Source organism: Panicum virgatum, chromosome 9N (assembly GCF_016808335.1).
Source record: "Panicum virgatum strain AP13 chromosome 9N, P.virgatum_v5, whole genome shotgun sequence".
Lineage (NCBI taxonomy): Eukaryota > Viridiplantae > Streptophyta > Magnoliopsida > Poales > Poaceae > Panicum > Panicum virgatum.
The window spans coordinates 41,435,147-41,579,325 of record NC_053153.1 but is presented as its reverse complement, the minus strand read 5'-3'; the positions used below and the strand labels follow the sequence as shown (position 1 = coordinate 41,579,325).

At 47.7% G+C, this 144,179-nt stretch overlaps 1 protein-coding gene across 9 annotated transcripts in view; it reads right to left on the bottom strand.

Annotated features, from left to right (window-relative positions):
* Window positions 1-9,235, bottom strand: part of LOC120693276 (arginine/serine-rich coiled-coil protein 2-like) — a 9,772-nt gene extending 537 nt beyond the window's left edge. The window contains exons 1-6 of one of the 9 annotated variants that reach the window (XM_039976696.1): window positions 8,810-9,211; window positions 8,503-8,706; window positions 884-1,863; window positions 647-706; window positions 203-306; window positions 11-79 (exon numbers count right to left, since the gene is read on the bottom strand). In XM_039976696.1, coding sequence (XP_039832630.1) covers window positions 11-79; window positions 203-306; window positions 647-706; window positions 884-1,517 — 867 coding nt within the window. In that variant the 5' untranslated portion in view covers window positions 1,518-1,863; window positions 8,503-8,706; window positions 8,810-9,211. The other 8 variants (XM_039976694.1, XM_039976692.1, XM_039976695.1 and 5 more) reach the window with 8 other exon arrangements.
* Window positions 9,236-144,179: the final 134,944 nt, after the last annotated feature.

Below are 144,179 nucleotides of genomic sequence, written 5' to 3'. Positions count from 1 at the left end.
GAGGAATTACCATGAGTTTGTTAAATTTCTCTTGGCGTTCATGATCAGGAAACAAATTTAAGTCCCAGTGATTACTTATCTGTAGTATCAGTGATAAAAACAAATGATAACTTGTCTATAACAAACTGAATGAAATGAATAAATAAATAAATAAAGTAATAATAATAATAAACAAACCACCACCCATTCACTGGATGCTTACCTCCTCCGAAGGATTGCTCTTTTTGTTGCCCCAAAGAAGCTTTTTCTTCTGATCAGTGGATAGGCGCCCAGTTCCAGCACCAAATGCAGCAATATTCCTATTCACTGCCATAAAGCAGGGATGGTCAATGATGCAAGCTACTACTCAAATTGTCAGGGAAGAGACTACTATCATGGCCATCTCACTGGATGCGATCATGGAAGTACGGAAAAATAGTTTCTTATGTATCAATTATCAGCGCTCAGTGCAATGTTCATCCCATCAAAATCAAGAAAAACAATTTTCCCTTTTCTTTATGCCAAGCAGCATTGTTGATAGCTGAAAGCGTCAATGTAAAGACAGGCACAAAAGAAAAAATCAATCAGCTAAGGAGAAAACAAGTCTTGGAGGTAACATAGGAATGGACAAATTGTTGAAACAAGATGACCATGAGGAAAAGCTTACCTAATTCGGCGGCTTTCATAGCTGCAACTTTAGCTGCATTCACACCATCATCTAAGGTCGCTGCAGAGTTATCCGAGGTTTCATTTGTCACTGAGGATAGTTTAGCATCTGTAGAATTCATAACTTTACCCCAAGAGTGTATATAGAAAATGGTGCACCAACAAGAAAGTTAAGGAATAAAAAAAATCAACTAACCCCCTGGGTTATCGGTATTCATCCCAGATGAACTGAACATACCTCTTCTCTTCTCCCTAATTTCAACCAAAGCTTCTTTCTCAATTTTCTTTCCATCTCTCTTCTTCAGGACTTCATCCTCCTTAATGGTTTCCTTGTCCTTATCAACAACCCTGCAATGATCTCTATCATCTCCATAATCTCTGTACTCTTGTTTTCTTGCATCTGTATATTTGTTGTACTCTCCAATATCATTCCTTTGATAGGCACGACGGGAGTCTTGCTTTCTTCTTTCATTTATGCTCCGCTGATCTCGACTGACAGATCTCTCTCCATACCTACTATCAACATCTCGCTGGTCACCACGTGATCTACCAGATGTGTAGTCACACTTTGAGTGATCATAATTGGTATCAGCCCTTGATTCGAGATCTGACCGAGAGGCTCTCAGATGGCTCCTACTATGATCATCACTGTACTTATCATGGTACCTCCTATAGTCATCATGCCTCTTGGAGTCACGCGATGTTCCAAAGGAATGCCTATCAATGTGCCTACCCGAATCATGACCTCTTCCTAATCTAGTATCTTTTGACTCTTCTAGATCTCTTGAGTTATCCTTTCTTCCTGAAGTCTCATAATCTTTATCACGACCCTCGTATTCAACTGGACTATGACTCCTACGCTTGGAATTCATCCTGCACTCAGGAGCATCTATCAGTTAACACTAACACAATAGTTTGCATACACTAGACTATGAAGTGGATAAATCAGCCAATGGGGTGGTAACGATAATGTTATCAGCTACCCCTGCTATCTGTTATCTGTTACAGAGTGATGATTCCCAGATTCTGTTTGGTTGCCTTGGGTAACGTTATCCAGTTCCTTTCTGTGTTTCCGCTTGGAACAACAGTAATGAACAGCAGAAGGCTGCTGATTTGAACTACCGCTTACAGAACAGCACATACATCACAAAGCATCCATGGTCTCCAAATCAGCAGCAGAACATTTTGTCGAGCTTACAGCACAGCAGGCTCCTGATTCTATTCAAGAGAGAAGAGGCTGAGCAGGCCAATTAACAGCCCTCAAGGAACATTTCAATTAAAAACTATACAGAATATAAGAAGTTCCAAGGCAAAGTGAAATAAATTTCAAAAGTTATGACAAGTTCTGTACTGAATATGTTTTGAGCTTCAAAATGATAAAAAAAAATCAGAAAGATGACACAATAACATGTCTTGAGCTTCAACTTCAAATGATTGGCAAATTCAGAAGTTTATATGAACAATCTAGCACAAGGTTGATCTAGTACATTGGCTCCTGAAATTCTTAGCGAAATTTGATGCATACTCATCATTTCTTCCTTTGAGTCTCATCTAATGAAGATATAAAAATTACAAACATACGTGCAAGAAGGATTTGGATATGTAACAGAGGCAAGGTAATATGACAGTATCTAGATGATAGATTTAGCAACCCCGGATGTGTTCTAAAACAAGAGTAATCTTTACCTATTTCTAAAACGCGGACCGTTTCTGCGGTATGTTGACTTTTGGTCCATCAATGGTCCACTCAGCTTACAACCTCTCTCTAGTCCCATGTAGTTGCCCGCGTCGTCTTCGATCGGGACTCAACCATGCGCAGCTCCTCCTTGGCCCATGTGGTCTTCAACTAGCTAGGACTCGGGCATGCACAGCTCCTTCGTCCGTATCGTGTCGCCTCAATGTTATATATAAGTCCGACTAAACACAATTAGCCAGGCTAGTTCCCTCGTCATCGATAACCAGCTGCGACTAGGTTTGGGCGACTAGAATTCTAGGCGTCCGCTTAGTTGTTGACTAAATGTGACTAGTTGTCCGACTAGACAAGAAAACAATCAGAAACAAGGCTACTGGGAAACTGGGCTGGCATTAGCCCCATTAGGTTTCAGGTATGTATTCATGGGTGCAGTGCTTCTGAGCCGCCGTCACCCAAATCGCTTGGGAGAAAACACAGGGAGCCGCAAATGCGCCAATGCCCACCTGCCTAAAATTGTGCCGCCGCCCGCTCGAAGCCTTATGCGCAGGCGCACCAATGTAGGAGCAAGCAGCTGCCAAGGAAGCCACTTAGGAGCTCCTAGCCTCTCCATTTTGGAGGTTCCCCAAGGGATTCCTGCGCCCAAGAGCTCGGTGCCCAAGTCCCAAGATGAGCTCCTCCTCTGATGGTAAGTGTTTTCCTGCTCTTGCCTTCGTCTTCTAGGTCTGCTCTTCTCCTCTTCTAGTTAGCTCCTGCTGAGAGCAGCTGAATGTGCACTGCATGCTCTCTGCTTTGCTTGCTCTACTTACTCTGCACTGCTTGTTGTGCTCTCCTTATACATCATATCGGTCATGGTATGACAAAACGACTATGCAGACGATTAGGCTCAACTAGGCTCTACTAATCGGCCTGATCAACGATTAATTTCGACTAATCACCTTATCGATGCTATGGCGACTAGGTTCAACTAGATGACTGTAAAACATTGCATCATCTTCAACTGGGACTTGGTCTTGCACAGCGCCGGCGATAATGTCTCCTTGGCGCCCATGCCCCTCTAAACTTGCAAGTCCGACTCTCTGTGCATGCTCCTATCGCCGCTGCTCCTCACCTTTGCCACGCACTGCAATCACGATAAGAGCACGCTAAGGGAGAAGCGCTGCCACTGTTTTCCACTGCTGGACTCGCCGCAAGTGCCGCCTGCCCACCAAATATGCCATCACTGTGAGCATCCACGCACCTAGCCTCCATCGCTTCAAGAGCACCACTGCAACGTGGAGCCCAAACCACCACCTTCTTCAAGGTCAAGCAACTTCACTCTCTGTCATTTGCTACTGGTGCGCCCTCACACCCTCCCAGCCCCTTCTCTCCTTCTAAGCTGTTCATCGAAGCTCCCTGACTGCCTGACTGCTGGTGATGCTACCCAGCGAATCAAGCATGGTGAGCGCAAATCAAGGGTAATGCCACCCACCAGCACAGCGTTGTGCGAGTCCATTGCCGGCTATCAGCTTGCTTCCACACAATATTGTTTGCCTACAAGGCTTCAGGTGGTGGCTAAGTTATATGTGTCTATGTGATACTAATTCTTTATATCTTATATCAAGATTTTGATTGTATAGTATCACTGTTCTTTTGTGCAACATGTGAACGACCCGTACTTAACCGCTGAATTAGGATCTTCCAATAAGCATCCAACAAACTATTTTTTGCAAACATTACCTGCAAGTGACAAAAGTACGTATCATTCTAGCACCTTCGTATCAAAAAATTGGGGGCTTCGGAGCCACTTTCGTGATCTATGAATACTGCTATTTTCGCTGCCTTCGGAGCCGATGGTGGAGCCGAAGGACCGAAGCCGGTCGGAGCCGGTCAGACGGAGCCGAGCCGAAGCTATAGTGCCAGAGCTGAAGTCGTCGCGAAGCGAAGCCTTAGCCATGCGAAGCCGTGGCCTTGTGAGCCGAAGAGCTAGAGCCGGGCGAAGCCTTTGCCACGCGAAGCCGTGGCCTTAGGAACCGAAGAGCTGGAGCCGGACGAAGCCGTAGCCACGCGAAGCCAACGTTGGAGCCAGTCGAAGCCGACGTTGGAGCCGGTCGAAGCCGAGCTGCAGCCGGGCGAAGCCATAGCCACGCGAAGCCAAAGTTGGAGCCGGGCGAAGCCATTGGGTCGAAGCCGGAGCCGTCGGGCGAAGGTGGAGCCGCGAAGCCAAGCCAGCCAGAGCTGGAGCCGGCGAAGCCTGGCGAGCCGCGGCGAAGCCTGGCGTGCCGAAGAGCCACAACCGAAGCTGGAGCCGGTGAAGCCAAAGCCGCGCGGGTTGAAGGTGAAGCCGAAGCCGTGGGAGGCGAAGTGGAGCTGCCGGGCGAAGCCAAAGCCGAAGCCGTGGGAGACGAAGGTTCTGCCGGGCGAAGCCGAAGCCGAAGCCAGGCAAGAGCCGAAGCCGTGGCTGGTCTTCGTGAACCGAAGCCGTGGGAGCCGAAGCCACGCAAGAGCCGAAGTCGTGGCTGGTCTTCGTGAGCCGAAGCCGTGGGAGCCGAAGCCACGCAAGAGCCGAAGCCGTGGCAGCTCTTCGTGAGCCGAAACCGTGGGAGGCAAAGGCTGATGGATGGTATGGTGGAACGAACCGATGGGTGGGCGCCAAACTGTTGGGGAGAAGACTCCGCAAAGCAGCAGAGAGGGAGAAGGCACCGAAGGCGCACCAAACCAGAGCTCAAAGAGTGAAGTACTCATGAGGGAGAGAGTGAGTCCCCCTTTGACCCCTTGGGCCAGCTATATATAGGAGGGGAGGGGGGCGGCAATTTAGCCCCGGCCCCCTAGTGGGTACAATATTTACAAATAGATCCTCGGGCCGCTACATTTGGCCCATTTACAACATGGGCTGGGCCATTTCCCCAACACAGACTTCCCTCGCACTTGCCACCTAATAGAGGTGGAGGAACAACATGAATGTGCCAAAGTGGATGCCGGCATGCGCGTCTGTAGAAGCGCGGCGAGTATGGCATCTTCAGCCAACACTCAGGACACGAACGAGGGGGTGCCAAGTGGAGATGTTGCGGCCGTTAGTGTGGCTCATGGAGGACTTCCCGCACAGTGTTGAGTAGTTCCTGTTCCTGCCGATGCCCGTGTTTGGTTGTGACTTGTGAGACTTAGATAGCTAAGTATGTGCATGTCCTTGGTACCTTGTGCAGTTTTGCATACCCTTTTTGCATTGCTAAAGCTAGGCTAAGGGCATGCACATGCATTTAATCAAAACTAGGTATTCTATAATCCTTGGCAACCGTTTGTACAGCCAATCACAATTTATGTTTCTCCGTTCCAATTTTCAATGGTTATTAGAGCAAGTACAAGGGGCTTATAGCCCTCTGTTTGCTTATGTGGTAGAGAGAGAAAAGCAAAAAGTTGGAGAAAAGACTCTTATGTAAGAGATGTCTCTTCACACGGTCCTAGACAGTAAGACGCTTCTAGACAGTAAGAATAAATGAAGTGGAGAGTGAAAGAAACAGAAAATGATTATGGATTTATTGGAAGAGACAAAGAGACAATCTATTGTATGAGTAATTTTATAGGTGTCTCTTATAAACCTAAGAGACAAGTAGACTATTATTGAACATGCTCTTAGGCCCGCTCTGAAAGGTTGCTAGATCACGGATAAGCTGAGGGGCAAAGTCGTCCTTTCAGTGGAGCTGTAAAATTAAAATAAAAAGAAAATAACAGAAATAAAGAAAAAAATAGATGAAATCTCGACTCCGCCCTCTCTCCCTCGCAGGCACGCAGGTTTCCTCTCTTCTTCGCGCCGCCGCCGCAAAATCCACGCCGGCGACTCCTGCTGCGCCGCATCCCACTGGTGAGGACCATCTATCTTCTCCCCCTCTCGCTCTCGCTCTCCCTCCTGCATCCCGCCCCACCCAACGTTTTCCCTAAACCCTAACATGTCATGTTCTTGATTTCAACAGAATTCTCAGCGAAAGGGCAAGCTCCGCGAGGGGGCCCGGGGGAGAAGACGACCTGCATCAATCGGATTGCGGATCTGTAAGGTGTGTGATCTTCCTACCCCTCCTAGTGCCTTCATGTGAAAGTGGTGTCTGATTTTGCATTCGAGTTTTTTCTTTGTGAGAGAAAATTTTGCTGAGACAAATTCATGCTGTCAGGATGCTATGCTAGATTTTCTCATGTCATTCTTGCTTAATAGTTGCAGAAAAATCTGACTCATTATGTTACTGGATTAAACAGCTTAATTCCTTTGTCTGATCTGCTGCTTTATTTCTCTGCATGGTGAGTGATGCTTTTTGTTGAATGTGGCCTTGCCTGTTTGCTTGGGTTGAAGTAACTATGGTTCCTTTCTAATTTTATAATGCGCTATTTTTTTCACAGCAATATGGTTCCTCATCCATTAACTACGTGAATGAAGAAGAGAAATTTGGCCCTTAAATATATGACGTCTTCCATCCAGCTTATGTATTATTATATCTTGGCATTATCAGTGCTGTCATATATGTCGCTAGCAGCAGTGGCGGAGCGTGATGTGGAAGGAGAGGGGGGGCGATTGGAACATATCAATATATCATAGTGAGTTGTATACATGCTTCATGCATGCAGCAATCAGTAGGCATGCAAGAGATAGTGATCTGGTCCAAAAAATCCTCCAGGGAAGAAGGGGGGGTGCCCATTATGGCCCTAGCTCCACCACTGACTACCAGCACTGTCATACAAGTAGCTAACGGTGGAAAATATGTACTCTGATTTCATGATTGAGCATGGTGGAAAATTCAATGGAGTAACAAACACGGGCCAACATGAGTAAGGAGCTGCATTCAAACTAAAGGGTGTAAAGCCATCTGTTGCAAAAGCAAGACGCACATTTCTAGGGTCTATAGCAAAATCTGGAAAATCTTTATCAAATTGCTGCCATGCTTCTCCATCACACGGGTGAACCATCATGCCAGAAGTGCTAGGTCTGTGAGACTGCATTAGCTTTGCTGTGGTTGCATGTGCATATAACTTTTGTAGTCTATCAACAATGGGAAGATACCGCAACACCTTACGTGGGATTTTGTTACGGCCTTCCTCATAACGTGAGGTACCACAAACATCACACTTCTCTTTGCTTTCATTCTCTTTGTAATAAAGCATGCAGTTGTTATAACAAACATCAATTTTGATATACTGCATACTAAGGCCCTCTAATAATTTCTTTGATTGGTAAAAGTCCTTAGGCAACTTAGAATCAGCAGGCAAAAGTTCATGGATCAGCTGCAAGTTCGCTTCAAAGTGTGCAATTGACATGTTGTATTGTGATTTTAGAGCTATCAGACGTGCTACAGCTGAAAGAGATGAGTGTTTTGTGTCCTCATGGACTAACTGATCAGCACTAGCAACCATCCTATAAAAAGCTTGCGCATAACCTGTTGGTTCCTCATCAGCTGGGGGTAAATGGTCACCGCCTAGTTCAACCAACATTTCATTCATGCGGTCAGTTTCATAAAATCTCTCATCATGTCCACCTTCAACCTGACTATCACCAATTATCTCACCATGTGCTGTCCATATTCTGTAATCATCCTTGAACCCAAATCTACACAAATGCATCTCTATTGTAAACCTTTAATGCCTAACACAATTCCGGCATGTGGCACAATGACACTTAATTGTGTCACCTTCAACAAGATTAGGCATAGAAAAGGCATGATCTAAGAATTGATTGGTGTTATGAATCCAATCATTAGAGGGGGCTTGTGTACGACACCAACCAGTATACATCCACTCACGGTCTTCCATTATTTTGTTCTGTTTTAAAGGATGAAAAATTTAGACTAATTTACCATATGTATAAACTAAAAACCAAAAGTAATTGCTACATATTTTTACCAAGCCCCTAACTATCACAGCAGCATCCTTGAATTAACATATAATGCAACCTAATCAAATAACAATTCATACTAGTACCTATGGTCACCAGATTGACATCAACTAGATCTGGTCCTACTAGTAAAATTTATTCTCACTTATTGGGTGCCAACTTAGCTTCTGCAAATCCTATATAACTATAGCTGAATTTAAGTATAACATAAATACTTAAGCAACATCCATAAAATAAGAAAGACACACCACACCATATACCAAGCGCAGCATACAGCAAGGCATATAGAGAAAAAAAAACGGGATTTTTGTAGTACCTCAGATGGATTGGAGGCAGGTACAATAGATGGGTGCTGGTGAGGTAGCTTCTCCAAAGGATGTTGCAGCGAGGAATCGTCCGGCTCCGGCGGTAGCGTCACGAACAGGGGCGTCAAGGCCTCCAACAGCTACAATAATGGCAACTCCGGCTCCTGCGGCAGCGTCACGAATAGCCACGGCAACGGCGTCACAGCCTCCACCACCTACAACAACGGCAATCTTGAGCATGGGCAGCGATGGAGGTAGGGAGGGACACAGCAGCAAAGGAGGGAGGTGATCAGAACAGTGAGGGAGAGAAGAACGAACCAGCGAGGGGGAGCCATGAGGCGACGCGCTTCGAGACGAACCAGCGAGGGAGGGAGGGGGATGGGGCCGCAGCAAGCGGGCGGCGTCGCGAGGGAAGGGGTGGGCGGCGTGAGGGAGGGGGTGGGCGGACCAGGGAGGGAGAGAGTAGATGGGGCGGACCAGAGAGGGGATCGATGGGGCGGACCAGCAGGGAGGCAGACCAGATCTAGATCGATGGGGCAGACCAGGGAAGGAGAGGATGGAGCAGCAAACAGGCAGGAGGGAGGGCGTCGCAAGGAAGGGGATGCCTGGCGCCAGGGAGACGGAAGAGTGCGGTGAGGGAGAGGGGGTGGGCGGCGCTAGGGAGGGGTGGGCGGCGCCAAGAATGGATCGGAGGGGAGGTTGCGGCGCTGGGAATTGGGGGGGCTGGTCCTAGGGGTAGAGAATAGAGGAAAGGCTGAGTTGCTTGGCGGGCTGGGCTATTTTTGTTGGCGCTAACCATCAACCAAAGATAGGCCCGCGAGACTGAAAATTTGCGCGGGAACCTAAGGTTGCTGTAATGGATTCATTAATTCCATGAGAGTTTGGGCACACTCTCACGAAATATCCATTATTTTCATGAGGGTTTTTTCAATGCCTTCACGAAATTAAGCATTTTCGTGGAGGTCTGCGAACAACTCTCATGAAAATAAATTTTTGTGAGAGTCTTCTTCTGACCTTCACGAAAATAAGAATTTTCATGAGAGTCTGCGATTACTCTCGCAAAAAATAGGCTCCGTTTTCTAGTAGTGTGGCTCCGATGCACCTATTATTTAATTGAACTCTGGCAAGTGACCTTCGGTTTCCGCTCTAATATCAGAAGCAGTAGATAGGCTTCGGCAGCTGTTTGGGCCGTTTTGTCATCACCATCAATACTTGAGCTTCGACAATAAATTTTTATTATATACAAAAGCTATCTGGACTAACCATACAGAGGAAAACATTTGGCTTTGCCTTCGCTGATTATGAGCTTCGGCATCTCCCGTATTATTGGGTTTCTTTGACTTCATAATTATTGGGCTCCGGCATTTTCACGACCCCAGCAAAGAAAAATATCACAAGAAAATAGCTTCGGTCAACAATTATTGGGCTTCGCTTCTTACAGCACCCAGGGGCCTTCGGTTTATATTATTGGGCATATAAAAAAAATGATGAAATGAGCTTCGGCAAGTAACTTCTGTCTGTGCTGTCGAGCTTTGGTTCAACGACTTCCCCAACTCGTGTAGTATATATATTTACCCTGTTCGACTGGTCCAATCAGCCGGCTGATTGGACCAGCCGACTGATTGGACCAACCGAACAGGGTGATTGTGTCATGCAAATCACGTAGGCTCAAGCAAAAGCACCTTTTACTGCCTTTGCTTCTTTACTTCGGCCAGAAAATCCAGAAAATCACGTAGGCCCAGCCGCAGGGCTTCGACGCTTCCCTTCTTCTCACCCCTCTCTTTTTTTCTAGATTTTTGGTGGAATTTTTTGGCTCAAATGAGGAGGAAATGAGGGGGAGGCGTTATACAGAGGGGGGACCCTGTCGCCCGGTGGGGGGAGACAGGCCCCCTGTCGCTCGTTGGGAGGGGCGACCGGCCCCCTGCACCACGTCCTTCGCTAGGGACCTGTTTGCAAGTTTGGAAAAACAAGTTTGAAAAAAAAAATTACAAACAGATCTCTGTTGCCCGTTGCCTAGGCGACAGGGGTCCATTTTTTGAATTTTCTTGAAACAGCCATATATTTTTGAATTTTTGTATTTTTTTAAATATAAAAAAGAAAAAGTCCTCCTTCAGCTACCTCCGGCCCACACAAAGGCCTGCGCCGGTGCGAAGGCACGCGTCATAGTTTTGCAAAAAATAGCCGTGCGCAGGGCTCACTAGGATCGAACGCTGGACTCCCAACTGTGGAGGCAACACGTCAACCATCCCAACTACTTCGCCTTCTTGTTGCATGCACGACGCTTTACATTATTTAATAATGGCTTTGCTTCATGGCTTCGGTTCATAAGTTAGCAAGCTTCGGCTTCGGCCTCGAGGGGTTTCGGTCTTTTCTCAGTAATCTTTAATTCACGTCGCAAAAATGGGCCACCGAAAGGGCTTAAACAAAGCAAAAGCCGCTTCGGACGACCGAAGCATATGATTGGTTCTCGGGGTGAAGACAAAAGCTCTTTAAATATGCATTTATTTTATGACACTAATTGCTCAATGCTACTTCAGGAGTGCCCAAGCAAGAAAGTTAATTTTTTCACCCTTCGTTGGTAACTTGGGTTTGATTTTTCATCCTTCGGAATTAATTTTCCACCCTCTGTCCGCAACTAGCAGTTGGTTTTATGGAATTTTATTGGGCCTTCGGCACTTCAATATCAGTGAATTTATGGGATTTTCAGCACCAAAGGAAGTGGAATTATCAGGCCTTCGACACTACTATTATTGGGCTTTGGAAACTACCAGGGGCTTTAAACTTCATTATTACTTTACTTCGGCCAGTGGTCACTAACTTTGAATTATTGGCTTTCACCCCGAAAAGAATTATATATAGGGCTTCGGTTATCCGAGTTTGTGCAAGATTCTCCTTCGGGCTATTGGTTTTCACCCCGAACAAATAACTCTCTATATGGAGTTTCGGCAATCTATATTTATGCAAGATACTCCTTCGGGTTATTGGTCTTCACCCCAAAGTAAAGCACAGTTATATATGAAAATGACTATGCCTTGGTCTTATGGAATTTTATTTGGCCTTCGGTTATTGGCGTGCTTGACAAAGGTGCACCGAAGCGTCTATCCCTCTTCGTCAAGCGAAGAGGGGAGTCATCGGTGCATTGCAAGTGAATGCCACTTGGAGAAATGAGCCTAGGGCTCGCGAAGCTGAACGGCCCGCAACACCCTTTGGTCTCAGTTCTTAATTTTTTCCAATCGAAAAGACCTTCCGCGCAGAGCGCCGAAGGCATTCAAAGTCCTATAGTGCGGAATGCCGAAGGCATGGAAAATCCTTTCGTGCGAAAGCCAAAGGCTAGGGCTTACCTATGCGAGCTAAATAGCCGAAGGTCCCCTAAGAGAAGTCATTTCGTGCGAAAAGCCGGAGGCATGGAAAGTCCTATCATGCATAATGCCGAAGGCATCCTAATATATTTTGAAAAATATTGTTCTCTCAAGTAAAAATGATGCAGGTATTGTAGGTGTATCAATTGGCATCTTCGGAATGGAAAAATTCTCTCTTGGGTCTTCGAATTATTGTTGAAAAAACAAGTTATCAACACCAACGACCTTCGTCGCAAGTCGACTTTGGAAGGGTCTTCGGCATGCATTAGCCTGCCCCTCTGACTACGGCCTTCGCCCTCGCCGACACACCTCGGCTCGAGGGGCTCGCCCTCCACTTCGGCGGCGACTACTATGGCCTTCGCCCTCGCCGACACACTTCGGCTCGAGGGGCTCACCCTTCACTTCGGCGACGACTGCTACGATCTTCGCCCTCGCTGACACAGCTCGGCTCGAGCGGCTCGCCCTCCACTTCGGCGGCGACTACTATGGCCTTCGCCCTCGCCGACACACCTTAGCTCGAGGGGCTCGCCCTCCACTTCGGCGACGACTGCTATGGCCTTCGCCCTCGCCGACACAGCTCGGCTCGAGGGGCTCGCCCTACACTTCGGCGACGACTGCTACGTCCTTCGCCCTCGGCGACGCAGCTCAGCTCGAGGGGCTCGCCCTCCACTTCGGCAACGACTGCTACGGCCTTCGCCCTTGCCGACACAGCTCAGCTTGAGGGGCTCGCCCTCTACTTCGGCGGCGACTACTACGGCCTTCGCCCTCGTCGATAGCTTGGCTTGAGGGGCTCGCCTTCTACTTCGGCGACGACTACTTCAACCTTCGCCCTCGCCGACACAAGCTCGGCTTGAGAGGCTCGCCTTCTACTTCGGTGACGACTACTACGGCCTTCGCCCTCGTCGATACAACTCGACTCGAGGGGCCCGCCTTTCCACTTCGGCGACGACTACTTCGACCCTCGACATCGATTGTTTCGGCTTCGCCTCCTAAAGAACCTTCCCTCCCTCCGCTACGAACTCCGACCAAGAGGGGCTAGGGATAGGGCAGACTAGCATCACTTTGCGCGTCAAGTCTTGACCGGTGCTCGAAAGCGGAGAGCCGGAGACACTGCATCCTCTACTTTGACTACATCAACTGCGACGAAGAGTGATTCGTGGAGACGACAAGGTCCAACCAAAGTCAAGCAACAAAGGTTCCGCTTTCATCGCCGCCGAAGACCTTCATCACCACCGAAGACATTCGTCACCACTGAAGGCCTTCATCATCGTTAAGACCGAAGACAATCACTAACTGGAGTGTCTCGTCTTGTATATATGGGCCCGCTAGGCGTGCGTGCTCTTTTCTCCATCTGTTTTTGTCCCATTGGGTTTTTTTATGGAGTTTCTAGCGAGGCGTACGAGCGGGCGGTCATGAGGACAGTCCTCGTGGCCGAGGTCATAGATAGAGCTGGGCCGCTTCCTATGTATTCAGCTACTGTGTCTTGTGGTACCGATCAGAACAAAGTAGCTGAGGGGCTACTGTTGGGGGAATGGCCCAGCCTATGTTGTAAATGGGCCAAATGTAGCGGCCCGAGGACCTATTTATAAATATTGTACCCACCAGGGGGCCGGGGCTAAATTGCCGCCCCCTCCCCTCCTATATATAGCTGCCCCAAGGGGTCAAAGGGGGACTCACTCTCTCCCTCATGAGTACTTCACTCTCTTGAGTTGAACTCTGGTTTGGTGCACCTTCTCCCTCTCTGCTGCTTGGCGGAGTCATCTCCCCAATAGTCCGCTATGCTGCACTGGCGAGATGTAGCAGCTTCGCCATGCCGGCGGCAATGGGATGCCGCAGTGACCAATCGGGCAGCCATATGGAATGATGAGGATATCAACATGCTCGAAACACCTGATTGGTCTTCTACGAGTTGCAAATCATCTCCAACTTGATCTTCGCATTCGGTTCGGAATCAGCCAACCACTTTGTATGGAATCGGCCACATCTCCCTCATACGACATCGAAAAAGGCTTTCTTTGATGTGTTGGAAAGCTAACAACGAAAGCTTTTTTCTGGTTCTAGTCCCAGCTCCAAAAGCCTTGTGGATGATTCTGTGTGACCATGACGTCACTAGTTTTAGCCAGGTTGGCCTTGTATCATGTTGAGCCTTAAGCCAAGGTTGTGAGTGCCCTCCTAGTCGCCATAAACCCTAGGATGCCTCCTTTTTCTCTCAAACACACATCTGCCGCCTTAGAGTCTTGGTTTTTTATTCTAATTTTCCATCGAGAAAAATACATCATTTATTGTAACTATGACATCGAGTCCTTTTGCTGTGAATTTGGGTCCGTTCTTGTTCTATAGCAATGTGGCATTTAGTCCTTTTGTGATCAGAATGTGAACATCATACTCATCTTTGCTTCATATACATCTGTAATTTTATATTGTGCGTTTAACCTTCTCTTGCTTGTGTTCTTCGATTCGCTTGCAGGAAAAATCTTCTTGGCGAGGTCAATCAAGTTGTGTTTGGTTGATAACCAACGGAGCAATGGTGCAGTAGTTGCAGGACTTCGAATCGTGTCTGATTAAAGTTCGGATAGCCAATATCGAGTCTCCATCAATCGAAACTACCATTCATATGGGAAGATCGGGTAAGTGATACATCATGGAAGGAGGAGGAAGCTGATGGAATTTGGGCTTGGCCCATGAACAAATTCAGAAATTCCAATAAATCTCGAAGGTCCAATTGTGTGCATGAGGATGTGAGCTAGTGGTGTAATCCTTTAGTCCCACCTTGCTAGTTGAAGTGGAGTATGACCAACTTAAATATGGAGGTTGTCTTCACCTCTCCAAGCTATGTGTGTGGGGAGAGAAGGGGAGCTCCACACGCGCGCGCTCGCTCGCCTCGCCTCGCCTCGGGTCGCGTCGTGGGGTGTGGCGTGGCGTGGCGAAATACGCGTGTGGACGATATACGCGTGAATGGTTGCTGAAATCCGGCCCCTCGCCTTGCGGGGGGTGCTACTTCCTTTTGCTATTTTTGTTTTTGGTTACATGGCCTTTAAGTCTACCGAGATATGGAATCCTAATCGGTTTCCTAATTGTTCGGAACCGATCACGACGTGAGGTCGTGGGGATCTTCTATATATCTAACCCGTCGGCCTCTACCAAAACGCATCTAACTGAGTTAGGAATTTTGCCTCTCCTCGCTGATGTGCCGCCTTCGTAGTTTGCTCCATCTCGAGCGCCCGCGTGCACCGGCGAACGGGAGAGCAGGTCTCCGGAACCGTTCGCTCTCGTGATCCTGCACCGTGAGAGCGCAAATCAGGTTTTTGGGAAGCGCCAAGCATGACTGCTCATCTTCTTCGCCATAGCTCGTCCTCCGTCCAAGTCTGGTGTTGCGGCGTGCCGTCATCTGCAGCGCCGGTTACTGCGATCCGTTCGAAGGACCGTCTTCGTCCAGTCTGCTCCGTTTGTCTTCCCGGCGGCTCCCGCACAGTACGTATTTCGTGATCAGATCTAGTTCATAATTATGTTTTTTGAGATCATGTTTATGATGTTTGTACTGTTTAGTTTGTTAGAGTCTTGCATGCTAGGTTTAATTCTCGTCATGTTAAATCTAGTTCGGAATTTAAACTTATTGTTGTCTATTTTTCCAACAATCCAAAAACCTGATCATAGGCACTCTATTGATTTAACAATGGGTGGTTTTGCTGAGTCATTGAGGCTAGAAAAGTTTACTGGCGTAAACTTTAATATCTGGAAATCAAAGGTTCGCCTCTGGTTTACTGCTATGCACATCCGGGACATGAGACTTGGCAAGCCTGAGGGCGTACTTATTGCTGAAGAGCAGAAGAAGTACGATGAGGCCAATAGTCTCTTTGTCAGATGTATCATTAGCAATCTGTCAGACGGATTGGTCTGTGTGTACATTGATGAGACAGAGGCGAAGACGTTGTGGGATGCTTTGGTTGCAAAGTATGATGCAACAGATGCAGGCAATGAACTGTACCTCATGAAGAGTTTCCATGACTACAGGATGGTGAATAACTATTCTGTGGTGGAACAGGCACATGCGGTGCAGTGCATTGTCAAGGATCTTGATCTCCTTAAGTGCCATATGCCTGACAAGTTTGTGGCTGGTTGTATTATTGCAAAGTTGCCTTCCCAGTGGAGGAACTTCGCTACAACTCTAAAACACAAGAGACAGGAGATATCAGTTGAAAATCTGATAGCAACTCTTGATGTTGAGGAGAAGACTCGGAAGAAGGACGTGCCTGAGAAAGGAGATCAAGGCCAGTCCAGTGCCAATCTGGTCCAGAAGTTCCCACGTGGCAAGAACAAAGAGAACAACAACAAGCCTAACAAGACCACTATCTTCAAGAAGAAGAACAACAAGGCTTTGGAAAAGTGCTATGCATGTGGTAAGCTTGGACACTTTTCCAAGGAGTGCCCAGATCGGGCAGACCGCAGGGCCAAGAAAGCAAATGAGTCCAAAGATGTCAACATGGTGACCATGGGCAACACTGGAGATGGGTACGGTAATTTACCTACAATTCTTTCAGTTTTTCAATCCACGAGTTGGTGGCTTGATACGGATGCTAATGTTCATGTGTGTGCTGACATCTCCATGTTTTCTTCTTACTAGACCGTCCGGGACTTCTCCGTGCTAATGGGGAACGGGTCACATGCTTCTGTTCACAGTGTTGGCACGGTAGATTTGAAGTTTACTTTGGGAAAGATCGTGCAGCTGAGGAACGTGCAGCATGTGCCCACTATCAACAAGAATCTGGTCAGCGGGTCAGTCCTATGCAAGGACAGGTTTAAGGTAGTGTTAGAGTCCAATAAATTTGTCGTGTCGAAACATGGACAATTCATTGGTAAAGACTATGATTGTAGAGGCTTGTTCCACTTTTCTCTTGCTGAATTCTGTAATAAGTTGGTAAACCATATTTGTGGCAATGTTAGCGATGATGCGAGTGTTTGGCATTCACGTTTGTGTCATGTTAATTTTGGTTTGATGTCTCGGCTTTCCAGGATGTGTTTAATTTCGAAATTCACCATTGCCAAAGGTTCTAAGTGCCATAGCTGTGTGCAATCAAAGCAACCTGGGAAGCCTCACAAGGCTGCTAGGGAGAGACACTTGGCACCTCTAGAACTCATACATTCTGATCTATGTGAGATGAATGGTGTGTTGACAAAAGGTGGAAAGAGATACTTCATGATGTTAATTGACGATGCAACTAGATTTTACTATGTTTATTTGTTGAGAACTAACGACATAGCGTTAGACTACTTTAAAATCTATAAAGCTGAAGTTGAGAATCAACTAGAGAGAAAGATCAAGCGTCTAAGGTCAGATCGTGGTGGCGAGTATTTTCCCAAAATATTTGATGAATTCTGTGAGGAGCATGGAATTTTTCATGAGAGGACGCCTCTCTATTCTCCCGAATCAAACGGGATTGCCGAGAGAAAAAACCGCATGGTGACTGACTTGGTTAACTCCATGTTAGACACAGCTGGTCTTTCTAAGGCATGGTGGGGGGAGGCTGTATTGACTTCGTGTCATGTCTTCAATAAAGTTCCAAACAAGAATCAAGATCAAACTCCATATGAGATGTGGAGTGGGAGAAAACCATCACTTTCTTATCTGCGCACTTGGGGGTGCTTAGCGAAAGTTAATGTGCCTATTCCAAAGAAGCGCAAGTTGGGGCCTAAGACAGTGGATGTGTCTTTCTAGGATATGCTCAGAGGAGCATTGCTTATAGATTTTTAGTGGTTAAATATAAGGTACCAGATTTTCATGTTAATACTATTATGGAATCTCGTGATGCAACATTTTTTGAGAATATTTTTCCTTTGGAAGATATGCATAGCAATTCTATATTTTCAACTGAGATAACTCCTCAACCAGCTACACCTATCGAGTCTTCTGAACAATCCGATGAGCATGAGCACGTCCTAGAGAAGGATGACAGTGAATCTCCTAGATGGAGCAAGAGACAAAGGATTGCGAAATCCTTTGGTGACGATTTCACTGTGTACCTTGTGGACAATACTCCCACGTCCATTACAGAGGCATATGCATCTCCAGATGTAGATGATTGGAAAGAAGCTGTCCATAGTGAGATGGACTCAATTCTTTCTAATGGGATATGGGAGCTCACTGAACGACCCTATGGTTGCAAACTAGTGGGTTGTAAGTGGATATTCAAGAAGAAACTTAAGCCTGATGGTACTATTGACAAGTACAAGGCTCGGTTTGTTGCCAAAGGGTACACACAAAAGAAAGGCGAAGACTTCTTTGATACTTACTCACCTGTCGCTAGATTGATCACTATTCGAGCACTACTTTCCTTGGCTGCCTCATATGGTCTTATCATTCATCAGATGGATGTTAAGACAGTTTTCCTAAATAGGGAGTTGGATGAGGAGATCTACAGGGATCAGCCTGATGGATTTGTAGTGAAGGGTCAAGAAAACAAGGTGTGCAAGCTTTTGAAGTATTTGTATGGCTTGAAACAAGCACCTAAGCAATGGCATGAGAAGTTCGACAGAACTTTAACTTCTGCGGACTTTGTCATTAATGAGGCTGATAGATGTGTGTACTATCGCTATGGTGGGGGTGAAGGAGTTATATTATGCTTGTATATGGACAACATATTGATCTTTGGCACAAACATTGATGTGATCAATGAGGTCAAGTCCTTTCTATCAAAGAGCTTTGATATGAAGGATCTGGGAGAAGCAGATGTTATTATGAACATCAAGCTTATTAAGGTTGAGAATGATATTGCTCTTTCAAAATCCCATTATGTGGAAAAGGTCTTGAGCCGCTTTGGCTATGTCGACAACAAGCCTTCTCCAACACCTTATGACCCCAGTGTGATGTTGAGAAAGAACAGGAAAATTGCCAAAGATCAACTGAGATATTCATAGATTATTGGTTCACTCATGTACTTAGTGCGCAATGAGACCTGACATATCTTTTGCTGTGAGCAAATTGAGCAGGTTCATGTCAAACCCAGGTACTGATCATTGGCATGCACTTGAGGGTTATGCACTATCTAGTAGGTACTATGAGTTATGGGATTCACTATTTTGGGCACCCTGCTGTGCTTGAAGGATATAGTGATTCGAACTAGATTTCTGACGCTGATGAGCTATATGCCATGAGTGGATATGTGTTTACCCTTGGAGGTGGTGCGATAGCATGGAGGTCTTGCAAACAGACCATTTTGACACGGTCAACCAAGGAAGCAGAACTTACTACTTTGGACACAGCTACTGTTGAGGCAGAATAGCTGCGTGAGCTCTTGATGGACTTGCTTGTGGTTGAGAAACCAGTGCTGGCTATGCTTATGAACTGTGACAATCAAATGGTGATAGTCAAAGTGAACAGTGCTAAGGATAATGCAAAGTCATTAAGACATGTTAAAAAAGACTGAAGTCTGTCAGGAAGTTGAGAAACTCCAGAGTAATAAGTGTGACTTATGTTCAAACAGACAAAAACCTGGCAGATCCCTTTACAAAAGGATTATCACGGAATGTGATAGATAGTGCATCAAGGGAGATATGTATGAGACCCGTATAAGTTGCCACAGTGGTAACCCAACCTATGTGATCGGAGATTCCGTGAATTAGGATTTGGGAAGAACAAGCTGTCGGTGAACTGAGGAGAGTAATGATTAAACCCTCTCTGAGTGAAGATGCAATACTCTCAGTTGTTGTAAGGTAGGTTGGCTATATGCCTTAATGTGTTTCTGTTGGCTCTGATGAGTAAAGGTGCTGTCCTACAGAGCATTCTTGAAAGAACACACCTATATGAGTCTGACTGTCTAACGTCACAGTCTGTGAGATTTGGGTAAACTCATGAAGAGACCACAGAGTACGACGTATATGCTCCAACTGCAGAGCAGGCTACTGGCTGCCGTGTACTGGTTTGGGCTTTGAGTGAATCTTGTTCGCACAAAACTTGCAATTCAAGGCTTAGTCCATTGTTCAAGTTGTGAATGAGTGTAGCTTGAAGCTTTCAGCGAGAGTTCAACTTAACAGTCCTTGCTGAAACACTGGTATATAAACAGTAGTGACAAACAGGCAAAATCTCTGATGGGCATTTGAGATCTGGTGGGGGATTGATGGAATTTGGGCTTGGCCCATGAACAAATTCAGAAATTCCAATAAATCTCATAGGCCAAATTGTGTGCATGAGGATGTGAGCTAGTGGCACAGGAAAAATCTTCTTGGCGAGGTCAATCAAGTTGTGCTTGGTTGATAACCAACGGAGCAACGGTGCAGTAGTTGCAGGACTTCGAATCATGTCTGATTGAAAGTTCGGATAGCCAATATCGAGTCTCCATCAATCGAAACTACCATTCCTATGGGAAGATTGGGTAAGTGATACATCATGGAAGGAGGAGGAAGCTGATGGAATTTGGGCTTGGCCCATGAACAAATTCAGAAATTCCAATAAATCTCAAAGGCCCAATTGTGTGCATGAGGATGTGAGATAGTGGTGCAATCCTTTAGTCCCACCTTGCTAGTTAAAGTGGAGTATGAGCGACTTAAATATGGAGGTTGTCTTCACCTCTCCAAGCTATGTGCGTGGGGAGAGAAGGGGAGCTCCACACGCGCGCTCGCTCGCCTCACCGGGCAGGGCGAAATACGCGGGTGCACGACGTACGCGTGAAAGGTCGCCGAAATCCGGCCCCACGCCTTGCGGGGGCACTGCTTGCTTTTGCTATTTTTGTTTTTGGTTACTTGGCCTTTAAGTCTACCGAGATATGGAATCCTAATCGGTTTCCTAATTGGTTAGAACCGATCACGATGCACTCGCTGCTGCGCCGCCTTCGTAGTTTGCTCCATCCCGAGCGCCGGCGTGCACCGGCGAACGGGAGAGCAGGTCTCCGGAACCGTTCGCTCTTGTGATACTGCACCGGGAGAGGGCGAATTAGGTTTGTGGGAAGCGCCAAGTGCGACTGCTCGTCTTCTGGTGTTGCGGCGTACCATTGTCTACAGCGCCGGTTGCTGCGATTCGTTCGAAGGAACGTCTTCATCCAGTTTGTGCTGTTTGTCTTCCCGGCGGCTCCCGTAAGTGCGTATTTCGTGATCAGATCCAGTTCATAATCACGTTTTCTGAGATCATGTTTATGATATTCGTACTGTCTAGTATGTTAGCGTCTTGCATGCTAGGTTTAATTCTCGTCATGTTAAATTTAGTTTGGAATTTAAATTTACAGTTGTCTATTTTTCCAACAGAAGCGTCCCTTGCCGATGGATCCAATCGATGCAAAAGGATAAGGTGAGAGACAAAGTTGTCCTCTCAGCACGGTTGTAAAATTAAAAGAAAAAAGAGAATAGGAGAAATAGAGAAAAGAAGTTGAAATCCTGAATACAGAGGATTATTTTAAAAAAAACTTATGAATTGAAGGTTAAAAGATGTGAGCACTGCAAATTCAGTGTCAAATATCAAAATGTTTTAGGTGGATACGATATCTGATAAAGCTGAAGGAGCAGTATCAATGTTGTATAGGCGGGTATTCAGATTTTATTCTTCAGATTATTTGCAGGATTCATCAGATCTGGTATCCGAAAAAACCTCTTTTTCGGGATTAAAAATCCCAGAAAAATAATACAATTGGATACGCCACACTGATTGCACCCGAAATAACTTTAGAAATAAAACCTGGGATGTACGGTTCTTTATTGTATGCTCACGTGGGACGTTACTGTATGGAAAATCTGCATTATTGCATCCTTGAATGCGTCCGTGAATGCTGTAACTATAGTGTCACGGGTTGTCCTCCAATATAGTCCCTTGTGGCTATAAAAGGTGGTAGAGAGGCATTTGCCAAAAGCACCAATGTGTAGAAGCCATGGCTTATCGCCCTCCTGAAGTTTGTGTAGTCCTTTCTAGCAAAAGATGCAAGAAGAGAACTTGCGAGTGACAATAGAATTCCCTGCTACCTCATCCTACCACTCCCATGCTCTCATTGGATCCATTCTGGACATCATGTCCTTACATCTTCCAATGAGGCAGGTTCTCTGTGGACTGGTTGAGTCTTGTTGTGTCACATCCTTGAGGTTGCCTCTTTCTGGGTGCCCAAGAACTGACATCTCTGGTAAGAAGACTTAATCTTGTCACAACGTATTCAAGGAGAAGGAGAAATTTCTCCGCAAGATGCTACAAGAGGACTTGCGAGGTGATTACTGTAATTTGCTTCCAAGCTCTTGAAACTTTTCTCCCAGAATATGAGTATCATTATTCCCTTAATGGGAATAACAAGTTTGTACTTTGTCATGGCCTCGGGCCGATCTAGCTGCAGCAAGCTTTGCTCAGGAAGCCAAGAAGTGAGCATGCAGACCCGAGTCATTGTAAAGTTAGGAAAAAGTACTCAAGTTGTAATATCGAGTAGTTGTACTGTGTTGAGTACTTTTCCTTGTTCTGGAATGTAATCCCAGTCGAGGAAAGAAGAATCGAATAGTTGTCAAGGGATGTGAATGTATTCTTTTTTCCAGAATGTAATATTAGAAAAAAGAAATGTTTCAGAAAATCCCACTTTTTCCACGATTTACAATGGTCTGTTGGCCTTTGGAATGTTTTACCATGTTGCCACCGCCATTATAAAATGAAACGGTAACTTAGGTTTTACCCCACCGGCCGCCATTCACTTTTACTGTGTAGATCTGTTCTTGCCTTCAAGCCCTCAGATCTAAAATTTCCTGCTCTTTCTCGCTCCCTAATCCACTCCAAGGGTTTAGCCAGTGTATGCGCGTGAAGCGCTCCGTAGATTTTCGGATGGCCCCCAAGAAGTCAAGCAAGGGAAAGGGTGCGGATTCAGAGCCAACCCGTGAGGAAGGATGGATGGCAAGTAAGTGTTCTGAATCCGACCTTGGATCCTTAGTTTCTGCCGGTCTTCTACTGGAGAAATCCGTCATCCAATGGCGTCCTGCCTTGGGTGAGGATCGTCCATATGAAAATACGGGCGAAGTCATTGCTTTCACACCTTGCTTGGAACGGGGATTGGGGTTTCCTTGTTCTTTTTTCTTCTCTGGACTCCTGCGCTACTACAAGATCCAGCTCCATCATTTGACTCCAAATTCTTTTGTTCATATTTCAATCTTTGTGCATTTGTGCGAAGCTTTTCTGGGCATCGAGCCCCATTTTGAACTCTTTCGATTCCTTTTCCACTTGAAACCGCAGCCCGATTCCTACGTTTTAGATGTAGTAGGGGGTGCAGGTTTTCAGCTTAGATAGAGGAAGCATAAAGTTTACATCCCCTATAGTCTTAGCAATAAGGTAATCGACTGGAAACCCAGATGGTTCTATGTAGAGAACCAGTGGGAAAGTGTCCCATCGATTACTCCAGGCCCCCCAATTCAGTGGCCTAAGTGGAATAAGAAACCAGTCGACGAGAACCAACTTCCTGAGCTACTCGCTCGAATTGCCGATCTTAGGCAAAAGAATGTGACTGGGGAAACAGTCATGTTTGACTGGATGAAAGAAGAATCCAGCCGCTGCAGGCTCGGGAAACACTTGGTTTCCAGTATCAAGGAACAACTAACTCATCAAGGTACTTGGAGGAAGAGATCTCGGATGAGGAAGTGTTTAGTCGAGTACAACGACTACTCAGGGATGTAAAGAAAATTCCCATTGTTCCTGATATGTTTTCAGCTGCAAATCCTCCGAAGCAGGTACTTTGATAAGAGTAGTCGATGTATAGTAATCGAGTACTTTACCTTAGTGTGATTCTTATAGAATTTGCTTTCTGTAGGAGGACGTGGAGCGTTTTAAGAGTAGTCCTCTAACTCCAGGCATTTATTCAACTTTTTTATTTCTCCTTGCGCTCTCATACTGTCAACCAGATTCTAGAATGTTCATATGAAGTCTTATATAAACAATACTAATGTCTGACCTTGGTTGTGCAGATGAAGAGGCTGGTGAGGATAGGAGTGACAGGGAGCACAGCCCTAATCCGAGTGCAGACACTCAAGCCGGGCATCGAAGGGGTGCACGGTCGGCGGTGAGGAAGCGTCCTAGCTCCTCACAACCTACTAGCGATAGGTAAGTGGCTAGCCGATTGCAATCGAGTACTTTTGTCTTCGATTTGCTGGTTTTGACTTGAGTTTTTTCTTTCTAAGTCCGGTGGTTAAGATGCCGCGGACTTTAGCATCTGGGGATGATGCTGTGGTGGGACAGAACGTCTCTTCCACCATAGCGGACCCCTCAAAGGGGACTGGAACTACTCTACCAGCGAGTAGTTCCAATGTAGATAATGCCGGAGACACGGGTAAGCAGGCCGTCATTGTGAGGCCTACCCGGAAATTTGGTGTGAAGGTGCTTGCTCTGAAAAGAGCTCCTACGTAAGTTCCTTGAAACTTGTAATTGTAGGATTTGCCTTTGTATCGAATAGTTAACTCGTCTTTTTCAGTGACACACTCCTGGGGGCGAGTGGGGAGACTGAGGACAACTCAGCCCCCAAATCGGCAATGGAGAAGCCCCCGGGTACTCCTGAGATGAGTGCTCGTGAAACTGAAGCCATGGTGGATTCCATGCTTCGAGATTCTCCGCTTCCTGATATCGAAAGGAGCGATGAAGGGCTCCCGGAGAGTGGTGGAAGCGACAAGCTTCCAGAGGAGAAGGATGGCGAGAAGCTTCCTGAGGGAGGCGATAAGAAGCTGCCTGAAGAAACCCCTGAAGGTAAACTTGTAATGCCTTGTACTTGAAAAGGTACTTTTTCTTTGCACTTAATTTGATTAAGTAGCGATTTTTTCCTCTAGGTTCCCAAAGTCTTGGGGATACTGAGGGGAAGATTGAAGAGGCGCCAAAGAAGGCAATTTCTAAGGTGCGGGCAAGTTCTTCCCAGGTGTCATCGGGAAGTGTTTTGCCACAAGAGAAGTTAAAGCTTGCGTTCAAGCTGTTGGGGGTAAGTAGTCGAATACTTCGAGTACTTGAGTAAAGATCGAGTAGTGCATACTGATCTTTTAATTGTTGCAGGAAGTGTTGGGGCAGGAGGGCAGCCAAGCCCAGGATGATTCAGAGCTAAATGCTCTGAGAGAGCGGGTGAAGACGCTCTCATCCGAGAAGGCTGCTCTCCAGGGGAAGCTTAAGCTGCTCTCCCAAGCCAAAAAAGGTTAGTCTTTAGCATATATTATGTGTTCGACTAGTTTATCTGCCTGGTGTTTATAAGATTCTTCTTTGAATCGAGTACACAGCTTGTACAAAATCTTTAAAGATTGAGGAAAGCTTGGTATTAGATCTAAAGATTCTTATGTACCGAAATGCAGATGAAATTGAAAAGCTCATGAAGACCAAGGAGGATTTTGACCGGGAGATGGTGGGAGCCATGAAGCAGCTAAAAGAGCTGTCAGAGTCCCGGGACTCGATGCAACAAGAGCTTGTCGCGCTGTGGGAAGTCAGGGATGCTACCCAAGAAGTAGCCGAGGTTACGGAGATTCTGGAAGGGAACGAAAACGAACCGCTCTTGTTGGCGGGCAAACTTCGTAAAGTACCCGAAGCCTTTGAGCGGTACGTCTCCACAACCACCCGTCAGTACATGGGTCATGTATTCGAGTTGGTGAAATCTTACTGGCCATCTACTCAGTTCAATCAGTATTTGCAAGAAACCTCCATAGTGGCAGACCAGATAGTGGAGTCTTTAAACAAGCCCGAGTCCCCTTGAACTTTGAATGTAATCTTTAGTTGGCATGTGGGCCACAAGTACTTGTGAACAAATGTTAAATATTTGTGTAATGTTTAAGTACTTGTTCTGTGGTAGGATTATGCAATCCTTTGATGTATCGAGTAGTTGAACTCGGAAGTCCTGAGTGTTGGTAGCATCGCGCCTACTCAGTTATGATAGTAGATACAAGGGGTTGTATCCGTAGGTGCCTTAGGAGGCAAGGTATTCTCGAATAAGATCGAGTTGTGTGATTCTGAGTCAGAATTTTGGTGCTGACCGGTTAGGATTGAATCCCGCAGGATTAACCAAGTGAGAAAAGCACTAAGGGAGTATCTTAAGCCATGGTTTGATGCAGATTTCCTCAAGGGAAATGCAAAGAATGGAGCGGTGCTCTCGTGAACTGATTGTCTAATCATAACAGGGGGAAGTCTCTTAACGAGTACTTGGAGAGTTTAGGAACTCTGGGTGTTATTTGATAGATAGGTAAGCAGGAAACTCTCGACAACTGCTCAGAATGCTAAGGGAAAACAAAACTCTTTTTGTATCTCGAGGAAGCGAGTAGCACCCGTCAAATACTGGAGGCAAAAAGATTCTGTAGTAAAGATTCCCATAGTAGACTAAGCAAGCGGGAGACTCGTGTCAACCTATTTTAGAGTATCAAGAACTTGTTTGAGGGATTTTTGTAGTTGACCAGTTGGGATAGACCTTGCTTGGTCACCCAGGTAGCGTACAACTATTTAAGAAGGTATCCCAGACTACTCGATCTATCGAGTAGTATGTCCTATATCAGGACTGGATTGATTTCTAAAATAGAACTGTTAGGATTGAACTCTGTCGAGTTAACCAAGACGTAAATATTCTAGAAATATCCCAAACTTACTCGAGCAAGGCGAGTAAGGTGTCCTACCGAAGGACTGGAGTAACTCTTAAGACAAGTCTGTTAGGTATGAACCCCGTTGGGTTATCCAAGACGAAAGTGTCGAAAGAGTATCCAAAACCTACTCGAGCTAGTGAGTAGGGTGTCCTTTAACTAAGGACCGGAGTAATCCTTAAGACAAGTCTGTTAGGTATGAACCCCGTTGGGTTATCCAAGATGAGAATGTCGAAAGGATATCCAAAACCTACTTGAGCCAGCGAGTAGGGTGTCCCAACCGAGGACTGGAGTAATTCTTTGGACAAGTCTGTTAGGTATGAACCCCGTCGGGTTATCCAAGACGAAAATGTCGGAAGAGTATCCAAAACTTACTCGAGCAGAGCGAGTAAGGTGTCCTTAAACCAAGGACTGGACTAATCCTTAAGACAAGTCTTTTCGGTATGAACCCTGTCGGGTTATCCAAGATGAAAATGTCGAAAGGATATCCAAAACCTACTAGAGCCAGCGAGTAGGGTGTCCCAACCGAGGACTGGAGTAACTCTTCGGACAAGTCTGTTAGGTATGATCCCCGTCGGGTTATCCAAGACGAAAATGTCGGAAGAGTATCCAAAACCTACTCGAGCTAGCGAGTAGGGTGTCCTAACCAAGGACTGGAGTAATCCTTAAGACAAGTCTGTTAGGTATGAACCCCGTCGGGTTATCCAAGACGAAAATGTCGGAAGAGTATCCAAAACGTACTCGAGCTAGCGAGTAGGGCATCCTAACCAAGGACTGGAGTAACTCTTAGGACAAGTCTGTTAGGTATGAACCCCGTCGGGTTATCCAAGACGAAAATGACGAAAGAGTATCCAAAACTTACTCGAGCGGGGCGAGTAAGGTGTCCTCAACTGAGGACGAGTGATTCTTAGGACAAGTCTGTTAGGATGAACCCCGTCGGGTTACCCAAGATGAAAATGTCGTAAGGTCACTCGAAGTAAACCGTAAAAACTACTCGATTACTGCTCCAATGTAGCTTTCGGGTTAGAGTTCATGATGGGGTACTTGCCATATGAGCGAGAGCCAAGTAGTCGATTTACAATGGGAATCGAGTTTTATTTTGGACTTGTCGAAATTACAGTATTGTAAAATGACAGACTCTGACTCTTAAGACCTACCCCTTGCCCGTTTAGATGTGAGCAATGGTTTACATGACTGAATAAAATTATTCGAAGATAAAACTAGTCGATATGGTGGTCGACTAGATTTTGGGTAGAGTCTCCTTTAGGAGGGGTGCCCCAAGGGCCTTGCGGAGTGAGTCGCACTCGAAGATCGTGAGAGAGCTCTTCGGGTGGATGAAGCACTTGCGCAGTAGAGTCTTGTTGATCCTGGCTCCGCCAAGAGATGTTTCCCCATGATGCCGGGTGCGCGGTTTACCCTGGGAACGGGTGCTTACCGGCTTGTACTTCTTGAAAGATGTAGAGGCCTTTGGATGGATGCGGTAGTTGGAAGAAGGGCTGTAAGCCTCGACTTCCTCGCGTTCCTTTCTCCTTGAGATGATGATATTGCGCGCATCGCGACCAATGTTGATCACATTGCGGAGGTCGCAATTGGAGTAGTCATAGTTGTCACCCTGCTGTTCTTGCTAGCAGTTAGCGAGGCGCTGGCGCCTGAATGCCCTCTTCTAGTTGAGCAGGCGGCGATGCTCGTAAAGATCTTCTGCTAGATGTTGCTCTTCCAACTACATAGTGACTGTCACTGCTGGAGGAAGTGTAGGCGTATCTTGCTTGGTAGTAGCTTGAACTTCTGTGATCGTGGGCGGAGTAGTTTCCATGTTATCGGAAAGATACTCGTCAAAATCATCAGAGTTGTAGTCGTCAAGGTTGAGACGCTCCGTGGGATCGTCTCCAGGTTCCTTGACATCGGAGAGGTGAACCATGAGGATTTCACGGCAAAGATCTTGAATCTCTTGGTCTTGTTTGCTTGAGGACTGGTCTAGAGGGGTGCTCCGCTGGAAGGGCAGATCCGTTGGCTGCGAGCCAGAGGTGTTGGGATCTTGCTTCTCCTTCAGATGCATTGTCCGTCCTTGCGGCGTTGCATATATGACCAAGTTTGGGAGGGAGTCCCAGTCGGACTTGGAGTTCTTAGTCGATTTGGACTCGACTTGATTGCTGTACTGGATCAGATCATCCAGCTCGTCCTCCGAGTTGAAAGAGTACTCGGATTCGGAATCGGTTAGTCCACCGATTTTGGAATATGTGTGCTTCGGGTGAGCGAGAAGCGGGATGCCCATCTCTACACGGAGGGCGTTCTCGTTCATCCAATGTAGCCAAGATTGAGTAGGAGTCAGCCCTTAAGGCTCCTTAATCCAAGGTTTGTAGAAAATCGACTTGCTGGATTGTTCTGGAGCTTTGGCTTTTCCCTTTTTGAGTTTGGCATGTTCCCAAAGTGCATTAGCATGTTCGGGTGGATTGGCCATAGCGTCCATGAACAAGTCGACGTTATCTGACTATTCTTCGAGATCATCGAATGGTTCAAAGTTGTCGAGACTGTTCATGAATTGATCAAAGTCCTGATCAAACGGGGACTCGTCTGGTTCGAGAGTCCGAATGTAAGCAGGTTTCGGTGAAGATTTCTGAGGTATCCTGGAGATAGACGGTCCCATCCGAACAAGCCGGGGGTTTGTCTCACCAGATCCCCCGCAGATTCCTCCTCCCGGTTTCTGCTTCATGTTCTGCAGAGTGCATTTAGCCAATTTTACGCAGTCGGCGAGTTTGGAATCGACTCGATTGATCCCTGAGAGTATGTTATCCGACGATTCCTTTGGTGGGTCCAATACTTTCAGGCTCTGCCGTGATGTAGATAAGCCAAGGGCAGTTTCTGCAAGTTTGATGCATCCCTTTATTGATCGTGAAACTAGATCTACTCCATCGAGTAGTTCTGAGTTGTTGATCTTTGGGCGTTTGATTGTTTTTAGATCAGTCACGTATTTTCTGAGGGTTTCGGAAAAGTGAGTTTTTTTGGAATCAGATTTTGTGTCGAACTCGACTGACCCGAGAGTTCGAGTTGGAGTTGACACGTCTTCTGTGTTATCCGAGTCGAGTTCGAGTAGAACTCCTTTTTTGTCGAGATCCGCAGGCTTGCGGATGTCAGCGAGTTGGGGGGTGGTTTTCGGTTTAGGCGAGTTGGGCGTGACAAGGTGGTTGGAGAAACCGCCCGATCCGTTAGCCGTGCATGCCCAGGAACCGAAAACGAGGGTTGTGCCCTCAGGCACGTTGTTGGCGTCGCTTGATCCGGCCATCAAATTCGCCGATGAACTCGCCGAATCCCCTACCTGGCACGTCAGCTGTCGGTGTTTACTGCCAAGCCTGCTCAGGGTTACCCTTAGCAGTAAGGTTTGTAGGTGGGGATCGACTGCTCTGGAACTCAATGGTACAAGGAACACAAAGATTTAGACAGGTTCGGGCCGCGAGTTTGCGTAATATCCTATGTCCTGTGTGGTTTGTATTACCTTAGGTGTTGATTGATTGTTTGGAGGGGGTCCCTGCCCGCCCTTATATATCCGAGGGGATAGGGTTACACGGAAAATCCTAGCCGAGTACAGTTGGAGTCCTACTACAACACAATCGGGTAGTTTCCTTTGTACTGCAGCTAGTCCTACGTTTATTCGGGTAGTTACAAAAGAAGTAAGGTACATCCATGAGCTATCCCTTACTCTAGAATATTCTATGCCTATTAGCAGTCCCGCTGCCCCAGGTCTGACACGGCCCTTAGTCTTGGGCCAGGCATGGTCCAGGTATAGCGTTGGGGGAGCCATCTTAGGGTGCAGGGCGAAGGTGCGGCGCCCCATGAACCCAAAGACCGAGGATGAAACGATCGCATGCGCCCTAGCTGGTAGAGGGCATGGAGCAAAGACCCCGAGTGAATACCCAAAGTCTTGGCGTGTGGGATGATTCAGACAAAGTCTTGGTGGCGAGGGCATAGCGCGAAGGTCCGCTGGCGAAGGACGGCATTTGAAGGGATGCGACCGAAGGTGGGACGAGCTACCTGAACGACGAAGGCCGGGCCCGAAGGTCCGGCAGGAAGCATTAAACAACGAAGGTCTGAGAGCTACAAGGAGGCCCACCTACCAGTCCAGCTGTAATCCACTATAGTAAATGTTGTTGTAATATTACCTTGGTACCCACGGAATATTTCGTGATTATAGCAGTTGGGGGGCATTACGGGGAATTTGCACCAGTGGGTAGTTGAGCCGCCGGCTATAAATACCCGCATAACTACCTGTGATGGGACAATGAATACAAAGTGATTTCACCTATGCTTTAATTTTCGTGCTGTTACTGTGGTTGTTACTGTTTTCTCGAGGCTTCGCCCTCGTTGAACCGGGTTGTTGTGATACCTCTTCACCCGAAGGGTATCTTACACCAACAGTTTTGACGCCCACCCACGGTTTGTTCCAAGTGACCACATGGCAGCAAAGAAGAAACCCAACCCCGGCACTTCGGAGGAGGCCAACGCTTCGACCGAAGCCCGAGCTTCGACAAACAACGCCCTCATCATGACGAACAACAACAACAACAACAACAACAACAACAACAACAACAACAACAACAACAACAACAACGAAAAAGACCATGGTGAAGACGTCTCAGTCAAAGACCTCGCTGAAGGAGAGTTCGAGGTCGACGTCCTCGACTTGGGCATCACCACCAAAGACATACAGGCCATGAAGAAAATTGACGCACGCCTCTCCGAGCGTATGCGTCATGCACAACAAGCAACCCAGGCTGGCACATCGAACGCGCCAGTAACAACAAGATCGAAGAGCAAGGAGCGGGAATTCAACACGCAAGAGCTGGAAGAGCAACTCAACAAGATCAGAGAAGAAGAGCTTTGCTGCAAGGCCATGCGGCAAACCATCCGTGATCGTTTGGCGATGATGTAGCAGAATCAACCCCCTCACCAAGCCCCGAAGCCTGTGCCGCAGGCACATCAGCCCCAAAGGCTTCGCCAACAACCCATTCTCATCGAGGAAGAGCTGTACTCAAACAAAGAGGAAGGTGAATATGTAATGCCACATCAGCATCGGCCGCAACAAGGCCTTGGCACTCCCCTTTTGGCAGAATTCGAAGAGCTCCAGTGGCCTCCACGCTTCAACCCAGCTATCCTTCCACAGTTTGACGGAGACTCCAACCCAAAAGAATTCCTCCTCAAGTATGAAGCAGCAATCAAAGCAACTGGAGGCGGTCTAGCTTGCAAGGTCAAAGAATTCGTTCTTTCGCTGACGGCCTCGCTCAACACTGGTACTCCAATCTCCCAAGTAGCCACATCCACACTTGGGACCAGCTGCGAGCAGAGTTAACTTCTGCGTTCCGGGCACCGAAGCCTGACGAAGTCAATTCATGTGACTTCCACAACTTGAAGTAAGAAGGATCTACCTTGCAAGAGTACCTACACCGCCTCGTTAGGATTTGCACAAGGGCACCAGACGTAGCGGAGAAGACCACCATCGAAGCCGCTATCGTTGGCCTAAGCCTTGACCCATGCAGGGAATACCTCGAGCACCGCAAGCCAAAGACCCTGAACAGGCTCTTCGAGATAATGCAAGAATATTGTATTTCAGACATGGGTAAGCGCCGAAGAATCAAAGAGATGAACGAGAAGAGGTCGCGTAATAGCGACTGAGCGAAGCCACATCAGGCTGAACAGACGAAGACCCAGAAGGCCGTAAACATGGTCTCCGGTGACGATGCCCGCGACTCTCGGCCTCATCCCAACAGAGGAGAGAGGAGCGATCAAAGCAACTCCAACCACGGCCGCGGAGATAACTCCGGCCGAAGGCAGAAAGTCCCATATGGTTGCATTCATGGCAGATAAAGTCCATTGGACGAGTGATTGCCCCCTCGTCAAGGAGAAGAAAGAAGAGTTTGATCGAAGCACAAGTACCCAACCACCGAAGCCTGTCAACTACAATCACATCAACCAGTCGCGAGGCCCGCCACCACAAATCCAGTGGCAACCTTCGCAACAACCCCATTGGACTTCGGCATACCCCACATTATCCCCATCTTTCCCAACCTTCCACTACAACCCCACATATAGCCCCTCAGCTCCTAACCTTCCACATACAACCCCACATATACCCCAACTCCTACAAATCCCAACCAATTCGGCGCCCCAGCAAGCGTAGCATCCACCACCCACACCACAAGCTCTAGCCTATCTCCCCCCACCACCAAAACTAGAACCTGGCACAGTCCCAGAAAGAGCCAATGATCCCGTCGGAGGCACGGTAAATGTCATCAATGCCATCTCCGGTGGATCAAACGAGCCTGTGCACGAGACAAAGCGGCAGAGGAAAGAATACCTCCGCACAGTTTCACATATGTGCGAAGGCAAACACCTCCGCACCCCTTGGCCCCATGTCCCAATTACCTTTTTCGAAGCTGATCTCAGGCTTCAGCACTACCCACACAACGATCCCTTATCGTTCACGCAAACATTGGCAGAAACACTATACACTTCGCGAGAAACGAAGTGGGTCGAATTCTTGTCGATAACGACAGCTCCACGGACGTTATCACTTGGCATTGCTTCGTCAAGATGGGGTTAGAATAACCTGCACAAATCTTAGTACCCGCTCATCGGTTTTGGAGGGAAAAGGATTGAGGCCCTTGGCAAAATAGAGTTGATTGTGACCTTCGGAGAAGGCAACACTCAGAGAACAGAGCTCATAACCTTTTACGTGATGGATATGGCTTACCCCTATAATGTCGGTGTTTACCGCCAAGCCTGCTCAGGGATACCCTTAGCAGTAAGGTTTGTAGGTAAGGATCGACTGCTCTGGAACTCGATGGTGCAAGGAACACAAAGATTTAGACAGGTTCGGGCCGCGAGTTGCGTAATACCCTACGTCCTGTGTGGTTGTTTGCATTGTCTTAGGTGTTGATGATGTTTCGAGGGGGTCCCTGCCCGCTCTTATATATCCGGGGGGACAGGGTTACATGGAAAGTCCTAGCCGAGTACGGTTGGAGTCCTACTACAACTTAATCAGGTAGTTTCCTTTGTACTACGGCTAGTTCTACGCCTATTCGGGTAGTTACAAGAGAGGTGAGGTACATCCATGAGCTATCTCTTACTCTAGAACATTCTATGCCTATAAGCAATCCCGCTGCCCCGGGTCTGACATATAATGCCATCTTCGGCCGCAATAGCATCATCAAGTTCGCGGCAGTTATAAATCAGGCTTACCTCTGCATGAAAATGCCAACAGCCGAAGGGGTCATCACGATCCTCGGTAACCAAGAAGAAGCAAGAAGGTGCGAAGACAATGCTGCGTGTGCCATGAAAAATGTACACGCAACCAAAGCTGCCAACATCGAAGAAGAAGAGGAAGCGAAGCCTCCCAAGTTCGAGCAATCCCACAAAGAGGGCGTCATGCTGGGCGAACACACAAAGAAAGTTCCGCTCTGCGAAGATGTCCCCGATCGCATAGTAACGATCTGCAAGGGGCTTGAAGAAGCCGAAGAAGCCAGGTTAATCTAGTTTTTAAGGAACAACCAGGACATCTTCGCATGGTCATCTTCGGACCTGCGAGGCATCAGCAGAGAAATCATGGAACATTCTCTAAGGGTGGACCCGAAGGTCAAGCCGTGGAAGCAACGCCTTCGCACAATGTCCGAAGACCGCAAGAAAGTAGCACAAAGCGAAGTCCAGAAATTGCTCGATGCAGGCATCATACGTGAAGTGCAATACCCAGAATGGCTGGCCAATGTAGTCATGGTCCCGAAGAAGAATGGCAGTTGGAGGATGTGAATTGACTTCACCACCCTCAACAAGTTCTGCCCGAAGGATGAATTTTCCTTGTCTCGCATTGATACCTTGGTAGATGCAGCAGCGGGGTTGGAGATGTTAAGCATGCTGGATTGCTTCTTTGGCTACCACTAGATTTTCATGAAGAAATCTGACGAAGAGAAGACCAGCTTCACAACTCCCTTCGGCACGTACTGTTATGTAAGAATTCCTGAGGGGCTTCGCAATGCAGGATGCACATTCAACAGAACTATTGCAGCTATACTTGACACCCAGCTGGACAGAAATATTTTTGCATACGTCGATGATGTCGTCGTGTGAAGCAAAAAGCGCGAAGATCACATCTCAGATATTCGAGAGACCTTCGCCAGCCTACGCAAACACGGGCTCAAATTGAACCCAGAGAAGTGTGTCTTCGTCGTGAGAAGAGGAAAGCTCCTAGGATGCATGATCACAGAGAGAGGTTTCGAGGCAAATCCAGTAAAGATCGAAGCCATCAAAAGAATGCAGCCACACACGACAAAGAAGGGGATACAGAAGTTGACAGGCCGTTTGGCTTCGCTGAACAGGTTCATTTCGCGGTCAGCAGAGAAGTCGCTCCCTTTCTTCAAGGGTTGAAGGGCTCCGAAAATTTCCATTGGGGGCCTGAGCAACACAAAGCCTTCAAAGAACTGAAACAATACTTGGAGAACCTCGCGGTAATGACAAGCCCTTCGCTTGGAGCAGAACTGCTACTCTACATTGCAGCTTCAAGCTCTGCGGTGAGTGCAGCATTAGTAGAAGAAAGGATGGTCGAAGAGGTGCTGAAGCTGTTCCCAATTTACTTCGTATCCGAAGCCCTTAGTGGATCAAAGCCACTATATTCAGAAATGGAGAAGATGGCATATGCAGTGGTGATGGCAGCCCGGAAGCTCCGGCACTACTTTCAGAGCTTCAAAATCAAGGTCCCAACATCTTTCCCCCTTCGGGACATGTTCGAGAATAGGGAAGCCTCCGGAAGAATCGGGAAATGGGCAACACAGCTAGCGGCACACACCATCGATTTCGTCCTGCAAAGTGCAATTAAGTCCCAGGTCATGGCAGACTTTGTGGCTGACTGGACACCATCAGCACCTTTGCAGAACCCACAATCATCGAAGTGATATGGGAGCTGGAATGTGATGGAGCTTACTGCAAAAATGGCTCACGGGCTTCAGCAGTCCTCACAGCACCTTCTGGGACACACGTCATGTATGCGTCAAGGCTGGAATTCCTTGGATGCACAAACAACATGGCTGAATACGAAGGCTTGCTTCTAGGCCTTCGTAAGGCATGGGCAACTCTTATAGAGCACTCAAATCCGAGCTGGCGAAGTATCTGATAGCAGTCCGAAGCATGGAAAAGTATTTCTTGGGCTTCAGCATGCGAAGCTTCCCCAAGTTGCAAAACAAATAGGCAGATGCTTAGCCAAGGCTGCAGCGGAAAACAACCCATTGCCTCCGGACGTGTTCTTCGAAACACTTAGGGGCGGCTCAATAAATTGTGCCGAAGAGCCAGCAAAATTTGTCAATGCCATCTCTAGCAAAGACTGGAGATCCACTATAATGGCTTACCTTCGGGGACACTTCGTCCCGGAGGATGAAAAGGAGGAAAAATGAATGTCCCTTCGGTCACGAAGCTACTCAATCATCAACGACACATTATACCGAGGGGGTGTCTGCGCACCTTTGTTGAAGTGCATCTCGCAAGTTGAAGACAGACAGCTGCTGCAAGAAATACATGCAGTCATGTGCTCTTCGCACATTGGCACATGGGCTCTGGTGGGAAAGGCTATTCGCGAAGGGTTTTATTGGCCTTTGGCTGTGGTAGATGCTCACGAAATCGTGCGCACATGCTCCAATTGTCAAAAGCATGCTCACTACAGCAAGTTCCCGCCAGAAGAAGTCCACCTGATACCTCCAGTCTGGCCTCTCGCACGGTGGGGCATTGACATCGTGGGCCCTCTGCCAACTGCTCCAAGTAATTTCGAATATGCAGCAGTCGCGGTGGAGTACTTCTCAAAGTGGATCGAAGCCAAGGCGCTGCAAGACATCACAGCCGCAACCTTGCAGAAATTTTTCGGGCAGAACATCGTATGCCGCTTCGGCATGCCTAAAGAAGTTACCGTGGACAATGGCAAGCAGTTTGATTGTACTACTTTCAGAGAGTTCTATCATCAATTGGGCACCAAGTTGTGCTTCGCTTCGGTATACCACCCGCAGTCAAATGGAGCCGTTGAAAGAGCAAATGGTATCATCTTCTCCGGAATCAAGAAAAACATCACCGAGCAGCCGAAGGGCAAATGGGTTGACGAGCTACCGAAGGTATTCTAGTCGCATAACACAACAAAATCAAGAGGAACTAAGTTCAATCCCTTCAAGCTTCTCTATGGCGAAGAGGCAATAACCCCAAAAGAGCTTCGCCATGAGTCTTACAGAACAGAAGCTCCCGACGAAGACATCAAGACAACAATCGACACAATCAAAGCCATTAAAACACAAGCAGCCATCAACCTTGGCAAGTGCCAGGAGGAGACCCGAAGGTGGCGTAACAAAAAGGTGAGACCTCGGGAGATCAAAGAGGGCGACCTTGTTCTTCACCGCATCCCGAAGGGCAAGTTACAAGGCAAAATGTACATCAAATGGGAAGGACCATTGCTGGTCACTTCGATGGCAAGACCCGAGGCATGTAGGCTCCGAACACTTGAAGGAGTCGAAGACCCATACTCCTGGAACAAGGACATGCATCAGCGCTGCTATGTTTAGATTCTCTCAAATTTTTGTAAAAATTGTAATCTCTCCTTTCGCAACTAGTTTGAACAATGTATTTAAGGGCCCGTACTCTTTTCCTCACTTGGGAAGCCTTCGCACAGTCGCTGTGGTTGTCAGAGGTGTGAGGTTTTTAATGAGGCGGCAACCCTGTGTAATCCCTTGTGAAATATAAACAAGGGCCCCAGAAAAGAACATCATGTATCAGAGAAGGCACCGAAACATCTATCCCCCGTCGTCACAGCGAAGGGGGAGTCATCGGTGCATTATAAGTGAATGCCACTTGGAGAAATGAGCCCAGGGCTTGCGAAGCTGAACGGCCCGCAGCACCCTTAGGTCTCAATTCTTAATTTTTCCCAGTCGAAAAGACCTTCCGCGTAGAGCGCCGAAGGCATGGAAAGTCATATCGTGCGAAAGCCGAATGCTAGGGCCCTCCTAAGCATGCTAAAGAGCCGAAGGCCCCCCTACAGAAAAGACCTTCCGTGCAGAGCGCCAAAGGCATGGAAAGTCCTATCGTGCGAAAGCCGAAGGCTAGGGCCCACCTAAGCAAGCCAAAGAGCCAAAGGTCTCCCTATCAAAAGTCCTTCAGTGCAAAGTTGCGAAGGCGCGTCATAGTCTCTGTCCATAATTCGAAGGTTACCAACGACGATGTTTGCCATGCCCCGCACCTCCAAGCACGCAAAAGGGGGGGGGCACTTTGCGAATAAATAAGTTGCGTACTTGCAGCTTTAGGTCACCCAGAAGACAAAGGGGGGGGGGTGGCGCTTCGCAATTAATCAATCATACAAGATTCAATTGATAATACATGTTTGTTACATACAAATCTTGAATACACTAACATCACATTTACAAAGAGGGCTTCGCACACTCGAAGACCCATACTCTTGGAACAAAAGTGTCGCCCTCCAAGTACACAAGAGGTGTGTGTGTGGGGGGGGGTGGCGCTTCGTGAACAAAATCCATTGCGTCCTCGAAGGGACCATCTTTTCTTTAACAAAGGTGGTGCTTCGAAGTAAATCAAGGTCAAACATACATGACAAGGGGCTTTGCCCAGTACTTTACATTCAATTCACGAATACATCCATTCGATAACTTTTACAAAGAGGGCTTCACACATCACACTATTTATAGAGTTACATCTGACACTTCTTCCTCAAACGCTATGCGGTCCACGTCTTCGATGACCATGTGGACCGTGCGGTCTATTATCTCTTCGGCTGTCCTTCGCAAATAAGCTTCAAATGCCAGCCCTGAAAATGAACGAAGCCCACCGTAAGTCTCATTCGGACAGAACGTCCCCTCACAGACGAAATGCGAAGTGCCTGGCATCGGGGACTTCGTCGACGGGTTCTGGTTTAGGTTCAAGCAGCCTCATTGCGGTCGCATAATGACAGTCTGTATCTAAAATACGCTTCATCTCGCGATGAAGTGAACAATCTGCGAGAATCTTCGCTTGGTTTTCCGCGTCACGTGAGAACTCAGCCCAAAAACATTTGGCTTTTGCGTTGTCCGTGTCATATCTTTGCTCCAAACATTCCCACCATTCCCCAAACAAACCCCACGGGTGATCATAAAAATGCTTCGCCCAGGCTTCGCCGGTAACACATAAAGAACCGCGATTCATCCATAAAGGTAGGATACCTTCGATAATCTGTGCAGGTTCCAACGTAGGGTCCTGCGCAGACACCAAAGGTGTTAGAGTCTTACAAAACATTTTTCTTTTCCAAAATACAATGTCAACTTTAAAAATCTATCACTCCACGGTGTTTACATCATCATAGGTCGGGGGAACTTCGCGACCGCTTTCACCAGCAGTAGGCGCCTCTTCTTCACGTGATGTCGCAGCCTAGAGGTTCCCAGCATTCGCAGGGCCGAGGTGGGTGCGTGCATAGGCTTCAGCATTGTCTTGAAGCTACAGGAAACGCAAAGTCAGCAACCAAATAGAGCGAAGTCACGAAAAAAGCAGGCACAATAAATACCTGTTTTTGGAGATGCTCCACTTCGGCCTGGACGAGATCTCGCCCGCTTGTCTTGAAAAACGTCCCTGTAAAGTTCTTGGCAATATTCTTCGAGAGAGGGGGCAATGCGTCGGGGCAAACCTCGTCCAGCGAAGGCCATTTGAAAGTCGCATCATGCATCGTCCGAAGCTGGGCCTTCGTGATGGAGGCCTCAGCACCTCCATCAGCAGAAAGGAGACTACATATAGAGGCGCTAAGAGAGCTTACCACCACCACAACGCTCAGGTCGCACATCGCCCGACTCCCGGAGCTCGCCATGGCAACGCACGCCCGAAGCTACCGGAACAGCTCAGAGATGGAGGTGGAGTTGGCGGTCGGGGACATATCCAGTGCGGCCAAGCCCAGCGTCCACAAGAAGTCAGTGACTTCGAGCTGGAGGGGCTCAGCGTCGGCACGGACAGCTTCGCGATAGGCATTAATTGCTTGATTGGCCGCCTAGTGCCGGCATTCCGCATCTTTCAGCTCCTGGTCCTTCGTCTTCAGCTGTCGGCGGACCTCGGCTGCTTCAGCCTTCGCAGCCTCGGCCTCCCGGCGGGCAGCTTGCAGTTCGGCCTCCGCATCGGCTCGCGAAGTGGAGAGCGCAGCTTCAAGCGCGGCCTTCTGTAGGGTCGAGATGGCGGACTAGAGGGGGGGTGAATAGTCCTTTCTAAAACTAATTGCGCCGGCTAATCGAAACTTATGCGGAATTGAAACTATTCGCTTAGCCAAGACTTCACCCCTCTAACTATGACTCTAAGGCACCTCCAAAAAGATCCTACACAAAGCAAATGGAGTGCCAAGCTAGTAAGAGCTCTCCTAACAATTCTAATGCCGAGTCACACAAGCCTAAGCACTAGTACTTCACAAACCGGTGGAGCTCCTACACAATTCTAATGAGCAAAAGCACAAAACCAAACCTAAGCTCACTAGATGCTCAAGGACAAGGATACACAATCCAAATCCAAGAGGCTCAACTTGCTTAGCTACACAATCTAAGCATGAGCAACTAATTAAGCTACACAAGCTAACTAGTTACACTAGAGAGCAACTACACAAGCACAAGATATAGATGAATGTAAATACAAGGCTTATGATTTGGAGAATGCAAACCACCGAGAAGAGTAGACAAGATTGACACGGTGATTTTTATCCCGAGGTTCACTTGGTTGCCACCAAGCTAATCCCCGTTGAGACAAGCTCCAAGGTTGCCGTCCGATCCTCTTGCTAGTGGTGACTCTCAAGTCACACTCTCCCACGTGGAGTGCTCACACCGAGCTCTAGCACATGATCCGGCCGGACCACTTGTTGCTCTTCACGTCTCGCTCAACTAGAGTTGCTCTTCGCGGCTCCCGCAGGGTGAGCACAATACCCCTCACAATCTCTTCTCCGGAGCACCGCACAATATTCTTGCGGGCTTCAACGGAGCCTCTTGCCACCAAGCCGTCTAGGAGGTGGCAACCTCCAAGAGTAACAAGCACACCGGCTTGCAACACGATCACCTAGTGCCACTCGATGCAATCTCTCAAAGCAATCGCACTAGAATCGCTCTCTCACTCGATCGGATGATTACTATCAAGTTAGAGTGAGTAGAGGGCTCTCAAGCACTCTCACACATGGACACCAAGTCCCCAAGGTGCTCAGCCACCTCAAATGCCCGGCCACACCCTCTATTTATAGAGGGAGGCCCCAAACTAGCCGTTACACTCAAATCCCGTGAAAATAGAGTTTTCGCGGACTGTCCGCCTCACAGAGACCGGACCGTCCTGCCATTCACAACCAACGGCTAGAACTGCAATGATTATGTGTCAGAGTCGACCGTTAGAGCCCCGGGCGGACTGTCCGCACCCCTGGGGCGGACCGTCCGCGGTTCAAAACTTCGAACTAACCGATTTGCTAACGTCTCTGACTAAATCTGGAAGTGACCGGCGGACTGCCCGCTCCCCAGGGGCGGACCGTCCGTCGTTCAAAAGGTCAGCACACACAGAAACCGCAGTGTTTCTGTCCCAGAATTTTCAGTAGGAGGCGGACCGTCCGCCCCCAAGGGCCGTACCGTCCGCAGTACAATTTGGACACCCAAGACAGAACTACCAAGTTTCTGCTCCCGTTTCAGCTTTTAAGGGCGGACCGTCCGCCACCATGGACCGGACGGTCCGCAGTTCATTTTGGACCACCAACAGAGCCAAAAACGGTTCTGTTCGAGCACATCCGAGATAACGGCGGACCGTCCGCCCCCCAGGAGTGGACCGTCCGCAGGTCGATTTCCAGCAGAAATGTACCTCGGTAAAACGGCCATAACTCTTTGCTCCTATGTCCAAATTTGGTGATCTTGGACTCTATGGAAAGCTTATTCAGAGGGCTACACAACCCAACTGAATATTTGATCCAAAACACAATGGATCAAAGCAGTATTTCACTCCAAGAGCTAACCTAATCTCCGAAGAACACCGAAAAGCCTTTCTTGCTTCCCCAAGTTAATAAACATCAACTCCAACTCTTTCTCCTTTGGAAATGTGCCAACAACACCACGTGAATAACACCATGTGCATGTAGGTTAGCATTTCACAAACATTTTCAAAGGATTTTCACTTGATCTCACCACGCCACTCGATCCTAGCAACATCGCAATGTTAGATCGCTCAAGTGGCACTAGATGACCGATATGCAAACAAGTTTGCCCCTCTTGATAGTACGGCCATCTATCCTAAATCTGTTCATACACTTCTCTACACAACCTTTGACCGGTGAAATGAAATGCCCTACAAGTCATACCTTTGCCTTGCGCATTCCATTTCATCTTCCCAAATGTTGATGCCACACAAGTACCAAACTCCATCAAGCCTTTTGATCATCATCATGAGTCAACACTTGGCTTGATCTTTCTTAAATGATATGATCCACTCCATATCATCACATGACCTCTTTGGTCCATCGATCTTGACCTTGCTCGCTCTTCACCGTTGCCTCGGTCCATCGGCGCCAAATCTTGCCCAAGCTTCACCGCCTCGCGGTCCCTCGCTTCAAAGCCTTGACTTGCCCTTCTCCATTGCAACCGGTCCATCAAGCCAAGCCTTGTCTTGATCTTCTCCACTTTGGTCACATAACTCCATGTCATGTCTCATATGCAATGAGCTCCTCGATCACACTATATAAGCATAGCATCAACCCTTAGCCATTTCTCCTCCATGGCACATGTTGCTCATACTAGTGTCTTTGTGTAGACTAATCTCCTGTGTATCTCAACATAAACACTTATTAGTCCACCTAAGTTGTCACTCAATTACCAAAACCAAACAAGGGCCTTTCACCTTCTCCTGCTCTAGGCTGGTGACCTTCTGCTCCAAGCTGGCAATGTGCAAAGGCTGCTCGCACTCCACATTCAACTGGCGGCTGGCACACATCACCGCCAAAAATGCCTTCAGCGCGAGGTCTTTGGCACAGCGCAGTGCGTGCTCGGGGCTGGTCATCATCAGCCTTCGCTCCATCAGCGGAAAGCAGAAGAAGTCACTTGCTTCGGTCAGGTAATCCCGGTCAAGCTGCTCGCTTTCAAAGCGAAGCTTCCCGACGACCTTGTGGCAAAACCGCCCGACAAAACCGGCTTAAGTGCGCTAACCATCATCGCAAAGGCAAATGGGGTTTAACTCGCACCTCAGATGGCTCATATCGGCAGTCCCTCGGGTAAAATCCTGATAAAAACCATTTAACTTCCGGGATCGACAAAGCAAACTTAACCCACATGAAGGCGGGACCAGAGATTACAACAATTCAACATTCCTTACATCACAGAGTTTTATATTGGAAATATTACAGACTAAGTTGAAAGTGTATAAAAGGTAGTTCAACAAGTTCTGAAATTCAGCAAGTACAATAGAGTTTGGTTTTGCAGCGGAAGAAAAACGGAAAGGAAATATTGCAAACCATGTTTGAGATTCGGCGAGGAACTTGAAGTTTAAAGATAAAGTAGTTCAGAGTTCAGATTTACAGCGGAAAATAAATGATAGTTCTAAAGATCGATATAGACATCATGATAAAGCCCGTACATGACATCACACGTTATTATCATCATTGGCCGGTGTCGTATCCCACTCAACCGAGTAACCAGGAGGCAGAGTACACGACCAAGTCAAGCTAGCAACCATATCTTCGAATACATCACCTAAAACAAATTGTGCCACAAGCAAGGCTGAGTATACTAATACTCAGCAAGGCTTTTCTGACTAGGATATACTTAGTCCTCTAACTAGATATGCAAGGCTTTTGGCTTGAGGGGTTTGTTTTTGCCGAAAAGCAACAAAGAGTAAGTCCTTATTTTCAGATTTTAGCTTTCAAGTTCTAGTTCAGTTAACCATTCTACATTAGCATCTATCCAATAGCATACATGGTGGAAAACAATTATCTTTCATCATCCAACAATATTCATCATCAACATGTTCCACTTGTTACTCTATGTGGCAAAAGGGTTAAGCAGTGCCAAAATCCGTGAGAGACGGACGATGCGAATCGAATTTGTTAACCTTGCAAGGCAGACCTGACACACATGCATGGGAACCGAGTCACCCATGCGACATTTCCACTTTCTTTCCGGCTTGTGGATCAGGGTCACCCCCTTCGACTACAAGAGCCCCACGCCATGGTCGATGCCGGGTCGTGACCACGCTTGCACCCGCATGTGCCCTCATGAGAAACAACGTTCAAAGAGGGTGAGGGAAGAGTCCACTCCCCGGGCCGATCAGGTACTTAAGCTTACCGATTACCATATTTCTCGGCATGTGGTTAGTACGTTCAAACGCTTAACCACCACTACCACACACCGCGGCCTTATCCATTTTCACTAAATAGACGGGGTATCACAAGTACCACAACCCCGCTCGTAAACCTTATATTGCAGTGTGTAGTAAACATCCAACTCCTATAATTCTCGCGAGTGACAGGAAATCTCTCGACTTGTACCGACCCATTAGCATAGCCAACTAGCGACCTATACATGGTAGTATTCAAACATAGGTACTTAGGATTATGCAACTAGGGTTCCAAGCAATTCCTACAAACTTAAATGCACAAGTAGATAGGAATAATAAACAGTTGCATAAATTTAAAATAGATAGGACATGCTCCAGGGCTTGCCTTCCTGAGCGGAGCTAGCCTTGGGCTCTTCTGAACTTTGGTTTAGGTCTTCAGCAACTTCAGTTAGATTTATTTGAGCTTCACGCTGCTCACTCTCGGACTCCGGCACCAGCTCGTACGTACCGTCAGCGAGAGTAGTCGAATCTACATGAATGCACATGAATGAGTGGATGATGATACTAAAACACTATAGAGTTGTAATCCAACAACTCAAGTTAAGTGGTATGACATCATATTTATCTCTTTACTGGACAATCATTTATGTTAGTTCATAAAAGGAAACTAGGTGTGGGTTTCAAACCTCATCCATTCAAGCAACTCAAGTAAACCAACATATACTAGCTAAACATGTATATATTCAAAAGTAAAGTAACACTTAGCCTCTGGTCATGAAAATTCTAAACAGCAAGCATAACCTAACCAACAACCTAGTGTAAAAATTTCATCAAGTTTCATGGAACAGAATAATTATGAAAAATATTTTACTCAGCTACTCCTAGAAACAAGAATAAATTGTACAGGACAAAACATGCAAGTAATGGTAATAAAATTTTAACTAAGTGTTGGTGATTTAATGGTGAGCCTACTGTAAAATTTTTAGGACATTTTACGCATCTGGTAAATCAGGAAAAATCGATTAAACAGCTAGTACTAGCACAAAGAAATAAATCCTCAGGCTAGAGAATGTAAGTGTTGGTAATAATCTTTTCACTGAAGATGGGATTCCTTAGGATGAGCTTGTGGTAAATTTTCAGAATTGAAGGATCTATATAGTAGGCATGAAAAATAAGATTCCTTTCTAAAGTATGTACAAAGATAATTTTCTACAACTAATTCTGTTATGTTTCAGAGGTTCATAATTTACCAGAATGAATATGTACCCAAGTAAAAGCTCTAGTAAAAATATCAGATTTTTCCAGTGACAGAAACTATGTTTCATGATTTAATGTATTTCTCCTTACCAAAAATCATTTGGTCCAGTTGGGCTCAACTAAAAATTCTCAAACTTTTTATACAGTATTTAGGAATCAAAATAAAGGTACTTTAAAAGTTTCAACTCATGAAACACAGCAGAACAACTTGGATAAATAAAACCATTTAACCTAGGCATTAATAAAGATCTATTTCAAAACCTAAGTTAGGAGCGAGCACTGGCCATCAAATTTTTTCATAAGACTACTCTACTAGCATATAGATCACTGGCCAAAAATTGTAGTCATGCAGTACATAGAACTTGAGATCTAATTAAGTGACAAATAAACTTGCATTTAACCTAGAGAAAAATACATTGAGAAAATGAAAAACTGCATGTAGAGAAAGCTGCAGATCTACTCATGAGGAACTCAGATCAATTGACTTTACATTTTTCTGATTTTCTGCGATTTTTAAATGAATTTCAAAGTTCGCCACAAGAAATAAAGAAAACCTAAACTAGTTTTACAGAACAGCCCCTGGATCTTCCACAAAACCCCCTGGATTCTAAAAATAAATTGCGCATAGGTCCCTGGCCGGAGGTAGAAGAACAGGGGAGGCGGCGGCCGGCCAGATTCCGGCGGCTGTGGTCTCCAGCGGCGAGGGGGAACAGGGGGAGGAGCTCGGGGAGAGTGTGAGCTACCTCGGGGTGGCTTCGGTTGGGCGCGGGACGGCCGGAGGTGGCTCGCCGGCGGAGCAGTAGGGGCAGCGGCGCTCTGATGGGGGATGGCGAGCGGGGGAGGGCCGGGGAGCTTCATGGAGGCGAGTGTGTTGACACAGAATCGCGCCAACACACTCGAATGCGCTAGAACGCGCAGGAGATCGTCAAAACGATCTGAACCAGCGATGCCCTGGCAAACCGGTCTGACCGGTTCCACAGACCAGTCTGACCGGTGTGGAGCAGAGAACCGCGAAGACCTAGAAACGCGAGCTCGGGAGGGACCCCGTTGGAGCTTGCGCGGCTAGGGTTGCTCTGACGTCGGCAGGCCACTCAGAACGTCTTCAAACGTCGTCGAGACGAAGGAAGAAAGCAATCTAGGGTTAGAAAAGGCTAGGGTTTGAGAGATAAAAAGTAATGTGATATTTTGATTGATTCGATTGGGAATACCTCAATCGGCCTTAGCCTTTATATTTATAGGCCGAGGAAGTCGTACCCCTCTCCAAGTCGGTTTATACAAGAATTTCCAAAATAAAACGAAGCCTACTCGGATTACAACTGGACAGACCGGTTTGACTGGTCGGCCCTACCGGTCGGCCTCTGAACTGCCAGAATTGGCTGTCAACATATGCCCCCCTGCTTTTTGGTGAGTTTCACAAGCCAAAAAGCAAGAACTATCCTGATGTACATGTTTTACACAGAGCACACAAGTCTAAAAAATAAAACTAAGGGCGATATCCAATACCGGCCATCTTCGTCCTCATGCACTTTGCCATACGCTAGGATAGAACTTCTTCAAGTACCTCCCATTGATAGCCCTTGGTAGACGCTCACCTTGCACCGTCTCCACCATATATGAATTACCGGAGATAACTTTGGTAATCATGTATGGACCCTCCCAACTTGGCAACCATTTGCCAAACTTGTTGCTTTTCATCCCAAGAGGCAAAATTGTCTTCCAAACCAGATCCCCAACCTGAAAAGATTTAAGTTTTACTTTTTTGTTGTAAGCTCTGGCCACCCAAAGCTTGTCTTTCTCAATCTCCTTCAAAGCCTTCAAACGCTTGTCGGTCACCTCATCAATATTATCCGTCATCAAATCATGGTAATCAACAGCGGAGAGGTCATTTTGCTTTGCCAATCTATATGCGTCCAGATTTACCTCAACGGGTAAAACGGCCTCTTGACCATACACAAGCTCAAAAGGAGTAACCTTAGTAGCACCATGTCTAGATATACGATGAGCCCACAATGCTTCGAATAACACTTCATGCCACCTCTTAGGATATTCTTCTATCTTCTTCTTGACAAGTTTGATCAAAATCTTATTACTAGACTCGGCCTGCCCATTGGCCTGAGCATAGTATGTTGATGAATTGAGCAACTTAATCTTGTAAGATTCGGCAAAGGCATGCACCTCTTTTGATATAAATGAAGAACCTTGATCCGTTGTCAAAGTTTGTGGAATGCCGAATCTATGAATAATTTGCTTAGTAATAAACTCAATTACCTCCTTATGTGTCATATTCTTCAAAGGAACCGCTTCGGTCCATTTAGTGAAATAATCCATAGCAACCAACACGAAGCGATGCCCCTTTGAAGATGGAGGATTAATTTGTCCAATGAAATCCAACCCCCAACCTCGGAATGGCCATGGTTTAATAATAGGATGCATCAATGCAGCAGGCACCAATTAAAAATCACCAAACCGCTGACATTCTTCACATCCTTTATAGTACTTGAAACAATCGGATAGAATGGTGGGCCAATAGAAACCGGCTCTTCTAAGTAACCACTTCATCTTGGGAGCCGATTGATGAGTACCGTAAATACCTTCATGAACCTCACCCATAGCAACCCGGGCCTGATCCGAGTCTAAACACTTGAGAAGCAAATCTTTGGCAGTTCGACGATAAAGTTCATCGTCAATTAAAACGTACTTGAAAGCCAAACGCCAAATATTTCTCTCTGCACCACGACCAGGATCTCTCAAATACGATATAAGAGGAACGCTCCAATCCTGGGCTTTGACCGAGACAATTGAATCATCTTTTTTGACCGAATCAGAACCAGCAGCTGCATCACCGGTCAGACCGGTCTCTGGACCGGTCAGACCAGTCTGGGCGGTCAGACCAGTCTCGCTGACCGGTCGGACCGGTGCATCCAGAACTAGACACTCGGCTTTCATTGCATCGGCTTGCAAATGTTGAAATATTTTTTTGTAACATTATAGCCAGATGCTTGCTGAGCCAAAGTATTTGCCTTTCCATTCTCTTCCCTCAGAATATGTTTGATAATAAATTCATCGAAAGAAGAAATAATATCGAGGCATTTATCAAGATATGCATTTAGAGAACCATTATAGCACTGGCATACCTTAGATACTTGCTGCACCACCAAAAGAGAATCTCCAGAGGCTTCAACATGCTTCACGCCCATGGATTACAAGAATTCGAAGCCAAATAGAAGAGCCTCATATTCAACTTGGTTATTTGTGCATTCTTCTTCCAATCGGTTTGAAAATTCAAAAATAGCACCATTCAGAGAAATAAGAACAGCACCAATCCCTTGACCATCATCACAAACCGATCCATCAAAGTACAACTTCCATGGTGTGCAAGTAATATAGCCGACTTCTAGATTATGCTTGTCATTAATCCGATGCTCAACAATAAAATCCGCTACAATTTGGCCTCTCATAGATTTTAAAGGTTCACAATCCAAATCATATTCAACCAAAGCATAAGTCCACTTGCCGATTCTACCACTCAAAATCGGTTTTTGTAACATATGTTTGATCACATCGGTTTGACATACTACTGTGCAAGTACTAGATAGTATATAATGCCTTAATTTGGTACAAGCATAATAAAGAGACAAACACAACTTCTCAATAAATGTATACCTCGTCTCCGCATCAATAAGTTGTCGACTTAAATATGTAATGATATACTCCTTCCCTTCGGTTTCTTGAGTCAAAACAGCCCTAATAACCTTGTCTTCAGTAGCCACATAAAGTCTGAAAGGTACTCCTCTCCTATGTGCTTTGAGTATGGGTGGCGAAGACAAATAAATCTTGACCTTATCAAACGCTTCTTGCTGTTTTGCCCCCCAAGTAAATTCGGTTTCATCTTTTAACCGAAGAATAGGAGTAAAAGCATCGATCTTCCCGGACAAGTTAGATATAAACCTTCTCAAAAAATTTACCTTGCCCAAAAACTTCTGTAAATCATTCTTGCATGTAGGGGCTTCAACCTTCCTCATGGCTTCAATTCTTTTAGGATCAACCTCTATTCCCTTTCTCATGAACAATGAAGCCAAGAAACTTTCCAGCCGATACACCAAAAGCACATTTGAGTGGATTCATCTTCAAACCATATCGGCGCATCCTCTCAAGAGCAAGTCTCAAATCGGCTAAATGATGATCCAAACCAGCCGATTTAATGACAATATCATCAATGTACACCTCCAAGATGACACCAAGCAAATCATGGAAGATTAAATTCATAGCTCTTTGATAAGTAGCACCCGCATTTTTCAAACCAAAAGTCATAACAACTCACTCAAACAAGCCGACAAATCCTGGACATCTAAAGGCCATTTTAGATATATCTTCTTCGGCCATGAATATTTGATTGTAACTGGCGTTACCATCAAGAAAACTAATGACACGATGTCCGAAAGCCTCATTGATCAACATATCAGCTATAGGCATAGGATATTCATCCTTGGGAGTAGCTTTATTAAGATCTCTAAAATCAATGCACACTCTAATTTTCCCCGAATCTTTTTTCTCAACGGGCACAATATTAGAGATCCAATCAGCATAACAACAAGACCGAATAAATCCAGCATCAAGTAAACGATTAATTTCAGTTTTAATTCGGTCATAAATAATGGGATTGAAACGCCTAACCGGTTGTTTATAAGGTCTAAAACCGGCTTTAATCGGTAAACGATGCTCAACAAGATCACGACTTAAACCGGGCATTTCATGATACTCCCAAGCAAAGCAATCAACATATTCCTTCAATAAATTAACCAAATCAGCTTTATATTCAGCCGATAAATTTTTATTTACAAAGGTCGGCCTAGGGATAGTTCCATCACCAATGTCTACCTTTTCTAAAGGATCGGCCGATGCAAACCCATGGCCCAGCTTGTCTAGATCATCAGAATCTTCAAAGGCTTCACACATATCATTCGTACACACCCGATACTGATCTAGCCTTTGCTGTAACCACTATGTGTTGGACCGGTCTGACCGGTCGGGGTGTCCGGTCTGACGGGTCAGCTCTGTGCACCGAACGGGACTGGACCGGTCTGACCGGTCGGCACAAGCGGTCTGACCGGTCGCTTCTGGAGCTTCTGTTGTACTCATCTGATTTACATTAAATGATTTAGCCGATTATCCATCGGCTTTAGTACAGCAGAAACAAAACCATCCTTAGTGCAACTAATCAAATCATAATCGGATAGATCCATTCCCGATAAACACTTGACGTTGTCGTGTGCACTAATAGAATCCGAATCGTCTAAATCAACAAAGGATGAAGTGTCCCCATGGACAATCTCAACCTCATCGCCGATCCACTGAACAAGAAACTGATGCAAGCTAGAAGGAACACACTGATTTGCATGAATCCAATCCCTCCCAAGAATCAAATTGTAGTTACCTTGCACCTCCGAGACGAAGAAAGCCGTAACAAGCGTCTTGCTCCCAATGGTGAGCTCCATGGAATCAACTCCCTTGGCGCTAAGGGGCTCGCTCCCTCCAACACCACTGACCGTCATGTTTGTCTTGATCAAGTCCTTGTCTTGGCCACCGAGCCTCTTGTACAGCGAGTAGGGCATAAGATTTCCAATGGCCCCACCATCCACTAGCATGCGAGTCACCGGCTTCCCGTTGATGTGTCCCCTCAGGTAAAGAGCCTTCAGATGGTTGTCCTTCTCGCTTGGCTTCTGGAACACAGCTTCACGGGGCCCAAACTGAAGATGAGCCAAATCCTCTTCCGGAACCACGAAGTAATCCGAAGACAAGTGCACCACATTAATCTCCAAGTTGGTGCGCTCCGGAGACACTTCATAATCCACCAATTCCTCGTCTTCTGCTGTCAGAGGAACTGCTGGGGCTTCATCTATAGAAGTAACCAAAACGGGCGGTGCCGATTCGGCTGCTGGCTCTGCAGTAGGCTCTACCGGTCTGACCGGTTGGTCAGAGCGGTCTGACCGGTCTATCTGACCGGTCTGACCGGTCGGCTGCGGCGGTCCGACCGGTCTAGCTGGCTGATCAGCTGTCTTGACCTTCCAAACCTTGCTCTGAGGGAAAATGGGCCTGTATCTGTTGAAGTCCTCATCCCTCATCTTCTCTTTCTCCTACTCCTTTTCTTTGTTGCGAGGCGCTGCAATTTCCTCTTCTGTGTATGAGTTAAACCTGAAGGGCACCACCTAGGCTGATGGTACTTGTCCGATGCGCTCTTGCTGCTACCGGCCTCATGATCATTAGCTATGACCGGCTTTTGTGTAGGAACATCAGCCGATTCTTCAATATCCATCGTCTTTTTGCCCATATCTTTTATAGGCACTTTGATTTCACCGATTTGAATAACATCGGTTTTAGGCTTCTCTGGATCAGCAATAGGCTTCTACTCCTCTTTCTTTTCCTTGATGCGATACTCGAATCTTGGAGTAGGAACCTGGCCCGGCCTCTGGTGAGACCGGTCTGACCGGTCAGAGGTGACCGGTCTAACCGGTGCAGCCTGCTGCACTGGACCAGATTGGCATGGTCCCAATCGGTCGTGCACGGGCACCCTGGAGCTTTCCCCTTGATTATGTGGAGGATAAGGCATCGGGAAACACTGCATCCATATCCCTTCATGCTCCCATGCCGGATTTGTTGCACTTGACGCTGGTGGCACCCATGGCATGGTAGCATACATCTTCTGGGAAGGATACAATGTGACAACATCACCTCTGCGCCTGCTGGATTCCCTCCTTAGAGACACTAGACGATCTTGGTGCGATGGCGATCGCGGTCTCTTTTTTAGCGGATGATCTTTTTGAACGGCCTTTGTGTACTTGTTCAACAACTGGTCAAAGGTGGGCTTCTGATTAGCAGTTCTTCCCTGCACCTTCACCTCGTTGGTCTTCCAAGTACCCACTTCCGAACGCTTTGGCTTGAAAGTCCAGGGATGGTCACCAGAGCGGTCTGACCGGCTGGAGGAACCGGTCTAACCGGTCAGACCGGTCTGACCGGTCGGAGACACTGGTCTGACCGGTCGTGCTTGATCAGCAGACCAATTTTCTGGTGGAGAGCTTACTTGCCCCCCGAGTCTGGGATTTCTGACAATGATCTTCAGAGTATCCTTGCCATCATCAGTCTTCTCTTTGAAAACTTCCCGGGCAAGGATCTTGTCACTTGTATTCATCGGTCTTAGATCACCGATGACAACATGCTTCCCCTTAGCTCATTCGGCTTGTTCCGGCCTAATGAGCACCTTTGGATTGTTCAATTCCAGCGTATGAATAGGGAAAGGAGCCTTGTCAATTTGCATCTCAGAAAGTACCAATCGTCCTTCTTTAATGGCCGATTGTACCTGTCGACGAAAAAAATTACAATCATTAGTAGCATGAGATGTAGAGTTATGCCACTTACAATATGCATGTCATTTAAGTTCGTCAGGAGATGGAATAGCATGTGACAATTGGATGTTACCATTCTTAAGCAATTCATCAAAAATCCGATCACACTTAGAAACATCAAAAGTAAATTTCAGCTCCTCTTGCCGATTCTTTTGAATCGGCTTGAGAGACGGAACTGAACCGGGTTTAGCCTTTGATGGCCAAACAAACTCAGCAGCATATACTTCCTTGCTATCATCGTCCGAACTATCCGAATCATGATCAAGAATATGTGTGTTGGACTGATGAGGCTTGAAAGTATCTTTGGTATTTTTAAGTTTAAACTCTAAACCCATAACTTTGACTTGCAAGAAATTCACAGTATGATATTCAAAGCCCTCGAGTTTCTCTTTCAAATAAGAACATAAACCATTAAACGCCAAATCCGCCAAATCCTTTTCGGAAATTGTCAAACTAAAACACCAATTTTTAATTTCTTTAAATCTTTTGAAATAATCCGAAGAAGATTCATCACATCCTTGCTTAATCGATGTTAAGTCCAACAATTTTGCTTCGGTTTCCCCACTAAAGAAGTGATCATGAAACTTATGCTCCAACTGAGCCCAATTGCGAATAGAATTTGGAGCAAGCGAGGAAAACCAAGAGAAAGCCATTCCAGTCAAAGATAAAGAAAATAAACACACACGCAAAGCATCATTGAAACCGGCTTCTCCTAATTGCAAGACATATTGACTAATGTGTTCCCAAGTTGTACGAGAATTGTGACACCCTAGGTGTTTGCACAGTAGAACAGCATTTATTTTCTGTGCTTCATGTGTGAAATTGCTTGAGTAAGGGTCTATTTTAAAAATATCAGGCCCATTTGTGTAAATATGAATTGATGTAGGGTCATTCTTATAGTTTTATTTAAATAGGATGTGTGATTATTGTTTTAGTGGAGGGTTTATTTGCCAAATTTAGTGCAATCATTACATGGCAACAAATTTTACTTTTAAGTCTTGATGTAAGGTGAATTTACCTTGGAAAAGACAAAAGTCCTTTGAATTCAAAATCCTTCTTATGTTTTCAAAATAACTTTCCAACCTTTGGTCAAATCAATTTTTGCACAAAATCAAAGTTGTAGATCTTGAAAAGTTGAACAACTTTCATGTTGGACACTTTTGCAATTGAGCCCTAGTTTAAAAGTTATTGTTGATTTACAGTAGGGTCCCGGGAATTTTCTGAATTCACAAAGAAGTCCACCCTTCTTCAACCTCCTGCCTCCCTCTCTGCTTCACCGCCGCCGGCAGTCCAGCGCCGCCCGCCGCTCAGGGCCGGCCCCGACCACCTCCTGCTTAATTTCAAGTTTTAGCTTTCATGTTCTAGTTGGATTAACTATTCTAGGTTTGCACCTATCTATACAAATATGGTAGAGAAAATTATTTGCATCCAACAAATTGAGTACCATTAATGTTCCACTTCTTACTCTATGCAGCAAAGGGATTAAGCAGTCTCATTTCATCGTGAGAGGCGGACGATTCTGAATCGAAATTCAACCTTGCAAGGATAAACCTAGCACACACTCTTGAAGTACCGTTGAGTCACTTCCAAGCAACCTTTTACCTTTCTTTCCAGGTCGTGGTTCAGCGCCACTCTCCCCGACTACAGAGAACTGCTCTTCTCTGCACCCGTGGTTGTTGCGCAACATAATATAACTTTCAACATAAATAACTTCCTATCTCTAAGAGAGAGTGGAAGGTATGTCCACTTGCTGGGCCGATTAGTTACTAGGCTTGCTGCGTACCATATTTACGGCATGTGGCTAGTACTTTCAAACGCTTAACCACCGCTACCACACGCTGCGGCCTTAACAAGTTCAACAACACAGACGGATTACTAAAGAAGAGATTGACCAAATCCGTCTATGGTCCTTATAGTGATTGCAGGAAGTAAACAATCAATTCCTAAGCTCGCGAGAGACAGGAAATCCCTCGACTTTTACCGATCCTATTAGCAAAGCATCTAGTCGAACTCTATTTCTAGTGTTCAATCAATAGGTACCTAAGATTATGCATCTAGAGTTTTCATTCAACTCCAATAACTTAAATGCACAAGAAAACTGTAATAAGTTGCATAAAATAATAGGATTATGCACCGGGGCTTGCCTGTATTGAAGTCTATAGAGTCAGTGGACCTTGGTTTTTCCGAATCCGAGTTCGGGACTTTAATTAATTTAATAATATTGTCCTGGGCTTCAGGGAAAACCACTTCTGGATCCTGAATAAACTCGTAGGTTCCGTCGACTAACGATGTTTCTATATGCAATGTAGTAAAAGTAAATTAGTGAAGTGCTTGAGTATAGCTTTCCTTCACTAAAGAGTTGAAACTTAAATCAAGAAAACAACCATTTATTTTCATCTACTGGGCAGTCATTTATGGAGTAAAAAAGAAACGTAAAGAACTCCATAAAATAACTAAACCAGTTATACTAAGAAACATGGTTTGAAGTCAAGAGAAGAAGGTGATTTATTTCAAAATAAATCACAAAAGGGTTTTTGAAATAAATCCTTTTGAAGATATAAACAAAGTATAAAGAGAAGAAAAGTTTTAAAAGCATAAATTAAAGTCTACTAATATGTTTTGAAAAGTTTTTAAAAGCTTAACATGCTTCCCAAGGTCATATAAATCAAAGCTCACATGAAAAAGAAATTTGGAACACAGTATGTAGCTAAAAAGAGCTATTTCTTATTTCTATTTTTAAAATAAACTACACAAGGTTGCATCACAATTTCACCATATAATCATATAGATCTACTCACAAGGAATCAAACAAAATTAATTTGGCATTTTTCTGATTTTTCTAGCATTTACTAGAATTTTTGGAAGTTCACAAAGAAAAGAACAAAAGCTTTTACAGAAAGGTCCCTGAGAGTATTTAGTTTCTTGCAAATATGCCCTTGGCCGGGTTTGGGAAGGGGAACAGGGGAGGGAGCGCCGGATTCCGGTGGCGTAGGTCGTCGGCGGCAAGCCAGAGGTGGGGGAACAGGAAGAGGAGGTTCAAGCGCACCTCTGGGCACTGGTGGTGTGGTTCGGGATGGCCTGAGGTGTCGGCTCTACGAGCTCCGGCAGCTGGCGGCGGACGGCGTGGATGGAGGTGATGCTCCGGTGAGATATGGTGGAGGGAAACGGGCTGAAGAGGATCAGGGTGGCCAGAGGAAAGTGTTGGTGGGGTTAATTTGAGTCGAGCCGCGGCAGAGAGGCGACTCCACGTACTGCCGGAGCACGGTGGCGCTAATGGAGGGGAGGGCAGCGGTGGTTGGGTAAGAAGGAGCCGGACTGAGCTATTTATAGGCCGTGGAGGATGAGGATGAGGATAAGCAAGAGGATGGAGTACATTGTGCTGTGGTGGATTCCCGGCGGCGGAGTGGCTCTCCAAGGGCGGTCCGGCGAGCTGGCGGCCTGCGGCGGCGTGGCGGGCATGCTGAGAGCCAGCAAGGAAGGGGAAAGGGCGGCAGGAGCTTCGGTACGGCACGTGGGGCGGCACAGAGGCCCTGTGGGCAGGGAAATCGGCGGCAGGGGCTCAACCGCGGCGGCGCCGGTGAAGGGGGCGGCGCCCCTGTTTTCCGGTGGATAGAGGTAGGGGATGACACTGTGGGTGGACTCATTTGTAAAAACAGCAAAGTTCAAGGGGTTAACTAAAAATTAAAATTTCCCGTCGATCTAGGGCTCAAATGAAAAAGTGCCCAACATGAAAATTGTTCTATTTTTCAAGATCTACAACTTTCATGTTATGCAAATCTTCACTAGATCAATGGTTTTGAAGATATTTTAATAATTTCAATTAAACTTTATTCCATTAAGGAATAATATACTTAATAGCAAAAATTATAATGTTTTTGGGCTAAAATGCAATAATGCTACTAAAATAAATATTTTTAGCATATTTGCAATAAGGCTCATAATAAAGTTGAAAATACTTTTCAAACCAAAACTTTTTGGTAAAAGGGGCTTGTAATTTTCTACAATTACATAAATACCCCTAGCTTTGCATTGCAAAATTTAGCAATTAATCAAATATGAACATATTATTCACATATTAAACTTTAATTTAATTATTAGATACCTGGGGTGTCACAGCCTACCCCCCTTAAAAAGAATCTCGTCCCGAGATTCGAGAATTAGAAAAAAATAGGGTGCAACGTCAGCCTTGCTTGATGCTTGTAATCTATCAAAAGTAATGCATCAGGCAGTAAGATAGATATGTGGATGGCATGAATATTGTACAAGGATTATCTTGAAGAAGTAGAAAATTTAACAAGGTTTTGCCATCTACATTAAAGAATCAAACGACGAGACGATGATAAAAGACTATCAAAATGATTTTAAGAAGTCTGAGGAAAGATACGATTCTGATTCATTGAAACATAGAGTTTCATAAGAATCCAGAAATGATCAAGCTACAAACAAGGCTAGTTGATCATTTGATCTTCTTGAACAAAAGATCAAGGATACAAAGGTTCTACCTAAGGTAACTAAACGGATCTAGCTTTCTTTCCTAAGATCAACAAACTCAAAGTTTTAAAACAAGGCACATTTATTATGAACCAATCAAACAAGATAAAGCACTCTAAAGATCTTTGGAAAGACATTCGAAACATTTATTCACTTAAACAAGAATTAAAGCATTCAAGTTTATGCATGCACGTTCTATCGTCCTCACAACCAAAAATGACTGCCAAATATCTTTGGCCTTACGTGGTTAGTTTCGGTGGCAACATATAGATATGTCTCTCCCTATAATATCTAGTCGGTGATTCCTAACCATTCTTAACCTGTCGAATTAAGGTTAGTGTACCTGCAGAAAACACATAACATATATATAACCAATAGCCACCTTATAACTCCCATAAGATCACTCTAGAGCTTTACGATCTAAGCACAGTCCTTAACGAGTTCCAACGTAGTTTTGTAAACACTTTGTTGAGCACATCTTTTATTCCAAAAATACTTTTTAAGGGTTATGGTAACCTCTGTGTATGTTTCGGCTCTGATACTAGCTGTGGCAGAACCGCCAGAATTACTAGATACCTGGGGTGTCACATTTTCCCTGCTGCTGGCCTGTCTGTCTGATCAGACCGGTCTGACCGGTCTGGTGGACCGGTCTGACCGGTCCAGGCAGTCCCAGCAGGGATTAAGTGCCGAATTTTGAAGAAAAGACTATTCACCCCCCCTCTAGGCTACGACATCGTGTGATCAAGGTCCTTTCAGAGCAGGCCAATCTCCCTCACCACCAGAGGTTGGCTCTGGGACGTTTCGTCGAGAGGGACTTTATGGTAGAACCACATCGAAGTCCATTCACCCCATTTGTTGTGGTAGGTGGTGATAGGGCTTGGCACCGTGCTCTTGAAAGCGAAGGTGTACACGCCGAACTACGGTTCTGCCTCTGAAGTCTCTATGTTGGTCCGCACGGTGACAGTCTTCGGCTGAAAGTGACAGCAAAAGAGGCGTGCGAAGCCCGTGGCGGTCGGCTTCAGCTTGCAGGTCTTCGTGAGCCACATGTAGAGGTTCAACCGAAGAAAGGAAGTTGGCGTCATTTGATTCACGTAGACATCGAAGAGCTTGAAAATCTCAACCATAACTGGGTCGAGGGGGAAGCGAATGCCAGCAAAGAAGAAGTCACGGAAGACCACCAATTCATCGCGTTCGGGATGTGCGGAGGTCTCTCCAGCCGGCGGAGCCCTTGCGAGGCCAGCTCCAAGAACGCCCCACGACTCCAGGTCTTCGATCATGGCCTGAGACATGTAGCTCTGTCCGAGGATGCAAGTCGGGGGAAAACGAGTTTGTTCCCGGGGCGCCATGGCTTCAGAAGAGGCCATCGTGACTAAACTAGAAGGCAACAGCGAAGCAGGTGCCGGGCGACGGACGAAGTGTTGACGCACGAAAGCTGGAGCAAAAGGGGGCTTGGGGGCTGGGGGCCGAGGCGCTAAGAGCATGAAATCTCGACCCCCCAGGAGTCGGCTTATATAGTGCCGGCCACCCGCCCTTGGCGCCTGGGAGCGCGTGTCGACGAGGTAGAATGTCCTTTTTGCCCTTGACCCCGCACGAAGGAAGTCGAATCGCCGCAGGGGCACCATCGTCTTTTCCATAGGGACTCTAACCGCCTCACCTTTTAAATTTCTTCAATATTCTATTCTTAGTTTTTTAATTAAAACTTCAAAAAGATTATCTAACATTACACACAACATTAACCTCACTCGCGATGAAGCTCGCATTTTATCTCTGTGAAACTGCAGGTATTCTGGTCACCCTCGCACACTCGCCCGCTCGAAGGGTGGCGCTTGAGGTAGCGTTTACGCGCCAAGGTGTTGAGCCTTTGGGTGCTCCGAGGAGTACCCACAACCCTGAGGGGCTACAGTTGGGGGAGCCACCTTCGGGTGCAGGGCGAAGGTGCGGCGCCCCATGAACCCAAAGACCGAGGACGAAACGATCGCGCGTGCCCTGGTTGGCAGAGGGCATGGAGCGAAGACCCCATGTGAAGACCCAAAGTCTTGGCGTGTGGGATGATCCAGACGAAGCCTCAGCGGCGAGGGCATAGCACGAAGGTCCGCCGGTGAAGGACGGCAGTCGAAGGGATGCGACCGAAGGAGGGATGAGCTACCTGAACGAAGAAGGCCGGGCCCGAAGGTGCGGCACAAAGCGTTAAACAGCGAAAATCTGAGAGCTACAAGGAGGCCCACCTGGCAGTCCAGCTATAATCCACTACTGTAAATGTTGTTGTAATATTACCTTGGTACCCACAGAATATTCTGTGATTATAGTAGTTGGGGGGCATTACGGAGAATTTGCACCGGCGGGTAGTTGAGCCGCCGGCTATAAATACCCGCGTAACTGACTGTGATGGGACATTGAATACAGAGTAATTTCACCTGTGCTTTAATTTTCGTGCAGTCACTGTGGTTGTTACTGTTTTCTCGAGGCTTCGCCCTCATTGAACCAGGCTGTTGTGATACCTCTTCACCCCAAAGGGTATCTTACACCAACATATAGGTAGGGCTGGGCCCAACCAAGACCCATATAGGAGAAAAATAAAAATCATTTCCTACTGCTTTAAAATGTGCGCAAATTTTATGGAAGGGACCACTGGAGCAAAAACTCCTGTCCCCATCCTTGCAGGGTCCTCATCCCCAATAAATACAAGACTGGAAACGTAGAAATAACAACAATACTAGATTTTCCTCTATACAATTTCAGTTTGCGAAGAAAGCTTTGGAGCGGAAAAGAACAACAAAAACCATATCAATTACGTCCATGTACAACTTAAGAACAATATAACTCCGGCCAGCGAACTCTATAAACAGACTCCTATTTGATGTTTAGTGGGCTAAGTAAAGAATGCACCATATCCAAAAAGGTCATTGATTTTTCTATCAGAGAACGACCTAACGATCAGCTATGGAGGATTAGCTTTGTGTATGGAGAGTAGAGGGTGGGAGACAGACAACTTATGTGGGAAATTATGAAGAGAATCAAGTACCGCTCAGACAAATCCTTGGGTGATGATGGATGACTTTAATGAAACTATGTGGCAACCTGAGCATTTTTTAGAAACAAGGCAAGGGGGACTGCAGATGGAACATTTCATGGATGTTCTAGCAGATTGTGATAGGCGATTAGGCGTGATTGGGCTTCTCTGGCTTACCATGGACCTACGAATATAATCAGCCTAGGCATTGAAATGTTAGAGTCAGATTGGATAGGGTGGTTGCTACTCCTTGCTGGTCGAGCCTTTTTGAACACGCGGCAGGTGAACACCTGGTCTCGCCATGTTTATCATTGCCCAATTTTGTTGAGGATGTCACCCGGAGTGTCTGATCGCAGAGGAAAGAAGATTTTTTGCTACAAAATTATGTGGGAACATGAGGAGTCGGTGGCAGATGTGATCAGCTTGTCTTGGGTTTGATCTCATTGGCCTTATAGGGCATCATGAGGTCACTATTCTGGAGGAGTTAGGTGACCAACTGGCCTCTCTAAATAGAAACACAAGTGATGCCAGTAGGCAACATGGGCGGAAGGTAGCGATGTAGATGAATGAGATGCTCTACAGAGAAGACATGATGTGGTCAAGGATCAGTTGGCTGAAAAGAAAGTGATTAGAATACAAAGTATTTCCACTAGAAGGCTGTTTGGCGGTCTAGGAAGAATAGAATCCGATGGTTGAAGTCGAGCAATGAGCAGTATTGTGATGACACTGACCAAATGGCTGCGATGGCTTCTGATTTCTTTAGGTCCTTGAACACAAAAGATGATAGCGTCCTTCCAGAGCACCTGGTCTCCCTACTGGATGCTCGAGTTACGGAGGAGATGAATGATGATTCATGTAAAGAATTCACTAATCAAGAGATCAGCGACACGCTGTTCCAAATTGGGCTTCACAAGCAACCTGGATCATCCTCAGCCTGAACAAATTTTTGCGCATTCAAGTTGGATCTCTCCAAGGTGTATGATCGAGTTGATTGGAGTTTTTCTTTTTGAAAGGGTATTATTGAAGCTTGGGGTTCAAGGATACATTGGTACGGTTGATCATGGCGTGTGTCCACCATATGCTACTCTATTCTGTTCAATGGGATTCTGTCAAATACCTTCCAGCCTACCCATGGATTGCGTCAAGAGGATAATCTTTTGCTGTATCTTTCTTTTTGTTTGTAGCTGATGCCCTTTCGGTGGATTTTGTTGACGCTCGATGACAACCATTTTTGAGTGTCAATATTATCGAAATAAATGGATCACTTGCATTTTTTTACACCCATGATACTAATATATCACCGAATTCCTTATGTCCTTGTAGAACTTTATGAGTGCAGTTTTTGGCTAAAATGAAGGGAATCATACCCTTTGATTCAAGGAGAAAAATACCGTCCAATCGTACGCCTCCATGCAGTCATCTCTTGGATTGGAGGGCCCACCAGTGACACAAACCAACCTATCTCAAGGCGAGTCATCAATAGGAAGCACAAGGGTCCACGTGTCAGTGCCTCGGCCAAAGGGGAAGACGGTTGGAGCTAGGCCTGGTTAGCCGATGGGCCAGGTCGGCTGATATCTCAGGTGCTCCACCGAATTAGAACTTCGACATGGCAGCTCTGCATTGGTTCACAATTTCGGTTTCAAGTTAATGAGCTGTTGATCTCGGCTGAGAGGAGGTTGTCTCCCCTCTTTAAATAAAAGGGGGAGGGGCTCCAAATGAGAGACAACAAAAACATCCAAGAACACAAAGATGTAGCCTTAGCTTCACTTGTAAAGGTCTTAGGGTGTGTAGAGTTCAGGTGTGAAGTAGCTGTTCAAGGTTTTAGGGTCTTCATGAAGAGTTGGTATGGTCATGTATCTTCTCTTTATATAATGTCTTAAGTTTGTACTAGAGTTTATTTATTCACCTTAGCATGTTTGATTCATGTGCTAGTCCAATGTATGTGATCTTTTCATGGTAAGTATTTGAGTTGTTTAACTTGCATGTTCAACTGAGTAATTAATTCATGGCATGATGTCGGTTTCATCCCCTTTGTCGGGCGTTCAAGAACTAAGGCTCCTGATAAAGATGGATAACCTTGCTCAAGGCTAGAGCGGTAGTCGTTAATGCAGACGTTGGTGTCTGGATTAAAGGTTACGTTTGAATGCTGCTTTTCCCCAGGGTTTGTAGAGGTAGCCCGCAGGTGGTGGCAACCCTATTTTGTGCCATCGTAATCCTCCACATTCGGGCTAAGCAGTAGGAGGTCCATAAGGTACCGTGATGATTTAGACGGTTCTATCAGTCTATCATGAGCGGTCTCCCCGTAATCTCATGGATCTATAACTTAGCTGATCTTGTGTATGTGTGGACAACACTAATATAAATCATGCTTGTTAATAGGAATGTCTCTAGTTATCTTGTGTGCCGCCATCAACTCCTGCATAAAGACATGAAGAATGAACATCAACAGTAGTGGTAGGAGTTACTACTAACGAATTCCATGAGTATTGGTGAATTGTTGATTGTAGGAACACAAGTCGGGAATAACATGAAAACACGCAGAAGACACAACAGAAATACACAAAACATTGCTGCCTGCGTTACACATCCATAAGAGGCCCATTTGACAGAGCAAACGGACCAACCAAGGCCGAGCACCGCGAATCCTGAACAAGGGGCCCACAAGGAGTGCACCAACCAAAGATGGGTCCAAATTGCCTCAACCGGGGTTTGGCCGAACCCATGGGTCGGCCGAACCCCAACTGAGGCGGTTCAGGCCCAACTTTGGCAGGAGAGTTGATCTTATCCTCTTATCCACTCCATGGCGGTGCCCACTGTTTCCATACTTGAAAATGGCGGGAATCGACCTATTACTGCTATAAAAGGGGCCTCCCTCACCCCCTCTCAAGACACACCACCAAGGAGCAACACCACCATTCTGAGATATAGTAGAGTAGTACTAGATGGAGATGGGAGTTAGGGAGAGTAGTGCAAGGTTTCGGAAGAGTCCTCGGAGGTCTGGCTTCTCGGCCCCGTTGCAAGACTCAAGTGCTTTATCTTATTCTTCTCTATTTACTGAAATGTCTTCATGGTTATCTATTTCATTCTTAGTGCGTTAGTTAAGCATGGTTAAGTGTAGTATTTATATTTTGGCACGGGATCTCTGTTCGACCGAATGCTCTAGTTGTCATATGTGGCTAGAGTAGTAATCGATAGTGTAGACGTGGTGTCTATACTATCGGTTACCTAAGGTTGCGCCCAACCCCATGGATAGTTGTGGTAGCCCCAGAGGTGACAGCTCCGACGAGGCCTTTGTATTCCACCACATTCGGGTTGCTGTTTTCGTAGGGCTGTTGGCGGCCTGACCGCAATCACCCCTTCCCAGTCTTTTCGAGGATCGGAAAGGTACCGTCGCCCCAATGTGCCAAGGTGTAAACACTGTGTTTGACCTTTGCTTAGTTGACCCCTTTGGTGTGAATTATAGTAGAACCACAGTGATGGAGAAGTAAATCGGAACCTTGACCTCTCTCGTTGACCTCCTAGCTTTGCTTGTCTGCTCTGCTATCTTACCCTGGAGTTCTCCTCTATGTGTCACCTATCCAAAACTCATGTTCCATCTTATAACCCATATTAGTCTAGTCGGTATACTAGCTAGCAATTACATGATGGCCATTTATCTACTTCTTTAACCATTGCTTCCCTGAGGATAAATACGATACCCTGGAATACTCTTGGGTGAAAGCTACAGCGGCATCTGTTCGCTTGCGGATTTATCTGTTTGCATTAACAAATGCCAACAGCCTTCGAGTACTGGGGTCGTTAGGACCCAACCCAGGGACAGGAGCGCAAGGTCCCCCGGGAAGAGATCACGAACCGGGTCGCCCGCATCATGGCGGGGCAGATCCGGGACAAGGGCTGCCCAAAAGCCCTCTGCCTGAAGCGGCCGACCGACGCCGTAAGTCTTCTCAAATCTTCCGAGTTGTTTTGTTCATTTCCGAGTTGTTTCCTCTGTTTTTGCACTGTTTTTCCGACTGCACCCCTTGGGTTGTGACACAACTCAGATCTTCTATAGGCCAAGGTCTTGGAGTATTGGTCCCCCGCTCCTCTGCCTGAGGGGGACCCTGGCAAGGATGCTGCCACCCCCGCCGAGTTGCGCTAGCCAGCAGGGGAGGAGGTAGAGTTCTCCTCCAACTCCTCCGTGGGGAGCGAGTCGGAGGTGGACATCACCGGAGCCTCGGGGCTGCCATCGTCGGCCGCCCCGAGAAGGAAGGCGGGATTGACGGTGGCGCAGAGGTCACTATGGAGCTTGACCCCCAAGGGACGCTCACCACCTTTTTCGTTGATGTAGGAGGGCGTCGCTCAGTGGCGCCAAGAGGAAGGCAGAGGGATCGTCCACCGAGGGCAGCTCTAGTGATGCCGCGCTGCTGACCTCGCCGCGGGCGAGTCCGGCGAAGAGCCGCGCCCGCCATGAGGAGGCGAAGAAGAAGAAGGAGGAGGAGGCCAGCAACAGGGTCTCCCCTCCTCTCCAGGATGTGGATATGCAGGACCCGCCCCGTAACAAAGGGGCGGCGCATGTGGTGGTCGAGGCCCGCGAGGTCCTAGCCATTGAGGTGGCAAGGACCAAGGAGGTCATAGCCATTGAGGCGGAGATGACCCAGGCCGAGCCCTCCAAGGGAGCCAGGACCCCGTCAGCGAAGGAAGAGGCTGAGGAGCATGACTCGCTCGGCGACCACTTAGTCGAGGCCACCAAGGTGACTCAAGAGTGGGTCGAGGTAAGTTTCCTGCCTCACTCTTAGAGGTGGACTGCGGGTTGATATTAAGAAAACCGAGGGGCTCTTTAACAAAAGCGCCAGGCGAACCGGTATGTTTGGATACAGGCCATTGGATCTCAATCTGGTGGTCCAGATCTGATCAGTTTGGGTTCTAATCGCAGGCGTCCATCTCTGATCGGACAGATCTGGGCAACGGGCGCGCGGGGCGGCAGCGGAACACCACCGGAGCAGAGCTCCACGGCGGCGAGCTCGCCGGAGAAGGTGTTCTGGGGGCTACAGGTCTCCTTTTGGGCTGGGGTTTGGCCGTGGAGGACCAGCGTTGAATGCGTAACCCACCTGTGGGGTTATCGGGGTTCGGGGAGGTCCGGAGTGGTAGGTGCTAAGGCGGAGGCAGTTGCGTGCGGTGGGACATCGCCGGCGCAAGGTGTTTGAGGGGTTCCAGTGGTCTACGGACCCTAGAACCTAGCGCAACAGGATGGGCAGGGGTTACGTGTGCTCACCGAGCTCGAAATCGAAGGATGGACCGGCATAGGGGTGTCGATGGCGAAGTCTAGCGGCAGTCGTGGCGGAGCTCGCGGAGGATGGTGCGGAAGTGGCGCTCCAGGCTCCGGATCTCCACGGGCGAGTGCGGCGGTGCTCTGCGATTCCAGGAGAAGGGTCAGCACGGCTGGAGGATCGCCGGGGTTGAGCAATGGCTCGGAGCTGGGCTCACCTGCGGTGGCGGTCACGGAACCAATTCCTGTGTGCGCGGGGTTGAGCTCGAGATTGGCGGCCTCGGCGAGCTTCTTGGACCCACGGCGAGGCTGCTGTGCTGCTTGGCCGGGACTCCGGTGCGGCGGAGCAGCGTGGTCGCAGCGGCGCAGGGGCTCTGCACGGCGGGGCTGTACTGGTGCGGCGACTAGGGTTTGTGGCGGCCTTTGGTGTGGGGGTGAGGGTGCAGGGGGGTCCGCTGGGGCCAAATAAAGGATGCCGGCCGTGATTCTAGGCGTGCGGGCTCGGTGCAGAGATCTCGGCCGTGATCCCGGCGGCGGAAGAAACGGATCGCGCCCAACGGATTCTTGTGATCCGGGGCCCGAGTAGAGAAACTTCTAGAGGGGAGGGGCTCTGGGAGGCCGGCCAGTGGGCCTCGGGCGCGCGCGCGGGTCGAAGCGGGGCCACGGGCAGCGAGGGAGCGCGGCGAGAGCGGAATAGAGGGAGCCAGCGTGGGGAAGGGGATGACCCTGACCTATGGGTCCGGCCTAGCAGCGAGGGGGAGAGACGGCGCGGGCGAGAGAGGCCGAGCGCAGGCGCGGGGAAAGGGCCGCGCGAGCTGGGCCTGAGTGGAGTGCGAGGCAGACTGGCACTGGCGGGCCTGCGAAGGGATGGGCCGCGTGCGCAGGTGCTGGTCCAGAGCGCGGGAGAAGGACTGGGTTGACTGGGCCGCGGCTAAGGGTTGAGCTGGGCCCGCGGGGGAGGGAGAGGGAAGGACTGGGCCGGTGGGGTTCTTGGGCCGGGTTAGGAAGAAAAGGAAAGGGGGGTTGCGGGTTGGGCGAAGAAAGAGGAAAGGGCTAGACCGGGCTGGTTTGCTTTGGGTCTTGGGCAACTTCTAAGGCTTTTCTATTCCAAACCAACACAGAACTAGGTGAATTCAAATTCAAATTTGAATTCACAACTAGCACTCAAAAAACAAAAGCAATGCACCAGCATGAATGCAACAACAAAATTTAACCCTAGACAAAATTTTAGTTACTTGAGGAACAAAAATTGGATTAAATGCCATACTAAACACAATAAACCTTAGAAATTTAACCAAAGCCAATTAAATTTATTATTAAAAGCTTAAATTTAAATTTGGGTGTTACAGAGCCTACCCCCTTAAAGAAATCTCGTCACCGAGATTCAGCTGGGCTGGCTAGCAAAGAGATCTGGATATGTCTTCCTCAGCTCATCATCTCGCTCCCATGTAGCCTCAGCTTCACTGTGATGACTCCACTAAACTCTGCACATCTTGATGCGCTTGTTCCGAGTAACCCTCTCTGATGTCTCCAGAATCTTTACCGGATGCTCAGTATAAGTCAGATCTTCCTGCACATCTAACCCATCCAGTGGTGCCTGCTCTTCGGGTACTCGCAGACACTTCTTCATCTGAGAGATATGGAAGACATCATGAACTCCTGAGAGACTGGGAGGTAACTGCAGGCGATAAGCAACTTCACCTTTCCTCTCTAGCACCTTGAATGGGCCCACATACCGAGGTGCTAACTTCCCCTTGACGTTAAATCTGCGCATTCCTCTCATTGGAGACACCTTCAAGTACACATAATCACCAACACTGAAAGTCAGATCTCTCCGTTTGCCATCTACATAGCTCTTTTGCCTGCTCTGTGCAATCCTCAGATTTTCTCGCACAGCCTGTACCATCTGCTCTACATCTTCTATAATGTCAGGGCCAAAGAGCTACTTCTCACCAATCTGATCCCAATAGAGAGGAGTCCTGCACTTTCTGCCATACAATGCCTCAAAGGGGGACTTCTTCAAACTGGCCTGGTAGCTGTTGTTATAGGAGAACTCAGCGTACGACAGGCACTTATCCCAACTAGTACCATACTGAATAGCACAAGCTTTCAGCATATCCTCCAACACTTGGTTGGTTCTCTCTGTCTGCCCATCTGTCTGAGGATGATAGGCGGTACTGAAACGCAGCTTCATATCCAATGAATCATGGAGCTGCTCCCAGAACCGTGAAGTGAACTGAGATCCTCTGTTTGATATAATCTTCTTGGGCACACCATGCAAGTAGACACTCCGAGAGATGTACAACTCTGCAAGTCTAGCACCGGAGTAAGTAGTGTTCACTGGAATGAAGTGAGCAACCTTCGTCAGACGATCCACTACTACCCATATGGAGTTGTACCCTTTCTGAGTACTAGGCAATCCAACAATGAAGTCCATAGTGATTTCCTCCCATTTCCACTCTGGAATCTTCAAAGGCTGTAACAGACCTGCTGGCCTCTGATGCTCAGCCTTGACAAGCTGACATGTATCACAAATAGCCACGTACTCAGCCACTGAACGCTTCATCCCATACCACCAGAAACGTTCCTTCAGATCATAATACATCTTTGTGCTGCCCGGATGAATAAAGTAAGCTGTATCATGGGCCTCACTCAGAATCAACTTCTGGAGATCCTTCACATCTGGCACACAGATCCAATTCTTGTACCACAAGGTACCCTGATCATCTTCTCTGAAATGAGGAGCCTTGCCCTTCTTGAGCAACTCACGAATCTCCTGCAGCTTCTCATCTTCCTTCTGATGCTGCCGGACTCTGCCTCTAGAGTGGGTACTGCCTCGAATGCTGCACTCGAAGTATGATGCAAGAAACCCAGACTCAACTGCTCAAACTCCTCGCATAACTCTAGAGGCATCTGGAAAGCAACGGCCATGTTGACATAGCTCCTTCTGCTCAGAGCATCTGCCACGACATTGGCCTTACCCGGATGATAGTGAATCTCCTGGTCATAATCCTTGACCAATTCTAACCATCTCCTCTGCCGCATGTTCAGCTCATTCTGTGTGAATATATACTTGAGGCTTTTGTGATTAGTATAGATATCACACTGCTGCCCATATAAGTAATGCCTCCAAATCTTCAAAGCATGCACAACTATGGCTAACTCAAGATCATAAGTGGAATAGTTCAGCTCATGCCGACGTAACTGCCGTGAAGCATAAGCAATCACTCTGCCCTCCTGCATCAGAACACATCCAAGACCATCCTTCGAAGCATCACAATACACCGTGAACCTCTTGCTCTGGTCTGGCAGAGTAAGGACTGGCGCCGTAGTCAACCTCTTCTTCAGCTCATCAAAGGCCATCTGACGCTCATCCGTCCATATGAATGCCGCATTCTTCTCTAACAAGGAAGTCAATGGCTTCGCGATCTTGGAGAAATTCTCAATGAACCTCTGATAATATCCTGCTAAGCCCAAGAATGACCGGACTTCCTTCACCGTCTGCGGTGTCTCCCACTTGACCACATCCTTCACCTTACTCGGATCAACTGCAATACCTCCCTTGGAGATGATATGACCGAGGAATGGAACCTCGTCAATCCAGAACTTGCACTTGTTGAACTTAGCATACAGCTGGTGCTCCCTCAATCTCTGCAACACGAGCCTCAGATGCTCTTCATGCTCTTCCTCTGTCTTGGAGAAGATCAGAATATCATCAATGAAGATCACCACGAAGACATCTAGATAATCCATGAAAACCATGTTCATCAGATGCTTGAAGAAAGCCGGGGCATTAGTCAAGCCGAAGGACACGACCGTGTACTCATACAACCCATACTTGCAGGTGAATGCCGTCTTCGGAATATCCCCAGGACAGATCCTCAGCTGAAAATAACCCGAACGCAGATCAATCTTCGAGAATATACGAGCACCTCGAAGCAGATCGAAGAGATCCTCAATACGGGGCAGTGGATGCTTGTTCTTGATGGTAACTGCATTCAGCTCCCGATAATCGACATACATTCTCTTCGAGCCATCCTTCTTATCTACTAGCAACAATGGAAAAGCCCAAGGAGAGAAGCAGCGACGGATATAGCCCTTGGCTAGCAACTCATCAATAGTCTTCTTGACTTCTTCATGCTCTATAGGTGTCATGCGGTAGGGCCGCTTTGCAATAGGAGCAGTGCCAGGCAAGAGATCAATAGAAAACTCGATGTCGCGTTCAGGCGACATACCTGGCAAATCATCCGGAAAGACATCCGGGAATTCAGACACCACGCGAATACCATCCGTGGGTCTAGCCTCCATCTGACGAAGAAATCCAGAAGGTTCCACAGCACTGATAGTTACCTCCTGGCCACTGGAAGCCGACAATAAGACTGTCCTCTGAGCACAATCTATCCGGACTCCCCACTTAGCAAGAGTCTCCATCCCCAGAATGACATCAATGCCCTTGGTGTCTAGCACCATCAGATCTGTACTGAACTCTACTCCCCTCAAGGATACACTAACTCTAGGGCAGAAAGTATGAGATCTCAACTGTCCTCCCGGTGAAGATACTAACAGGCACCTCTTTAATGTGCTAGTACGAATACCATGATGCTCGACAAAAGACTGTGTAATGAAGGAATGCGTAGCACCAGTATTGAAAAGCACTGTAGCTGGATATGAGTTGACCATGAACGTACCAATGACTACGTTGGGAGCCTCGGCCGCTGACTCAGCCGTCACGTGGTTCACCTGACCCTGTGCTGGCGCCCTGGGCTGAGCTGGGCGCCCCTGCTGTCCCGCCTGCGCCTTCCAGGGGCAAGAGTTGGCGTAGTGCCCCGGCTGGCCGCAGTGATAGCAGGTGCGAGGGGGTCCCTGAGCCTGCTATCCGGCAGGAGGAGTTGCCTACCATGGAGCCTGAGGTGCTGGCGGAGCTGGTGGAGCGGCACGAGCCGGAGGTGCCGGTAACCTCGGGCCCTGACCTGCCTGCTACTGCTGTCGAGGTGGGTACTGCTGCGGCCTCTGCTGGTACTGCTGGGGAGGCCGATACTACTGCTGCTAGTACAGCTGGGGCGGCTGGAGGCGAGGACGAGTGTTGCTGCCGGAAGCAATGGGAACAATCTTCCACTTCTTGTCCTCCATCTCCAGGTGCTTGCGCTCCATGTTGAGCGCGCTGTCAACCAGATGGTTGAAGTCGTCGAAGCGGAGGTTGAGTAGCGCGTACTGGAGGTAGTCCTCAAGACCCTCCATGAAGTGCTCCTGCTTCTTGTGGTAATCCGCAACCTCGGCGGGGCCGTAGCGAGCAAGCTGCAGAAAACGATCACGATACTCCGTGACCGTCATAGTCCCCTGAAGTGAAAAAGATAGATATATATATCGAAGGATTAATTCATGACTCAGAAAGATAGAACAAGGGGGTATTAGCTCAAAAGGAAACGCTGAATGATTATGTCTGAGATTACCTGCTTCAGTGCAAGGAACTCCTTCTGCTTCATCTTCATAACGCCCGCAGGGACGTTGTGACTGCGGAACCGCTCCCGGAACTGGAGCTAGGTGAGAGCCTCGTGGTCCTGAACTGGGTGGGACTCCCACCAGACCAAAGCTGTCCCTCACAGCTGTCTTGCTGCGTACAAGACTCGTTCTCGATCATCGCAAAGGGCGATGTCCAGCTGGCGCTCCACTGCACGGAGCCAGTCGTCAGCCTGAAGAGGGTCGGACGTGTGAGAGAATGTCGGCGGGTGACCCCTCATGAACTTAGCATGCCTGTCACGGGTCGCGGTGGAGGAGGCAGAGGCTGAGTGTGAGCCTGCTGAAGTGCCTGAACAGTGTTGTTCAGGGTAGCCATCATCTGCATCTGGAGCTGGAAGTACTGCTCCGGGGTCAGAGGCGGAGGCATCGGGATCCCAGTACTCTGGTTATTTTGCCCCTGCTGGTCAGAACCACGCCTGGTGTTCACCATCTGATTTTTGGACAAAAGATTTCATGAGTAAGGATATTGCAGAAATAAATTCAGATGTATACGATATTTTTCTGCAAGAAAGACTTAGACATGATAAAGTAGACAAGATAGAGTGGACGGTTTTACCCCCAACGATCTAACTCGTTTTATTAATTAATTAACTTTAACTTGAAACTGATTTTCATTAAACAAATTTACTACTAAACTATGCAATCAACCAAAAATCCAAATCAAACATTTAGCATAATAACAAGCATACAAATTTCACAACTTAGCCAAGTTTAACACACGACTCGACTAACACAACGTGTCGCAGAACGTACTATAGTATTATTATAAAGGGGTCATCTAACTTATACCTATGATGGTCAGACGACTCCCTCCAGGCCAGAATCTACGGAAACTATTCTATAGAGAGAAATCAAGGCAAGACGAGTAAAAATCTTGGAATTCAAGGAATATAATAGCAAAATAGTTTCAGCAGACAAGACTGAGAGAGAAAAAGTCCTAAAACTCGACCAGTTCTATCTAGGCTTTCGTCCTACAGTCGATACGGCTCTGATACCACTCTGTAACACCCGGTTTATCAAAGGACATAAACCGAGCAATCATATACGTGCCAGGATCAAGTCACACGTATATACAACAGAATGAATAGTATATCACAGCACATATCACGTAAAAGATATAATAAAGTGAGTACGAATGTTATTTATTACATTAATGACAAAATGTCTGATACAGAGTATGCGGAAGCGTAAAACATAAACGAAGCCTCTCGAAAGCTAGGCACCACAGGGATGTCGACTGGGAGACGAACGCCTAGAAGTCCTCGTAGTCCTGGTAGCGCTGAGCGAACTCCCTCGCATCGGCAGGAACTGAGCAGCAGTAGAGTATCCCCAAGAGGAAAAAGAGTAGAGTAGGCAAGAGTGAGTACACAACTTGTACTCAATAAGTATAACACAAACTATGAGGCTCTAAGGTTGGCTGACTCAACTACATAAGCTTTTAAGTCTTGGCAAAATTTTATTAAAGCTAATTACTACAAGTTGATGAATTAATCAAAATTACATAGTAATTAATCAAAATTAATCATGTTACTACTGAGAACCAAACCAAACCAAGCCACCCGGGGAAACCTGTCTCGTCAAAGGAAGATAACCCCACTAATCAAAAGGAGGATCTGGGCCGCTCATGACCGTGAGCATGGCTAGTATACCAGTTTTACACTCTGCAGAGGTTGCACATCTTTACCCACAAGTCGTGAGCTACGCTAGTTGTTCATCACACTTCCTTAGGTGAGATGACTAGCAAACTCACTACGAGGCCGTTACAATGAATCTCGTTGGTAAGACGTAACCGCGAAGAGTTGGATCGGCGACGATGGGGCCCACCTCACGGGGGTACAAGCACAGGTGCGCAAACCAAGCACAGACCAAGCCGGAGGAGCAGGGACCATTGAAGCTTACCACCCTTTACCCCGCAGGTAAGTTACTCCAAACCAAAAAGACCTAATTAGTAAGCCAAGACCTTCCCATTCCAGTCTTGTGGTAGCGCTGTTGTCCTAGGTTGTCGCTCTATGAACCGGTCCTTATGGAGAGTAGCTAACCAAGCACTAAGCACCGTGCTGGCCCCCTAAGCCAAGTTTCTAACAAAACATATTTTAACGAGACGTGAGCCACCCAAGCACGGAGCACAGAGGGCCACTCCCAGAATTAAGTTGCATAAACCATTAATCAAATTAATTAAAAAGGACCAAGTGTGTTGTAGCGCGGCACCTAGCACAACTAACCAAAATGCAACGCAAAGGATACATATAAAGGATATAAAGTGGCTAGGAAAGTCCTTATAGGCGTACAGTATTAAAATGCAGTATGAAATTGTATTTAAAGTGATAGGTGGTGTTCATGTTATACTTGCCTTCCTCATACTGCTCCTGCTGCTGCTCAAACTGGTCAGAAGACGTGTAACACCCGGTTTATAAAAGAACATAAACCGAGCAATCATATACAGTGCCAGGATCAAGTCACACGTATATACAATAGAATGAACAGTATATCACAGCACATATCACGAATAAGACATAATAAAACGAAATACGAATGTTGTTTATTACATTAATGACAAAATGTCTGATACAGCGGAAGCGAAGTACAAATACGGTAAAAGAACTCTCCGAAGCTGAGCAGGGCGCCACAGGGACGTCGACTGGGAGACGAATGCCTAGAAGTCCTCGTAGTCCTGGTAGCGCTGAACGAACTCCCTCGTGTCGGCAGGAACTGAGCAGCAGTAGCGTAGCCAAGAGGAAAAAGTAGAGAAGAGGCAAGAGTGAGTACACAACTTGTACTCAACAAGTATAACACAAACTATGAGGCTCTAAGGTTAGCTGACTCAACTGCATTAGCTTTTAAGTGTTGGCAAAATTTTATTAAAGCTATTTACTACGAGTTGATGAATTACCATTAACCCAGTTACTAAGGATGGCAACGGGTCGGGTTCGGTTCGGGTGGAGTATCTGGGCACCCAAAACCGAAACCCGAACTTGAAACCCGAACCCGACCCGAACTCCTATTCGGGTACAAATTCAAACCCAAAACCGAAAACCGCGGATACCCAAAACTGAACGGATAATCCGACCGGCCGAGCCGAGCGCTCTCTGCCCTCCCGCTCCCAATTCCCCAGGGCCCAGCTACAGCCACCGAATCCTAGGCGAGGCGGCGTGGCCAGGCCCCCGGCAGCCTGCGGCGAGCGAGCGAGCGGCCCGAAGCAGCGCCGCTCATGGCGCCATGTCCTTCCTGGAATCCGGTCGCGGCTGCCTCCTTCCGAGAGCTCTCCAGGAGGTCTATGCCGCGGCGCTGGGGTAGGGGATGGGCGACAGGGCATGCGGCGCGGGGTAGGGGTCTAGGGGATGGGCGAGTCCGACTCCGACAGGGCTGCGGTGCGGCGCCGGTCCACTGGATCCGGATGAGTGCGGGGCCTGCGGGCAGTGGCCACCGGCCAGCGGGCGTGCAGCACTGCGGCGGGGGGGGGGCAGGGGGGTTCGCCGGTCCACCGGATCCGGATGGGTGCGGGGCCTGCGGGCAGCGGCCATCGGCCAATGGGCAGCGGGCGTGCGGCACTGCGGCGCGGGGGCAGGGTGGGTTCACCGGTTCGGGGCTTCGGGATCGCCAGATCGGGCGGTCGGGCCGTCGGGGGGAGGCCGAGGCGGCCAGGCGCCCAGGCGGAGGCGCCGAGGCGGGGGGGGGGGTCGGGTCGGGAGGGGTTGGGCCATTGGGGATCGGGGGGGAGGGATGACCGGATGACGACTCCAGGCGGAGGCGCCGAGGCGGGGTGGGGGTGGGGGTTCGGGTCGGGATGACGACTCACTGACTCAGTTTATATAGCTTGGGTTCTAAATGGGCTGCTAGTGGGCTGTGGACTCAAATTTTCGGGGGCCCGATGGAGCTCCGCGGATTTATTTACAGATCCACCCCAAACCCGAAATATTTCGGGTACCCGAAACCGCAAATCCACGGGTGAAAACCAGAAACCGAACCCGAAACCCGAAAACCCGAAAACCGCGGATACCCGCCCCGAAACCGATCCGCTGCCATCCTTACCAGTTACATAGTAATTAGTCAAATTTAATCATGTTACTACTGAGAACCAAACCAAAACCAAGCCACCAAGGTAACCCCGAGAGGCACCTCCCTCGTCGGAAGGAGACAACCCCACTAATCAAAAGGAGGATTTGGGCCGCTCATAACCGTGAGCACGGCTAGTATACCAGTTTTACACTCTGCAGAGGTTGCACATCTTTACCCACAAGTCATGAGCTACGCTAGTGGTTCATCACACTTCCTTAGGTGAGATGACTAGCGACTCACTACGAGGCCTTTACAAAGAATCTCGTTGGTAGGGAGTAACCGCGAGGGTGGATCGGCGAACTATGGAGCAGGTCTAGTGGGCGTCAAGACACGAAGCACAGACGAGGCCACTCAGCACGAGGGCCATAGAAGCTTAACGCCCCTGCCCCGCAGGTAAGTTACTCCAAACCAAAAAGATCTAATTATTACGCCAAGTCTATCCCATTCTAGCCTTGATGGTAGCGCTGTTGTCCCAGGTTGTCGCTCTATGAACCGGTCCTTATGGAGAGTGGCCAACCAAGCACTAAGCACCGTGCTGGCCTCCTAAACCATGTTTCTACAAAAACCATATTTTAACGAGACGTGAGCCACCCAAGCACGAAGCACAGAGGGCCACTCTCAGAATTAAGTTCAAGTAAACCATAATCAAATTAATTAAAAAGGACCAGAATGTGTTATAGCGCAGCAACCTAGCACAACTAACCAAAATGCAACCCAAAGGTATATATATAAAGGATATAAAGTGGCTAGGAAATCCTTATAGGCATACAGTATTAAAATGCAGTATGAAATTGTATTCAAAGATGATAGGTTGTTCATGTTATACTTGCCTTCCTCAGTACTGCTCTGGCTGCTGCTCAAACTGCTCCAAAGACCGGCTGCTCCGGGTACTGGTACTGGGGCTCCTCAGATGGATCAACGTCTACTCACGAACACATGGCCAAAACAATGCACAATAATAAGCATACAAGCAAACACTAATAAAAACTAAGGAACAGTACATCAATACATAAAAACTAGCAAGAAAAACTGGTCTAAAACTATTCTACGCGTTACAACGATCGCGTGGATATAAAGAACGCCAAAAACGGAGCTAAAACGCATAATCTAGGCTAAAAACAAGGTTCAGGGGCTTATTTGTAAGAAAAACAGGGTTCCAGGGGCTTTTCTGCTAAAACCAGAGGACTAAACGTAATTAAACTGTTAAGTCCTAGGGTCTAACTCATAAAAGAACCATGGCTGGACGGCGGGTACTAATTTGGGAAAGCTCAGGGGCCTAAGTGAGTAAAACAGGCCTAATCTGTAATTATTTTTGAATGGCTGTGGACCGCGGGTTGATATTGACAAAGGTCATGGGCTCTTATGCAAAAATGACAGGCGAAGCGGTACGTGCCGATCTGGATCGTTGGATCCAGATCTGATGGCCTGGGTTTTAAGGGCGCTGGATCTAATCGTGGCCGTTGCAAACGGATCTGGCGGTCCAGGGCAAAGGGGCGCGGGGGGCGGCGGCGGAAGGCGCCGGCGGCGTGCTCCCGTGGCAGGGGTTCGCCGGCAATGGCCGTTCTTGGCCTTCCAGGGGTCAAAAGGGACGGAATCAGGGTCGGGAGGGGACTACGCGTAGTCCACCTGGGTGCTCGGAGCAGCAAAGCGAGGCTTGGGACGGCATGCGCGGCGGCGGAGGCAGGCGTACGCGGCGGAGCATCGCCGGCGCGTGGCGTTCGGGGCTCGGGAAGGACCTACTGGTCATGGAATCTAGCTCAAAAGGAGGAGAAGGAGGCACTGAGGCTCACCGAGGGCTTGGGGTGGCCGGAGCTGCTGCGCAGGGCGGCCGGCGTCGAGGTTGGGCGGCGGCGCAGGCGGAGCTCGGTGACGTGGATGACGCAGCGGCGCTCCGGGCTCCTGGAGCTCGTGATCTGGTCCACACGGGTCCTGTGAAGGTGTTCCAAGGGTCAAAAGGGCCTGGGCTTCGCCGGCTGCGTGAAATCGCGGCGGCGGACCGACCTACCTGCTGCGGTGGTTCGGCGCAATTTCGGTGATGCAGCGACGCAGGCTCGGTGCCGAGGGCTCGAGGAGCTCCACCGGACGGGGGCGAAGCTAAAGCGGGGGGTCCCGGTCGACGGCGGGTCGACGGGGCAGCGCAGGCGCGGCGGTGGAGGGAGCTCTGTTCCGGGCGGGGCGGCTGCTAGGGTTGCGGCAGCCTTTGGCGTGGGGTGTGGGTGCAGGGGGGGTCCGCCGGGTGGGTTTAAAGAGGCCGGGCGGGGATTGCGGCGGGGCGCAGCGGGATTAGGATCCCGGCGACCTCGCCGGTGATCTCGGGCGGCCGTTGCGGAGCCGGGAAGGAAGGGGGATAGGAGGGCGCCGGCGCGCGGGCCTGGCGTGGCGGAGAGAGTGAGTGGGGGCGCTAGCTGGTGGGCCGGCTGGGTCGCTGGCGTGGTGGGGTCCAGGTGGCAGCGGGGGCGACGCGCTCTGTGGGCGCGAGGCGAGCGGGCGGAGGCATGCCGCGGCGAAGCAGTTCGCGGGCTGATGCAGCGGGAGAGGGCGTGGCTGGGCCGCTGAAGGTGGACTGGCCCTGTGCACTGCGGGGTTGGAGCGGGCCGCGTGGCGCGGGGCAGGCCGGGGTTGTGGGCCAAGCGCTGGAAGTGAGGGGGAGAAGGGTTGGGCCGGTTTGGGCTGTTGCTTGGTTTTGGGCTGGGGAGATGGGTTGAGTTTGGGTTTCTTTTCTAATTCTTCTATTTCTAATTCATACAAAGTTTGAATTCAAATATAAATTTGAATTCAAACCACACTCAATTAAAAGTATGCACCAGCATGAATGCAGCTCAAATTTTTAAACTTAGACAAATTTTAATTACTTATAGAACAAAATTTAGATTAAATGCCAACTAAACACAATATACCTTAGAAATTTAAATAAAGCCAATTAAATTTATTAATAAATGTTGGAATTTAAATTAGGGTGTTACAAGATGGCTGCTCTGGGTACTGGTACTGGGGCTCCTCAGATGGATCACCGTCTACTCACGAACACATGGCCAAAAGCAAAACACACAATAAGCATTCAAGCAAACACTAACAAAAGCTAAGAAACAGTACATCAATACATAAAAACAGCATACTAAACTAGTCTAAAACTATTCTACGCGTTACAACGATCCCGTGGATATAAAGAACGCCTAAAACGGAGCTAAAACGCAAAATCTAGGCTAAAAACAAGTTCTAGGGGTTTATCTGCGAGAAAAACTAGGTTCCAAGGGATTTTCTGCAAAAACCTAGGGCCCATACGTAATTAACCTCAGATTCAGGGGTAACTCGCAAAAACATCAGGGCTGGACGGTACTAAATCTAGAAAGGTCAGGGGGGTCTGAGTAAAAACCTGGGCCAAACTGCAATTACTTTGATTAGAGGTGGACTGCGGGTTGATATTAAGCAAACCGAGGGGCTCTTTAACAAAAGCGCCAGGCGAACCGGTACGTTTGGATACAGGCCATTGGATCTCGATCTGGTGGTCCAGATCTGATCAGTTTGGGTTCTAATCGTGGGCGACCATCTCTGATCGGACAGATCTGGGCAACGGACGCGCGGGGCGGCGGCGGAACACCGCCGGAGCAGAGCTCCGCGGCGGCGAGCTCGCCGAAGAAGGTGTTCTGGGGGCTACAGGGCTCCTTTTGGGTCGGGGTTTGGCCATGGAGGAGCAGCGTTGAACGTGTAACCCACCTGTGGGGTTATCGGGGTTCGGGGAGGTCCGGAGTGGTAGGTGCTAAGGCGGAGGCGGTTGCGCACGGCGGAACATCACCGGCTCAAGGTGTTCGAGGGGTTCCAGTGGTCTACGGACCCTACAACCTAGCGCAACAGGACGGGCAGGGGTTACGTGTGCTCACCGAGCTCGGAATCGAAGGATGGACCGGCGCAGGGGTGTCGACGGCGAAGTCCGGCGGAGGTCATGGCGGAGCTCGCGGAGGATGGTGCGGAAGTGGCGCTCCAGGCTCCGGATCTCCACGGGCGAGTGCGGCGGTGCTCTGTGATCCCAGGAGAAGGGTCAGCACGGCTGGAGGATCGCCGGGGTTGAGCAATGGCTCGGAGCTGGGCTCACCTGCGGCGGCGGTCACGGAACCAACAGAGGGAGCCAGCATGTGGAAGGGGATGACCCTGACCTGTGGGTCTGGCCTGGTAGCGAGGGGGAGAGACGACGCGGGCGAGAGCGGCCGAGCGTAGGCGCGGGGAAAGGGCCGCGCGAGCTGGGCCTGAGTGGAGTGCGAGGCAGACTGGCAGTGGCGGGCCTGCAGAGGGATGGGCCGCGTGCGCAGGTGCTGGTCCAGAGCGCGGGAGAAGGACTGGGTCAACTGGGCCGCGGCTAAGGGTTGAGCTGGGCCCGCGGGGGAGGGAGAGGGAAGGACTGGGCCGGTGGGGTTCTTGGGCCGGGTTAGGAAGAAAAGGAAAGGGGGGTTGCGGGTTGGCCCAAGAAAGAGGAAAGGGGTAGGCCGGGCTGGTTTGCTTTGGGTCTTGGGCAACTTCTAAGGCTTTTCTATTCCAAACCAACACAGAACTAGGTGAATTCAAATTCAAATTTGAATTCACAACTAGCACTCAAACAACAAAAGCAATGCACCAGCATGAATGCAACAACAAAATTTAACCCTAGACAAAATTTTAGTTACTTGAGGAACAAAAATTGGATTAAATGCCATACTAAACACAATAAACCTTAGAAATTTAAACAAAGCCAATTAAATTTATTATTAAAAGCTTAAATTTAAATTAGGCTGTTACAGAAAGGGTGAAGGCCGAGGAAGCTCTGCGCAAGGAGAAGCGCGGTAAGGAGTCGGGTCAATGTCTGCTGAGTCCTTTTTGCACTATTTTGCCTCTGACTTGCTTTTTTGTTTAGAGCTGGAGGCCTGCACCAAGGCCAACAAGGAGCTACAGAAGCTTCGGAAGGTGGCTGAAGCCCGGGAGGCCACCACCGAGGAGAAGCTTCGCCTGGAATAGCAGGATCGATGAGGTACGATTCGGAAATTGTACGGCTGTTTGTTGTTTGTTGTTCTTGCGGCTTGGGCTGACCCAGCCGAGTGCTTTTCTGCAGAAGCGAAGTATCAGGCGGCACAGGGCTGGGCGACACTAGATTGCCTGAGCAGACTGCTGGAAGCTCTGCTTGGGGCGTTCGAGCCTGAGGGCGTGGTGGCGGCCGAGGGACTGTTTGAGAGGCTAGAGGCGTCCCGTGGCCGACTGGAGGCCTTCATTAAGGGAGCTGCCAGGGATGTCGTGCAGCACACACTGGGACTGGTGAAGTCCCATCTCCCAGAGGCGGATCTAGATCCGGTGGGAGACGGCGTCCCTGAAGACTGCTCCGTGGCAGATTCGGAGGCCAACCACGCCGCTGTCCTGGAGATCGCCGAGCGCATCGTGGCCGAGCTATAGGCTGCCGGTCTCCAGGAATTTGTATTGTTTATTTGGCTGCAAGAAGAGTTGATCAGGATGGACCGACTTAGAAATAATATTTATGTAAATAATGTTTATTTTTATTTGCTTTTAAGGTATGCCCACAGTCCGAGTTCTTTTCTGAATTTGCCGAGTAGGTGGAGGGCGGACTCTGAGCCCTTGATAGCGCTTGAGAGCTGATCATCAATGTGCGCGATGAATTAGGGTGACACAGAATGGCTCCAGAATCTACTCGGCTGTGTTCATTAAGAGTAGGCCGGGTTGTTCTTGTCTGACTGGTTGGACTCCGAGTGGGGGCTGGCTAGGTGGTCGAGACACAGCCCCCGAGCGTGTTGAGAACGACTCGGTAAAGAACAAGAGCAAGTAGAATGTGATGTATAAAATGCGACAAACTTTATTAAATGAGTATATGGGTACATAGCTTTGCATTTTCTATGCTTCTATGGATAGAAGCGGCGTAGGTGCTCGATATTCCATGGGTTGCCCATGTCTGTACTGTCTTGCCTTTGTAGGTGGTAGGTTCCAAGAACCACTATCCCACTGACGACAAAAGGCCCTTCCCATGGGGAAGACAGCTTATGAGCGCCGGTGGTCGACTAGATTCGTCGTAGAACCAGGTCGCCGACATTGAAGTCTCGCTCGCGGATGTTGTGATCATGATAACGCAGGAGCTGCTGCTCATATCTCGCGTGTTGTATGGAGGCCGTCAGGCGGTGCTCTTCTGCCGAGTCGATGTCAGTGCATCGAGTCAATTCGGCTTCATTTTCGTCGTAGTTCAGGATGTGCGGAGCACCAAAAGCTATGTTCGATGGCAAGACTGCTTCAGAACTGTACACCATGAAGAATGGTGAGTAGCCAGTAGCCCGGCTTCTTTGCTTGCGGAATTCCAAACTACTCTTGGTAGTTCTTGGAGCCACTTTGCACCGTATTTTTTGATCGGATCGAAAATTTTGGCCTTGAGCCCCTGGAGGATCAAGCCATTGGCCCTTTCGACTTGACCATTGCACCTGGCGTGCGCTACGGAGGCATAGTAGACGTCGATGCAGCTCTCTTGGCAGTAGTCGAAGAAATTGGAGCCTGTGAACGTGGTACCCAAATCGGTAATGATTCGATTAGGCACTCCGAAATGGTGTGATATCTCCTCTATGAACTCGCTGCCTTGGCTGCTGTAGTGGTTGTCACTAGCTTGACTTCAGTCCATTTTGTAAACTTGTCGATTGCCACGAATATGTGGCTGTATCTGCCAACGGCTGTCTTTATGGGTCCCACTGAGTCGAGTCCCCAACAAGCGAATGGCAAGGAAGGCGGTATAGTCCGTAGGGCCTGAGCCGGGACCAAGTCGCCTAACGATGTTTCGGGCATCAGCCAGGGCAGTGGGCCAGTAGAAGCCTGATCAGAAGGCTTTCCCCACGAGGGTAGAGGCGCCCGCGTGGTTGTCGTAGATACCCGAGTGGATATCGCTAAGGAGTCAGACTCCTTCATCCTGTGTGATGCATTTGCATAGGGTTCCTGAGGATGCTGAGTGCCTGAACAACTTGGTTCCTATAACGATGTAGTTACTAGATCGGTGTGCATGCTTCTCGTGCTCCTTTCCCTTTTGGTAGCTTTTGTTGTTCTTGATGAAGTCGATGATGGGGGAGCGTGTAACACCCTAATTTAAATTCCAGCTTTTAATAATAAATTTAAATGGCTTTATTTAAATTTCTAAGGTTTATTGTGTTTAGTTGGCATTTAATCTAATTTTTTTGTTCCTTAGGTAATTAAAATTTATCATGGGTTTAATTTTTGTTGTTGCATCATGCCGGAGCATCTCTTTTATTTGATTGAGTGCTAGGATTGAATTCAAATTTGAATTTGAATTCAATTTAGTTTGGGTGTAGCTCGGAAAAGAAAGGAGAAAGAAATTAGAAAAGGAATCCAAGACCCAAAGCAAACCAGCCCGGCCTACCCTTTACTCTTTCTTGGCCCAGCCCGCAACCCCCTTTCCTTTTCTCCCGCACAGGCCCAAACCCCGGCAGCCCAGCAGCCACCCCGTTTTCCCTTGGCCGAGCCCCGTTCTGCGGCCCAACAAGTTTCGCCCACGCCCCACCGCGCGCGGCCCGAACTTCACCACCTCGGCCCGTTCTCACCACGCATCGGCCCGGCCTGCTCCCTCTCTCCCTTGGCCCAGCCAACCGCACTTCAGCCCGTAGGCCAACCTCCCCACGCCCGCTTCCCCCCCCCCCCCCGCGCCAGCACGGCCCAAGCGCGCGGCCCACTCCTCTCCTCCGCGTGACGCGCCCCGCCGCTCGCGCGCGTCGCCCCACTGACAGGCCGACCCCACGCGTCAGGGCCGTCCTCCTCCTCCCGCAATGCCCGCCCACGATCCCCGGCATGATCTCGCCGGCCTCCCATCCCGGCGCGCCCGCCTAGGTTGGCCGCCGCCCTATAAGTACAACCGCGACCCCCCTGCGTCTCTCATCCACCAGCACCACCTCCAAAACCCTAGCCCACCGCACATCTTGCTCCGCCGTGCCGCCACTCCTCTGCGCCGCCGTGAGCTCGCCACCCCGCTGCAGTGCAAGCTTCCCCGTGCCACGCAACAGCTTCGCCACGGTCTAGTGAACCTTTCCAAGCCCTCAGCACCGAACCTGCGCCACTGCATCGCCAGAATTGGGTGCGGACCTCGCCGCGGGTGAGCTCCGCCGCCGTCGCAATCTCTCGCCGCCGGCGACCCCCGTGCCTCGCTAACCCCTGGATTTGCTTCACAGGAACATCACGCGTCGATCTCTGGAGTCCAGGTGCCCGGACTCCGTCTGCAACGACCCCTCCTCGAACTCCGACCCTGCGCCGCCGCTCGCCTTTGACGCCGCCGCCCCTGCACGGCCGCTCTACCCGATTTCGGGAACCGGTGAGCACTTCCCGAGCCCCTGACCCTTTTGCGCTAGATTTTAATCCCTGACTCGTGCCCAGGATAGCCTCCACGCCTCACGCCGGCAAACTCCTGCCGCGCCGAGCCGTCCTTGTCGGCGAGAACCTTTCTCCCATCCCCGTACCACCTCTTTGAGTGCCCAGTGAGTTACGCATGTCGAGCGCTTCCTTTTGCACCAAACCCCAGGCCATAAGACCCCCTGTAGGCGCCAGATGGACGAACTCTGGCGAGTTCCTGAGCCGCGCCGACGCGGGGAGCTCAAGTCCGGCGATAGCGCCGCCGACCCGCACTACGTTGAACTTAGGCCGTCGGATCCAAAGCCAATACACGGGATTAGATCGCGGCCATATCTGTTCTGAGCCGCCAGATCTTGATCCAACGGATCAGATCGGAAGATACCCCTTCGCCTGGCAATCTTGTAAAAGAACCCCTGAGTTATCCTGATATCAACCCGCGGTCCTGAGCAGTGTTAAAGTATTTATAGATGAGCCCAGTTTTTAACATTTAAGCCCCTGGACTTCTACCTTTTAGAACCCACGGTCCAGCACCTGGTCTTTTGTGTGTTAGCCCCTGAGTCTACTGGTTAATTACGTTTTAATCCTCGGTTTTGCCCAGAACCCCCCTGAAACTCCAGTTTTCTTACAAATGGGTCCCTAGAACTTGTTTTTAGCCTAGAATACGCATTTTAGCTCTGTTTTTAGCGTTCTTTTTATCCACGCGATCGTTGTAATGCGTAGAATAGTTTTAGACTAGTTTAGTGTGCTGTTTTTATGTATTGATGTACTGTTTCTTAGTTTTTATTAGTGTTTGCTTGTATGCTTATTATTGTGCATTGTTTTGGCCATGTGTTCGTGAGCAGACGTTGATCCATCTGAGGAGCCCCAGTACCAGTACCCGGAGCAGCCGTCTTCCGAGCAGTTTGAGCAGCAGCTAGAGCAGTATGAGGAAGGCAAGTATAACATGAACAATCCATCACTTTTAAATACATTTTCATACTGCATTTAATTCTGTGTGCCTATAAGGACATTCCCAGCCACTTTATATCCTTTATACATACCTTTGGGTTGCATTTGGGTTAGTTGTGCTAGGTTGCTGCGCCATAACACACTATGGTCCTTTTTAATTAATTTGATTAATAGTTTACTTGAACTTAATTCTGAGAGTGGCACTCTGTGTGGCTTGAGTGGCTCACGTCTCGTTAAAAGATGGTTTTTGTAGAAACATGATTTAGGGGGCTAGCACGGTGCTTAGTGCTTGGTTGGCCGCTCTCCATAAGGACCGGTTCATAGAGCGACAACCTGGGACAACAGCGCTACCACAAGGCTAGAATGGGATAGACTTGGCTTACTAATTAGGTCTTTTTGGTTTGGAGTAACTTACCTGCGGGGCAAGAGTAGTAAGCTTCAATGGTCCCTGCTCCTCCGGCTTGGTCTGTGCTTGGATTGTGCTCCTGTGCTTGTACCCCCAGAGGTGGGCCCCATCGTCGCTGACCTAACTCTCGCGGTTACGCCTTACCAACGAGATTCTTTGTAACGGCCTCGTAGTGAGTTTGCTAGTCATCTCACCTAAGGAAGTGTGATGAACAACTGGCGTAGCTCACGACTTGTGGGTAAAGATGTGCAACCTCTACAGAGTGTAAAACTGGTATACTAGCTGTTCTCACGGTTATGAGCGGCCCAGATCCTCCTTTTGATTAGTGGGGTTGTCTCCTTCCGACGAGGGAGGTGCTTCTCGGGGTTACCTTGGTGGCTTGGTTTTGGTTTGGTTCTCAGTATTATCATGTTTAATCTTGATTAATTACTATGTAACTGGGTTAATGGTAATTCATCAACTCGTAGTAAATAGCTTTAATAAAAATTTGCCAAGACTTAAAAGCCAATGCAGTCAGTCAGCCAGCCTAGAGCCTCATAGTTTGTGTTATACTTGTTGAGTACAAGTTGTGTACTCACTCTTGCCTCTTCTCTACTTTTTCCTCTTGGCTACGCTACTGCTGCTCAGTTCCTGCCGACACGAGGGAGTTCATCCAGCGCTACCAGGACTACGAGGACTTCTAGGTGTTCGTCTCCCAGTCGACGTCCCTGTGGCGCCCTGCTTCAGCTTCGGAGAGCCTTTATCGTATTTTGTACTTCGCTTCCGCTGTATCAGACATTCTTGTCATTATTGTAATAAATAACATTCGTATTTCGATTTATTATGACTTATTCGTGATATGTGCTGTGATATACTATTCATTCTGTTGTATATACGTGTGACTTGATCCTGGCACGTATATGATTGCTCGGTTTATGTTCTTTTATAAACCGGGTGTAACAGAGTGGTATCAGAGCCGTATCGACTGTAGGACGAAGCCTAGATAGAACTGGTCGAGTTTTAGGACTTCTCTCTAATCCTTGTCTGCTGAAACTATTTTACTATTATACCCCTTGACTTCTATGACTTTTTACCCGTCTTGCCTTGATTTCTCACTCTGAAGAATAGTTTTCGTAGATTTTGGCCTGAATCAGTCATCTGACCACCATGAGTATAAGCTAGGTGACCCTTTTATAATAATACGATAGCACGCTCTGCGACGCGTTGTGTTAGTCGAGTCGTATGTTCAACTCGGCTAAGTTGTGAAAATTGACTGCTTGTTATTATGCTACATGTTTGATTTGGATTTTTGAATGATTGTGTAGCTTAGTGGTTTATATCTGTTTAAAGAAAAATCACTCAGGTGTTAAAGTTAGCTAATTAATAGAATGAGTTAGATCGTTGGGGGTAAAACAGTCCACTCTATCCAGTCTACTTTATCATGGCTGAGTCTTTTTCCGCAAAGAGTTATCGTATCCATCTGAATTTATTCCTGCAATATCCTTACTCGTGAAATCTTTGGTCCAAAATCAGATGGTGAACACCAGGCGTGGTTCTGACCAGCAGGGGCAGAACAACCAGGGTCAGAACACCCAGGGGACCGGGATCCCGATGCCGCCGCCTTTGACTCCGGAGCAGTACTTCCAGCTCCAGATGCAGATGATGGCCACCCTGAACAACACGGTTCAGGCTCTTCAGCAGGCTCACACTCAGCCTCCGCCTCCTCCACCGCCGCAGCCTCGCGACAGGCGTGCTGAGTTCCTGAGGGGTCACCCGCAGACGTTCTCTCACACGTCCGACCCTCTTCAGGCTGATGACTGGCTCCGTGCAGTGGAGCGTCAGCTGGACATCGCCCAGTGCGATGATCATGAGCGCGTCTTGTACGCAGCAGGACAGCTACGAGGGGCAGCTTTGGACTGGTGGGAGTCCCACCCAGTTCACAACCGCGAGTCTCTCACTTGGCTCCAGTTCCGGGAGCGTTTCCGCAGCCACAACGTCCCCGCGGGCGTTATGAAGATGAAGCAGAAGGAGTTCCTTGCACTGAAGCAGGCAACCTTGAATATAATCATTCAGCGGTTTCTTTTGAGGTAATGCCCCTTGTTCTATCCTTATGAATCTTGAGTTAATCTTTCGATATCAATCTGTCTTTGTCACTTCAGGGGACTATGTCGGTCACGGAGTATCGTGATCGCTTTCTGCAGCTTGCCCGCTACACCCCTGCCGATGTTGCGGATGACCGCAAGAAGCAGGAGCACTTCATGGAGGGCCATGAGGACTACCTCCAGTACGTGCTGCTCAACCTCCGCTTTGACGACTTCAACCATCTGGTTGATAGCGCGCTCAACACTGAGCGCAAGCACTTGGAGATGGAGGACAAGAAGAGGAAGGTTGTCCCCGTTGCTTCCGGCAGCAACACTCGTCCACGCCTCCAGCCGCCCCAGCAGTACCAGCAGCAGTACCGGCCTCCTCAGCAGTACCAGCAGAGGCCACCGCAGCAGTACCCGCCTCAACAGCAGCAGCAGGCGGGGCAGGGCCAGAGGTTACCGGCACCTCCGGCTCGTGCTGCTCCACCGGCACCGCAGGCTCCACGTCCGGCAGCTCCTACAGCTCCTACCGGACAGCAGGCTCAGGGACCCCCTTGTACCTGCTTTCACTGCGGCCAGCCGGGGCACTACGCCAATGCTTGCCCCCGGAAGGCGCAGGCGGGACAGCAGGGGCGCCCAACTCAGCCCAGGGCGCCAGCACAGGGTCGGGTGAACCACGTGACGGGCGAGTCAGCGGCCGAGGCTACCAACGTGGTTGTTGGTACGTTCATGGTTAATTCATATCCAGCTACAGTGCTTTTCGATACTGGTGCTACGCATTCCTTCATTACTCAGTCTTTTGTCGAGCATCATGGTATTCATACTAGCACATTAAAGAGGTGCCTGTTAGTATCTTCACCGGGAGGACAGTTGAGGTCTCACACTTACTGCCCGAGAGTCAGTGTTTCTTTGAGGAGAGTAGAGTTCTGTACTGATTTGATGGTGCTAGACACCAAGGGCATTGATGTCATTCTGGGAATGGAGACTCTGGCCAAGTGGGGAGTTCGGATAGATTGTGCTCAGAGGACAGTCTTGCTATTAGCTTCCAGAGGCCAAGAGGTTCTTATCAGTGCAGTAGAGCCTTCTGGATTTCTTCATCAGATGGAGGCTAGACCCACGGATGGTATTCGCGTGGTGTCTGAATTCCCGGATGTCTTTCCGGATGATCTGCCAGGTATGCCGCCTGAACGCGCCATTGAGTTTTGTATTGATCTCTTGCCTGGCACAGCTCCTATTGCAAAGCGGCCCTACCGTATGGCACCTATAGAGCATGAAGAAGTTAAGAAGACTATTGATGAGTTGCTAGCCAAGGGCTATATCCGTCGCAGCTTCTCTCCTTGGGCTTTTCCATTGTTGATGGTAGATAAGAAGGATGGCTCGAAGAGGATGTGTGTGGATTATCGGGAGCTGAATGCAGTCACTATCAAGAACAAGCATCCACTGCCCCGCATTGAGGATCTCTTCGATTTGCTTCGAGGTGCTCGTATATTCTCGAAGATTGATCTTCGTTCGGGTTATTTTCAGCTGAGGATCCGTCCTGGGGATATTCCGAAGACGGCATTCACCTGCAAATACGGGCTATATGAGTATACGGTCATGTCCTTCGGCTTGACTAATGCCCCGGCTTTCTTCATGCATCTGATGAACATGGTTTTCATGGACTATCTGGATGTCTTCGTGGTGATTTTCATTGATGATATTCTGATCTTTTCCAAGACAGAAGAAGAGCATGAGGAGCATCTGAGGCTCGTATTGCAGAGATTGAGAGAGCATCAGCTGTATGCCAAGTTCAGCAAGTGCGAGTTCTGGATTGACGAGGTTCCATTCCTCGGTCATGTTATCTCTCAGGGATGCATTGCTGTTGATCCGAGCAAGGTGAAGGATGTGCTAGAGTGGGAGACACCGCAGACAGTAAAGGAAGTCAGGTCTTTCTTGGGCTTAGCTGGATATTATCGGAGGTTCATTGAGAATTTCTCCAAGATCGCGAAGCCTTTGACTTCTTTGCTGGAGAAGAATGTGGCTTTTGTATGGACTGATGAGCGCCAGATGGCCTTTGATGAGCTGAAGAAGAGGTTGACTACGGCGCCAGTCCTGACTCTGCCAGACCAGACAAAGAGGTTCACGGTGTATTGTGATGCTTCGAAGGATGGTCTTGGGTGTGTTCTGATGCAGGAGGGCAGAGTGATAGCTTATGCGTCACGGCAGTTACGTCGGCATGAGCTGAATTATCCCACTCATGATCTTGAGTTAGCCGCAGTTGTACATGCTCTGAAGATTTGGAGGCATTACTTGTATGGACAGCGGTGTGATATCTACACTGATCACAAGAGCCTCAAGTACATTTTCACGCAGAATGAGCTGACCATGCGGCAGAGAAGATGGCTAGAGTTAGTCAAGGATTATGACCTGGAGATTCACTACCATCCGGGCAAGGCCAATGTTGTAGCAGATGCTCTGAGCAGAAGAAGTTATGTCAACATGGCCGTGGCTTTCCAGATACCTCCAGAGTTATGTGAGGAGTTCGAGCAGTTGAGTCTGGGCTTCTTGCATCATACCTCCAGTGCAGCATTTGAGGCAGTACCGACTCTAGAGTCAGAGATCAGGCAGCATCAGAAAGATGATGAGAAGCTGCAGGAGATTCGTGAGTTGCTCAAGAAGGGCAAGGCTCCTCATTTCAGAGAGGATGATCAGGGTACCTTGTGGTGCAAGAACCGGATCTGCGTGCCTGATGTGCATGATCTCCGGAAGTTGATTCTGAGTGAGGCCCATGATACAGCATACTCTATTCATCCGGGCAGCACGAAGATGTATTATGATCTGAAGGAACGTTTCTGGTGGTATGGGAAGAAGCGTTCAGTGGCAGAGTACGTGGCTATTTGTGACACCTGTCAGCGTGTCAAGGCTGAGCACCAGTGGCCAGCAGGTCTGTTACAGCCTTTGAAGATTCCAGAGTGGAAATGGGAGGAAATCACTATGGACTTCATTGTTGGATTGCCTCGTACTCAGAAAGGGTACAACTCCATTTGGGTAGTAGTGGATCGATTGACGAAGGTTGCTCACTTCATTCCGGTGAACACTACTTACTCCGGTGCTAGACTGGCAGAGTTGTACATCTCTCGGATTGTCTGCTTACATGGTGTGCCCAAGAAGATCATATCTGACAGAGGGTCTCAGTTTACTTCTCGGTTCTGGGAGCAGCTCCATGATTCGTTGGATACGAAGCTGCGTTTTAGTACGGCTTATCACCCTCAGACAGATGGGCAGACAGAGAGAACCAACCAAGTGTTGGAGGATATGCTGAGAGCCTGTGCCATTCAGTACGGTACTAGTTGGGATAAGTGCCTGTCTTATGCTGAGTTCTCATATAACAACAGCTATCAGGCCAGTCTGAAGAAGTCCCCCTTCGAGGCATGGTATGGCAGAAAATGCAGGACTCCTCTCTATTGGGATCAGATTGGTGAGAAGCAGCTCTTTGGCCTTGAGATCATAGATGATGCAGAGCAGATGGTTCAGGCTGTGCGAGAAAATCTGAGGATTGCACTGAGCAGACAGAAGAGCTATGCAGATGGCAAACGGAGAGACCTGACTTTCAGTATTGGTGATTATGTGTACCTAAAGGTGTCTCCGATGAGAGGAATCCGCAGATTCAATGTCAAGGGGAAGTTAGCTCCTCGGTATGTTGGTCCATTCAAGGTGCTAGAGCGGAAAGGCGAAGTTGCTTATCGCATGGAGTTACCCCTCAGCCTCTCAGGAGTTCATGATGTCTTCCATATATCTTAGCTGAAGAGGTGTCTGCGAGTACCCGAGGAGCAGGCACCACTGGATGGGTAGATGTGCAGGAAGATCTGACATATACTGAGCATCCGGTGAAAATTCTGGAGACATCAGAAAGGGTTACTCGGAACAAGCGCATCAAGATGTGCAGAGTTCAGTGGAGTCATCACAGTGAAGCTGAGGCTACATGGGAGCGAGAAGATGAGCTGATGAAGACATATCCAGATCTCTTTGCTAGCCAGCCCAGCTAAATCTCGGGGACGAGATTTCATTAAGGGGGTAGGGTCTGTAACACCCTAATTTAAATTCCAGCTTTTAATAATAAATTTAAATGGCTTTATTTAAATTTCTAAGGTTTATTGTGTTTAGTTGGCATTTAATCTAATTTTTTTGTTCCTTAGGTAATTAAAATTTATCATAGGTTTAATTTTTGTTGTTGCATCATGCCGGAGCATCTCTTTTATTTGATTGAGTGCTAGGATTGAATTCAAATTTGAATTTGAATTCAATTTAGTTTGGGTGTAGCTTGGAAAAGAAAGGAGAAAGAAATTAGAAAAGGAATCCAAGACCCAAAGCAAACTAGCCCGGCCTACCCTTTACTCTTTCTTGGCCCAGCCCGCAACCCCCTTTCCTTTTCTCCCGCACCGGCCCAAACCCCGGCAGCCCAGCAGCCACCCCGTTTTCCCTTGGCCGAGCCCCGTTCTGCGGCCCAACAAGTTTCGCCCACGCCCCACCGCGCGCGGCCCGAACTTCACCACCTCGGCCCGTTCTCACCACACACCGGCCCGGCCTGCTCCCTCTCTCCCTTGGCCCAGCCAACCGCACTTCAGCCCGTAGGCCAACCTCCCCGCGCCCGCTTCCCCCCCCCCCCCCCCCCGCGCCAGCACGGCCCAAGCGCGCGGCCCACTCCTCTCCTCCGCGTGACGCGCCCCGCCGCTCGCGTGCGTCGCCCCACTGACAGACCGACCCCACGCGTCAGGGCCGTCCTCCTCCTCCCGCAACGCCCGCCTGTGATCCCCGGCGCGATCTCGCCGGCCTCCCATCCCGGCGCGCCCGCCTAGGTTGGCCGCCGCCCTATAAGTACAACCGCGACCCCCCCTGCGTCTCTCATCCACCAGCACCACCTCCAAAACCCTAGCCCACCGCACGTCTTGCTCCGCCGTGCCGCCACTCCTCTGCGCCGCCGTGAGCTCGCCGCCCCGCTGCAGTGCAAGCTTCCCCGTGCCACGCAACAGCTTCGCCACGGTCCAGTGAACCTTTCCAAGCCCTCAGCACCGAACCTGCGCCACTGCATCGCCAGAATTGGGTGCGGACCTCGCCGCGGGTGAGCTCCGCCGCCGTCGCAATCCCTCGCCGCCGGCGACCCCCGTGCCTCGCTAACCCCTAGATTTGCTTCACAGGAACATCACGCGTCAATCTCTGGAGTCCAGGCGCCCGGACTCCGTCTGCAATGACCCCTCCTCGAACTCCGACCCTGCGCCGCCGCTCGCCTTTGACGCCGCCGCCCCTGCACGGCCGCTCTACCCGATTTCGGGCACCGGTGAGCACTTCCCGAGCCCCTGACCCTTTTATGCTAGATTTTAATCCCTGACTCGCGCCCAGGATAGCCTCCACGCCTCACGCCGGTGAACTCCTGCCGCGCCGAGCCGTCCTTGTCGGCGAGAACCTTTCTCCCATCCCCGTACCACCTCTTTGAGTGCCCAGTGAGTTACGCATGTCGAACGCTTCCTTTTGCACCAAACCCCAGGCCATAAGACCCCCTGTAGGCGCCAGATGGATGAACTCCGGCGAGTTCCTGAGCCGCGCTGCCGCGAGGAGCTCAAGTCCGGCGATAGCGCCGCCGACCCGCACTACGTTGAACTTGGGCCGTCGGATCCAAAGCCAATACACGGGATTAGATCGCGGCCATATCTGTTCTGAGCCGCCAGATCTTGATCCAACGGATCAGATCTGAAGATACCCCTTCGCCTGGCAATCTTGTAAAAGAACCCCTGAGTTATCCTGATATCAACCCGCGGTCCTGAGCAGTGTTAAAGTATTTATAGATGAGCCCAGTTTTTAACATTTAAGCCCCTGGACTTCTAACTTTTAGAACCCGCGGTCCAGCACCTGGTCTTTTGTGTGTTAGCCCCTGAGTCTACTGGTTAATTACGTTTTAATCCTCGGTTTTGCCCAGAACCCCCCTGAAACTCCAGTTTTCTTACAAATGGGTCCCTAGAACTTGTTTTTAGCCTAGAATACGCGTTTTAGCTCCGTTTTTAGCGTTCTTTATATCCACGCGATCGTTGTAACGCGTAGAATAGTTTTAGACTAGTTTAGTGTGCTGTTTTTATGTATTGATGTACTGTTTCTTAGTTTTTATTAGTGTTTGCTTGTATGCTTATTATTGTGCATTGTTTTGGCCATGTGTTCGTGAGTAGACGTTGATCCATCTGAGGAGCCCCAGTACCAGTACCCGGAGCAGCCGTCTTCCGAGCAGTTTGAGCAGCAGCCAGAGCAGTACGAGGAAGGCAAGTATAACATGAACAACCCATCACTTTTAAATACATTTTCATACTGCATTTAATTCTGTATGCCTATAAGGACATTCCTAGCCACTTTATATCCTTTATACATACCTTTGGGTTGCATTTGGGTTAGTTGTGCTAGGTTGCTGCGCCATAACACACTCTGGTCCTTTTTAATTAATTTGATTAATGGTTTACTTGAACTTAATTCTGAGAGTGTCACTCTGTGTGGCTTGAGTGGCTCACGTCTCGTTAAAAGATGGTTTTTGTAGAAACATTGTTTAGGGGGCCAGCACGGTGCTTAGTGCTTAGTTGGCCACTCTCCATAAGGACCGGTTCATAGAGTGACAACCTGGGACAACAGCGCTACCACAAGGCTAGAATGGGATAGACTTGGCTTACTAATTAGGTCTTTTTGGTTTGGAGTAACTTACCTGCGGGGCAAGAGTAGTAAGCTTCAATGGTCCCTGCTCCTCCGGCTTGGTCTGTGCTTGGATTGCGCTCCTGTGCTTGTACCCCCGGAGGTGGGCCCCATCGTCGCTGACCTAACTCTCGCGGTTACGCCTTACCAACGAGATTCTTTGTAACGGCCTCGTAGTGAGTTTGCTAGTCATCTCACCTAAGGAAGTGTGATGAACAACTGGGGTAGCTCACGACTTGTGGGTAAAGATGTGCAACCTCTGCAGAGTGTAAAACTGGTATACTAGCCGTGCTCACGGTTATGAGCGGCCCAGATCATCATTTTGATTAGTGGGGTTGTCTCCTTCCGACGAGGGAGGTGCCTCTCGGGGTTACCTTGGTGGCTTGGTTTTGGTTTGGTTCTCAGTAGTATCATGTTTAATCTTGATTAATTACTATGTAACTGGGTTAATGGTAATTCATCAACTCGTAGTAAATAGCTTTAATAAAATTTTGCCAAGACTTAAAAGCTAATGCAGTCAGTCAGCCAGCCTAGAGCCTCATAGTTTGTGTTATACTTGTTGAGTACAAGTTGTGTACTCACTCTTGCCTCTTCTCTACTTTTTCCTCTTGGCTACGCTACTGCTGCTCAGTTCCTACCGACACGAGGGAGTTTGTCCAGCGCTACCAGGACTACGAGGACTTCTAGGTGTTCGTCTCCCAGTCGACGTCCCTGTGGCGCCCTGCTTCAGCTTCGGACAGTCTTTATCGTATTTTGTACTTCGCTTCCGCTGTATCAGACATTCTTGTCATTATTGTAATAAATAACATTCGTATTTTGATTTATTATGACTTATTCGTGATATGTGCTGTGATATACTGTTCATTCTATTGTATATACGTGTGACTTGATCCTGGCACGTATATGATTGCTCGGTTTATGTTCTTTTATAAACCGGGTGTTACAGAGTGGTATCAGAGCCGTATCGACTGTAGGACGAAGCCTAGATAGAACTGGTCGAGTTTTAGGACTTCTTCTCTCTAATCCTTGTCTGCTGAAACTATTTTACTATTATACCCCTTGACTTCTATGACTTTTTACCCGTCTTGCCTTGATTTCTCACTCTGAAGAATAGTTTTCGTAGATTTTGGCCTGAATCAGTCATCTGACCACCATGAGTATAAGCTAGGTGACCCTTTTATAATAATACGATAGCACGCTCTGCGACACGTTGTGTTAGTCGAGTCGTATGTTCAACTCGGCTAAGTTGTGAAAATTGACTGCTTGTTATTATGCTACATGTTTGATTTGGATTTTTGAATGATTGTATAGCTTAGTGGTTTATATCTATTTAAAGAAAAATCACTCAGGTGTTAAAGTTAGCTAATTAATAGAATGAGTTAGATCGTTGGGGGTAAAACAGTCCACTCTATTCGGTCTACTTTATCATGGCTGAGTCTTTTTCCGCAAAGAGTTATCGTATCCATCTGAATTTATTCGTGCAATATCCTTACTCGTGAAATCTTTTGTCCAAAATCAGATTGTGAACACCAGGCGTGGTTTTGACCAGCAGGGGCAGAACAACCAGGGTCAGAACACCCAGGGGACCGGGATCCCGATGCCGCCGCCTTTGACTCCGGAGCAGTACTTCCAGCTCCAGATGCAGATGATGGCCACCCTGAACAACACGGTTCAGGCTCTTCAGCAGGCTCACACTCAGCCTCCGCCTCCTCCACCGCCACAGCCTTGCGACAGGCGTGCTGAGTTCCTGAGGGGTCACCCGCTGACGTTCTCTCACACGTCCGACCCTCTTCAGGCTGACGACTGGCTCCGTGCAGTGGAGCGTCAGCTAGACATCGCCCAGTGCGATGATCGTGAGCGCGTCTTGTACGCAGCAGGACAGCTACGAGTGGCAGCTTTGGACTGGTGGGAGTCCCACCCAGTTCACGACCGCGAGTCTCTCACTTGGCTCCAGTTCCGGGAGCGTTTCCGCAGCCACAACGTCCCCGCGGGCGTTATGAAGATGAAGCAGAAGGAGTTCCTTGCACTGAAGCAGGTAACCTTGAATATAATCATTCAGCGGTTTCTTTTGAGCTAATGCCCCTTGTTCTATCCTTATGAATCTTGAGTTAATCTTTCGATATCAATCTGTCTTTTTCACTTCAGGGGACTATGTCGGTCACGGAGTATCGTGATCGCTTTCTGCAGCTTGCCCGCTACGCCCCTGCCGATGTTGCGGATGACCGCAAGAAGCAGGAGCACTTCATGGTGCACTCCTAGTCTTTGTTGACTTGCTGTATGACGACTTTGGTGTCACCATAAGCCAACAGACGCTTGATACCGAGTGTGACAGCGGTCCGGAGACCATGGATGAGAGCTTCGTACTCGGTAGCATTGTTGGTAGCCTTGAAAAGTAACTGGAGGACGTACTTGAGTTGTTCACCTTTGGGGGAGATGAAGAGGACTCCAGCGCTGGCTCCATCATGGTTGAGGGCACTGTCGAAGTACATGATCCAATGCTCGGATCTGGTGTCGGGTGGAGGATCTTGGATCTCGGTCCATTCAGCGACGGAGTCGGCCAATGCCTGAGATTTGATGGTAGATCGTGGTGTAAACTCAATCGTGAAGGCACCGAGTTCTACTAACCATTTGACGACTCGGCCATTGGCGTCCTTGTTGTGCAGGATGTCGCCGAGTGGATAGGATGAGGCCGCCTTGATCTTGTGGGCCTGGAAGTAGTGCCAAAGCTTTCTTGACTTGATGAGGATGGCGTATAGCAGCTTTTGCACTTGGGGGTAGCTTTTCTTGGACTCGCCGAGTACTTCACTGATGAAGTAAAGCGGTCGCTGCACCTTGTAGACGTGACTCGGCTCGTCTCGTTCAATGACCAGGATGGTACTCACCACGTTGGTGGTGGCGGTGATGTACAAGAAAAGGACGTCCCTGTCTTCTGGTGCTGTTAGGACATGTGGCGAGGTGAGAAAATCCTTGAGCTCCTGGAATGCTTTGGAAGCATCGTTGTTCCACTCGAACTTGTCGGACTTCCGGAGAAGTTTGAAGAAGGGTAGGCCTCTATCGCCGAGTCGGCTTATGAACCTACTCAAGACAGCCATGCATTCTATGAGCTTCATCAAGTCTTTTTTGCTCCTGGGAGGCTTCATGAACCTGATGGCGTTGACCTTGGTGGGGTTGGCTTCGATGCCACGGCTACTGACTATGAAGCCAAGTAGTTTTCCGGACGGGACACCGAACACACTTGGTCGGGTTGAGCTTCCATTTGAATTTCCTGACTCTCAAAATTAAACAAGTCTCAGAATTAAGAAAGTAAGTTCCATAAGTAATGCTAAACCAAGATCAATAATTTAAACCTCATTGCAATTTGCTCATGGAAACTCTCAGCTCATCTTGTCTCTCAAACTTGCTAGAACTACCTCCTTTCTTTCTCTCATATGTATGTGTGAGGCTTTATCTGGAGCTCTGGAAAGGTTAGTCCTAACAAAAGATGTTATAATCAAGATATTATCAAAACAAGAAATACTTCTTATGGATTTACCGAGACTCGTCAAAAAGACCATTGGAAAATAATTTCTTTATGGAGAGGGAGAGAATGGAACACACACTTTAGATGGTGGACATGTGCAAATGGCAACGGTTGATCCCAAGGCACAACTGAAGTCCTTGTTATCGGATTGCACATGGTTGGAATTTAATGAAGCAAACGGGACCGAGGAGCTTTTCATTAAATTTTTTTCTTTTCTCTCTTCCTCTTTTTTTTCTTTCTTTCTTTTTGCTCCTCCTAACCGTTGGCAACACAATGCACTTACTCCACCTCCCCCCATGCTTGAACGTTTGCTTGTCCTCAAGCAATGAAGTGATGATAACTTGATGGAGTGAGTGCACAAAACCTTTATCAATTCTCTGGACTCAACTTTGGAATTCAAGGGAGCATCTCCTCGTGAAAGATTGAAGCCAACAAAGGAGGAAAAGGGGCAGGCCGGCCGGCCTAGGGGTGTTGAGCCGGCCGGTCTACTGCCTATAGGCCTCCACTTCTTCGGATTTTTCTTCTGCGAACTCTTTGATGCTTCCCAAGCTTATGTTTTACTGAATTTTGCTCTTGATTCCACTGTTTTGCCGTCGAAATAAATATATACTAAATATATAGGTTGTGGTCAAGGAGGTGTTTCACAAAAGGATGTTTTTGGTTAGGGGTGGATATCCAGCGAGGTTTGCGATGTTCCCGGTATAGAAACTCACAATGCATGGATACAATGGCTAGCAAAAGAGAGGTACGCAAAAATACAGAATGGTCAGCTTCTTAGTCTCGTACCAAAGAAGATAAATCCTGAATTAATTCACCTGAAAATAATTCTTGCTCTATGGTTTGTTATGATATATCATTTAGGCTTGTAGAAGGGTAAAGCAATTGCAAAAGGTATCATTGACAAGGTTAGCTTAGAATTAAATCCAAATTAAATTTTTCTTGACAAGCTTAAGTAAGAGAGCAAGAGTAAAATATATGGGTCTTAATTTATCATAACCTCCACAATTGAATTAGCCGGCATTTAATTAATTTTCAGATCATGTTAGAGAGCATTAGTTTAATCATGCATAAACCAAGCACAAGAAATTAGACAAAGCGGCAACGATCATCATATTTTATCATGGCACAAACTTTCTATCATCATTACTAACCATAACATTAAAGCATGGGTGATGCATTTATTTATCATGGTGATGAAAACAAAAGAAATTAAATTGCACACATGCTGAAATAAATAAAACAAAAAATTGCTACACACACAAGCTTGCACACATGCTGAAAATAGATGAATGGAAATAGAAAAATCCAAACCACACGTGCGAGCATTTTATTCATGGTCATGCCGTCGATCAATCTCCTTGATTGGCTCTTGCGTTGTATCCTTGATCAAAATACTGCTGAAATGCTCCTCCATTAAATTGTTCCGGTGGCACCAGGCCTAGAAGTCCCATTTGATATGCAATTCCCGCAGTTCCATCTTCTAGTTGGGTTGTATGCCTCCGGATGGCGTCTATATCTTCCATGTTTCTTCTCGCATAGGCACCCATGATTCTCATTCCTTGTTCCGGTTGAGGGAGGTCAAAATATTGTGCTCCAAATGACGGGTCGGGCATCTCTCCTTGGTATGACGAGGGTGGGTAGCCGTAGTTGCTAAATAGTGGGGGTGCCGCCGCAGCGTGCCCCCATGCTTGTTCTTGCCTTCCTTCCCATTGACTCGTCCATCCTTGCGGGTATCCCTGTCCACTTGATGCACCTTGAAATTCATTCCTCCAATAAGCGGAACTTGGCGGTGGAAGGTTTACTTTCAAGTCTTCTTGTTGTGCCGATGCCGATGTCCCTTCAATTAACCTTCCTCCTTTTGATTTCTTCACCTTTTTTCCAATATTTTCAACTCGCCAATCAGTCCTCCCTCTTGCAAATAATTTCAGCCTTTGATCGGGGAGGGAAATATCCATCTCAGAAATAGTGAATCCTTTCTTTTCATCCCCTCCGATATAATGACCTTACCTCAAATGATCAATCCCAATATCTCTTCCCGGGACATAAAATTTTTGGATCACTCGTAACCTCGGATGCATGGCTCGGGCTATCATTGTGAGATAATACCCCGAACCAACTTCTCCCATGCTGGATGATGCTTCACAAAGCCACCTTTCAACCATGATATAGGTGGGATCAATTACTTGCTTCTTCACCAATGCAGCATACATCCAATTTAATTCTTGGTCGGTGACCTTCGATTCTCTCATCCTCCCAAGAATTCTCTTGCTCAAACAAGAGTGGAATATTTGGAGGGTCACATTACTTATATTCTTTCTTTGGCGGTTGACATCTTTTGCTATATTTGTCCAAAATTCATCAAGCTCTCCATCTTCAACTTGCACCATTTCATATGCATTACTTTTGAATCCGAGAAAACTTCCTATTTCTCCATAGGTGATTACTTTCTCTTCATTCTTGAGCCTAAATTTCAGACATGGAACTTCTTCATCATCCACCACTTCCGTTGATTTTTCTAATGTCATGAACATCTCAAGAGCCACTTCTTCTTGCATATCTACCGTGACACCGTCGGAAAATAATTTCCATCCGATGTTCTCCAATAGCTCATATATGTCATGATGGAATCCCAGCTTCTCCAATGCTTCGTCATCAAAATCATAATTTGCTCGCAGTCTTCCCTTCATGAACTTGAGTCTTTCTTCTTCTTCCCTCGACAAGATAATAAACCCATATTCTGAATTCTTGGGCTTGTATGGTGGTGGTGCGGATGACCTTGTCGAACGCCGTGGAGGAGGTGGCATCCCTTCGGTGAATCTCATGGAGGAGCTTCTCGGGTCTCTCATCCCACCAAGGAGCAGCATGTCGCTCCTCGGTGCGGGGTTGTCTTCCTCCATGCTCTGCGGAGACTCGGAGACCGAGTGCCTCCGCGAAGAACTTGCCGATGCATCGGATGTTGATCAACATGTCCTTCTCCTCTCGACGATGAACTTCATGAGGCCAGTCATGGTGACCCCTTGCTGCACACACTCAAAAACAAACACACCGGGAGTTTCTTGCCGGCGGGAGAACAATATATCGAAGAGTGGAACAAACTAGGAATTGTGGTGAATTTTCTGAGATTTTTGGAGTAGATTTTGGTGGACGAATTTTTCAGGGCTCTAACTGATGTTTCCGGGCGAAGAACTTGAAGAACATAAGCAAGGAACTGAGTGAGGAGTATACCTGCCAAAGGGGAGCACCAGAGGGATTAAATAGGGGCCAGGCCGGCCGGCCTAGGGGATTCCTGGCTCCTCTCCACTTCAATTTTCTCTGGTGGCTTGCTGGTGCAATTATTCGCTTCTGTCCAGTACATCTTGCATGCTTTGCACCGTCCAAATCCTGTGAACCACTCCTTCTTTGCCTTTGATGTCCACTTGCAACATTATTTCTCCACTTTGTGTCATTCACCTTGTCCCATGCTTCATCATGCATCACATGGTGCCATCTTTGCTGAAAATCACATGTCCTTCCATGCATGGCTGCTCCCTCCTTTGAATTATTTGCATGTGGTGGTAGGTAGAGAGCACAACTCTTTCCCGTGAACTCACTTTGATCAATGGATGTTAATCAAGCACATAAACCCTCTCTAAATCATGGTTAGATGTTTAATCCTCCTCTAACTTCGAAATTTCAGAATTGACTCCAAGCATGCAATGAGTTTAAATGAATAATTAGAGGGGGATTGAAACATCTTTACATTTGTAAGTCGAAAAATATTTCCCGACTACATTAATTTTGGTTGCACCGGAACCGTTCACTTTCATGAATTGATAGCGAACAATCTCGAATTCAACCATGGGTCTTGGGTTTAGGTTCTAATTTTTGCCAAAATGAGAGAGAGAATTTTGAAAAAGAGAATAATTAAGGTTAGGAAAATTCTAGTCCTATGGTAATGAAACTGAAAATTCTCTCTATGTTTGCGCAAACCTACGCATCAAGAATTCAAATGATATAATCATAGCGCGACTCTATTCGTGTGTTTTATCTCAACTTGATCCGGCCGTCATGGACAGGATGGTCGCCAAAAATAGGTATAGAATTTTGGATGTGGCTTTCTCAAGAAGAGGCAAATAAATCATAGGATGGCTCATGTCATTGGTTTAGAATAAGAGATAACATCGGAATGACTGAGCGAATAAAATCCAAATCGAATTGTTTGACCGAACGACCAATTGTTCAAAAGTGTATCATGTTCTTGCGTAGCAAAATTCTCGACTCACTTACCTAAACTTTTCGCGGGTTGTCCTCCCGACAGCTTATTCTTGACTCGACGAACGGGTTGCCTCCCGCAAAGCGCTTCGTTTATAGTCTATAGCTAGACTTTCTTCTTCTTCACTTCGGACCAACGCTCGGTGATGGCACTGTAGTCTTGGGTACCCACTTCCGCACAATCCTTGGTGCGGGCTTGTCTTCTACGTTAGTCGTCTTTTTGGTCTTCACAGGCGGGCTTTTAGCTTTCTTCTTGACGGGTGCAATGATCTTCTTTGTCGCGATGGACGCGACAACTTCTATCTCCTTCTTCGCTTCCTTCATGTTCAGCCCCTCTTCTTTCTTTGGCTTCTCCTTTGTGACACGGCGGTGAGGCAGAACATATTTGACATTGATCATGTTGCATACCTCAAGGTGTGGACAAAACTTGAATTCTCTTGTGGTGCCATTGATGTCGAACTTTATCTCCCCCTTGCCAACGTCGATGTTCGCCCTTGCGGTCTTGAGGAAAGGCCTCCCAAGTATGAGAGGCGCCTTGCTCCCTTCTCCCATATCGAGAATCACAAAGTCAATGGGGACTAAGTGTTCTCCAATCTTCACGGGCACGTCTTCGACGATTCCCAAAGGATAGCGAACGGAATTGTCCGCTAACTCTAGGCACATGGCGGTGGGCTCCGGCTCCAGTAAGCGTAGCTTCTCGAACACATTCTTGGGCATGACGCTCACACTTGCACTGAGATCACAAAGTGCTCTTTCGAACATAAGAGATCCAATGGAACACGGGATGGTAGGACATCCGGGGTCCCTCTTCTTTTCAGGAGCTTCATTAGCGATTGCCGCGCTACATTCCTCGGTTAGCTTGACAGTGCTAGGCGGTAGCGCTTGTTTCCCATGATGTCTTTGAAGTAGCGAGAATATGTCGGAACTTGTAGAGCGTCCAAGAGCGGCATATTGATGCTCAACCTGCGTACCCTGTCAACAAATTTGTTGAATTGCTCATCTTCATGTTTACCTTTGCGGTATCGTGGCCTTGGCGGTAGAATCTTGGTGTCTATATCATCTAGCTCAAACTCCGGCTCTTCGGTGACTATCTCTGGCATAGGAGTAGGTGCCTTCTCCTTGATGATGGTCTCCACTTCAACTCTTGGCTTAGGCTTCCTTGCTCCCGCTGCATGTTCGGGTTCTTCGGTCTCCTTTCCCGAGCGAGTTTGAATTGCCTTAGCCGTCTCCGGACTTTGAGGTTGCCCGGGCAATTTTTCTTCGTTGCTAGATAGGCGTCCGGCGAGCTGGGCTACTTGTGTTTCTAGCATCTTCATCATGTTGAGTACTTGAAGGTTAGAGCTCCCGACCTCCGTCACCTTGCCATCAATGTTCTCCAAAATCTTGTCCATAGCCTTGAACTTGGTGACGGTGTCCTTGTTGATCTTGCCTTGCTCCTCCATGAACTCCTTCAATTGTATACGAAGAGGCACCGAGTTTTGAATGGAAGAGCTTGCATTAAATTGGGGTGTACCTTGCCCGTAGCGGAAGTTGGTTGGCGGAATCCATTCTCCCTTCTTCATGTAGTCGAGCATCTTGGCTTCCTTCGGGCAATTCTTTTGGACATGGTCGTACTCTCCACATTCTTCACATGTAGACCTTGCTTCGGCCGCCTTTAAATCAATAGCTTGGGCTTCTCTCTTTTCCACTTCCATCTTCTCTAACCTTCTCATGAGTGAGTCGATCTTCCCTTCTAGCACTTCTTCGCGTTCCACTTGTAATACACTCTTCGCGGCGCCCACGGCTTGGAGTGGTTGTAGGCACCCCGATGATGCCCATGCGTCATTATCCGCCACCTTCTTGAATAGCTTGAAAACTTGAGTAGGCGTGAGCTCAATGATAGAACCTCCGGCCGATGCGTCAATGATCCCCCTTGATGCAGTAGTGAGGCCTTGATAGAACTTCTGGACCACATCCTCCCTTGAAAACTTGTGATGAGGTATGGCGCGGATGTAGTCGTTGAAGCGCTCATAGGCTTCCACAATAGTCTCCGTCGGGGCTTGCGTGAATGTTGCAATCTTGTTGCGCAGAATCTGGGTCTTGCCCGGTGAGTAGAACTCCGTCATGAATTCTTTCATCAAGGACTCCCAATTTTGCACCGTGCGCGGTGGTAGAGAATGAAACCATTGCAGCGCTCTCCCAAGTAGAGAGAACGGAAAGAGCCTCGCTCTTATTTGATCTTGAGTCATCCCTTGCATGTCGAAGGTGCGGCATAGTTGGAGGAATACTTGAAGATGTAGATTAGCGTCTTCTTTTCCAGTGAAGGGCGAGCTTTGCACCATCCTTATGATTGAAGTCTTGATCTCGAACGGAACTCCGATGTTGTCAAGATTTTGGATCGGCAAGTCCCGAACGTTCGGAGTGCATAGCTCTCCGATCGTACGCTCTGGCTCCGGTAGCGCCATCCCTTGGTGAAGTGGGGCCTCCTTTGGACTTGTTGGTGGAGTTGCTTGAGGTGAAGACGATGAATCGTCGGCTTCACCTTTTGGATCTACTAGTTCTGGCTTCCTTAATCGTGCTTCTCGTCTCCTTTGCCTGTAAATTTTTTCTGGATCATCCACAAAATTTTCGGGTTTGTTGGAGAGGCTCCCGTCCATCTCCTGTTAGGGGTTAGTGAAAAAGAAAAATATATACGAGATCTAAAAGATGAATATACAAGATCTAAAACATAAAAGAAAAATAAAGCAAACTCTAGATTAGATTGATTTTCGTGGAATAGATCCGTTTTTTTAGTTAGCTCAGAAAAATAAGAGATCTAAAAAGGTCAAAAAGAAAAATCAAGAAATATTTACGAATGCTAGTAAGATTGGATCTTAAATCGATGGTTCCCCGGCAACGGCGCCAGAAAAGCTTGTTGACGCTCCTTAGCGCCCCCGATTTATATACCGCAAGCGCACGGTTTCGTGTAGCTTTTCCCTCAGAGTATTCCCCCAAGGTTTATCAATCCACGGAACCAAAGAGACAAGAAACAATCTACTAGCATAGAGATTCCTTTGTGTTGAGATGGTAAAAAACGAATCTAATCTACTAAAAATGACAAACACCGAAGGTAGCGACAGAAAGTTAGAGATAACCAATCTAGATCACCTAGATAATGCATATGTTGTAGTTCCAGCTAGATAAAGTGAAGTAAGGTAGATGTGAATCTCAATGAAAAGCATCTTTAAACTCAAAATCTCCAATACGATCCCTCGATACTCCGCCTACTCTGTGGAGACGGCCTGTCACGACGCCCCCTTTTTGAACGAAATACCCTGAAGCAAGTCGAATCCCCTTTGGTAGTTCCGCCATGAACCTCTAGCCACCATGACTACAAGATCATGCTAAGCGATCTATCTCAATAATAGATCTAGGATGAAGCAAACCCAAAGAAAAGAACGAAATTGAAAGGGAGAACATGGTCGCTAAACATTCTGAATCACAAATAACTTCACCATGAATGATAGTACATCACAAGATCACAACCGGGACCCTACCTTGATCTTGATGATTCTAGCTCCAGAACTCCGACGTGGTCTTCCTTGCAAGGTTCCCATGTCTTCTATGGAGAACCCTAGACAACTAGCACGACCCTCGGTTCTCCGAGAGGTGTCCCTCTATCTTCTCTGCTCCTTGGCGTTGTCTCCCGAATTGATCTCTGCGTGAACCTTGGGGAGGGGTCTTTAAATAGCCTCAAGGAACCCTCGGTCAAAGGGGAGGTCGAACCGACCTAAAAAAGGGCTAGCCCAATGAGCCTAGGCCGGCCGGCCTGGCTCTTTCCTTTGCCGGCTCGTGTTCATCTTTCTCCCCAAGTCTCCTGGAATCTTCTAGAGTTTATGTCTTTCACGATTGCACCCCATTAGACGTCATTATCTTCGAGATTTCTTCGAGGTGAAGGATAGGATGGAAAATCCTTCCTTAAATATCTCTTTGCTTTGCTTAGCCCCGAAGTATCTTGATCTTATCTTGTGGGCTTTGTCTTTTGGGCTTCATTGGAGGGTGGATGTGCATGAACAGGCCTCTAATCATCATGGCCTTCGATCCTTTGTTCGGGCTTTGGCCTTTGTCTTTCTTTGTGTCATCGTGTGATTGTGGGCCTCACCATTTCATGCTCCAAAATTGGTCAAAAACCTACAAAAACGAAGTACCTCCAAAATATATGTGCAAACGCGAAAACGACCAATAATTGGGCCGAGGTTAGGATGGTTAGTGAATCTGATATTAAATTCATGCCATTATCAAAGTTAAATAGGGGATAAAATGGATACTTAAGGAGTGCCAACAGCGACCTCGAAGTTGACGTACTCGATGAGGTAGTTGTCGCGGGTGCCGAAGGTGACCGGCAAGGTGGCCCAGCCGACCGGAGTCGACCCAGCTCCGGGGATGATGTCGTAGTCCATGCTCTCCAATGTGCTGGCGAAGATGATGTCAAGGGCGCTGCCACCGTCGATGAGTACTTTGGCCAGGCGGACCTGGCTAACCACAAGGGGCTAAGCACCCGGCCTGGGCAGGTGAACCCAGTGGTCGCGGCGATCGAAGGTGATCGGCGTCTCTGACCACCGCAGGGGTTCAACCGGATGTTTGAACACCAAGTTGACTTTGCGATCATCCAGCTTGAGCTTGCGCCGGCATGATGGCTTGCTAGGGCCGCTCTTCCTGGAAGTTCCCTGGGGAATCTTCCCTGGGCGAGTTGCGCCTCCGTGGGCGCGCCCAGGTGGTCCTGGAACCACTCGGCTTGTCGCGATCGTCACAGTGGCATCGCTTGGAGTCATCATCCTTGATGATGTCATTGGAGAGTGCTCGACACTCCCGGGCAGTGTGGTTTGCGTCCTTGTGCCAAGGACACTTGCCATCCAGGAGCCGGTCCTGGTCTGCTTGGTTGAGGGTGGAGCGGAACTGGGACCTCTCGGCGATGGCGACGGTGATCTCGGAGCCACACTTGCGGTCCCAGTTCTTGGATGACTCGGCACGGTCGTGCTTCTTCCCGTGACGAGGTTGATGATCGTCGCGTCGGCGTTCCGGGCGGTTGTCCCACTGTAACACCCTAATTTAAATTTCTGTATTTAATAATAAATTTAATGGGCTTTATTTAATTTTCTAAGGTTTTATATGCTTAGTCTTGCATTTAATCTAATTTAGTTTCACAAGTAATTAAATTTTTTCTAAGTTTAAACTTGTTTGTGCATTTCATGCTGGTGCATAAGTTTTATTTGGTTGAGTGCCTAGGATTTGAATTCAAATTTCATTTGAATTCAAATAGTTTGAGTTGAGTTTGAAAAAGAGAAAGGAAAAACCAGAAGAGAAGAAACCAAATCCAGCCGGCCCAGCAATCCCTGCCTAGGCCCAGCTTCCTCCCCCGAGCTCCAGCCTGCTCCCGCACACGCGCGCGCTCCCACTGATCTGCCGGCCCCACCTGTCGGCGCCATTCAGCCCCGTGCAACGCGCTCGGCCCGCTCGTTGATGCGCCGGCCCCACGGGTCAGACCCGTCTTCCTCGCCGTGACGCCCGCTCGCGCTCTCGTCCGCGCAGCTTAGCCCCGCTCGCCCGCTCTGCTCCATGGACCAACCCCGACCCCAGGGCCACCGGCCAGCCGTCCAGCGCCCCGACCTTCTAGAAGCCATGCCCCGGGCTCTGATCACGCCAAGCGGATCCTCTTTGCCCGCACTGCACCGGCTGCCCGCGATCCTCGGCCGTGATTGCCGCCGCGCTCACACCAGGCACGCACGCCCAAATCCACGGCCCTCTTTTTATTGGCACCCCGCATCCCCTGTGCCCTCACCTCGCCATCCCACAGCCGCCACCGAGCCCCAGCACCATCGCCACCCTAGTCCACCGCGCAGAGCTCTCTGCGCCGCCGTGCCCACGTGCGCCCAGGCCACCTCCACCCCTGTGAACCACCACAGAAGCTCCGCCTAGTGCCCAGGACCTTTCCTGAATGCGCTGCCCCAACCTTGGTCCACACCCACGCCGGGATTTTATCAAGCGCCGCTGTAGGTGAGTTCGGTCCGCCGCCCGATTCCTCACCGCCGGCGACCCCCGAGCCTCCCTGACCGCCTTGGCTCCCTCACAGGCACTCCACGCGTCAATCCGTGGAGTCCAGGAGCACAGAGACAACCTGCAACAGCCTCCTCCCCGAGCGCCGCTCGCGACACGCCGCCGGACTTCGATGCCAGCACCCCTGCACGGCATCTCAGCTCGAGTTCGAGCCTCGGTAAGCCGTTGCCCAACCTTCCTGTGATTTTGCGCAAGTTTCCGTAGGCCAGGGCCTGTCCTAGGCGCCGGTACACCGCACGCCGGCGAGCACCAACGCCCAGAGCCGCCACCGCAGCCACTTTCGTGCCCCCGAGCCCTGCCGTACCCAGCTGTTGCCTCCAGTGGATCACCCATGTCGCATAGATCACCCAAGAGCCAATCTCCGGTCGATTTGACCCCGGGAAGGCCGAGTTTGGCCTACTCCGGTGAAGCACTGCCGCAGAGCAGAGCTCCGATGAGTCCCGCCGCCGCCTCCTCGCGCGAGTTAACCCTGGCCGCCCGATCTGGAACCAGCTATCGAGATTAGATCTTAGACCCTTCTAACAACAGCCCTCGGATCCAGATCCAATGGATCAGATCCGTACGTACCGCTTCAGCCAGGCACTTTTGCTAAAGAGCCCTTGGGTTTTCTCAAAATCAACCCGCGGTCCGTGATAGTTCAAAAATATTTCCAACCAGCTCCTGTTTTTTACGTATAGGTCCCTGGTTTTTGCAGAAAACCCCTGGAAACTCAGTTTTTCTAACAGTTTAGTCCCAGGATCTTGTTTTAGGCCTAGTTTTCGTGTTCTAGCTCCGTTTTAGGCGTTCTTTATGTCCACGCGATCGTTGTAATGCGTAGAATAGTTATAGCTCAGTTTTGTGTACTGTTTTATTGTATTGGTGTACTGTTTCTTAGCGTTTGGCTTTGTTGGCATGTATGTGTATGTGCTGGACCTTGTTTTGGCATTGCGATCGTGAGTAGACGTTGATCCTTCGGAGGAGTACCAGTATCCGGAGCAGCCACCGTCTTCAGAGCATTTTGAGTAGCAGGAGAACTTTGAGGAAGGCATGTATAACATGAACACCACCTATCACCATTAAATACAATTTCATACTGCATTTTAATACTGTATGCCTATAAGGACTTTCCTAGCCACTTTATATCCTTTATCTATATCCCTTGGGTTGTATTTTGGTTAGTTGTGCTAGGTTGCTGCGCTATAACAAACTTGGTCCTTTTTAATTAATTTGATTAATGGTATATGCAACTTAATTCTGGGAGTGGCCCGCTTGAGTGGCTCACGTCTCATTAAAAATTGGTTTTTCTAGAAACATGGTTTAGGGGGCCAGCACGGTGCTTAGTGCTTGGTTGGCCACTCTCCCTAAGGACTGGTTCATAGAGCAACAACCTGGGACAATAGCGCTACCACAAGACTGGAATGGGACGATCTTGGCTTACTAATTAGGTCTTTTTGGTTTGGTGTAACTTACCTGCGGGGCAAGGGTGGTAAGCTTCAATGGTCCCTGCTCCTCCGGCTTGGTCTATGCTACGTGTCTTGTACCCCCGTGGGGTGAGCCCCATCGTCACTGATCCAACTCTTCGTGGTTACGCCTTACCAACGAGATTCTTTGTAACGGCCTCGTAGTGTGTTTGCTAGTCATCTCACCTAAGGAAGTGTGATGAACAACTAGCGTAGCTCATGACTTGTGGGTAAAGATGTGCAACTTCTGCAGAGTGTAAACTAGTATACTAGCCGTGCTCATGGTTATGAGCGGCCCAGATCCTCCTTTTGATTAGTGGGGTTATCTTCCTTTGATTACGGGGGGTTCCCCGGGTGGTTTGGTTTGGTTTGGTTCTCAGTAGTTCATAATTAATTTTGATTAATTACTATGTAATGGGGTTCATGGTAATTCATCAACTTGTAGTAATTAGCTTTAATAAAACTTTGCCAAGACTTAAAAGCTAATGCAGTTGAGTCAGCCAACCTTAGAGCCTGATAGTTTGTGTTATACTTGTTGAGTACGAGTTGTGTACTAACACTTGCATCCTCTACACTTTTCCTCTTGTTCTTTTTGGGGATACTCTACTGCTGCTCAGTTCCTGTCGACGCAAGAGAGTTCACCTAGAGCTATCAGGAGTACGAGGACTTCTAGGCGGTCGTCTCCCAGTCGACGTCCCTGTGGCGCCCAGCTTCCGAGTTTCGTACTTGTTTTACGCTTCCGCATACTCTGTATCAGACATTTTGTCATCTATGTAATAAATAACATTCGTACTCACTTTATTATATCTTTTTACGTGATATGTGTTGTGGTATACTGTTCATTCTGTTGTATATACGTGTGACATGATCCTGGCACGTATATGATTGCTCGGTTTATGTCCTTTTGTAAATCGGGTGTTACACCCACTGAGAGGGACGCTCGGAGGAGTCATTCTTGGTCTTGTGCCGGCGATGGGCTCGCTTGGCATCTTCCATGTCGGCGTGCTTGTTGACGACCGCCATCATGTCGCCCACGGTCTTGGGGTTGCTCTCGAACATCTTCCTCCATAGTTCGATGCTATGGAGGCCTTGGTGGAAGTGGTGGATAACATCCCTGTCATCAACCTCCGTAATGGTATTAGGTTAGCGACCTCTTGATGTAGTCACGAAGGGACTCGTCGGGTTGTTGGATGATGCTGGCAGATCCCATCTTGTTTTGGGACCCGGGCAGGATGCTTGGTAGTACTGGACGAAGGCACTGCAGAGATCTTGCCAGTTGTTGATGGAGCCGGCAGGGAGCGCTTCAAGCCTGTTGAGGGCATGGCGACCTATCATGACCGGGAAGTAGGCAGCCATGATGTTGTTGTCGCCGCACGCAACTCGAACGATGATGGTGTAGGTGCGCAGCCACGTCTTGGGGTCCGACTCGTCGTCGTACTTCTCGATCCCGATTGGCTTGAAGGTGGCGGGCCACTGGATGGCCCGAAGCCGGTTGGAGAAGGCGGAAAAGCCGTCGAGGTCGTCGCAGAGGGTCGTTGCCCCGGCGGCTGCGGTTCTGGTTGTCGGCGTCAGGGACACCGTGTTCCACGTCGTACTGGCGACGTCGCTCGCGTTCGGCGGCATCACATTCACAGTGACGGTTGTTGATGCGCGAGCGCAGATCTTGTTGGTTGTGTTGAAGACAAAGATCGTTCTGGTTGACCTCCTTTTCATCGTCGCCGTGGGGTCGTGTCGAGTGATGACTCGACTAGGAGCGGTAGGCCGAGTTGTCCTTGCACAGCTGCTGGGCTTGTGTGGCAGCCACAGGTAGGCGACCGCGAGCCTTGACGATCTCGGGGGTCTCCTGGAGACCCTCGAGCACCTGGAACACCACAGAAAGGTTGGCCGACGGTGTGGCGAAGACGTCTTGGCCGTTGTAGTCGAGGATGAAGTCAGCGTCAAGGTTGCATGGCCAGATTGGTGAGCACCGGTTCCTGGGGATGCGACGGTCGGCGTCTTGGAAGCTGAGTTCCGCTTCTGAAGCCGAGTCAGATCGGATCTGACCCAGGGTAGCTGGGTCGGATAGTCGCACTCGGATCTGATCCGAATACATCGCAGTGGCGTTGCGGAGTCCGAAGGGGACCCGATCCGGGTGGTTGCGGTGTCGAATCGCGTCCTCGCCGAGCTGGATGCACTCGGCAATGTTTGGCAGAACCACCAAAATTAATCCGGATCAAATGCGTTAACCATTACTGATACCAATAAAATGGTTAATACGCACTTAAAACAGAATAATTTGACAGTTTGTCAGGTAAAATCCCGATAAAACCACTATTTTTCCGATCGAAACAACATACCTCCCACGAAGGTGAGTTCAGAGATTACGATAACCATAAATTTTACCATACAACTTTAATAGTAAGAGTTATTACAAACTAAATTTGAGAATTTAGACAGGGTACCTCAGAAATTTGAAGTAGATAGGTTCTTCAGAGTTTAAAAATAGACAACAACTAGCGACGATATGTGACATCATGACGAAGCCCGTACATGACGTCAATCTCATCAAGTATAAAAAAAAGAATTCCTAAAAACAAAGTCACAAGCAAGACTGAGTATACTAATACTCTGCAAGGCTGACCCGAAAAAGGGTATATAATATCCCTTTAACTAGACATGCAAGGCTTGTGAAGGCTCTAGGGTTTTCTTTTGCTGAAAAGTAACAAAGAGTAGATCCTTAATTCAAGTTTTAGCTTTCAAATTCTAATTGCATTAACCATTCTAGGTTTGCGCCTATCTATACAAACATGGTAGAGAATTAATTTCATTCAACCATACTTGAGATCATCATTGTTCCACTTCTTACTCTATGTAGCAAAGGGATTAAGCAGTCTCAATCTTCGTGAGAAGCGGACACACGCTTGGAGCACTGTCGAGTCACTCCCAAGCAACCATTTACTTCTCATTCCGGTTCATGGATCAGGGCCACTCTCCCCGACTACAGAGAACCACCACATCTTTGTACCCGTGGTGTTGCGCAACTTAATATAACTTCCATCGTAATTCGACTTCCTATCTCTACGAGAGAGTGGAAGGTATGTCCATTTACCGGGCCGAGGAGTTACTAGGCTTGCTGCTTACCCATAATTCACGGCATGTGGCTAGTACTTTCAAACGCTTAACCACCGCTAACACACATTGCGGCCCTAGCAATTTATCAACACAGCCGGGTTTCAACCATGAAGCTTGTAACCACATCCGTCCATGGTCCTTATAGTGACAAGAAAATAAACAATCAACTCCTATAAAGCTCGCGAGTGACAGGCAATCACTCGACTTTTATCGGTCCTATTAGCATAGCATCTAAACGAACTCTGTTCTAGTGTTCAATCAATAGATACCTAGAATCATGCATCTAAGGTTTTCATTCAACTCCAATAACTTAAATGCCCAAGTAAATAGTAATAATAGTTGCATAATTTAAAATAATAGGATTATGCACCGGGGCTTGCCTTTAGTGACATCTATAGAGTCATTGGATTTTGTTTCTTCCGAATCGACGTTTGAGACTTTAGTAAATTCCACAACGTTGGTCTGGGCTTCAGAAATATCCCCGTCTGGTTCTTGGATAAGTTCGTATGTTCCGTCGACTAGCAATATTATTTATATATGCAATGCAATAGTTGAAATTAGTGAAGTGCTTAAGTATATCTTTCCTTCACTAAAAAGCTGTTATCCAATAAAACTCAAGTTCAGAAAACAACTATTTCATTTTCTATTTACTGGGCAGTCATTTATAGAGTAAAAGTGAACATAACAAATTCCATAAAACAACATGGTTGGCTACTCTAAGCAACATAGAGGGGTTTCATTCAAATCTAGAGTTTGAATTCAAAAGAAGTCAAACGACTTAGACCTTAAAGCAAACATGGCATGACCCTGCATTCAATCACCTAAACTTGGCAAACATTGGTGAAGTAGTTGTAGTACTTTACAAAATTAACCAACATGAGTAACAAGATTACATTCACATAACTAGTAGAGGCTAGCATAAAAATTTCAGCTACAAAAACTAATAGGAACAAGCTTTACAAAATAACATGAATCAAGCATTATATATCAAAATATTTAAGAACCCATGCTAGAGGCAAGTATTGGTCCTACAAAATTTATACAGCCCTAATCATAGCATGGACAACACATGGTTCAAAGATCGCAAGCAACACAGCATTGGAACATGAGATATAAATAAAGCATGAATTCTAAGCATTTAAAATAAAACACATGAAATATCAAGCAAAAGTCAAGCATTAAAGCCACAATTTTTACACAAGACTATACATGGTAAAGAAATGCTAAGTTCCAAAAATCAAGCATAACAAGGCTATGGTTAAAGAGATATAAATAAATTACTCATTTCCTAACAATTAATCTAGAGCACAAAATATAAGGTTTCAAACAATCTTTAGTAGCCCAAGTCATAGAGCTAGTTAATACGAACACAACAAAATTTATTTGACATTTTTTTGATTTTTCTACAAATTACTAGGAATTTTTAAATTTTACTAAAAAAAAGTAAAAACAAAACCCGACATGACTGGAGCTCCTTCTGGAAGGTCTGCATGAGTAGTGAAGTTAACTCGCCCTTGCCGGACTTGCACCATTTGCCTTTTGCCCTTACCCTTATTGTTGTTCTGGTTGGAGTTTTGCCCTGGATAATTCTTTCTGGGCTGCGGACAATTCTTGGCAAAGTGGGAAGTACTGCCGCAGTTGAAGCATCGATGATCACCATTCTCACGATTGAACTGTGGGGCATTCGGCCTTTGGCCAAACTGTTGCTGTTGCTGCTACTGAGGCACTGGAGGTCTGAATCCTCCTTGCTGCTGAGGCGGCCTAAAGACAAGCCTGCCCATTGGGGCATTTCTTTGTGGAGGTCCTGGTGGAGTATTCTGCACTAGACGATATCTCGGTGGCTGAGCACTCGAGGGTTCTGTTGGTGCCTTTCGCTTCTTTTCGGCATGATATGCAGCAATACAGTCCTCTTGAGTAATGGCCAGGTTGACCAGCTCATTGTAAGTGTTGGGCTGAACAAGGTTCAAGCGTTCCTTGAGCTTGGTAGTGAGGCCACGACGAAAACGATCACGTTTCTTGGCGTCAGTATCAGCATGATGGCCCGCATACTGGCACATGTGATTGAAAGTCTGTGCATATTGTAGAACAGTGCGGGTTCCTTGATTTAGAGCCAAGAACTCATTCAACTTTCTTTCAATCAGTCCCTCAGGAATATGATGTGATCTGAAGGCAGTTCGGAATTCCTCCCAAGAGATGACATGTTCAGCAGGCTGCATTGCACAATAATGATCCCACCATATACGTGCAGGACCACGAAGTTGCTGGGCGGCAAAGTGGGCCTTGTTTGCATCAGCACAAGGTAAAGCTAGCAAAGCAAACTTGGAATCGATAGTACGAAGCCAAGCATCGGCGTCCAGTGGGTCATCAGCTCGGCTGAAAAGTGGAGGTTGGGTACCAAATAATTCCTGGTAACCCGCAGGTTGAGCATCACGTCCTCCGTGCTACTGGTGTGGCTGATTCTGTTGCACTTGGACCAGCTGGCAAAGCAGCTCAGTTTGCATGGCCATTAATTCAGCCAGATTTGATGGGGGTGGCGGTGGCTGCTGAGATCCACTGCCAGCTTCACGACCGAAGCCATCAGGCGTTCCGCGAGTATGACCAACCATTTGTAATTATGGAAGACATCCATTAGATACATTTTCTTGCTCCCAAAATCAATGGTACTGGTTCATCATTTGAGATTCTATGGAATGAAAAGATCATCAAGACATCAAGATGGAACTATGGATAAACTCATGACTCAAACTCCCTCTCTCGAACCAAGTTTTCATTCAACCCTTTTGTTTAACCACACTAAACATAGTCATGAAAACAAACTCTAGAGATTCCTTAAGAAGACTCAAGTACATTTTCCAATTCTAGGAATCAAAGCAAACATCAACCAAATATGCATGCACGTCCTGTTCGTTCTCACAAGATAAACAATTTCCATCTATCGTTGGACTTACGTGGTTAGCACGGTGGCATAACATAGATACAGCTCTCCCTATATAGCTAGTCGATACATTCTAACCGTTCTTATCTTATCGAATCGCGGTTAGTGTACCTGCAGAAGATTGACAGAACATATATATATATATATATATATCCATTGAACCTTTCATGCCAGCACTCATGAAAGGGTTCCCATACATTACCGCTCACTATAGAAGCGGCAGCCATACAATTTCCGCCGTATGGCCAACGTTAACATACGCTACTCAGTGGCGTATTCACAAGTTCCTTTACTCCCAATATAGTCGACCGACATCGATATATTGGCAGCAGCTCAAGTAGGCCACTGCTTGAGCGCAGTGTTCGGTTCGCATCGCCGACGGGAAGGTCAGACTCCCTCAGCTGACTGAGTACACTTTACTTCCAATATAGTCAACTAATAGTTGGTATATTGGGAGCACCTCAAGTAAGCCACTGCTTGAGTGCAGCGTTCGGCTCGCATCACCGACGGGAAGGTCAGACTCCCTCAGCTGACTGAGGATCCTTACCTTCTTACCTTAACGTAGTTGCGTCGTTACAAAAATTAAGGGTTGCTTGTGAGTATGGTTTGACCAAAAAGTAAAGTGCTGGAAGTCAGATAACATAAACCATACATAAATAACCACATAGTAATTCCCGTAAATTCCCTAGGACTTTACGTTCTATGCACAACCCTTAATGAATCCAACGTAGTTTTCCGAAATTCTTTGTTGTTCCAATTTTATACAGAAAATGATTTTTAAGGTTTCAACACCTCTGGTGTACACTTGTAGCTCGGATACCAGCTATGGCAGAACCACCTGAATTATCCTAGCTCAAGTGCGCAGGCCATCACCATAAAGGCAACACCGGCTCAAACGCACTTCAAACGGAACAATTCTTGGTCTGTCGGGTAACGTCCCGATACAACCACCGGTTCTCGGATCGAACAAGCATACCCCGCACGAAGGCAAGTCCAGAGATATTACAACCACAATTTTACAACACAGGCATAATAATGATTACAAACCAGTTCAAACCATTATTACAAAACCAACTTTAGTAAAATAGTTATACAAGCCATAAGTGTAAAACTTCAGAGTTAAAACAGTGGAAGATAAAACACGACGGCTACAACACGTCGCAAAAGTATACCAAGCTAGCCCAAGCAAGGTATCACTCGTCAAGGTCATTGCCGGCCGAAGACGTATCCCACTCTACGGACTAGCCAGGAGGCAAAGAGCCGGGATAGGTCAAGCTAGCGACCTGGTCCTCAAAACTCATACCTGAAAAAGGGTTTCAACAGCAAGGCTGAGTATTCTAATACTCAGCAAGACTTAACCGTCAACGGATATATGTAGCCCACTTTAGCTAGACTATGCAAGGTTTTGTGAGGCTTTGGTTTTCCTTTTGCTGAAAAGCAATAAAGAGTAGGTCCTTACTTTCAAGTTTTAGCTTTCAAGATTCTAGTTGATTAACCATTCTATGTAAGCAACTACTATCCAATCATGATAGAACTTCTAAGCAAACATCAAGATTGATCATAATATTGTTGCTCTTATTACTCTGTGTGGCAAAGAGATCAAGCAGTCCCAAACTGTGGGAAGCAGACGATTCAAATCGAATTTGTTAACCTGGCCAGGCAGACCTAACACACACGTTTGGAACACCATCGGGTCGTTCCCAAACAACCGTTGACCTTTCTTTCCGGCTTGTGGATAGGGTCACTCTCCCCGACTACAGGGCTCCAAGGCTGAACCTTGTTTCTTGAAGTCGCAGTGTTGATCAACAATAAAATTTAAAAGCCTATCTCTAAAGAGAGAGTGATAGGTATATCCACTCCCCGGTCCAATCGGCTACTAGGCTTACCGCGTACCATATTTACGACATGTGGCTAGTACGTTCAAAAACTTAACCAGCACTACCACACACCGCGACCTTAGCAAGTTCATCAACACAGACGGGGTCTCACATAAGGTCATGATATCGAACACAACCCCGTCCGTCGTCCTTATATTGATAACAGAAAGTAAACAAGCAGTTCCTATAAAGCTCGCGAGTGACAGGCAATCACTCGACTTTTACCGGTCCTATAAGCTTAGCAATTATTCGAACTCAGGACTAGTGTTCAGTACATAGGTTCCTAGGATCATGCATCTAGTGTTTCAATTCAAATCCTAAGAACTGTAAATGCACAAGTAAGTAATAACAATAAATGGTAATAATTTGAAATATAGGTTATGTCCGGGGCTTGCCTTCTCGGTAGTCACTATCTATTTCAGCCCTGGGCTCTTCCGAACTTTGGTCCGGGGCTTCAGTTAGTATGGCAGTGTTCACTTGAGCTTCGAAATCACCTCCTTCAGAATCCGGGATCAGCTCGTACGTTCCGTCCGATAAAGCAGTCGTATCTATATGTAATGCAAGAATAGTATTATAAACACACTCACGATGTGGTGAAGCTAAGCAAACAAAACAAATACACATATGGGCAATCGTTTATAGAGTAGTAACTCAACAAATCTAACTACACAAGGCATCATGATCAACAGCACAAGAAAGCTATACTAACTTCATAAAGTGAGTGGTGGTTGTTTCCTATGGCAATTAAACTATGGTTTGCTAATAAATAAACAACTCAGAGCACAAACAGTAATAAATTAAGAAAAATTACCCTAAACATAAAATGAACAGATTAAGCTCTCCTATAAAATTCATGCCAAAACATGTAGCCGTTTAATCACAACAATTCATTCATTCAGATAATAGTTAGAACAAGATTGAATTACACAGGCTAAACCATAGCATAACAGAAGCTCAACATTTAACAGAAGGTCTACACAGAAATGAGCTAGCTACTGTGAATTTTTCATGATTTTATCTACACAGAATTAATTCTGAGAAAATAAGCAAAACAGACATCAGATTAGCAAGATTCATTTTTAGCTCTTGTTCTTATCAGTAACTGGGGCTTAAACTTTATTTGCAAACTAAACTATTCAAAAAGATCACTCAGAAATATTTTCATGATTTATCATTAGCATAAACTGTTTATCATAATTAAAGTCTACTAAACATGGATTAAATCAAAGAAATAGCAACACATGAGAACTGACCACGAAATTTTTATAAAAATACTAGTGTCATAAGAACAAACTACCATAAAAATTTCACTACAAGACATGGCTGCAATCATCAGTTAAGAAAAAGATAAAACATCTAGTCTTTATGTACCTAGTGACACAAAACAACTTGTACAGCAAAAACTTGCAACAAACATACACTATATTTTGATTCTACTGCAAAGAGCTACTCTCAAGGATTCCAAAACATCAAAGTTTATATTTTTTGAATTTCCTATGAATTTCTATAGAATTTCAAAATTCACTGCAAAAATTACAAAGGAGCCCTTGCTGCTACTATTCATCTGAGTCTAAGGCTATTCAAATAACCCCCTGGCGTTTCTCTAATTCTAACAACCAAGTCCCTGGCCGATGGGGAAGAACAGAGCAGGGGTTGGCCGGCCTTTACCGGCGCCTCAGATCACCGGCGGCGAGGGCTGGGTTAGGGGAAACGAAGAAGAGGCTGAGACGAACCCAATGGTGGTCTTCTTGGGGCTCGGGGTGGTCGGATTGGGGGTTCCCCGCGGCGAGGTGCGGCGGCGGCTTGGGTAGCTCGCCGGCGACCATTCTGCGGCGGCAGATTGGGGTGGGGGAGGTGCCTGGGAGATGCGCAGTACTCGTGTGGTGCTAATGGCGGGGTCTGTGGGGGCGGATCGGGTCTGAAATGGTGGGTTCGCGGCGGCGTCAAGCTTGCCGGCGTTCAAGTGGATGGCGGCGGCGCTCTGGGGTCTGGGGAGAGGGAAATGGCAAAAGAACGAGAGGATTAGCTTGCGGGGGTATATGTAGTGCTGCTGTGCGCGAGAGGGAAGAGCGGTGAGCTCTAATCCGTGCTCTGAGCGCGTGGCAAGGCGAGGAGAGGGCACGGCGTGAGGCAAAAGCGGCGGTGGAGTTTCTGGGCGACGCGTGGAAGCCAGCGCGAGCAAGAGGTAATTTCACTTTAAATTTAGACTTAAAAGCAAAATTTGTTGCCATGCAATAAATGCACTGAATTTTGCAAAAACACCCTCCACAAAAGCTATAATTTCACAACCTATTCGAATATAACTGCAGAAAGGACCTTGCATAAAATCATAATTACACATATAACATTTATATTTACAAAAGATCCTTTTTCAAGCAATTCAAGCATATGATGCATACAATAGATACACAACTACTGTGCAGACACCTAGGGTGTCACACCGAGGTGGCTTGTCCGCGATGAGGGGCGGCCGGCGGCGGGGGAGCTCGTCGGCGGTGTTACTCCAGCAAGGGATTAGCAACGGGAGGTGGCATACTAGCTTCACGAGCTCAAGGCGGAGCTAGCTGGGGGTTTGAGAAGGTCGGATTAGTTCTGTGGCGGCGGCTCCGCTTACTCCGCCGGCTGGGGGCGGCCTGCGTAGGCGAAGACGGCACTCCGGCGAGGCAGGGAAGGAATGGTGGGACTGAGAAGCTTCACTGGGGCAAGGTTAAGCTGGTGGGGTGCTCAATTTGGGAGGAGTAGGGGTGGAGAGGCAAGTTCGGCTTCGAGCTTGAGCTCGGGGTACCAATGGCGGGCGGCCATGGTGGTCTGGGGGCTTGGTTGAATGTAGGGGGGGTCTACCCCTTTTATAGGCAAGGGAGGAGGAGATAAGTCCGCTGGAGGTGGTCAAATCGGTTGCGAAGGCGGTACAAGGGGCGGCGCAAAGAAACCGGGCTCGCCGGCGATTTGGATCGGGCGGCGAGGTAGGCGGTGCGGCGTGGCAGGCATGCAGACGGCCAGCATAGAGGCGGTTCGAGGTCGGCCGGCCTTGTCCTCAACATGTGGGGCGGTGCGGGTAGTTGGCAGGCGAGGGAACTCGGCGGCGAGGCCAAAACGGCGGCGACGGTGCGCCTCTGTTTCCAGCCGAGGAAGAAGAAGAAAGGGTGAGGCAGGGGTGGTTTTGTGATTTTCCAATATTTCAGGAACCTAACTCAAAAGTAAAATTTCCCAGTGATCTAGGGCTCAGATGAAAAAGTGTTCAACATGGAAGTTGTGTAGTTTTTCAAGATCTACAACTTTCTTGTTGTGCAAAAACTCACTAGGTCAAAAGTTTTGAAATTATTTTAAAATCCATCAATTCTTTTTAAAAGGAAAAGAACACAACTTAAGTTTTAAAATTTGCAAGAATAACCCTAAGCATAAATATGTCTTTTCATGGTTGCAAAAGTTTAAAACAAAATATGCATTTTAACCCTTCACAAAATTTAAAATTTTGCCTTTTGCAAAACTATTTTGTAAAAAGAACTTTAAACTTTTCCAAAATTATAAAAATACCCTTGCTATGGCAAACTGGGTTTAATTTGTTTTAAACAAACACAAAAGCTATATTTTAACTGGATGGTTTTAGCCCATAAAACATGGATTGTCACACAATGGATCTAACGACTCGATCTATCTGGGTGATAAGATCGTCAGCAGATCTGGCAGGGCGACGGGTCGCCTTGGGAGGAGTGACCATCATGTAGTCAGCCTTGGGTTCGGGAACTCGAGGTGTGACGGATCTCGGGGTGCCCAGATCAGATCTGGTCCTGGTGGAGATGATGTCGAGTTTGCAGAGGATTTGGTCAGGGTCGTCTTGGTGATGAAGCGTGAGTTCGCCGAGTTGGATGCACTCAGCGATAGATCTGCCAATGCGATCTATCTGGAGGATCAGATCGCCAGCAGATTTGGCAGGGCTATGGGTCACCCTAGTTGGCATGGTCGTCACATCGAATCTCTCAGGTTCAGGAATCCGAGAGGTGATAGAAGCTTGGGGGGTCAGATCGGATCTAACCTCAGTGAAGACGCTGCCCCCGACGATCAAGGGACCTAAAGCAGGGTTCCTGGGAATCGTGACCTACGAGAAGCTCCCGAAGGTGAAGGAGATGCCGACTGTCGCCTCCATCTGGGTGGTGATGCTGGCGGAGAAGATGATGCCAGTGTTGGCTGCCATTGAACTCGACGTATGAGCCCTGGGTCCCCTACCTGGCGCGCCAACTGTCGAATTGCTATTCCGGCCAGTCCACCAGGGGTGTACCCGGTGGTAGAGTTTCAAGATAGGGATCTCAGGACCGAGAGTTCGATGGTAACATGAATACGTAGGGACTTAGACAGATTCAGGCCGCGATGAGCGTAATACCCTACGTCCTGTGTTTGGGGTTGTATTAGGGTTTGTGGAATGCTGCGAAAAAGAAGAAGTCCCTATGGGTCTTCCCACGTCTCCTTTATATAACCTAGGAGCCGTAGGGGTACAAGGAAGGTATACTCGGGTTGTTTTACAAGGAAGGAGGTCAGTTAAGATCCCTAGATATCTGGGCTTCTAGCTGAAGCCTCTCGTCCTGATCTACTAAAGATCCTTTTCGCGCACAGCCGAGTCCTGCACGCCGAGTAGTCATAGCCGAGTCACTGAGCAGAGTAGTCTCCTAGGTTCGGGGACGCCACTCGACAGGGAGCTACATAGATCTACCTCCGTCAACTCAGTACCAACATGGGTCCAAAACAACGATCCACCACCATGGCAAGATCACAACTGTGCAGAGGGAATGTCGGTGCAACGGAGGGCCGAGATGGGCCAAAGGGAGGCCGGCCGGCCTCCCCTAGGCTGGCCGGCCTACAATTGCCAGCGTTCTGGCCATGCAACGAACACCGACCACAAGAAGAAATCAGGGACTCCCACGCAAAGGCGGTGGCCAGATGGCCACATCCCTAGGCCGGCCAGCCTAGGGGAGGCCGGCCGGCCCAACCTTGTAGCCTCTCGTGCCCCAGCTTCGCGTGGAAGACAAGCACACTGACCTTACCTGATTACAACTGATGCTATGGGGTTTAACTGCTAAGAACCGACCCTGGAAGGCTATAAATAGGGGCACCATCCATCAGTTGAAGACACACACCATTGGAGCGCTTCTCTCTTCACTTGTACTTTCTAGAGTAGGTTAGTAGCTTGGGAGTTTGAGTCGAGTCGAGCTTGCTCGGGATTCCGGAGTCGTCGAAAGTCCGGTATAGCTCATGTATATTTCTTTCAACTTTATTAATATAAGTTATCTTCTCTACTTTTCTGAGTCAGCTTTACTTTCCGCTATCTTGTATTTACTCGAGTCTGAGTGTCCAGCTCGAGCGCGGAAGTTTCCCTTTAGCTTACGCTAAGTTATCTTCTCTTATGAGTTTTCTCGCACGGACTAGAGTATCTCAAGTTAGTGATCTAGGTTGAGGAGGATTTCTCTCGAAGGCTCGAGAGAAATCCTAACACCGAGTTCAAACATGGTGTCTGACCTTAGTGTTAGCTAGAAACTGTGTTCCACCCCATGGAACCGTTGTGGTAGACAGTAGGTGGTGACAGCCCTATCCATCCTTCGTAGTCCACCATGTTCGGGTGTTTTCATAGCAGTAGTACAGGTTGCCGTTGGACTCCCCTGTCATCCCTTTCTGATGTCCTTTGTCTTCCAGCCACTGAAGTAAGCTCGGCTTTCCCGAGAACTAGTTAGGTGATTAGTTTGATCTAGAGAGGCTAGCTCGATAGTTCCGAAGTGTATCAGGTGTCTTATCTTGCTCGTTGTCCTCCCAGCTGCTACCTCTCTAAGGAGTTGAACCTCCGTGTGTCACTCGGTCATCGCCTGGCCATTTATCTTACTTATCTATCTGGCTTACCCCCGTCTAGTTAGCCGGTTAATGCAACTAATACGGTTATCATTCGATTTATGATTGTTGGCGCTCCTTAAGTACCCCTTTTATCCCTTTTTTATCCATGATAATGGCATGAATTTAATATCAAAATCACTAACCATCCTAACCCCAGCCTAATTATTGGTCATTTTCACACTTGCACATATATTTTGGAGGAACTTCATTTCTGCATGTTTTTTTGCCTATTTTGGAGCATGAAATGATGAGCGCCGTGATCGAGCGCTAACACGGAGAAAGATGAAGGCCAAAGCCCAAAGGAAGGACCAAAGCCCATGTTGATTCGAAGCCCATTCATGCACATCCATCCTCCAAAAGCGCCCAAAGGACCAAGCCCACGAAGATGAGATCAAGATACTTCGGGATTAAGCAAAGCAAATGAAGATTTAAGGAAGGATTCCCTATCCTATCCTTTCCTCAAAGATATCTCCAAGATAACGACATCCAAAGGGGAGCAATCGTGAAGGACATAAACTCTAGAAGATGCGAGGAGTCTGCACGCGAAAGATGAGACCGAGGCGAGCCCGAAAGGGGGTAGGCCGGCCGGCCTAGCCTGTTTCTGAGGTGGTTCGGCCTCCCCTTCGACTGGTGGCTTCCTCGGCTTATAAATAGCTCGCACCTTATTCAACTCGGAGCATCAATCCACCCAGTACTCGATGAAAACCTAGGGCCAAGACCGGAGGAGGCTGACGGCCGCCGCGAGTCTTCGAGGGTACCTAGGAGATGGCTTAGGCCAGCCCTAGCCGCCATGGCCTCCCTGCGAGGTTGTGCCATGGTGGAGTTCGGGAGTCACCCCCAACATTCGTCGGGGTATGTACACGCACGATGGTGATATCAATCTACTCTTTATTCTAGTTGTCTCGACTTTGGTCTACTTCAATGCATGCTTTCTTTCTCATATGTGATGCATCCATATGTTCACAGTAAGATTAGATCTATTCGTGGTGATTAGTCTATATCTTGCGGATACGTTGAGGTAGCGTGTTTTAGCTAGTTGGTTGATTACCCCGGTGTGGTGACAGCATGGCGGAGGGAAAAATTCTAGCGACGACATGATGAGATGATTTCGTGTACCTTTAGTTGAGATGCAATCTATGTTTTGATCACCTTTTTTACTAGAACTGTACCTAGAGACGATAGGCCCTAGCTCCTTGGTTGTGTTATCTCATCTACGGTTGTGGGTGTGATGAACACTTATGCTTCAGTCATATCTATCAAGTGTTCAGTTTATATGCAATCTTCGCTTCATGTTTAGGGTAGGTTCGATAGATTAGATGGTAAACCCTATTCGGTTCGCTTCCGATCCACGGATTGATAAACCTTGGGGGAGTACTCTAAGGGAAAAGCTACCACGATCCGTGCGCTTGCGGTACGTAAATTGGGGCTCTAAGGAGTCTCAACAAGCTTTTCTGGCGCCATTGCCGGGGATCGGCAACTCGAACCCTAGGGCGATCTATCTAGTTTTTTGGACTAACCCTAATTTTTATTATTGCATATACCCTTGTTTTCTTGTTTGTGTCCTTGAAAACAGGTGGAAAAAGTTAGACAGCAAACATGGACTTCAAGAAGTCCATAGTCCACTTCAACAAATTTCAGCAATTGGCAACAAGATGACCGAGGAACCTCGACATGGAACATCGACAACGTCCACATCGACATGACGGCAACAACATCAAGATTCGTTCTTTAGTGGTAGGTGCTAACTTTTGTTAGTGGCCCAGCATCCGCTATCGAGTCCCCACTCCCAAAACAAAAGATGATAAATAAGGTACGCCGCCGTGTCAATTGATTTTAAAGACTGATGTTTTTGGGAAGAATTGTTTGTTCAAGCAATAGGTATGAAGTATGCCCACGAAGAAAATCGTGCGATCATCATCATCTATGAAGTGTTACTGTTGTGATGAGTTTTTCGTCCAAGATCAGAGAAGTAACATGAGTAAATAATAGATTATTTTGAAGCTCCATCAAGTCTTCTTTGCAACGGATCAAGAACCATCAACTTTGGAGATCGGTGTGAAGAGTTATGGTAAAATCTTTCAACGCTGCAAGTTCTGAAATCCCTCTGGACAGATTGCAGAGCCGTAATAAAACAAGCATAACTTCTTTATCCGGAGTCTAATTGGGGTGAATAACCACTTTTTGGAAAGATAATTTGATGCACCTTGCAATGGAGGAGAAGTTTGGTACATGTTCTGCACTGGATGAAGGGGAATTCAACGAGGACAGAGGCAGTAGCAACTGACGAAGAAGGTGATGATGATGTCAAAGAATGATTGGAAGGCTGTGTACACAAAAGATGATGATTTGAAGTTGACCAAAGCTGGAGGCAACAAGATTAGAAGAACCACGACACCACCTATCTTCTCCAGTGGGATGCTCGATATACTTCTAATCGAGTGATGCTATCAAGGAAGGAAACCGTTCGGATCATCAACACAAAGCACAGGAGCATCTTCGATCCCGACACCTTAGGCAATGCAAGAACCATGGAGACAGACCATTGGAGCCATGATACTCGCTGGTGAATCAATGGTGATGACCTTGAAGCCAAGGACGCACGACACTATGCTCCAAAGACCACATGATCGAGATCATTGACATCTTCGGGCGAATTCACAAGAAGATATTGTTCTTATCAATGTCCAGCCCGACCTTAGAAGCAAAGAGCAGCATATTTTTGGATATTCAAAAGATCCACGAAGTTCCCGTTCCAACGAATCAAGAACTAAGTCAATCAGAGATTCCTACAAGCAGGTATGGCCAAAACATTGAAGGTTGTGCACTCTGAAAATTTTTGGACAGCACACAGCGCCAAAAGTGAAATGGGCATAACTCTTTCGTTTGGATTCGGTTTAAGATGAATGATCACTCGTTGGAAAGGTAATTTCATAAACATTTTAATAGATCTATATTTTGGTATATGTTCTGTTGAGTATATAGGAGAGATTCCACATAGAAGAGGCAGGAGCAACGCGATGAGAACAAGATAGAGAAGATGACGATGACAACAATGAAGGGGAGCTTGGGCGATGCTTTCATCAAGCGTACGTGATAAAATTCAGAGGCTTGGAGCAGAGGAAGAACCCCAATGACATTGGCAAATGAAGACACAAGCGGTCGACTTTCGACAAATGAAGATATTGCAAGCAAACCACGAGGGATTACAAGAGGCGACATCAAGCTGCATGGACACTTCAGATTCTCGCATGAAGGACCATGGCTTCACATCAATGAGAAGGTATGTGAGAAAGTCAAGCTCTATGACTTTAAATGAAGCGCTTTGCAGCAGGCAACCCGTTCATTTTATTTATATATATTAATATGACCGTCTACATTGCACTCTTTAATCGGAATATTAAGTAACTTCATGTTGTTCATTCTAAATGTTATTGAGGGAGCACTTTGTTATTTGATCTTGGGAAACTTGTAGACCTTTTTGTGTGCCTATTAGCGTTTTGAGTCTTTTTCTTTGTGTCTTTTTAGAGAGATTTATGAAGCATTGCACCACCCTTTGATTCTAAACTTGTGGCTAGTTAACTTAGGCTAACTTTTTGTTTTGTTTTAGACCACCTCATCATGCCATATCATTTTGTTCACCCACCCTGTGTTGCATTGCATACCATGTTGTTCATCTCACCCTTGCATTGCATTGCATGTTGAATTTAAAAAAAACCTTTTCTAAAAACATTGACTAGCCTCGCTTTTGAGATCCTAAAACCCTTAGGAAAACCACTCATAGAGCAATCCTAAAGCAATAAGTTATGTTTTTCATTCAAAAAAAATCTAACTTTTGTTTCTCTCTAGTTTTTTTTAAAAAAACCACCTTATATAGAATTTCTATACCCAACACTCTCTCTTCAAAATTTTTGTTTTAAGCCAAAAAAAATATAGGAAACCCATAAACCTACTTCTAAAACCTTATTAGCTCGGTTGCTTGGTCCTTTTCGATATATAACCTTTTCATTGACAAAGGCCTCACTTCTTATGAAGTGTCGCGAAGGCTTTTTGTCACTCTTAGCAATTGTTTTTGAATAAGCTAGTTGCGGAACAACATCAAAAGGTCCTTTCAACCTTGCTAACGCTTGTTTTCTATAACACCCGGTTTATAAAAGAACATAAACCGAGCAATCATATACGTGCCAGGATCAAGTCACATGTATATACAACAGAATGAATAGTATATCATAGCACATATCACGTAAAAAGACATAATATAGCGAATACGAATGTTATTTATTACATAAATGACAAAATGTCAGATACAGCGGAAGCGAAGTACAAATACGATAAAAGAACTCTCCGAAGCTGAGCAGGGCGCCACAGGGACGTCGACTGGGAGACGAACGCCTAGAAGTCCTCGTAGTCCTGGTAGCGCTGGACGAACTACCTCGTGTCGGTAGGAACTGGGCCGCAGTAGTGTAGCCAAGAGGAAAAAGTAGAGAAGAGGCAAGAGTGAGTACACAACTTGTACTCAACAAGTATAACACAAACTATGAGGCTCTAAGGTTGGCTGACTCAACTGCATTAGCTTTTAAGTGTTGGCAAAATTTTATTAAAGTTATTTACTACGAGTTGATGAATTACCATTAACCCAGTTACATAGTAATTAATCAAAATTAATCATGTTACTACTGAGAACCAAACCAAAACCACCAAGGTAACCCCGAGAGGCACCCCCTCGTCGGAAGGAGCTAACCCCACTAATCAAAAGGAGGATCTGGGCCGCTCATGACCGGGAGCACGGCTAGTATACCAGTTTTACACTCTGCAGAGGTTGCACATCTTTACCCACAAGTCGTGAGCTACGCCAGTTGTTCATCACACTTCCTTAGGTGAGATGACTAGCGACTCACTACGAGGCCTTTACAAAGAATCTCGTTGGTAGGGAGTAGCCGCGAGGGTGGATCGGCGACTATGGAGCAGGTCTAGTGGGCGTCAAGACACGAAGCACAGACGAGGCCACTCAGCACGAGGGCCATAGAAGCTTACCGCCCCTGCCCCGCAGGTAAGTTACTCCAAACCAAAAAGATCTAATTATTACGCCAAGTCTATCCCATTCTAGCCTTGTGGTAGCGCTGTTGTCCCAGGTTGTCGCTCTATGAACCGGTCCTTATGGAGAGTGGCCAACCAAGCACTAAGCACCGTGCTGGCCCCCTAAACCATGTTTCTACAAAAACCATATTTTAACGAGACGTGAGCCACCCAAGCACGAAGCACAGAGGGCCACTCTCATAATTAAATTTAAGTAAACCATTAATCAATTTAATTAAAAAGGACCATTATGTGTGAGAGTGCAGCAACCTAGCACAACTAACAAAAATGCAACCCAAAGGTACATATAAAGGATATAAAGTGGCTAGGAAATCCTTATAGGCATACAGTATTAAAATGCAGTATGAAAAGGTATTTAAAAGTGATAGGTTGTTCATGTTATACTTGCCTTCCTCGTACTGCTCCTGCTGCTGCTCAAAGTGCTCAGAAGATGGCTACTCCGGGTACTGGTACTGGGGCTCCTCAGATGGATCAACGTCTACTCACGAACACATGGCCAAAATAGTGCACAACAATAAGCATACAAGCAAACACTAGCAAAAATTAAGAAACAGTACATCAGTACATAAAAACAGCAAGAAAAACTAAGCTAAACTATTCTACACGTTACAACGATCGCGTGGATATAAAGAACGCCTAAAACGGAGCTAAAACGCATAATCTAGGCCAAAAACAAGTTATAGGGGCTTATTTGTAAAAAAACTGAAGTTCCAGGGGGTTTTCTGCCAAAACTGAGGACTAAAACATAATTATCCGTTAAATCTAAGGGCTGGCGTGCAAAAGACCAGGTGCTGGACTGCGGGTACTATTTCTAAAGAGATCAGGGGGCTAACTGCTAAAAACTGGGCCAAACCGTAATTATATATCAACACACTAGGACTACGGGTTGAAATCCATAAAATACAGGGGCTCTTATGCAAAATTGACGGGCGAACCGGTATCTACGCTTACGGGCCGTTAGATCGCGATCTGAGGGCGCAGGACGAAGGGATATGCCGATCTATCTGCAGCGTCGATCTGAGATCGGGTGATCAGGGGGGGTTCGGGCGCGCGGGGCGGTGGCGCTCGCCCGCCGGTGGTCCTGTCCGCGGCGGCGCGGGGCGGTGGCGCTCGCCCGCCGGTGGTCCTGTCCGCGGCGGCGCGGCGCGAAGCTCGCCGGAGAAACAAATCCGACGTTTCCGGGGTTGGTTCGGGCTGCGGCTTGGCTGTGGAGCATGAGCGCGGCATGGCTAAAACACCTGGGCGCTTAGGTCTACGGATTGGGGCACGGGTGAGGCTCACGGTGGTGCGGGGCGGTGCTAACTCGTCGTTGCGCGGTGAGCAGGCCGTTCTGTGGCCCGGACGCGAGTGTAGCAGGGTCGGGTGACTTGCGCAAGGCACGGTACGCCTGTGCAGGGATCGTGTGGGGTGCAGGGATGCAGGCATCCGCCACGGCGGAGCTGCGGCGGCGAGACGCCGGCGTGCGGGGGCCAGGCACCTAGGTGCACCACGGGCTAAACTATCTAGCGCAGAAGCGAGTGAAGGTCGGGCTAGTGCTCACCGGGGCTCGGATCGAAGAAGGCGAACGGCGCAGAAGGTCAACGTCGTGCTCCGGCGGTGGCGCTGTGGGTCCAAACTCGGCAAGTCGATGGCGCACGGGGAGGGGCCGCGTGGATGGCTCCTTGAGCGTCTGCTCTGGTGGCAGCGACGTGGGGTCGTCCTACGAGGTGACCAAACGGGTCAGTATGGCTGGTATCGGGTCGACGGCGGGGAGCACCGACGAGGAACTCACCGTGGGCGGCAGGGCAGAGCTCCAACGGTGGGACGGCGCTGCGCTAGATTTTAGGGGAAATTGAGGTGGGGATACGATTTGGGGAGGTGCAGGGCGCGTTAAGAAGGCGATGGGGGGGATCCTCGGCGTGTGAGCCGCGGGAATTGCGGCGCGAAGATAGCGCAGCGGACGCGGGATAGAGCCGATCCGATTCCCGGGTTGGCTTCTAGAAGAAGGGCGCGGCTAAGTTGGCGCGGTTATCGGGAGGCTGGTGCGCAGGGTGTAGCGGGGCCAGCAGCAGGGGGAAAGGCATGGAGCGGTGGAGGCCCAGAGAGCAGCGGAAGTCCGGCGAGGTTAGCGGCAGAGGAAGGGGAAGGCTCTGGAGTGTGGGGCCAAGACGTCAGCGAGAGGGGGGGGCGCGAGCGCGTTGAGGCGAACGCAGCGTGACTCGGGCCGACCGGGGAGTGGGCTGGGCCGGTGGCGCGTGATGAGGGGGAGCGGGGGCGAAGCGGGCCGCGCTGGGTGACTGGGCCGCCGGGATAGGGAAGGAGATGGGCCACGGGGAAAAAAGGAAACGGGTTGGGCCAAGCCGTTTCTTGGGTTGGACTGGGCTTTGGTTTTTTTTTCCTATTACTCTGGTTTTCTCTCCTCTTTTCCTATTTCTAATTCAAACAAAGTTTGAATTCAAATGCAAATTTGAATTCAAACCACACTCAAATAATTAAAACCATGCACCAGCATGAATGCAATATCAAAATTTAAACCTATGATAAAATTTTAAATACTTGAGGATCAAACATTAGATTAAATGCCAACTAAACACAATAAACGTTAGAAATTTAATTATAGCCAATTAAATTTATTATAAAATGCTGAAATTTAAATTAGGGTGTTACAGACCCTACCCCCTTAAAGAAATCTCGTCCCCGAGATTTAGCTGGGCTGGCTAGCAAAGAGATCTGGATATGTCTTCCTTAGCTCATCTTCTCGCTCCCAAGTAGCCTCAGCTTCACTGTGGTGACTCCACTGAACTCTGCACATCTTGATGCGTTTGTTCCGAGTAACCCTCTCTGATGTCTCCAGAATCTTCACCGGATGCTCAGTATAAGTCAGATCTTCCTGCACATCTACTCCATCCAGTGGTGCCTGCTCCTCGGGTACTCGCAAACACCTCTTCAGCTGGGATATATGGAAGACATCATGAACTCCCGAGAGGCTGAGAGGTAACTCCAGGCGATAAGCAACTTCGCCTTTCCGCTCTAGCACCGTGAATGGCCCAACATACCGAGGTGCTAACTTTCCCTTGACATTGAATCTGCGAATTCCTCTCATCGGAGACACCTTCAGGTACACATAATCACCGACACTAAAGGTCAGATCTCTCCGTTTGCCATCAGCATAGCTCTTCTGTCTGCTCTGTGCAATCCTCAGATTTTCTCGCACAGCCTGAACCATCTGCTCTGCATCATCTATGATCTCAGGGCCAAAGAGCTGCTTCTCACCAATCTGATCCCAATAGAGAGGAGTCCTGCACTTTCTGCCATACAATGCCTCGAAGGGGGACTTCTTCAGACTGGCCTGATAGCTGTTGTTATATGAGAACTCAGCATAAGACAGGCACTTATCCCAACTAGTACCGTACTGAATGGCACAAGCTCTCAGCATATCCTCCAGCACTTGGTTGGTTCTCTCTGTCTGCCCATCTGTCTGAGGGTGATAAGCCGTACTGAAACGCAGCTTCATATCCAGAGAATCATGAAGCTGCTCCCAGAACCGAGAAGTGAACTGAGACCCTCTGTCAGATATGATCTTCTTGGGCACACCATGCAAGCAGACAATCCGAGAGATGTACAACTCTGCAAGTCTAGCACCGGAGTAAGTAGTGTTCACTGGAATGAAGTGGGCAACCTTCGTCAATCCATCCACTACTACCCATATAGAGTTGTACCCTTTCTGAGTACGAGGCAATCCAACAATGAAGTCCATAGTGATTTCCTCCCATTTCCACTTTGGAATCTTCAAAGGCTGTAACAGACCTGCTGGCCTCTGATGCTCAGCCTTGACACGCTGACAGGTGTCACAAATAGCCACGTACTCTGCCACTGAACGCTTCATCCCATACCACCAGAAATGTTCCTTCAGATCATAGTACATCTTTGTGCTGCCCGGATGAATAGAGTAAGCTGTATCATGGGCCTCACTCAGAATCAACTTCCGGAGATCATGCACATCAGGCACACAGATCCGGTTCTTGTACCACAAGGTACCCTGATCATCCTCTCTGAAGTGTGGGGCCTTGCCCTTCTTGAGCAATTCACGAATCTCCTGTAGCTTCTCATTATCTTTCTGATGCTGCCTGATCTCTGACTCTAGAGTCGGTACTGCCTCAAATGTTGCACTCGAAGTATGATGCAAGAAGCCTAGACTCAACTGCTCGAACTCCTCGCATAACTCTGCAGGCATCTGGAAAGCCACGGCCATGTTGACATAACTTCTTCTACTCAGAGCATCTGCTACAACATTGGCCTTACCCGGATGATAGTGTATCTCCAGGTCATAGTCTTTGACCAACTCTAGCCATCTTCTCTGCCACATGTTCAGCTCATTCTGCGTGAAAATGTACTTGAGGCTCTTGTGATCAGTGTAGATATCACACCGCTGTCCATACAAGTAATGTCTCCAAATCTTCTGAGCATGCACAACTGCGGCTAACTCAAGATCATGAGTGGGATAGTTCAGCTCATGCCGACGTAACTGCCGTGAAGCATAAGCAATCACTCTGCCCTCCTGCATCAGAACACACCCTAGACCATCCTTCGAAGCATCACAATATACCGTGAACCTCTTCGTCTGGTCTGGCAGAGTCAGGACTGGCGCCGTAGTCAGCCTTTTCTTCAGCTCATCGAAGGCCCTCTGACGCTCATCAGTCCACACGAAAGCCACATTTTTCTCTAGCAAAGAAGTCAAAGGCTTCGCGATCTTGGAGAAATTCTCAATGAACCTCCGATAATATCCAGCTAAGCCCAAGAATGACCTAACTTCCTTTACTGTCTGCGGTGTCTCCCACTCTAGCACATCCTTCACCTTGCTCGGATCAACAGCAATGCCCCCCTGAGAGATAACATGACCAAGGAATGGAACCTCGTCAATCCAGAACTCGCACTTGCTGAACTTAGCATATAGCTGATGCTCTCTCAATCTCTGCAATACGAGTCTCAGATGCTCCTCATGCTCTTCTTCTGTCTTGGAGAAGATCAGAATATCATCAATGAAAATCACCACAAAGACATCCAGATAATCCATGAAGACCATGTTCATCAAATGCATGAAGAAAGCCGGGGCATTAGTCAAGCCGAAGGACATGACCGTATACTCATATAGCCCGTACTTGCAGGTGAATGCCGTCTTCGGAATATCCCCAGGACGGATCCTCAGCTGAAAATAACCCGAATGAAGTTCAATCTTCGAGAATATACGAGCACCTCGAAGCAGATCGAAGAGATCCTCAATACGGGGCAGTGGATGCTTGTTCTTGATAGTGACTGCATTCAGCTCCCGATAATCGACACACATCCTCTTCGAGCCATCCTTCTTATCTACCAGCAATAATGGAAAAGCCCAAGGAGAGAAGCTGTGACGGATATAGCCCTTGGCTAGCAACTCATCAATAGTCTTCTTGACTTCTTCATGCTCTATAGGTGCCATACGGTAGGGCCACTTTGCAATAGGAGCTGTGCCTGGCAAGAGATCAATACAAAACTCAATGGCGCATTCAGGCGGCATACCTGGCAGATCATCCGGAAAGACATCCGGGAATTCAGACACCACGCGAATACCGTCCGTGGGTCTAGCCTCCATCTGATGAAGAAATCCAGAAGGCTCTGAAGCACTGACTGTCACCTCTTGGCCATCAGATGCTGACAAGTGAACTGTCCGCTGAGCACAATCAATATGGACTCCCCATCTGGAAAGGGTCTCCATGCCCAAGATCACATCTATCCCCGAGGAGTCAATAACTATCAGGCCAGTGCGGAATTCTACCCCCTTTATGACAATACTAACTCTGGAGCATATAGAACATGTACGAGTCTGACCCCCGGGTGAGGTAACTACCATAGCTGTCCTCATACAAGAAACCGATATACCATGCTGCTCGGCAAATGACTTGGAAATGAAAGAATGAGTAGCACCGGTATCGAAAAGCACTGTAGCGGGGTGAGAGTTGACCATGAACGTACCAATAACCACATTAGGAGCCTCGGCCGCTGACTCGGCCGTCACGTGGTTCACCCGACCCTGTGCTGGCGCCCTGGGCTGAGCTGGGCGCCCCTGCTGTCCCGCCTGCGCCTTCCGGGGGCAAGTGTTGGCGTAGTGCCCCAGCTAGCCGCAGTGATAGCAGACGCGTGCAAGTGTCTGAAGCCTGCTGTCCGGTAGGAGCTGCCGGACGTGGAGTCTGCGGTGCTGGCGGAGCTGGTGGAGCAGCACGAGCCGGAGGTGCTGGTAACCTCGGGCCCTGACCTGCCTGCTGCTGCTGTCGAGGCGGGTACTGCTGCGGTGGCCTCTGCTGGTACTGCTGAGGAGGCCGGTACTGAGGCTGCTGGTACTGCTGAGGCTGCTGGAGGCGAGGATGAGTGTTGCTGCCGGAAGCAACGGGGACAATCTTCCTCTTCTTGTCCTCCATCTCCAAGTGCTTGCGCTCAGTGTTAAGCGCGCTGTCAACCAGAAGGTTGAAGTCGTCGATGCGGAGGTTGAGTAGCACGTACTGGAGGTAGTCCTCAAGACCCTCCATGAAGTGCTCCTGCTTCTTGCGGTCATCTGCAACATCAGCAGGGGTGTAGTGAGCCAGCTGAAGAAAGCGATCACGATACTCCGTGACCGACTTAGTCCCCTGAATTGACAAAGACAGATAGATATCGAAAGATTAACTCAAGATTCATAAGGATAGAACAAGGGGCATTGGCTCAAAAGAAACCGCTGAATGATTATATTTAAGATTACCTGCTTCAGCGCAAGGAACTCCTTCTGCTTCATCTTCATAACGCCCGCGGGGACGTTGTGGCTGCGGAAGCGCTCCCTGAACTGGAGCCAAGTGAGAGCCTCGCGGTCGTGAACTGGGTGGGACTCCCACCAGTCCAAAGCTGCCCCTCGCAGCTGTCCTGCCGCGTACAAGACGCGCTCACGATCATCGCACTGGGCGATGTCCAGCTGACGCTCCACTGCTCGGAGCTAGTCGTCAGCCTGAAGAGGGTTGGACGTGTGAGAAAACGTCGGCGGGTGACCCCTCAGGAACTCAGCACGCCTGTCGCGAGGCTGCGGCGGTGGAGGAGGCGGAGGCTGTGTGTGAGCCTGCTGAAGAGCCTGAACAGTGTTGTTCAGGGTGGCCATCATCTGCATCTGGAGTTGGAAGTACTGCTCCGGAGTCAAAGGTGGAGGCATCGGGATCACAGTCCCCTGGGTGTTCTGACCCTGGTTGTTCTGCCCCTGCTGGTCAGAACCACGCCTGGTGTTCACCATCTGATTTCGGACAAAAGAGTTCATGAGTAAGGATATTGCAGGAATAAATTCAGATGGATATGATAACTCTTTGCGGAAAAAGACTCAGCCATGATAAAGTAGACAGGATAGAGTGGACTGTTTTACCCCTAACGATCTAACTCATTTTTTATTAATTAGTTAACTTTAACATAAGAGTGATTTTCTTTAAACAAATTTAAACTACTAAGCTATGCAATCATTCAAAAATCCAAATCAAACATGTAGCATAATAACAAGCAGTCAATTTTCACGACTTAGCCGAGTTTAACATACGACTCGACTAACACAACGCGTCGCGGAACGTGCTATCGTATTATTATAAAAGGGTCACCTAGCTAATACTCATGGTGGTCAGATGACTGATTCGGGCCAAAATCTACGAAAACTATTCTTCAGAGAGAGAAATCAAGGCAAGACGAGTAAAAGTCATAGAATTTCAAGGGGTATAATAGTAAAATAGTTTCAGCAGACAAGGATTGGAGAGAAGAAATCCTAAAACTCGACCAGTTCTATCTAGGCTTCGTCCTACAGTCGATACGGCTCTGATACCACTCTGTAACACCCGGTTTATAAAAGAACATAAACCGAGCAATCATATACGTGCCAGGATCAAGTCACACGTATATACAACAGAATGAACAGTATATCATAGCACATATCACATAAAAAGACATAATATAGCGAATATGAATGTTATTTATTACATAAATGACAAAATGTCAGATACAGCGGAAGCAAAGTACAAATACGATAAAAGATACATCCGAAGCTGAGCAGGGCGCCACAGGGACGTCGACTGGGAGACGAATGCCTAGAAGTCCTCGTAGTCCTGGTAGCGCTGGACGAACTCCCTCGTGTCGGCAGGAACTGGGCAGCAGTAGCGTAGCCAAGAGGAAAAAGTAGAGAAGAGGCAAGAGTGAGTACACAACTTGTACTCAACAAGTATAACACAAACTATGAGGCTCTAAGGTTGGCTGACTCAACTGCATTAGCTTTTAAGTGTTGGCAAAATTTTATTAAAGTTATTTACTACGAGTTGATGAATTACCATTAACCCAGTTACATAGTAATTAATCAAAATTAATCATGTTACTACTGAGAACCAAACCAAAACCACCAAGGTAACCCCGAGAGGCACCCCCTCGTCGGAAGGAGCTAACCCCACTAATCAAAAGGAGGATCTGGGCCGCTCATGACCATGAGCACGGCTAGTATACCAGTTTTACACTCTGCAGAGGTTGCACATCTTTACCCACAAGTCGTGAGCTACGCCAGTTGTTCATCACACTTCCTTAGGTGAGATGACTAGCGACTCACTACGAGGCCTTTACAAAGAATCTCGTTGGTAGGGAGTAGCCGCGAGGGTGGATCGGCGACTATGGAGCAGGTCTAGTGGGCGTCAAGACACGAAGCACAGACGAGGCCACTCAGCACGAGGGCCATAGAAGCTTACCGCCCCTGCCCCGTAGGTAAGTTACTCCAAACCAAAAAGATCTAATTATTACGCCAAGTCTATCCCATTCTAGCCTTGTGGTAGCGCTGTTGTCCCAGGTTGTCGCTCTATGAACCGGTCCTTATGGAGAGTGGCCAACCAAGCACTAAGCACCGTGCTGGCCCCCTAAACCATGTTTCTACAAAAACCATATTTTAACGAGACGTGAGCCACCCAAGCACGAAGCACAGAGGGCCACTCTCAGAATTAAATTTAAGTAAACCATTAATCAATTTAATTAAAAAGGACCATTATGTGTGAGAGCGCAGCAACCTAGCACAACTAACAAAAATGCAACCCAAAGGTACATATAAAGGATATAAAGTGGCTAGGAAATCCTTATAGGCATACATTATTAAAATGCAGTATGAAAAGGTATTTAAAAGTGATAGGTTGTTCATGTTATACTTGCCTTCCTCGTACTGCTCCTGCTGCTGCTCAAAGTGCTCAGAAGACGACTGCTCTGGGTACTGGTACTGGGGCTCCTCAGATGGATCAACGTCTACTCACGAACACATGGCCAAAACAGTGCACAACAATAAGCATACAAGCAAACACTAGCAAAAATTAAGAAACAGTACATCAATACATAAAAACAGCAAGAAAAACTAAGCTAAAACTATTCTACGCGTTACAACGATCGCGTGGATATAAAGAACGCCTAAAACGGAGCTAAAACGCATAATCTAGGCCAAAAACAAGTTCTAGGGGCTTATTTGTAAGAAAACTGAAGTTCCAGGGGGTTTTCTGCCAAAACTGAGGACTAAAACATAATTATCCGTTAAATCTAAGGGCTGGCGTGCAAAAGACCAGGTGCTGGACTGCGGGTACTATTTATAAAGAGATCAGGGGGCTAACTGCTAAAAACTGGGCCAAACCGTAATTATATATCAACACACTAGGACTGCAGGTTGAAATCCATAAAATACAGGGGCTCTTATGCAAAATTGACGGGCGAACCGGTATCTATGCTTACGAGCCGTTAGATCGCGATCTGAGGGCGCAGGACGAAGAGATATGCCGATCTATCTGCAGCGTCCATCTGAGATCGGGTGATCAGGGGGGGTTCGGGCACGCGGGGCGGCGGCGCTCGCCCGCCGGTGGTCCTGTCCGCGGCGGCGCATCGCGAAGCTCGCCGGAGAAACAAATCCGACGTTTCCGGGGTTGGTTCGGGCTGCGGCTTGGCTGTGCAGCATGAGCGCGGCATGGCTAAAACACCTGGGCGCTTAGGTCTACGGATTGGGGCACGGGTGAGGCTCGCGGTGGTGCGGGGCAGTGCTAACTCGTCGTTGCACGGTGAGCAGGCCGTTCTGTGGCCCGGACGCGAGTGTAGCAGGGTCGGGTGACTTGCGCAAGGCACGGTACGCCTGTGCAGGGATCGTGCGGGGTGCAGGGATGCAGGCATCCGCCACGGCGGAGCTGCGGCGGCGAGATGCCGGCGTGCGGGGGGCTAGGCACCTAGGTGCACCACGGGCTAAACTATCTAGCGCAGAAGCGAGTGAAGGTCGGGCTAGTGCTCACCGGGGCTCGGATCGAAGAAGGCCGAACGGCGTAGAAGGTCAACGTCGTGCTCCGGCGGTGGCGCTGCGGGTCCAAACTCGGCAAGTCGATGGCGCACGGGGATGGGCCGCGTGGATGGCTCCTTGAGCGTCTGCTCCGGTGGCAGCGACGCGGGGTCGTCCTACGAGGCGACCAAACGGGTCAGTATGGCTGGTATCGGGTCGACGGTGGGGAGCACCGACGAGGAACTCACCGTGGGCGGCAGGGCAGAGCTCCAACGGTGGGACGGCGCTGCGCTAGATTTTAGGGGAAATTGAGGTGGGGATACGATTTGGGGAGGTGCAGGGCACGTTAAGAAGGCGATAGGGGGGGGATCCTCGGCGTGTGAGCCGCGGGAATTGCGGCGCGAAGATTGCGCAGCGGACGCGGGATAGAGCCGATCCGATTCCCGGGTTGGCTTCTAGAAGAAGGGCGCGGCTAAGTTGGCGCGGTTATCGGGAGGCTGGTGCGCAGGGTGTAGCGGGGCCAGCAGCAGGGGGAGAGGCATGGAGCAGCGGAGGCCCAGAGAGCAGCGGAAGTCCGGCGAGGTTAGCGGCAGAGGAAGGGGAAGGCTCTGGAGTGTGGGGCCAAGACGTCAGCGAGAGGGGGGGCGCGCGAGCACGTTGAGGCGAACGCAGCGTGACTCGGGCCGACCGGGGAGCGGGCTGGGCCGGTGGCGCACGAAGAGGGGGAGCGGGGGCGAAGCGGGCCGCGCTGGGTGACTGGGCCGCTGGGATAGGGAAGGAGATGGGCCACGGGGAAAAAAGGAAACGGGTTGGGCCCAGCCGTTTCTTGGGTTGGACTGGGCTTTGGTTTTTTTTTCCTATTACTCTGGTTTTCTCTCCTCTTTTCCTATTTCTAATTCAAACAAAGTTTGAATTCAAATGCAAATTTGAATTCAAATGCAAATTTGAATTCAAACCACACTCAAATAATTAAAACCATGCACCAGCATGAATGCAACATCAAAATTTAAACCTATGATAAAATTTTAATACTTGAGGATCAAACATTAGATTAAATGCCAACTAAACACAATAAACCTTAGAAATTTAATTAAAGCCAATTAAATTTATTATAAAATGCTGAAATTTAAATTAGGGTGTTACATTTTCGCTAACTTTGCATTTGCACTTTGCATCCATTCCATTGTTCATGCACTCATTTTGCTAGCTTGGTCTCAACTTTATTGATGAAAGCTTTCATATCCATGTTAATGCTTCACGTGAGCATTTTTCTTTTTGCAATCTTGTGTAAACATGGTGTTTAGACATGATTGAAGACCATCATCATTTAGTTACCAAGCTATGAGCTTGCATTTGGTTGATTTATAAGCTTTGCAATGCGCTTTATTTTTTCTTGTGCTATTAAGGCCTATTGATCTTGGGATAGACATGGTGTTTTGACCTTGGTTAAATAAGTATTTTTGGATATGGAGAAGTTCGGCAACCTAGTTGTAAACATGGTGTTTAGAACTAGGTGTAAACATTGTCTTTGTTTATATACCTTCCTCTCATTTGCATTTACACTAGCACACACGTACACTCACTAGTTTCGCTAAGCTAACTTTGCCACAAATTGAGATCTTAGGGATGGTAGGTTTGTTGGCATTTGTTTCTACTCCCGACCATCACCCTGGGGGTAGTGTGTGTTTAAAATGTTTTGCAGGCATGAAGAAGCGTTCCCATGAATTCGTGATCAAAGAAGAAATCAAATTCGTCAACATCTCCAAAGTTCGAGAGCAAGGCCCGCTGTTTTCATCAAATTTTGTGCATGGACAGAGACATACAAGGAAGAAAAAGTTGATATTCAGAAGCTCCATGAAATTCCCAGTCCAACGCATCTAAGATCAATGAATTTGAAGACCCGTACAAGGAGATATGGCAAAAACTTTAGACGCTGCGCATTCTGAAATTCGGAACAGATTGCAGCGCTGGGATAAAATGGACATAACTCTCTTGTTCGGAATCAATTTTGGGCGAATAAGGACTCGTTGGAAAGAAAAATTCGTGCACTTCGCAATGGAGCAATGTTTCAGTATATGTTCTGTTCTGGAAATTGAAATAAAAATTTGTGAAGATGAGGCAGCAATGGGACAACGAGGAATTGAAGGAGGCGACGACGATGAGAAGCAAGGATTGGGACCATGACTTAGTACAAGAAGAAGTTGAAGGAAATTGAGGCAACAAAGGTGAAGACACATTGAAGATGATATTCATACACATGAGGGAAGAACTTCAAGAATTGCAAGATGGTCCATCTTCTCCTTCCACAGCCTAGCGTCATGCTAAGCATGGGGGAGGATTTTGTGGACAAGGAAGAAAGATATCATGGAGTAAGATAATCACGGTTGCCACAAGATGCTCATGATTCTTCTTCCATGCTTAGCATAATGCTTAAGTATGGGGGAGGCCGCGCTACACTTCATTACGAGCATCGAGAAGGACGGTAATTCTTCCTCAACTCTCTCTTTTTCTATATGCTTGTACATATATGCCTTCAACCAAAGATGCAACCTTTGTATATCTCTCCCTATAATAACATGGCTACTAGGAGTACAACCTAGATTTGTTTTTGTTTTCAATGAATGATAACCACCATCACCTTGAGCTCACCACGATGATATTCTTATATGCTCTTGCTTATGGAAAAGTGACGAAAGTTGCTGCTTTGTTTTACCTACGCTATGTTGTATATGACTTGACCATTTGCTCTCAATTAAATGGAATTAAAATGATTAAATACTGGCTCTTTTATTTGTGGAGGTTAAATGACTAAATTCTAAACCCACATATTCTATGTTGCTCTTTGATTTAAGTCTACCGATGACCTTACACCTTGTGTTGTTTAATTTGAAAACTTAATTACTATGCTATCTACATTTGTGAATCTCTTGCAAAGTTCTACCCACCAAAGCCTATACATACATATTCTTTCATGATGAAACCTTTCGATTGCAAACTTATATTTTGATGAGTTGGATTAAGATTGATTTCTTTGGTACGAGACTAAGAAGCTGGTCATTTCGTTTTTTTTGTAACCTTCTTTTTGCTAGCCTATTTATCCATGCATTGTGAATTTCTACTTCGGGAATTTTGCAAACCTCGCTAGATATCCACCCTAAACCAAAAATATCTTTTTGTGATTACCTCCTTGACCACAACCCAATTTGAGTATGGATTATCATTTCGACGGAATCAAAAGAATCAAGGGCACCATATAAAGAAAAGTTTTGGGAGACAAGGCTCCCCGGAGATTCAAGAGGTTCTACGAAGAAGAAGGTGAATTTGAGATACTTACCCCAGCTAGTTGGTTCTCCCACTATTCATACTCGAGGACGAGCATTCGTTCAAGCATGGGGGGATGGCTGGGTAAGTATTCTATGTTATCAAAAGTTCTAAGGAGTAAAAATAAAGAAAAAAAGAGAAAGAAAGAGAAAAGAAAAGAAAAAGAAAAGAAAAAAATAGAAGAATAAAATGCTCCTTAGTTCTTTTTGGCTTCATTAATTTTCCAAGTTACTTTGAAGAACTATTCCATACTCAAATCTTCCAACCATGTGCAATCCGATAACGAGAACTTCATTTGTGTCTCGGGATCATCCATTTGCCACTTGCACATGTCCACGTATCTAAATGTGTGTGTTTCATCTTTCTCCCTCTCCAACATTATTTTCCAATGGTCTTTTTGACTAGTCTCAGTAATTCCATTAGATCTCTCTCTTAGTTTGACAATATTTCAGATATAATGTTTTGCTAGGATTGTTTTTACCTACCAAGCTCCACATAAGCCTTCCACTTTTATATATGAGTAGAATAGGTTGAGGAAAATCTAATGTAGGCTTGAGAGACTTGATGAGATGAGTATTTCCATGATCTTTTGCAAGAGAACCTCACTTATGTTTGATATGCATTCTTTTGAAAACTCTTCACGATGAAACAAGGTAAAGGTTTGAAGTTCACTTAAGTTTGAGAGCATTGCATTTATCTATTATTGTGGCTTGTTCTTTAATTGCTAGTCTATCTCCCATAATGAAAAAGTAGCCGGTCACAACATGAACTTAAATGCTAAATACTTGAGAGAGCAATATGTCTTGTTATGTATGACTAAGTGCAGAGAGGACATTGAGGGGAAACGCTGATTTCTTTATAAGCAAAGCTCCTGGACTTACTCGAGGACGAGCAAGGTTTAAGCATGGGGGGAATGTTGGCGCTCCTTAAGTACCCCTTTTATCCCTTGTTTATCCTTGATAATGGCATGAATTTCATATCAAAATCACTAACCGTCCTAACCCCGGCCTAATTATTGGTCATTTTCACACTTGCACATATATTTTGGAGGAACTTCGTTTCTGCAGGTTTTTTGCCTATTTTGGAGCATGAAATGATGAGGGCCGTGATCGAGCGCTAACACGGAGAAAGATGAAGGCCAAAGCCCAAAGGAAGGACCAAAGCCCATGTTGATTCGAAGCCCATTCATGCACATCCATCCTCCAAAAGAGCCCAAAGGACCAAGCCCACGAAGATGAGATCAAGATACTTCGGGATTAAGCAAAGCAAATGAAGATTTAAGGAAGGATTCCCTATCCTATCCTATCCTTTCCTCAAAGATATCTCCAAGATAACGACGTCCAAAGGGGAGCAATCGTGAAGGACATAAACTCTAGAAGATGCGAGGAGTCTGCACGCGAAAGATGAGACCGAGGCGAGCCGGAAAGGGGGTAGGCTAGCTGGCCTAGCCCGTTTCTGAGGCAGTTCGGCCTCCCCTTCGACTTGTGGCTTCCTCGGCTTATAAATAGCTTGCACCTTATTCAACTCGGAGCATCAATCCACCCAGAACTCGATGAAAACCTAGGGCCAAGACCGGAGGAGGCTGACGGCTGCCGCGAGTCTTCGAGGGTACCTAGGAGATGGCTTAGGCCAGCCCTAGCCGCTATGGCCTCCCTGTGAGGTTGTGCCATGGTGGAGTTCGGGAGTCACCCCAACATTCGTCGGGGTATGTACATACACGATGGTGATATCAATCTACTCTTTATTCTAGTTGTCTCGACTTTGGTCTACTTCAATGCATGCTTTCTTTCTCATATGTGATGCATCCATATGTTCATAGTAAGATTAGATCTATTCGTGGTGATTAGTCTATATCTTATGGATACATTGAGGTAGCGTGTTTTAGCTAGTTGGTTGATTACCCCGGTGTGGTGACAGCATGGCGGAGGGAAAAATTCTAGCGACGACATGATGAGATGATTTCGTGTACCTTTAGTTGAGATGCAATCTATGTTTTGATCACCTTTTTGACTAGAACTGTACCTAGAGACGATAGGCCCTAGCTCCTTGGTTGTGTTATCTCATCTACGATTGTGGGTGTGATGAACACTTATGCTTCATTCATATCTATCAAGTGTTCAGTTTATATGCAATCTTCGCTTCATGTTTAGGGTAGGTTCGATAGATTAGATGGTAAACCCTAGTCGGTTCGCTTCCGATCCACGAATTGATAAACCTTGGGGGAGTACTCTAAGGGAAAAGCTACCATGATCCGTGCGCTTGCGGTACGTAAATTGGGGCTCTAAAGAGTGTCAACAATGATACTCTTTACCATAGTACTTCCCTGAGGAAAAATACGATACCCTAGAATATTCCAAGGTGAAGTGCTACAGCGGTGATTCTATGCGTGTTGACGGCCATAAATTCACATTCTAGTCGTCAACTTCTTGGGAATAAAATGAGCTTCACACTATGTTCCATTCATATTTTATTTATTTCTAATGAGTTTCACGAGTTTTGGATGAGCTTTGATTTCAGGAACAAGTGCACCAAAAATGGACAGAACTGGGCAAAATCCCAGGCCAAGCGGCCTCTCCTAGGCCGGCCGGCCTGGCACCTCTGAAGACACGGCCCCGGTTTCGATCCAGTGGCAATGTGACACACTCATAATGCCCTATGTCGAGGATTGGGTCTCCGTTTAATTAGATGGACCAAAAGGCATAGGCATGAATCCAAGAACCCACAAGACAGCCCAAGATCAAGTATAAATCAATGATCCACCTCCCTGGACAAATGTTGCCGGCCCTTAAGTAAGAAATAAAGCCGTCAACTCCTGCAACTGTTCATAACATTCAAACAACAAATGTAGTTATAGGGCTTATTGCTAACCATTTCCACGAGTTTTGGTGATTATTGGTTTGCAGGCACCCATACTTTGAATAAGGAGAAAACAAGAACAAGATGCAATAGAAACACACAAAAGACTTCATCTTGTGTCACACTCACAAGAAGGGCCCATTTGATAGAGAAAACCGACATACAGAGCCCCGGCACCGACGTACACAAGATGGGGGCCCACCTGGCAGTGTCCAGGACGAAACACAGTGCGAGAGGCGGCACCCGGGGGTCGGCCAAACCCCGGGGTCGCCCGACCCCTTTTTGGCGCCAAATGGCCCGAGCTTTGGTGGGAAGATCGCCACCGCCATCCCAACGTCGGTTCCTAGTGTTCCCATATTTGTTTCCCACGGGAACCGACCTATCCAAGGAATAAAAGGAGGTGGG